Source organism: Pagrus pagrus (genome assembly GCF_965226575.1).
Source record: "Pagrus pagrus genome assembly, chromosome: 23".
NCBI classification, from domain to species: domain Eukaryota; kingdom Metazoa; phylum Chordata; class Actinopteri; order Spariformes; family Sparidae; genus Pagrus; species Pagrus pagrus.
Window position 1 is genome coordinate 9,352,299 of NC_140205.1, and position 121,896 is coordinate 9,474,194.

General features: G+C 41.1%; 5 protein-coding genes across 16 annotated transcripts in view; 2 read left to right on the forward strand and 3 right to left on the reverse strand.

Annotated features, from left to right (window-relative positions):
* The window catches only part of atp2b1a (ATPase plasma membrane Ca2+ transporting 1a), a 130,169-nt gene extending 89,456 nt beyond the window's left edge, over positions 1 to 40,713 (forward strand). For 2 of the 6 annotated variants that reach the window (XM_084346117.1, XM_084346118.1), the window contains 21 exons: positions 11,561 to 12,051; positions 20,486 to 20,683; positions 20,931 to 21,188; positions 21,389 to 21,514; positions 23,335 to 23,496; positions 24,364 to 24,402; positions 26,476 to 26,631; positions 26,731 to 26,945; positions 27,231 to 27,473; positions 27,562 to 27,803; positions 28,331 to 28,568; positions 29,623 to 29,802; positions 29,889 to 29,976; positions 30,081 to 30,187; positions 30,324 to 30,515; positions 31,357 to 31,570; positions 31,656 to 31,867; positions 31,971 to 32,078; positions 33,657 to 33,845; positions 34,459 to 34,548; positions 37,464 to 40,713. In XM_084346117.1, the coding sequence (XP_084202243.1) occupies positions 11,859 to 12,051; positions 20,486 to 20,683; positions 20,931 to 21,188; positions 21,389 to 21,514; positions 23,335 to 23,496; positions 24,364 to 24,402; positions 26,476 to 26,631; positions 26,731 to 26,945; positions 27,231 to 27,473; positions 27,562 to 27,803; positions 28,331 to 28,568; positions 29,623 to 29,802; positions 29,889 to 29,976; positions 30,081 to 30,187; positions 30,324 to 30,515; positions 31,357 to 31,570; positions 31,656 to 31,867; positions 31,971 to 32,078; positions 33,657 to 33,845; positions 34,459 to 34,548; positions 37,464 to 37,853 (3,840 nt within the window). In that variant the 5' untranslated portion in view covers positions 11,561 to 11,858 and the 3' untranslated portion in view covers positions 37,854 to 40,713. Of the gene's footprint in view, positions 1 to 294; positions 502 to 11,560; positions 12,052 to 20,485; positions 20,684 to 20,930; positions 21,189 to 21,388; positions 21,515 to 23,334; positions 23,497 to 24,363; positions 24,403 to 26,475; positions 26,632 to 26,730; positions 26,946 to 27,230; positions 27,474 to 27,561; positions 27,804 to 28,330; positions 28,569 to 29,622; positions 29,803 to 29,888; positions 29,977 to 30,080; positions 30,188 to 30,323; positions 30,516 to 31,356; positions 31,571 to 31,655; positions 31,868 to 31,970; positions 32,079 to 33,656; positions 33,846 to 34,458; positions 34,644 to 37,463 lie in introns of those variants that run through there. The other 4 variants (XM_084346116.1, XM_084346120.1, XM_084346121.1 and 1 more) reach the window with 4 other exon arrangements.
* Positions 40,714 to 41,791: 1,078 nt separating this feature from the next.
* On the forward strand, positions 41,792 to 45,873 carry mest (mesoderm specific transcript). Its single transcript, XM_084345972.1, has 12 exons — positions 41,792 to 41,907; positions 42,308 to 42,498; positions 42,790 to 42,869; positions 42,968 to 43,045; positions 43,133 to 43,269; positions 43,380 to 43,438; positions 43,640 to 43,680; positions 43,771 to 43,841; positions 43,944 to 44,045; positions 44,126 to 44,202; positions 44,585 to 44,648; positions 45,279 to 45,873. The coding sequence occupies exons 2-12, from the start codon at positions 42,345 to 42,347 to the stop codon at positions 45,394 to 45,396; spliced, it is 981 nt and encodes a 326-aa protein (XP_084202098.1). The 5' UTR covers positions 41,792 to 41,907; positions 42,308 to 42,344; the 3' UTR covers positions 45,397 to 45,873.
* On the reverse strand, positions 45,872 to 53,191 carry copg2 (COPI coat complex subunit gamma 2). The gene is made up of 24 exons (XM_084345971.1): positions 53,049 to 53,191; positions 52,412 to 52,464; positions 52,195 to 52,275; positions 52,018 to 52,089; positions 51,805 to 51,884; positions 51,456 to 51,531; positions 51,246 to 51,338; positions 51,032 to 51,118; positions 50,717 to 50,874; positions 50,464 to 50,597; positions 50,282 to 50,349; positions 49,967 to 50,155; positions 49,400 to 49,495; positions 48,757 to 49,000; positions 48,403 to 48,478; positions 48,171 to 48,274; positions 47,950 to 48,075; positions 47,782 to 47,850; positions 47,515 to 47,696; positions 47,221 to 47,350; positions 46,995 to 47,092; positions 46,728 to 46,866; positions 46,472 to 46,570; positions 45,872 to 46,288 (listed from the first exon to the last, which is right to left on the reverse strand). Exons 1-24 carry the CDS (start codon positions 53,083 to 53,085, stop codon positions 46,158 to 46,160), a joined length of 2,622 nt encoding a protein of 873 aa, XP_084202097.1. The 5' UTR covers positions 53,086 to 53,191; the 3' UTR covers positions 45,872 to 46,157.
* A 1,449-nt stretch (positions 53,192 to 54,640) lies between these two features.
* On the reverse strand, positions 54,641 to 56,642 carry ucn3l (urocortin 3, like). The gene is made up of 2 exons (XM_084346277.1): positions 56,418 to 56,642; positions 54,641 to 56,056 (listed from the first exon to the last, which is right to left on the reverse strand). The coding sequence occupies exon 2, from the start codon at positions 56,044 to 56,046 to the stop codon at positions 55,555 to 55,557; it is 492 nt and encodes a 163-aa protein (XP_084202403.1). The 5' UTR covers positions 56,047 to 56,056; positions 56,418 to 56,642; the 3' UTR covers positions 54,641 to 55,554.
* Positions 56,643 to 60,562: 3,920 nt separating this feature from the next.
* col7a1l (collagen type VII alpha 1-like) lies at positions 60,563 to 120,700 on the reverse strand. Of its 7 annotated transcripts, none has more exons than XM_084346271.1 (108): positions 120,586 to 120,700; positions 108,822 to 109,019; positions 105,350 to 105,530; positions 104,983 to 105,142; positions 103,481 to 103,574; positions 102,079 to 102,252; positions 101,402 to 101,565; positions 100,057 to 100,186; positions 99,827 to 99,943; positions 99,541 to 99,696; positions 99,098 to 99,214; positions 98,376 to 98,522; positions 98,148 to 98,267; positions 97,523 to 97,681; positions 97,112 to 97,225; positions 96,764 to 96,913; positions 96,185 to 96,322; positions 95,804 to 95,950; positions 95,252 to 95,371; positions 94,588 to 94,734; positions 93,427 to 93,681; positions 93,187 to 93,326; positions 92,599 to 92,722; positions 92,082 to 92,225; positions 91,789 to 91,976; positions 91,230 to 91,310; positions 90,968 to 90,985; positions 90,844 to 90,870; positions 90,625 to 90,690; positions 89,373 to 89,453; positions 89,234 to 89,260; positions 88,948 to 88,992; positions 88,751 to 88,825; positions 88,574 to 88,669; positions 88,039 to 88,065; positions 87,853 to 87,906; positions 87,592 to 87,663; positions 87,425 to 87,484; positions 87,237 to 87,272; positions 87,084 to 87,128; positions 86,860 to 86,895; positions 86,625 to 86,669; positions 85,779 to 85,850; positions 85,552 to 85,584; positions 84,596 to 84,667; positions 84,433 to 84,492; positions 84,307 to 84,342; positions 83,459 to 83,539; positions 83,117 to 83,152; positions 82,944 to 82,988; positions 82,386 to 82,457; positions 82,227 to 82,262; positions 81,881 to 81,907; positions 81,633 to 81,671; positions 81,473 to 81,535; positions 81,102 to 81,140; positions 80,976 to 81,020; positions 80,817 to 80,849; positions 80,050 to 80,115; positions 79,867 to 79,911; positions 79,702 to 79,737; positions 79,586 to 79,612; positions 79,429 to 79,500; positions 79,174 to 79,236; positions 78,945 to 78,962; positions 78,819 to 78,854; positions 78,690 to 78,728; positions 78,570 to 78,605; positions 78,352 to 78,486; positions 78,045 to 78,134; positions 77,733 to 77,915; positions 77,440 to 77,496; positions 76,490 to 76,534; positions 75,983 to 76,060; positions 75,572 to 75,628; positions 75,210 to 75,290; positions 74,690 to 74,743; positions 74,543 to 74,593; positions 73,272 to 73,325; positions 73,137 to 73,190; positions 72,967 to 73,005; positions 72,325 to 72,873; positions 72,169 to 72,204; positions 71,365 to 71,391; positions 71,208 to 71,267; positions 70,695 to 70,820; positions 70,517 to 70,588; positions 70,364 to 70,399; positions 70,135 to 70,194; positions 69,964 to 70,008; positions 69,810 to 69,845; positions 68,458 to 68,493; positions 68,243 to 68,299; positions 67,910 to 67,981; positions 67,679 to 67,750; positions 67,538 to 67,573; positions 67,377 to 67,457; positions 67,207 to 67,260; positions 67,022 to 67,075; positions 66,856 to 66,918; positions 66,713 to 66,775; positions 66,461 to 66,577; positions 65,228 to 65,305; positions 64,472 to 64,525; positions 64,286 to 64,334; positions 63,168 to 63,371; positions 61,924 to 61,995; positions 60,563 to 61,101 (listed from the first exon to the last, which is right to left on the reverse strand). In XM_084346271.1, exons 2-108 carry the CDS (start codon positions 108,895 to 108,897, stop codon positions 60,887 to 60,889), a joined length of 8,982 nt encoding a protein of 2,993 aa, XP_084202397.1. In that variant the 5' UTR covers positions 108,898 to 109,019; positions 120,586 to 120,700; the 3' UTR covers positions 60,563 to 60,886. The 7 variants fall into 7 exon arrangements, with proteins under 7 accessions (XP_084202397.1, XP_084202393.1, XP_084202394.1 ...); XM_084346267.1 differs by having other exon boundaries at positions 77,440 to 77,547; XM_084346268.1 differs by having other exon boundaries at positions 77,440 to 77,547; positions 120,564 to 120,700.
* Between the last annotated feature and the right edge of the window lie 1,196 nt (positions 120,701 to 121,896).

Consider the following 121,896-nt stretch of genomic DNA (forward strand, 5'->3'; position numbering starts at 1 on the left):
CAATCTAGACCCCCTTTATCCTTTGGCTGGATTGTCTCCTGAATATGTCCGATATCTTTTAATACAGGGTTTTAATGCTTAAAGTGATGATAGCGTCACGAGATAAACACGTTAATTGTATTGAAACAAACTTGCGTCTGGTTTTCATTTGTTCTATTATTTAATAATGTTTTATGAATGACTACAGTATATATTCGCATTCTTTAAACATATCAACAACTGGGTACACTAGTTGTGGTTAAATCGTCCCAGTAAACCGATATAACGGCTCGAACAACTGTGCGCATGTGTCATATAGTTTCCGGTCAAGTGGAAATGAGTTTCCACTCCCTCTGACGGGATGGTGACTATCTTGACAGCTCTGGTCGGAGACTTTGGTTGTGGTTGTGACAGCGCAGTGGGCGGGATTTTACCTCAGATCAGGGGAGAGAGTCTAGTCTTTGGTGAGACTGAGGGGAGTTAAAGAGAGAAAGGGATCTGGGGTGCTCTTCAGAGAACGGAGTAAGTATTTTTTGGGTTATATTTTCAGCGCTTGCGTGACAAAACGCCGCATGATAAGGGCTGCTTTCAGGCGTGTCAGACGCTGCATAGAAAAACCTCACCGGTTGAGTCTTCATTTTTAGCGTGCAATGATCAACGAGGGCCAGCCACCGGTGGGTAGCTGCTGTGGGTAGTTAGCTTTATACCAAGCTAACATCGTTAGCTAACGTTATATGTTGGATACATACTGACATTGGGGCGTCTCGTTCCCCAACGCAGGTAGCTAATCAGCCAGGATGCTGCCAGATTTGCTGTGCCTGGCGCCTGGTTTTGTAAGACTTCTGCTTTGCACTGGGGGAAGTTTTTCGACTTGTCAGCCTACTAGAAGCGGCTTTTTGGGGGGTATTTTCCTTCTTTACAATCAACATAAGCTAACGCCTGGGAGCTAGTTGGCTAACAGCGTACGCTAGCCTGTAACGGTTGTTTTTAACGTCGGAACCCAGCACGCTTTCATGTCTCGTGCACGGGGCTCCTCATGTGGAGACAGCCGGTGAAATAACGCCAGACCTCCATCACGTTACGAGAAAGTTACCTCCATTTCATCCCACGCCGAGGTGCGGTGTGCGAGCTGTCATTCAGTGTATTTAACGGTATGTGGATCCTCCTATAAAGATAATGTCAGCGAGCGAGTGTAGTAACATTATTACCCGGGCTGGGAGGGTTATCTGCAAGCGTTGTACTCCACGCTGCGGACGATTCGTGGAGCTCAAGGGAGAGACACCCGTGTCAGGCACATTGAAGTTATTTTCTCGGCTGACTGTCAGCACAGTGTGGACACGTTAAATGTGTAATTCAATGCGAATATCAGCGACCAACAACGCCTCTCCCTGCTGTCAGAGTTAAAACATCCATTCGGAGGATATCATGTATCGTATTTATGATGTTCCTTACCTCAATCTGAACCGAGCCTTTCTCCCCAAACCTTAACCGTATTCTGCATCGTGCCTGTCTTATCATGTCAAGCTGCCTACCAAGCTTAAATGTCATACTAGGAACATGCTGCTTTCATCAGGGCAAGCTATAACCCTATTAAAAGACAACTACCAAGGCGAATTTAATTCAAAAACAGACGGACTTGAACGCAGCACGCCGCTTTAAATTACATTTGGAAACGCTAATGGCAACGATAAACCTCCTATTTCCCAAGCTTCCCAGTTACTGCAAGTTGATTACGCGCATTAACGTTACACTCTTGACCTTGATGAACAACGTAATATAGTTTCGCACTCGCTAACATTGCATGCAAGTTTCCAGGTTGATGCTGACAGCAGCCACTGAGCACCTTTAGGTGTCTAGTTGAAGGGATCACTCCTTATCCAATTAAATAGCACCGGGTTTGCTGCAGCACCAGCAGTGTCTTCCTGTGTTTGTGTCATGACTTGTGATCCTACAGTGGGTTGCAAATAATGTTGTAGTTTGATCGAAATGCATTTGAAACACTGAATTCCAGCTTGAGCTTGAAGAGAATAGACTGTGATTCAATCACATAAGGTGTGCCGGTCTCTGTAGTATGGTATAGTTATCTGTAGACGTATTACATAATGCTGTATAATGTCAGCTAAGCAATTCCTTCGCCAAGCATTATATTGAGAGTATCTTGTTGCAGATTATGTGCTACACATTCAGATTTAGTTTTGAGTAGTAATATGTTTGAATTTTCTGGATTTTACTACAGATATTCAGGGCAGGTTAAAGAATGAGGGATTTTTCATTATAGCAGTCCAGCTCAGCATATAGAGATTCAGACTTTGTTTAATGATTCACTTAAACCTCCAGTAACACAATCTGTTGCTGTGTCTGAGCCCTTTGAACTGAGACTGTCGCTGTCACTCAAGAATGACAAAAATATCCTTTCTTATTCCTTGCTATACCGTGCTTTTTCATAATGGCTGACTGCTGGCAGACTGGTCGCGCTGACCGAAGTATATGAGTCAGTAGTTCTTACACTTGTTTTTTAAAATGTTTTGAGAAAATGGATGTATCTCAGAAGCAAAATCGTTTGACCTCCTTGACAGTGTGGTCCAGCTGGATAGCGTACTCCCTACTTGAATTTGTACTATAGAGCTATCAACCTTTCAAGACTTCGACTCTAGGTATTCATACTCATAAGGTTGATTAACAATGCTTGAGAGTATGTAATTTCTACTAATCTAACATCATAGCTTGCTGTTAAAACACTGTTTGCCTCTCAAGACATGGGAGTCTTTAGTAGTCACACAGTGATAGTCAGTGCGAAGTAATGCAGTGTGCTGGGTACACTTTCTTCCAGGCAGTTAACGCCTGTCAAATCTGTACCTCACACATCATGAACAAGTCCCCCTTACAGCTGTTTGATATGTCCACTGATTTCATTGTCATGCTCTGCACTTAGGTCATTTACAAGCATACCCTAAATGAATGAATGAATATTATTTATAGCAATAATTGCTACCATTTATCCTCTGTTCAGTCTGTATTCCTCAATATTTTTTATTTTTTTGTAACTGCCAAGTATAAAGCATTATTTAAGGGAGCAAGCCACTGTAGGTCATTAATCTAAGGTGACATTGAGCCTCATGTAAACGGACATGGAAAGCTAAATATAGTCTGGTTTTCTCCCACAAAGTACAATGTATTTATGGTGCTATTTACTTATGTAGTTTTGCTTATCTTTCTTTCTCTGTGTGGATTGTAGGACCAAGGTTATTCCAAGCAGAGGTTGACTCAATCATTGCTAGCCTACTTATTCACTCAAATCTTGCCTAACAAAGCAGTCGAAACAAAACTAGATTTGTGTGACTAAAATTAATTTGCTTTTTTAAAACACAAGACTCAATTTTTTAAGTGCAGGGAGACCAAGGCGGCTTAAACTGGAAAAACTGGTCAAAGTAATTGGATAAAGTCTGCCCACCAAAATAATTATAAGGCACACACGGCAAAATATCATGAATTAGTCATCAAGACAGCAAGAAGGTCTAACTGTGCTGCAAGTCAGTCTACCAGGCATTTGTGTTGGATTTGGCATTTCTGAAAAGCTGGTGGGCTTTATGGCTTGACTTGAAGCCCACCAGTAGATTTAGGTGTCTCATTAGTTTGTGCATATCTATGCAGAATTGAAAATAATTTCTTCTTAACCTTATAGCATTATCATTGAGTATATACAACATAAGCATACCAGTTGACTCTAAGGTTGTTTCAATGTAAATAATTGATGGTTGTGGTGGACAGGATCAGATGTAATTTGCACAAATCCAGGTGATCATTGTAGCAGTTTTCTGATACGTCACCATAGCGAGACAGTAGAGGGAGGTCAATGGCTGTGAGTTAACACTTACTACCTGTGCAGGTCTCTTAAAAGGATCTCCATCAAAATGTAACTTCCCAGGACTCTATCTTTGTGAGGAATAGTCCTAAACACCTTTGAAGACCTTTTGAAATTTAGCTGTCTAGTTTCAAATCAAACAGTAGATTCCTGTGTAGGGTTATCTGGTGAAGCTGCAATTACAGCAGTTACCTCCCTGTTTAGTCTTCATTGTGAACATATATGTTTGGCCAGACCACAGGTCCTGGTGAAATGAGCCTAATGCTTAACACTAGTGTATCCTGAAATCACAATGGTAAGCACAGCAAGGTCAGGCTGTGGCAGCAAATGGCAGGGCGGCAGGACCTCAGGCCACTGGGCCGCTATGTAGAATCACACATAACAAAGAACACCGGGAGCTTCTCATCTTCAAAGTGGCTTGATGAAAGATGCTCCATTTTGGAATATTTTCCACCCTATGGACATGGAGGACTCTGTAACAGCTAAATAAAACCACCCCTCCTGGTTTTATTTCCTCTGAAGGAAAAATATATTTTCACAATCACAGTTTGAAGATGTCTGCCGGATTGGCAATACTGAGGCTAGGATAAATCTGATTAATAATTAAAATCTTTCATAGTTCATTCAGTCCTGCAAGAAAAGCATATTTTTTTTACGGGTGTGAAAAAATGTTTCAGATATTATTTATACCTTTACTGCAGGGTAGTCGTTCAAGACTCTGCACTGCTTGGTGCGCAAAATGAGAAGTAAATGATTGTGCCATATGACTTCTCACCATTAATACAGATATCTTCCCAATGATTCAAATATGTACTGATCTGGAGAAACCCTGGAGTACTTTAAACTCTGCATGACACCTTACATGGTTTATTGATGAGTTTTTTATAATTCTAAGGAATGGATTGATCATAGATCTCCTGCTTTGACTTTGGCTTACATTAAAAGCCTCAGCTGTATTTTGTGACGATTTCGTGACACAGTTAACAGGAACAACTCCGTCCTCTTCACTTGAGCATGCAGGGATTGAAGTAGATCTTGACTTGATTTTTTCTGACAGCCCCTTTTCATGGACAGGTTTTTGCAAACGCAATTATAAGCACTCTGCGGGAGCCTGCTGGTCATTCTTAACGTTTCTAAATGCCTCCATGCTGTAAATTTTAGTTTTTGGCGGATCAAAAGCTAGAATTTATGTCTCCTTGGTATTCTGATGTAAGGAGCCAAAATCCTGCCCCATTTTCAAGCTAGCTTGTGCTTCACCTGGATTCTGTGATGCATCTTTCTGTTTTTATTGATAGATATGAAAAGTCTGGATTCTCTTTGTATTCTTTAATTTGACTTATTGAAAAAAACTGACCACCTTTATATCTTAACACAAATGTTTCACAACAAAAATACCATGAGTTTGTAGCACACATACAGTTTTAGTGAACAAAATCACTTATCTATAAATGAATGACTGGAATAGCATTCCCTAAGCAAATTAAATAAAGCAGATATATTAAAACCATCCCTAAAATAACTGTTTTCAGTGACTACACGTTTACTTATGTACACAACAAGTAAATGTCTCATTTCTAGTTAATTCCCGCATTCTTTTCATTTTAGAAACTGTTTCATGTCTCTCCGTACATGAAGTAAGAATAGCTGAAGAGGAAGTGATGATGATGGTGACACCTCTGACGTGCTGTGCGTTCGTATGAGCTGGCAGCCTGACAGGGTTTCGAGAGCCGTGTAGAGGTTCCAGTCTATGGGGTGAAGTGGCGCTCTCCGCTGCGAGCCATGCTGCACAAGGAGGGCTGGGTGTCTCTGCTTTGTACCCTCCACATTTACATGGCCTGACCCAGTTCAGCAACGGCTAGCTGTGGGGGGAGGGGACTGTCTGGGGGAAGCTAAAAATACCACCCCTCGCATTAGGCAGCTCCATTGCAGAGGGATCCCTAGAATTGCTATCCTTGACTTGCATCGAGTTGTTGGCACGTAGAGGTGTACAAACTGCCAGAGGGTTTCCTTAGCGTGGAAACAAAGACATGAGTATACTTCTGAGATGCCCACCGCTGTTGTCCTATCTACTCGTCTCCACTTGCCACTGCCTTCTGGGTGGAGGATGTAAGTGTGCATCCAATGTGTGAAAGCAGCCTTAAATAGCATGGGTAGAGAGACTTGTGACTTACAGTACAAGACGCCGGTCCTCGGGTAAGACCGCCTTCGTGCTGACTGAGCTGCGGTTTGGTTGCTGCTGTGTGGAAAGGGTTAACCTTAGCCTCTGCCATTCAACCATACCATGCCAGCTGTTGGCTTGGAGATCCAATCACAATGATTTTCCACTGTTGTGACATGTGACCTGCTCCGCAACCCGAAACTGTCGCAGCGCAGCAAATGTTGGCACTTCCTTCATCTTGGCGTTGTTGCTGCTTGTGGGGTTAGGGGGTGTGAATGTGGGAGAGGGCTCATCGAGTAGGACATGAAGACCGGGAAATGGAGAAGGCAGAGAATTGCATTCATTACTGTAGGCTGCACATGTGCTCTGCCCATGTGGTCCCAACCCTGTCTGAGATCATATCATGTAGTCATGTTGTAAAGACCATTTACACATTTACAAAGCCACATGTTATTAAAAGATGAAGTGCGCTTTAACCATCACAAAAATGCAACTACTGTTAGGAGCAAGGAACTCCTAAAGACATGGTAGCAAAAACTCCTAAGTGTCAGGATTTGTTTCTGTTTGTTTTAAAATGTAATTCTATTTTAATCTATTCTGTATAATTATTTTCTTTTTAGAATAAGAATGAAATATAGCAGAGACCAGAGCAGTGTTGGCTTTAATTAAAAAGGGACTTTTACTTTATCATCAAAATACATTGCAGTTTTTAAAATTCCCCCGAATAGATGAAGTGAAAATAACCTGTATGTTCTTATGTGCGTTGTAATTAATGTTATGGATGACTCTAATCGAAGAGATCCGAGGCTTGTCTTGTTAGTCGCTGGGCATCGGAAAGATGAAACAGAACTAACCAGACTTGCTTTAGGATTTAACAGTTTTATCATGATGGAAGGGCAAGTATGTGTCTGACTTGACTAATTATTGTCACACTTGCGTGGCAGTGTAACTCGTGCAATGGAGAGATGACCCTCCAGTAAATCTTTAAAAGGTTGGTTTGGCTTTCTCTGGCATTTCTGTCTAAGCCCAAAGCCAAAAACAGCAAAAAAAATATAATTAATAGCATATGATTATTGTGAATAATCAGAAATGAAGAACTGTCTTATTGGACATGTGGTCAGTACAAGAGGTGCAAGAGTATTTCCTCTTCAAAATAGGGATTGCTGTGATCTCTCCCACCTCGGTAATACACCCGGCCCTGCAATTATGCTGTGTAATAAATAATAAATTCTGTCCCGTTTTCCATGGCAGATGGCTCCAAATAGAATCTCAACATGTGACAGAATAGTTTCCAAGAATCTCAATGGAATAAGCTGCAAGCATTCATTGGTGCAGTGAGCAATGATAAAGCCTACATTTTCTCTCCTTCTGCATCTGCGTCCCAGTATAAAGTTCTGATAGTTTGGAGTTGAATGTTTGAAGTCCTGTTTGGTGTAAAGACAGATGAATGGCGTTCTTTCAAGCATGTTTTGGTGTTTGTTTTAGCAAGATATTCAGAAAGTGAGCAGAACCTCCCCAGCTGAGAGATAACTGCAGCATTTTTTCCAGGCAAGGAAAAACACTCCTGTCTGCTTTCACTGGTACCTTGTCTTTTTGGATCAGACTGCTGATTCCAGGTTCCCTGTGCAGTGCGAATTATAGTCTGACATGGCTTTCCACCTGCAAGTATAGTGCATGTTCAGTGTTTCTCAAAATGGTATTAGACTAGAAATCACGCTCATCTTGTTGAATCTTTCCAACAAATCCAAATATGTCGAGTGTTTTTAAAGAGCTGATATGCTCAATTTCAGGTTTGTGCTTTTTATTTTAGGTGTCTACTTGAAAAAGTTTACATGCTTTTACATTCAAAAACTACAGTATTTTTCTCACATGGTCCATTGTTGCAGCACCATATTCACCCTGCGTCTGAAATGCTCTGTTTTAGCTCCTCTCGTCTCTGATTGATCATCTCACACAAGCCTGAGCAGGCAACTCTCACCTTGTTTCTGGTCAGCTCTGCCAGTGTTTTTAGATTTGAGCGAGCCACACTTCTACCGCGAATATCACCACAATAAGCTCTTCTAGCCAAAAACATCACTACAGCACACGTTGGAATCTGATCCGATCCATATCGGCCTCCGACTCCCTGCAGTTTTGAACCTGTATTTGTGTGTTCAGAGAAAGCTAGCTGCTGGATGCTAATGACAATTCTACACAATGCCTAGCAAGCATATGAATTAATTTATTTAGACTATTTCCTCTTTACACGTAGCTGTATTGTTACCTTCAGGGCCATATTGGCATACAGCAGCAGCAACACACTCACACACACGGCGGTGAGGATCCTGTAGCAAAACGGGAAAAAAAATACAGCTGCTTCCAAGTTTGAAGTTGGGTCTTGGACAGCCCGTGTCCATCCTTGAACTTGTATCGCTACCAGCCCTTCGTTGACAAAGCATTCCAGTGGAATAAAATGCACACACAGTAGTTGTGGTGACATTTCCCTCACATTTCCATAAAAGCAAAAAAAGTTTATCCACTGAAGGTCCTTGTACACAGCCATCTCAAGGCAGGCGTCATTATTTCCCGTTCTGTATAAAATATATGGAAATTGGAATGGGGGATCATTGTCATTCCACCTCTGAGCCAGCAGCGAATGTAGTGACAGTGGCATATTGATGTCTGTGTAAAAGAGAGCAAGCCGACAGAACATGACAGGCGTATGACATTTTGACGACATGTTAAGTGTGCAACCCAACACCTGGAGATTTAAAAAGCAGCTAGCAGTTGGTAGTTAACTCAAAGAATAAGAACAGCAACCGAAAATGTCAAATTTGGGAGACGGCGAGGTCCAGCAGCTCCCTCCTTACCAGAGATCACCCGCCATGTAACAAGGAAACAGAAAATAATTTTTATTGCCGTGTTATGACATACTGATTTAGAAAGCAGTGCCTGATACGTATGTAAAACCACACTAGAAAACCAACGCTGTTGTGATACAAGTCACAACCGTCACGCTTCTTTTGCTTGCAGGATGCTGGAATGCTACCTGAAACACTGGAGCAGCATTATGCTGGTGTTGTTTGGTTCTTTGTAAAAAAAACTAAAAAAACAAAGCAAGGGTGAATAACAGTCTTAGATGCAGCAGTATTGTGCAATTTCTGTTTTTAAAAAGGCTTGGGTCTTGACATCCCTTTGGTAGTGGGAACAGATGAAGACTTTTGTGTTGGTTTGTGCAGCCCACAACAGACAAAATTGGTTTGGTACACATTTTCATATTACAACCACAGACAGCAAGGTGGGCGGGACTGCCACTGATGGGTCCCCTAGCTGAACGTGCTGCTGTGTTACATAGTGATCTTACTTACTCTTACTACTTATCCAAGGCAGAAAAGGCTGTACTTACTGATAAGGGGTTTCAGACAGTGAAGGAGAAGTGTTATCTGTAGGATAGACTAACTTGCTTTGGTGTGGAGTTGGACTGGATTTGAACTTTGCTGATGTTTTACATGCAAAAAAGCTATTTTATACACTAAAGATAAAAGGAAACCCCAAAAGCATAAAGAAAGCTTAAAGAAATTAATCAGGTCAAGTCCTTAAAATATACACAACTCCTGCAGTATTTCAGCCTTTGTAACTGTATGGTATTGTTGTATGCTCAAAGACCTGTTGCGCTTTCTGTTCAAGCTGCACCAAGACAAATTCCTATCAACTTGGTCGACATGAATGAATCAGTGTCATTGTGTTAGGCTGATTAAAGCTGAATGGACAGCAGCCTCGCATTAGAATGGACTCTCCCATGTAGAGCACCATGGAGCTCCCTGATGCCACAGATAGGCTTAATTAGATTAAACAGAAGGCTTTTCCTGAGGTAATCAGTCACTTGGTTCCTGCTCACTATGTTACCCCACCAGTTTCACTGCAGGGAAGCTGGTGGCTTGTTTCTCGCTCTGATTTTTTTCAATGAAAGACCTCCTGTATGTTGTTTGAACATGGCGGGGTACTTTGATACAGTCTTAGGGATATTGCTTTGGTGAAGGGATTTGACTGCGATGCTTTATTTAACATCTGAATGTACTAGAAATGCAATGAATATATATATCATAATAAGTAGAATTTGAATAACATATGAACAGTAACGGTACAGAATCAAGATGGTGAGTAATTTAAGTTGCACCTAATATTCAGTACCTTCCAGTTCCATTTAGAGCATGTGTGTAAATTTGCCCTGCCTGCTTCAGTATTATTTATAGTCCTAAACAGGATATTTAAGCAATTTCTACAGTCAATTATCTGTTAATCTTCAATAATATATGAAGAAAATGTGTTTTTCCGTTAGATCATGCCAGTAGTAGACCATTTTCTATGTTCAAAATCAGAGTAGGCTACATTAGGAATTAAAAGAACAGATAAAGTAAACAGAGTTACTTGAACGATACACTATAACACAAAAAACTGACTTAATTTTAAGTGCAGAGCTCCCGACTGATGATATTAAACAACCTTAGAAAAAACAACTAATATTGGGGACTACTAAATGAAATCGTACTAAATTGAATTTCTCAAAGTCAGCCTACCACTTACATGTTTACATGGACTTTAAAAGTCCGGTTTCGGTCGGACTAACACAATAGTCTGACTTTTTCTAACATCATGTTAAACGTACTGAGTGATTAAGCAGTTTTAACACATAAGCCAAAAGGTAGTATTGGCCCAGACCATAGTAAGAAATATCTTGAATAGTTATCGGGTAGTCTTCTAGTTATTACTCTTAGTATTAAATGGAACCAAACAATGTGGGTGAAGTAAAATCCAACAAAGGCGAGAAAAGCGACATCCTGCTTAAAACCTTTTAATATTAAACAGCTGCAAGAAGTTTATATTAACAGTCGATTAACATTGCAGAGACAGAACTACCTTTTAAATTCTCCATGCAGGAAAAACCCTAGGAGCAGCCCAGAGCAGAGTGATTCCCACTGAATGCTAATGCTCCACTCTGTTCACATACTCTGACCGGGGAGCAGAGTGCACATTACTTGACAAGTGTTTTGCCCAGATGACAAAATTATTATTATTTTATTACAACTCAAGTACAGCTAATCAAAATCTCTTCGCATTGGCTGCAGGCAGTTTGGCTAATTACTTTGCAGCTTGTCTCAGCAGCCAAGTGGTTTTGTGTTTTCAAGAGTTTCCATGTTCCCTCTTACACAGTAAAAATGATTCAACATTAGTGTCTGTTCTAGTGCACTGTAGCTGTATGATAAGAGAAAAATATTATATACAGTATGCTACATCATATTGTTTAGATATTGGTTAATTGGATATCCACTGACTACATCAGAAACCCTGAAACATTGGCCGTTATCCCAGAGACTTACTCATTGTTAGATGATAGCCCATGGGTCCAGAGATTCATATGGACATGATTGGTTATGATATAAAAAATAATGAATCCTTACGCTCGAGGCCACAGAAAATTGGCTCATTGCTTGCTTGTTTGTCAAAAAAGTTGATTCCTCTGCTCAACTTTCCAGCTTTAAGAATCTCACTAATGATTTTTTGTGTTTGCTCTTCTCCCTTAGATCTGCATGCATGGTGATCTCCGCCTCTGTGGGTGATCCTCAGTCACCATGAAAGACTAGGAACTCAGCTCTCCGAGGGAAATGGCTTGTTTTGTAATATCCCTGCCCCACTACCTGCCGTATGACTCCAGCTGCCTCTGAAGGGCCCGTCAGCTGTTTATGGGAACTACCACTGTATTCGCACTATTGAGGATTTAAGCTTTTCCCGGACAACACTTTTTCTTTTTTCTTTTTTTTTACCCCCACGGTTGGGCCGAAGCAGCAACGCTTTGCATTAGAGTGGAGAGACGGCGAGAAAATGGCGAACAACTCGTACAGTGGGGTGAAGAACTCCATGGTGGAGGCCAATCACGATGGAGAATTTGGCTGCACGCTCAAAGAACTGCGCTCCCTTATGGAACTGAGAGGCGCAGAGGCGATAAGCAAAATTGGGGAATCTTATGAGGATGTTCAAGGACTCTGCAACCGGTTAAAAACATCACCTATAGATGGTAGAGTAATATTTCCACTATACTCAACATGTTGACTGTTTAATTGGATCAAATGCAGGATGTTTTCACAGCAGTGCTAGTAGCAATTGCTGTTGGAATGCTAATGTGTTGCACACATAGTTTAGGAAGCGTGTCATTGGCCATGTCATCCACATTGTGGATACCTTGACATCACTTCCTTGGAAAACTCATATGCCAGACAGGTGGCCGGGCAGGCTGGCTCTGACCTGGGCCTGTCCTGCTCTATTTCAAGGCCTGTGGATATGTCCCTCATACCCTCCCTCTCTCCCTTTTCACCTCTGTGTCTGTGTGTGTGCGTGTGTGTGTGCCTGTGTGTAGGCTTCAGACAGACCAGCTGTCTGCCTGGGCACAGCACCAGGCTGCAGGCAGGTCAATGTCCCACATGTGGCGGACAAAACGGGAGGCTGTAAGGCTGGGTAGTAATGACTTGAACATGTTTAGGAAGGAGTGAGTTCATCTTTTGAACATCTCCTCAGTGTTACTCTTACACCACATCTTCGTAATAGAGAAAGGACTGTGCTTTAATACTATGCGAGTTTTTGAAAAAAAAAGTTAGGTTACAGTTGAACCACACTGGGGCAGATGTGGTTGACACCTCTCTTTTCACCCTTTTCTACCACTCTTTTTCTCTCTGTCTCAGATTGTATCTCTATAGACAGTCTGCCTAATCGCCAGTATGACCTTGACTGAACTCTTATGGGAGGGGATTTTCAGTTTGATCCCAGATTAAAACGGCACCGCATATTCACTGTAGCAGCAACAGTCCTCTATTCTCTGTCTCAAAGCAAGGGAAAAATTTCCAGGGCTTCATCAAATCAAAAGGAATGTGATAAAAACCAGGCTAAATGACAGAACAAGCATCTCACTCAAGAATCGTTACCGTGCCATTTAATTCTTGACCTTTCATTTATTGACAATATGGTAAGTGTACAAGGTGAACCATGCAGTCTGCTTTCAGTGTCTGTTATACAGGCCAGTAGGCCATTGTCTGAACTGAGGAGAAATTGCTGAATAGGAATTTTGAGAGAGCGCCTGAGTTGTCCAAACACGCATGTGGCTGTGTCGAGTTGGTGAACGTAGAGTGCTGTCATATTTGTAGCGTGAGTGACATCGGTTGTTTCGTAAGTGTGAGTGTACTCATCCTCCCCCGCTCGTTCTACCTGGTCTGTGCTCCAAAAAACGAAAGCGGAGGCCCAGCTTTTTCAGCTCTGTTCGTTGTATTGCCCTGTAAGTGCGTGAGTAGATAAGGGAAAAGAGTAGGCATGTTTGGAATATAAAACTACTTTCAAACTCTGCTATAGCTGCATGCTCTTTATTAATATTCTGCCTGTCAGCAGTCTGTATTTACCATCCTTCAGTTATCAAATGTGTTTTAAGACTGAGATAATAATTAGATTATTTTGAGATCCCTAATTGAATCCATCTTTTGATTAAGATTACTTGCTTCCTCAAAAAGCAAAGGCCGCTTCACCCAATTTCTCAAAACATTTGTTTTTACTCCTGCAGTTATTTGCAACTTGTACCGTACTGATAAGCTTGAATGGGTCCACATTTTGTTTCCCCCTCGCAGCAGGTGCTGTTCCACTTGGTACACTGCCACCGAGTCTTGATACTTCCAGTTTCAATCAGCTCATTCGTCACTGGCTTGGGAAATTAAGCCGTCATTTAAGATTACAGGAGCTTGACAATTGAAAAGGGATTTCTAATTAGCTGGTTGGCCATTTCTCGAACCTCTTAAGCCAATCCTTTGCTAATCCCCCACATTTCCAAGCTCCTTTTTTCACCCAAAGAAGTTTGACTGAACTTCTCTGTTGCAGCTGTGCACGGCTGTACCACTCCGCTCACTGCAGAACTAGTTTCTGGCATGGTCTGTTTGGATTTGACTCGATGTAATTTATCGTGGCCAATGCCATTTTTCATGCTACCACATAAGGCAAGTATCTGTAATATCTCCCGATACAGTTAGATTTGAATTAACTGGGCTGTGATTCAAATTGATTTTGGCAATTTAATTTAAAGAAAACAAAACAATTGGGGCTGCACAATACATTGTTTCCATTTTCCATGTCTGACCTGAAATAGGTGTGTCTGATATTATATAATTTAGTCCGATATAAGGGTTCTTGGATACATTGGAATTTGTTGCTTGTGAGTGACATGCAGGCTCTGCATACACAGTTAACCACCATTCATAATCATTCTTAATCAACCTCCCCTACAAAATCACCTCAGTTATTCTAGATTGAACTTATCTGGTGAAAATCTGTTTTTTTTTACACCATAATATAGAATTTATTGCAGAAAAGTAGTATCGCATTATCAGTTTTTTCCAATATTGAATATAGTCCAAATACCAACTCCCCTAGCTCTGAGTTTAAAAAGAGTTAATTTTGCATACTTTACAATGTTGAAATTGTGACAGTGATCGCTGCTGAAGGCTTATTCAGATATTACATTTATTTATTTAACAAATGTTAACTTCACCCTGTCACAGTGCTGAAGCCATAAATCATAAAGATGTTTTTATCAAATATTTGATTTTACATGGATTCTTCCAGTTTTGTTGAACTTCTCAAACTAACCCTGTTGCCATAGTGGTAAGGAAAGAAAGCCCACCACTACCTGAAGCTCTGGCAGTTGGTGTTATTTGTATGAGTTCACTTCCTGTGTCTGCAGACATTTCTTATTTCTGAGGCATTCTCTGCTTCAGTGAGCAACTGTCAACAAATTAGTAACAGTTAAGTCTCAATTTTCAGTCTCTCTATTTATCTCAATTTTTCTAGTTCATGTATATAAATGACAACACGTAAAGGGGTTTTTACACATCAGAATTGGTTTACTCAAAACAGGGAGCACTGCTCAGCTTATGAAAACAGTTGTATAATGTTAACTGCGGCTTTTTGTAGGAGCCTGAGAACACTGGTGATGTCACCAGGGTTACCTTGGTTTGGGCTTAGAGATGACACATTTTAACTGGAAGGCTGCATTACGTACTTGGGGCACGGAGCGTGAAAGACATGGATGTTTTCCAGGCAGCGAGGGTGCAATGAATAGACATGGGAAGTAGGATCCACATTTGTTAAGCTTTTATGATGAACAATTACAAACAAAAATAGGTAGTTTAAGCTGGCATGTCCGAAGTCAGTGATGCATCGCGGGTTCTACTTATTGTTCATGGTCTTGCTTGATGAGTCAGGACATCTGAACCTCTGCTGCATCAGTTGTGACCATTCTTGTTTGTTTTAATCTGTCTCTCATGAGTCGTCCAGCTGTTTGTAAGGGCAACACTAAATCACTGGAGTACTGTTATAACAAAATTCCCATCCTTTTACCACATTTTCTCAGCATTGAATATCACAGCTCAGGGTCATAGCATTGTACTCTAAAGTGTACCCAGATGTCTGCATTTAAGCCTCGAGGTGCTTTCTTTTGGGCATAAATCAGTTGATACTTATAAGCTCAAAGTGGCTGTAGTTGCCCAGAAAAGACTTACTGCTTGTTGTCATTTTCGAATACTTAAATCCTGCCATAGTATCAATATTGTCAGCAAGCCCTCCTATCACAGCAGAATATATTTTCTCCCAGTGGTATCCTGTTTCCTCTGCATAATGACACTTCAATCAAATGGGCAAGGCCACTCCGCATCAATATTATTGACAGTGTTCCCCTATTTTTCAGTTATTCCCTGATGATTGCTATTTTAGTGCAGTCAAATGTTTGGGTTCCAGCCTATTGATCCGGCTGTGGCCCGAGAGGCTCCCACAAATGGACTGCAATTCAACAAAAGCTGACAGGCTCTCTGTAGCTGTCATTGCAGACACCACACCCCCTCATTCAATTGAGAAGGTTCAGACTGTTAAATGATGGTTTACTCTCTGCAATTCAGGGGGCCGGCGTAGCCTTGCCTTGATGTCTGAATTGAAAATGATGTACTCGAATGGGCTTCAGCCAGTGAGTGATTGTAACATGTAGCCAGACCCTGTTAGGTGGGTGGAGCTAGCCGTTGGTTTCTTGTGTTTCCTTGTTTTGGTGATTAAAGGTTATGGTTGTGTTGATCAAGTATCATCAGCTGTGATGTAGATAAGTTAAAACCTGATTGAAATTAGCAACTTAGAATAATCAATGATTGAATCGTGGGAACAAACCATTCAGATATTTACTGTTTTTGTAGTCAATTGGTTTTGTAGTCTTGTCTTGTAGAGTTAATTAGTCAATGGAAAGAAACTTTTTTTTTCATTTATCAGGAAAAATAGAAAAACATTGGGTTCTGTTTGTTGGACAAAAGAGTCAATTTTAAGATGTGTTTCGATAATGTTTTGACATTTTATAGAATAAATTATTAATTGATTAATTGTAAAAATCTGTCTAGCCTGCTTCTCCAGTATGGCTTGCCAGGTAGAGCATTATCTCAATCAGTCATCCATCCAGAATTCCTGAGTGGAGTGGAGTGGTAATATTGATCTCAAAACACATTTTCTGTGAAATTGCATAATGATATCCATTTAACATTGTTTTTGGAAGTGAAATGATCATGCTATAGTAATGAGGGCGCAGCTCTATTGTTCCATTTGTTGAACAAAGCCCTGCTCATTAGCGCAGAATCTGCTTATGTGCAGCAACACCCAAAATGCCCTAATCATGTGTAAACCTGACAGAAGCATTGGGAAGTAGTTGCTAAAAAGGTCGCTAATGGAAGTTAAATCTAATTAATGACCTCAAATATTATTTTAGTATTTTCATAGAAACATAGTACTGTTAGAAAATAGCAGGAAAGTAAAAGATGAAGTGACCAGACATGCTTTTAGCATTTGAGTGGACTTGCTACCCAGTTTGTAACTGTGTATAAACCCTAACAATCTGCCTGCTTGCGTACGGACAAAATGGGGCCTGAAAGAGGAGTACACCACTTCCTACACAGAAGTTGTGATCTTTAAAAACAAAATTGACGGGAAGTATGTGCGAAGCTTTAAGCAAACTCTGACCCATGCATACAGACATTTTGGAGGCAAGGGAAATTGGCAACACAAACGATGAGGTGGTGAATTGAAGCAGATTGTAGAAATTAAGCATGAGTCATTATTCCGAGCATAATAATACATCTCACAGTTGATTTCACTTCACATCAAGCGTTATTTATAGATCCACGTTATCATAAATATTCAAACCAGCAGTGTTATTTGTACTTGAGTTTGTCAGAGACAGCTCTCGCACAATCGTTACACTCCACATCCTCATTGCGAGTCCTAATAATAATGCAGTTATCCGCATTCACCTTAACTAAACCAATCCAATGAATGGATAAATAATTTGTGTTCACAAATCAAACTTCCACTTTCTAATGATATCCTAGGGTGGAAGATAACACTGATCGTCGCGATAATTTTGGCAAGTGGAACAGTCTGATCGCTGTATACATATAAATACTTCGGTTCCACTTGTGTATAATGCTGAATGGACTGTCACCGTCCTCACACTGCTAGAGGACAACATCAATGAACATATAAAATATGTGCCTTTTAACCTCCAAAATGAAGTAGAGCATCCCTATCTAGGAAGCTCTAATGACCCAAAAACCCACATTTTTAAAGTTTACCACGAGTAGGGAGATGGAGTGCAAGTTTCCTCTCTTTGCAACATTTTAATTACAAAAAGTCTGGTGTTTTCATGAATATTAACATGTTCTCTTGGACGTGAGATTGTCCCATCAGTCTGTTGTGTGCTGGAACATTGCTGCCTACACACAGTTATGTGAAGGCATTAAAAGAAAAATTGTGACCCTATCTCATTTAATTGTGACAGGCGCAGAGCGAAGGCTTACCTTGACCCCACACTGGTGGCTAAAATGACAGTACTCCGAGGGGGTCAGCCGGGGACAAGCATCCAAATTAAATGGTTAATGATTAGCTGCTTGACTTGAGACAGACTCTGGGTGCTAAAATGATGTGAGGGGCCAAGGCCAACTTATTTTCTGTTTGTGTATCCAGCGGAGGGACGACATGTTGATCGTCCTCTGTCACTTGTATTTATTGCTCTAATGCAAAGGGAAAATGTGGTGTAAAATTGAATGGGGTATTAGCTGTCAGCATGTTTTCATTAGAGGCGTAGAGAATCAAAGCAGACGGTGAGAGACAGCCAGGGAGCAGCAACAGGCAGCTATGCAGGATAAACCCCATAGCCTTTTAATGTGTTGTGCTGATGAGTCATCGTCATACTTCTCACCTCCCTTTTAGAAAAGTATGTGTTAGTGTGAGATTGTAATGTCAATTAATAATGTACCTAGTGATACAGGATTAGTTTCTTCTCTAATGAAGTCGACCAAAACTTGTTTCAAGTGAGCAGAGGGTAGAAATGTGAAAGATGAAAGAGAGGTCATGTTTTAATTAAATTGGATCAGCATCTATCATAGTAAACAACATGCACCAGTCTGCTTAACCATGACTTTCAATTTTAAGAATATATTGAAGCAATTCATTCAGGACTAAAGTATAGTCCCATTGTCACATCGTGATTTAATTATGAACATGTATAATGTTCAATTACCAAATAATTAAGCGTTCAAAGGTTATTTGATTAGGTAGCCAATTGACAGGACATTAATCAACAACTTTGATAAAGCATTGTCTTTGGTAAGTTTTACCAAAGAGGTTCACATGCTGATTGTTTCATCTAAAAACTATGTAACTGTATAATTGATTATGAAAATAATCTGCAGTTAAAGCCATATATTGGTGTAATAGTACCATATCAAGAGGTGAGAACCAGAGAGCAAAAGTGACATTTGACCGCCTTTGCAGGAGAGCCAGAACAAAAAAATGACCATACTGTGATTTTGTTTATTAAATCTTTAATATTAAAACTGGATTAGCATCTGCGTGACAATATTTTGACGTGTATTGATTTGTAATGATTTTGATTTTGGAATTGAAGTGAAAGAGCGGATACCAGAAAAAAAAAACTCCACACTATACAACCCACCAAATGAAAATGATTTCTTACTGGTGGGCAATGCACAGAGTGGCTGTCTCTTTATAGCCGTTGATTGTGGATGGAAATATCTCATGGCTTCATCTGTTGTAGCCTCATCTTTCACACTTTGCCTTGACATTGTGAAATCTGCTGTTTCTGCCTGAAATAAGTTAAATTTAACTGCAGGCTACGTTTTTTTTTTTTTTCGAAGATGAGTTGTTTTTTCCGGAGCATGTCAGAAAATAGTGAAAAATACCACACTGATGGTTCTGTTTGACCAGCAGTTGAAAACCCAGAGATATTTTGTTCACTTTCAAAAATGGCAAAGAAAAGCAGGCCATCTTTACATTTAAGAAGCTGGAGCTGGAATGTTTGACACGTTTGCTTGTAATGACTAAAACAATTAATAGATTATTTAAATAAGTGTTGCAGCTCTGCTACCATCAGTAGACAAAAATGTACCGTTCTCCCTGTGCTGTTGTCACTGCACAGACTCAGTATTCAAATATGGTGTCATGATTTGCATTGTACCGCTAGTCTGTCTGTCAGTCCATACTTTGACCCTACTGATCCTTTTCCCTATTAAGACGCTGCTATTCCGAGTGCAGCTTCCCTTCAGCCATCAGCAGCTCCACTCTTTATTAGTCTCACTCCCTTGCACCCTCACCCGCCTCACCCTCACCCACCCCCCCCCCCATTTGCCTGTCAGTAGCAGTTTCACACAGTCACTCTTCCCTGGCCCCCCAATCCTACTCCACCTCCTCTGCCACACACGCACACACGGCTCTATCCAGCCTGCACAGCCACCCACACAGAGTCGGTCGGCATGAATAGAAGTGAAAAACTGTCATGCATCATCAAATGTGCGAAGGCCCTTTTGAATATATGACTGTGCCTTGAATGTGGAGGCATTTGAATGGGTGGCTGCAGAATGCTCTGTGTGCACATGGATGAATGGGTCTCAGGCCAACCAGACGTGTCACAGAGATGACTCTATAACCGGACAGCAGCGTACATGAGCACCTGTGAGTCTAAAGCTGATTCAACCTCTCCAGTCAGTTGGTCATTGTGTTTAAAAAGGCAGTTTATGGGATTAGATCTGACCTCTCTGTTCTCACATTCTCTTGCGTGCCTGAAAGAGTTGAAAATGTTTGTCATGCCCACAGAATGTGTGTCATTGTTGTCCAGCATTGTCACCTCCACAGTGTCCTGTCAGAAATGCTGATTCCTTTTGGGGGATAGTGTTTTTGGAGGCCCTGTGACAAGAGTGCAGACAAGCTCTCCTCCTGTGAACAAAATGTCAACAGTAACTCATCGATTTGTGCTCTGATTATGTGGCACTTGATTGAGACTTACTTTTTGATGTGAATATTTTGTAGTCTAGACATAGATTTAAAAGAAATACCTTACAAATAAAATGCCTTTTGTCTTGTCTTTCCCTCCCCAGGTCTAAGTGGGCAGCCTGCAGACATCGAGAAGCGGAAAAATGTGTTTGGGCCGAATTTAATACCACCCAAAAAACCCAAAACTTTCTTACAATTAGTGTGGGAGGCGCTTCAGGATGTCACACTGATTATCCTTGAAGTGGCAGCCGTAGTTTCACTAGGCCTTTCTTTTTTTAGACCTCCAGATGCCGAAAGAGAACGTAAGCAACATTTCATTACAATCTTATTTCTTATTCACCTGTTACCATGTTGTCACTAATGGATATCAATATTAATATTATTTAGTTTGTGTTGAAATATAATGAAATGCCCTCCCCTCTCAGTGTTTTACACTGCATTTATTTATCTCAGTCTGTGGTGATGGGATGATGTGATAAGCTGGGGTGATTTATGTGCTAGGTGTCGTGATGATTTTTTGAATTAACATTTGCCCCTGTCCCTCTGCAGACTGTGGAAGGGCTGCAGGCGGTGTGGAGGATGAAACCGAGTCAGAAGCGGGCTGGATTGAGGGCGCCGCCATTCTTCTGTCAGTTATCTGCGTGGTGCTGGTGACAGCATTCAACGACTGGAGTAAAGAGAAGCAGTTTAGGGGCCTCCAGAGCCGCATTGAGCAGGAACAGAAATTTACTGTCGTCCGTGGAGGACAAGTTATCCAAATTCCTGTGGCTGAGATCGTGGTTGGTGACATTGCACAAATAAAATATGGTAAGAATAGATTTTCAGCTGTGTTACTGAAGTCATTTGATTAAAATTAAATGTTACTTTGATGAATGAGATATAATTGTTTTTTTAAATTAAGAATGCTTATGCTGAATATCACTTAATCATAGATTCATTTAAAAATAATTGCACATTCAAAAAGTTGCTCCTCCAAATTAAAGACGTTTTAACCTTGTGTCTTTCAGGTGACCTTTTGCCTGCCGACGGAGTCCTCATCCAAGGCAACGATCTTAAGATCGATGAGAGCTCGCTCACAGGGGAGTCGGACCATGTCAAAAAAACACAAGAAAAAGATCCAATGCTGTTATCAGGTAACGTGAAGCCTCAATTTAGTTTTATTTTACAGCAGTTCCTCTTAAGGCTCAAGAAAAAGACTTAAGTGATTTTGTAAAAAAGGGTTTATTTGAAAACATAACTTTTACTGGAATGACAGGACTGACATTTGCATAACTGACTGAGCTGAGTAAATTTAAATAATACAATACATATCATCTTCAAAGTCTGGCTTTTGTTCAGTCTTTATTAAAATTAAATGACCGATAACCCTTTTTCATCAATTTCATCATACCAAAATGTAATTAATTTTTTACAGACTTTTAGATGGGGTCACATGCACACAGAGGTCAATGGTGAAACCGACCCCAATCTTACTTTGAAAAATTAATTCTAGTAGTTGAAACAGTATCGTCCATGAAGTGGCTAGATTTTTAAATTGATATTTGATCTGCTGTCTTAAAAGAAAAACACCCAAAGCTGACCTTTAGTAGACTGAGGCCCACTGTCATCAGTGAGGCTATTAGCTGACACAAAGATGCGTCATTGTGGCCAGAAAGCCGCTGCAAGGAGCTGACTTGCTCTTGTCAATTTCTAGGCTTCAAAACCTTGTTAAACATCTCATTTACACCAATAAGTTTTATACAATCTGAAAACTAATAGGTTACTTAAATCAGGTAAGAATAGGTGTAACCATTGATTTAATGTTTTAGTTCCGTTTTTGATTATTCAAAAATGAGTCATTGCAGCTGCAGATTAAAACCCCAAGAATTCATCAGCATTCAGTGTAGTACACAACTCCTGTTTTGATGATAATTTGCCGCTGCTTTTAAAGATAAGTCTCTCTGTGTATTCAGTGTTGTGGTGTTAATTTGCATGGCTTTAGTGCCAAACAGGATTAGAAATTGAAAGTGAATTGGTGTCCCTATCCTGCTGCTCAGTGTAATCAATTATAAGCAATCCAACACTCTGCTGATGTAAAGCTTTAATAGCGTCAGTGTTTTGCTGTGCACAGTCCACTCCATGTGCACAAAGCCCCTTCAACACTGTGTTTGTGCTGTCAGATAGCTTTGTCTTCACTGCTCATTTACCCAGAAGGAGTGTGCAGGGATTCTTGTTTAGTTCGCCTGGCTCTCTACTGGCACACCTCCAAGAGAGAGGAGTGTACTCTGCATGTGTGTGTGTTTACACATTGCTCCACCACTGCTTTTTGATTTCCCTCAGCACAGGCTGTATCCCTTCTGTCATAACCGTCACCAATGAAAGGGAAGCATTATCTAATTAACACAGGCATTGGATAACTTTTATAAGCTTTCTCTCTTTTCAGTCTCTCTGTTTTCTCTGCTGTTATTTGCTTTTTCGGCACAAATCGACAAGGTTTTCCGGTGTCCTGAGAGGGATGGAGACCCAGAGATATTAACTCCAGTTGTGGCCTCTCAGATTTCCATTAATTCACTCATACTGAAAATTAGCTTTTGATTAAAGGCTTTTGATTAAAGCTTTGGAGGGCTTTTGCATCATGACTGTGTTTCTTTCTCTTTTTAGATGCACTGCACCATTCCTTTTGTATTCATTGCCTTCATTTGAAAACCTTTTCTCCTGAGCATGCCACTTGAAAGCCTGGCTAAACCACCCTCTCACTAAACAAAGGAATCTAGCTCAACATTTAGTCCCCACCAAAATGAGAAAGTCAAAGCGGCAAATTAGTTAGAACGGTATATCTGGTTAGGTCTAATGCAACTAAACAGAAAGATGGTTTAAGTAATCTTGGAAACGTCTTAATTTATTCAGATACTGTGTGTGTCCACTCCCTTCCTCTCTTATTGACTGACGTTTGATTTTCCTCTTCTGTCTAAAGGCACCCATGTAATGGAAGGCTCAGGGAAAATGTTGGTCACTGCCGTGGGTGTCAACTCTCAAACTGGAATTATCTTTACTTTACTTGGGAGTGCCGAGGACGATGACGACGATGAAGAGGAAAAGAAAAAGGAAAAGGAGGAGAAGAAGAAACAGAGAAAAAGTCAGTATCCTCACTACTTATTTTCCTTTCTTTACTTCTGTTGGTATTATTGATCACTCCACACAGCAGGCAGACATGTGTGTGCTGTGCAGACATTTCCTTTTTCCACCGGCTAGCATCTCACTGAAACATTTCATCATAAAAACATCATTCATTCCTTTACAGGCAGTGTACTGCCAATCCAGTTATTGCCACTTTTCGTTGGTTTGTGTCCGAGGTCCAAAGGATGTTGTGATTTTATGCACGTTCTCGAGTGCGACGTCTCAGTGTCTATCTTTATAGTAGCTCACATTGATTTAGAAATGGAGTCCGCTAACGTAAAAAACAAGCTTTGAGCACAACATAGACGTTCTGCAGAGCCTCTTTAATACTGCAAATATTTTATTGATTAATTCTTTAGTCTAAAAAAAATTCAGAAAATTGTGAAAAATGTCATTTATAATACCCCATAGCACGTCTTGTTTTCTCTGAGTGACAGTTTAAAATCCAAAGAATGTTTGTTTGCTATCACCAAAGGCATTGAGAACGTAATTATCTATGTAGTTGCAGATTATTTTTCTGTTCACCAATGAATAAAGCAACTAATTGTTGCAGCTCTACTTACAGACACAGTGACTAGATTCTGTTTCTTTAGACCTGAAATTTGAAACACTGAAGAATGGTTGGATAAAAAGTGTCATTACATTACAGCAGTGGTTTATGGCTATTCAAGAATTTTCCCTCTGCCTTTTAAAAAAAGAAGAAGAAAAAAGAGAGTATTGAAATAATAATATACACATACATAATATATGATTAATAGTAGCATTGCTGTGTATGTCTTCTTCTATATAGAGTACTTCTGACTCCATGGTGTGTTTTTTTTCACAGACAAGAAGCAGGATGGATCTGTGGAAAATCGTAAGAAAGGTAAGATGCTCATCCACACACACACAACCATGTATGATTGCTTTACAGCTTAGCGCTTACCTTTTATGTATTAGCCTTTAGCGTATCAGCGTCTCCCTCCCCATTAAACAGCACTGGATGAAGGTTAAAGCCTCATATTGTTAATAATTGCCTGCAGTGAGTAATGAGGAGTGGCATATTTTTGCATGACCCCATGTCAGTGTATACTTAGCACTGGCTGTTCTTGCCCATCCATTGTACTGTCTGGCCCTCCCTTCTGTCTCTGTCTCCTCCTTTCTCGTCCTTCCCTGGCACATTGCGCTTTGAGCAGCAGGTGCTACTGAATCCAGTTATAGCGATTAGTGGTGAGGAGATTAAAGCCATGCAACAATTCTGGGGCCAGAACATCTGCTTTCCCACCCATCTCTCTCTTCCACTCTCCCTCAGGCACCCACAATTTGATTTCTATTGATATCTCGATCTTAACTATTCAGAGTCAAACTGTAAGACTCGCACTGGTGCAATTCCAGACGGACAACAATGATAATGAGGCTGTTTAGCGGTAACTCGGCCAGCTAGTCGGGCTCGTAGTCCTGCTGGGACACTGTGATCAGTAGTGCTTGGGTCTGTGACCACAACCCTGGCGCTAGTCCCTGGTGCACAGATTCCCTCTGCCTGCCAGGAATCAACAGTAATCCTTTAGACTGAGATTACACAGGCTATGTAAGTGCAGAACAAGCCACAGTCCACAGCAGCTGCAGTAGTCCAGTGTTAATGCCACTCCTTCCTGCTACATACGTTAGCACACAATACAATGCTTCTGTCCATACGATAGTAAATAGAGCTTTTAGCATTGACAAACTGGACGTAGGGTGCCTGTGCTTATAAAAAGCAAGACTACAGATATCACACGAAGCGCCCAAATAGTGTGTGGTAAAAATATCAGCAAAAATGAGAGATGAAAAAGATGTGTTAGTTGTCCTGCAGCAGCAGCAGCAGCAGCAGCAGCAGCAGCAGGAGTAGAGTCAGTCCCCAGCAGCTAATGATTTTATCGTGGTGAGTGACACGAATGAGACCAGCCCCTGCTGGCCAGCCGGCCGCCTCTCCTCCCTCCTTTGCCATTAGAGGCTTTGCCGTCTCCAAGGTTACCTGGTTAGATGTGGGTTTGGGATTCCCGTCAGTTCTGCACGCGAGGGAGGCTGCTCCTGAGGGATGTTGAGGAAGAGATGAAAGAGATTTATGGGAATTTAACTGGTTGTGGTTGCTGTGAAGGAGGAGGCGATCCCTCAGACAGATCCCAATGCTGCCAGCTAGTTAACCTGTTCTTTAAATCTCTAGGTGGGAGTATGGTAATTACACTTCCAAATCTTTCAGCTAATTACTGTGCAGTCAGATCACTGCAAGCATAATTACACTGACATTTCCCAAGTTCCACAGATAAAAGGGAAGCAAAGAAAAAAGCATTTTTAAAATTTTGAGTGATGTGACGTCCCTTCGCCTCTTAGAAGTCCCTTTCCATGGAATCTGTTCGTTAAAAATTACTGTGTATTTGTTGTCCTGAACTTGCTGCGACTTGTTACCTTACCTGTTAAATCAGATAATAGAATAACTTCAGGGTATAATCTCATCCAGACCTGTTGATCTGCTTGTCTCTCGTAAGATAAGTATAACAAGTAATTTCATATAATATATTTTCACTTTCAACATTTCCTAAGTAAAACACAGTTTGTTTGTTGTTTGACAGGCAGTTTATTCATTCGCTGGTGGGTCAGCAATGTTTTCATTTCAGATCTTGCAAATGTAAACAAATAAGGCCTGGTTGAAGACTGTTACTCTTGTGTGTTCTTTAGGTTATGCTGATTTGTTACAACCGCTAAACTGGTTTGATCAGACACATTCTCTTTTCATTAATCCTTGCATTTGTTTAAATATGAAGACACTAAACACAATAATGCTTTGTATAAAAATCTAATAATTTACATTACATTTAAATGCATCACTTAACACCATTTTAAAAAAATGGGCAAAATGGTAATGGCCATTACTGGAGTAGAGTTTTGTTATTCAGCAATTTGTTCTTGTTCTTTGCTGCAGCTAAAGCACAGGATGGTGCTGCAATGGAAATGCAGCCTCTGAACAGTGATGAGGGAGCTGATGCAGAGGAGAAGAAGAAATCCAACCTGCCAAAGAAAGAGAAGTCTGTTCTCCAGGGCAAACTGACCAAACTAGCTGTACAGATTGGCAAAGCAGGTGAGTCAGACAAAAACACTCGATTCTGGCACAGCTGAATGCTGACTATATTGAAACCTACTAATTTTATGTGCTTGTATTTCCTCTCTTTCCTCTCAGGACTGGTCATGTCAGCCATCACTGTCATTATCCTGGTGGTGCTCTTCGTAGTAGACACCTTCTGGATCCAGAATCTGCCCTGGATCAAGGACTGCACACCCATTTACATTCAGTTCTTTGTGAAATTCTTTATCATTGGCGTCACCGTCCTGGTGGTGGCTGTTCCCGAAGGCCTGCCGCTTGCTGTAACAATCTCCCTGGCCTACTCCGTTAAGGTAAAGTCCTCCTAGTCAAGTGACCTGTGCCCTGTGTTGAACAGCTTACACCTTAGCCTATTAAAACTAGCAGGCCTGGCTGTTAAGACCAGGAGTCTTGGCTAACTGATACCGTAAAGCCCAGCTATGATCCCGAGTGCTGAAGTTGTTAGCCAGCAGAGGGCTTTATCCAATCAAGGAGCTATTAATTTTAATCTTGCAGCCTTTATACACAATTGCGTGCAGCACAGAGTGTTAGATTTCTGCTTATTGTTTAATCAGTTGATATATTTAATCTTCCTATAGAAAATGATGAAAGACAACAACCTGGTGCGTCACCTGGATGCCTGCGAAACTATGGGCAACGCTACTGCCATCTGCTCTGACAAGACTGGTACGCTCACTATGAACCGCATGACGGTGGTGCAGGCCTACCTCGCTGAGAAGCACTACAAGAAGGTCCCTGAACCCGAGAACATCCCCTCCTCCACTATGGACATCCTGATTCTGGGCATCGCAGTCAACTGCGCCTACACTACAAAGATCATGGTAAGCCTGAGAAAAGCAGTGTGGCTCTGAAATACACTCTGTATCATGAATATCGCCTTACTCACTCTCTTCCCACCTTCTCCTTCAGCCTCCAGAGAAAGAAGGGGGCCTGCCGAGGCAGGTGGGCAACAAGACCGAATGTGCCTTGCTTGGCTTTTCTAATGACCTGAAGCGCGACTACCAGGCAATTCGCCATGAGATCCCCGAAGAGAAACTGTACAAAGTCTACACCTTCAACTCTGTCCGCAAGTCTATGAGTACTGTGTTGAAGATGGCCGATGGCAGCTACCGCATGTTCAGCAAAGGGGCCTCAGAAATTCTCCTTAAAAAGTAAGAACATTTTTTTATTATGTTGGATTGTATGGTTTATCTTTATATCTGTGTTGCTATTAGAAAAAATCTACTGACTGATCAATTATTCCATTCAATAAAAGGTGATTTTGTAGATTTTTTTTTTTTTACATGTTCCAACTGGACAGACTCTGCAGTAAATGATATCTGTAATGGCTTAAACAGCTAAGAAGTTCAAGTGCATCCCACCCAAGCCCCTTACTTTGCGACTTAAAAACAGGCGCTGAGAAAATGAGCTGGTAACAACTCTGTAAGCCTCTTAACCAAGCAGGCTTCTTTTTAACCCACAGAGGGCTTAGTGTGACTTCTTACTACCGCAGCTCACCATTCAGATGCTTTGTCTTCTCCTCTGACCTTAACCCTTTATCGCTCCTATATTATTTTCTCTATTTATCGAAATTTCTACATCTCTTTCTACAACTACATCTCCTCAATGCCTTCCCCTTTTTTTCTGTTAACCTTCTTCTCTACACTTCCTTATTAACATGTTGCCTTTTCACCTCCAGGTGCTATAAAATCCTGACAGCAAATGGCGAGTCCAAGGTGTTTCGCCCACGGGACAGAGATGACATGGTTAAGAAAGTGATCGAGCCCATGGCCTCAGAGGGCCTTAGGACCATCTGCCTTGCATACCGAGATTTTCCCACCTCCGAGGGTGAACCTGACTGGGACAATGAAAATGACATCCTCAGTGGACTGACCTGCGTCTGCGTCGTGGGCATTGAAGACCCCGTGAGACCCGAGGTTAGTGGCTGCACATGTGAGGATGCGCATCAACATGGGGTTACATCAAAGTTGTTGTTTCGATTGAAAAAGGAAGGGAGAGTTTAATTTCATAGATAACATTGCTTGTGGGTTCACTGAAAGTCCGTGATTATCCATCCTTACTTAGACATAGTGGAACTGACAGTATTTTCAGCTGCCATTTGCAAAGTCAAGCATCTGCGTGCTACTGGATGTTGGCCCTTTATCAGCCTCATTTATTGAGGAAGCATCTACCGTTCAAACATCAGGTCAAGAGTCAAAAAGCCGGCCATCATTGAGAGACACATTATCATTTAAATATGCGGATAAGAGGCAGATTTTCAGACTCCCTGGGAGACATTCATAGTGTTGCACTCTAAAAAATAGTCATGTCAGGAATGAAAAAGGGCTAGAAAGAGAAGTCTGACCCTTGCGTCTTTCTCACTTTTGCACAGATGGTCAATAATGTGCGAAATTGGTCTAAATGTCAGAGTTTGGGTGTCAGAAGGTTACAGAATTGATTGCACACAACCCAACGGCCAACATCTTAAAGGTATCGGGGAGGACGTTTCTGGAGCTGTTCTAAAGCACTTCTGAAGAAGCATACTGGCAGCTTAATGGTTCAGCTCTTTACACAGGACTGTTGAGCACCAAGGCTTTCTGAGTAAAGCAAGAAAATTGGTCTGGAGATGCTGCGTCAGCCATTTTTAAAAGCAAGGAGTGGCTCTGTTTGTGCGTCAGCATCATATACAGAACCAGCACAGGAGTAATGATATTTCAAGCTTTTGAAGGAGTGGTTCCCCATTAAGACAACTTAATGAATATTTGAAAGAGAACTGGGTCATTAGCTTGCAAGATGGTAAAGATGGTAGGACGCACTCAACTTGTTTGCTGGAAACTATGTTTTAAAAGGGGCTTGATGAGATCATGCAGCATTTGATCTTGTGTTTAAATGCAAAAGTGCAGCTTACACTAGTTCTTAATTTTAATATCCCCTGTGGTATGCAAAAATAACCTGCATTTCCTCATTCATCATGTTTCCGCTTTCTTTCAGGTGCCAGATGCCATCAGGAAATGCCAGCGTGCCGGTATCACAGTGCGAATGGTTACTGGGGACAACATCAACACGGCCCGAGCCATCGCCACAAAGTGTGGCATCCTACAGCCCGGAGACGACTTCATCTGCCTGGAGGGCAAAGAGTTCAATCGAAGGATACGCAATGAGAAAGGAGAGGTGGGCCAAAGTCAAATACTGTACCTCAGAGACTGTTAAAAAATGTGCAGTTGGGATTCTATTAGGGTTTTGTCTCATGTTTCTAGATTGAACAAGAACGCATTGACAAGATCTGGCCCAAACTACGAGTGCTGGCTCGCTCTTCTCCCACTGACAAACACACCTTAGTGAAAGGTACGTCTGTTTTTCTGGTTTGGATAACATGTATGAAGAATATTTTGTTGTCACTGTAGGCCTGCGAGGTGTCATTTTAAATATTCATGTTTTACCTTTTTCAGGAATTATTGACAGCACAGTGATAGAACAGAGACAAGTAGTAGCAGTGACAGGAGATGGTACCAATGATGGTCCTGCCTTGAAGAAAGCAGATGTTGGCTTTGCTATGGTGAGTTTTACTTTTTTATGCTTAAATTAGAATAGACATTTAGTCAAAAAACTGGTTAATTTACACCTACAAAACATTTTTTGCTGTTCTGATCACATGCAGCCAGGTTCTCAGTCATTGTTGATCTTGTGTCCAGGGTATTGCCGGCACAGACGTAGCCAAAGAGGCATCCGACATCATCCTGACCGACGACAATTTTTCCAGCATCGTCAAAGCCGTCATGTGGGGGCGCAACGTCTACGACAGCATCTCCAAGTTCCTCCAGTTTCAGCTCACTGTCAATGTGGTGGCTGTCATCGTAGCATTCACAGGAGCCTGCATCACACAGGTTAGCGCCCAGCAGAGTCTGTTTTGCTTTGGTCTCCAGTGTGAAGGTGGATAAACTGTGAAAAGTTTTGTTCACTAGTTCACACTTTGACTCACACTAATGGAATTGGTGCAGCTGGCGGCAACAGACGGAAATAACTAAAGCTTTATCTCAAATCTGTGAAGTTCTCCAGATCTTTGTCTAGAGGGGAAATGCAGGGTCTGATATAATTTGAACATATAGAATCATGTGCTATGCAAATTCAAACCTCCTGTGTCTCAATAGGCCCTTTTTAATTGAATTCCCTCTTGCATTAACAATTATAATTATCTGTCAAATTCTTAAAACAGTTTTTTTTAATTTAAATCGCAATCTTTTGTACTCTACTTGAGCTGTGTTTTGTAGCCTAAAGCACTTGATTTAAGTATCTTCTGCCAAAATATTGCAGATATTCTAAAGTATTCAATATATTTCTTTGACCCAATTGTCTTGATTTACATAAAAATCCATCCTGCAGGGCACCTTTTGTAGTTCTCCTGGAAGAACTTGTTTGGTTGGATTCCAGCTTTTGGCCCAATGCTGCATTTCTTGCCAAACTCTACTGTGTCATCCAAATCATGGCTTACAAACCAAAAATAAATCTAAAAAAAAATTAAAAATCCCATCCTGTAACCATAATTCTTAATTTTGTGACATTATTTGCACGAGTGCATCGAAACCAAATCATCTTCTCCCACCTGTCAGTCTTAGATCTCATGTCAAACATGGAAGTTGTTTTCCATTTGCAATTTGGTTCATGTCAGTTGAAATATCTCTAATAGATATTACAGTTCGCTCGCTCACTCTCTCTCTCTACCTCCAGGACTCTCCACTGAAAGCCGTACAGATGTTGTGGGTCAACCTCATCATGGACACCTTTGCCTCTCTAGCACTGGCCACAGAGCCCCCCACAGAAGCCCTGCTGCTTAGGAAGCCATATGGCCGCAACAAGCCTCTCATCTCCCGCACCATGATGAAGAACATCCTGGGTCAAGGAGTGTACCAGCTTATCATCATCTTTACTCTGCTCTTTGCTGGTAAGAAGCTACACTGAGTATGTTTTTGTGTATCTCCTAGATAAAACCATTTTTTTAAACAAATTCTCTCTGACTGCTCCTGTAGGAGAGAAAATGTTTGACATTGACAGCGGCAGGAATGCACCCCTCCACGCCCCACCTTCTGAACACTACACCATTGTCTTCAATACCTTCGTGATGATGCAGCTTTTCAACGAGATCAACGCCCGCAAGATCCACGGTGAAAGGAATGTCTTTGAGGGCATCTTCAACAACCTTATCTTCTGTAGTATTGTCTTTGGCACCTTCATCATCCAGGTAAAGTAGACCAGAGACGTTGGAGTGTTTTGTGCATGTTGGCTCATAGAAATGTTAAATCTAAAGGTTTGCGCTCTGATTAATTCTCTTCCTGCTCCCTTAGATCGTTATAGTGCAGTTCGGAGGGAAGCCATTCAGCTGCGTGGCTCTGACCATCGACCAGTGGCTATGGTGCACCTTCTTAGGCTTCGGCTCTCTACTGTGGGGACAGGTACGATTTACCACACAGCTGAGCTTCACCTTCAGTTGCTCTGATACAAAAATATGGTCGGACACTGCCCCCCTGTGTTGGAGTTGACTTAGTGGGTCTAACAATAGTACACGGGTGGAACGATGCAGTCTTCTACTGCTGAGAAGAAAGATGGGTAAACTTCAAGATTAAAAAAAATATTATTAAATCAATTTTGAGCAGTTATACTGCAAAATACGTAGCTTGAGTTGGCCTTAAATGCTAATGTAACCACCTTTCTACATTAATGAAATATATTTTCTTTTTCCTGTAAACACAATTAATATACACATTTATCAAGGCTTTTTTATTTAATTTTAACATACTTTTAAATGTATAATCTTTTTATATTATTTTTTTGTATTATTTTCCCAGAATCATCTACTTTTAGATTGGACTACTGTGGAGTATATGATAGGAGTATGTTTTCCATATTAGAGTTACAAATAATTGACTGCTTGTAATTTTTGACAGTGAGAGATTGAGGGTTCCTCATCACTGTTGTTCACAACGTCAGAGAGTCATAATGAGCGTTTGATGTAATTCTAGTTTGCTCCCGCTGCCCACACTCATCCCACAGAGCAGCACACATAATATGTCATTATCCACTCTCGTCAATTCAAAAAGAATGGCTTCGCCAACGTTCTCTGACAAGTCACAAAGAAGCGGAGCTGTGCTGAGTGCTTGTGAGTTCAAACAGCTGACAGTTGTAGAGCTGAGAAGGTGGCTGTGTAAGATTACTGGGTCCAAACCAGAGATTGTCCAGAGAAAGGTCTTTCCATTAACCAAGGTACTAGACTCTTGAGTGCTGAGTTCTCGCTGCCCTCTCCTTTTAGATAGGATTGGATCGAAAGAAAATGTAAAAAAAAATGTGCTTTTAATTTATTTATACTTAGTTTACGTTGTTATATGTTTAAATATGAAGATTTTTTTTTCCTATTTTCTCAGTTGATAGAATCATTGTCTATATTATCTCTATTAAATATCAGAAAATGTAAAATTCCCAGACCAGGGTGGCGCCTTCATGTTGCTCATTGTATCCAATCATTTCTCCAAAACCCAAACATCTGGTTTACAATCACTTGTAACACAGAAGAGCAACATTTGAGGAGAGAATGTTTGGAATTTTTGCTTGAAAAATGACTCAAATGATCAGTTGATTAGTTAAAGTTAATTTTCTGTAGACTGGCTAATTGATTAATGTACTAATTCCTTCAGGTGTAATTTGATATATTGTGATGTACAACGAGTGAGGAGAAAAATGAAACATTTGAGGGATGACAACTCTTGTTGTCTGATATTCCAATTGACTCCCAAACATATCGGCTCTAATCATCAGACAGCCAACATAATAAAATACTTTGTTAGCATTACTCACAGCATCACCAGTCACAGCTGTTCGCTCAGTTCTGATCTCACCTTCGTCTGGGCGACTAATTTTCAGGATCACTGGCTGCTTGATTCGATGTACCCAGAAACGTGCCTCGTCCTGCCTTAATGAATGTCACTCCGCCGCGATTATGCGTCAGTGCTGCTCATGTACCTCCTGATGTCTTCCAGGTAATCTCCTCAATACCCACTAGCCGCTTAAAATTCTTGAAAACGGCGGGCCACGGCACCCAGAAAGAGGAGATCCCGGATGAGGAGCTGGAAGAGCTGGATGACATGGACGAGATTGACCACGCTGAACGTGAGCTTCGTCGAGGCCAGATCCTCTGGTTCCGAGGTCTCAATCGCATCCAGACTCAGGTAACAATCCACAGACCCTCCCGTGTGACACCGCACTTGACACCAAGGGAATCAAAAGCCATAAACCCTTTAACTCTCTGTTGCTCTTCCAGCTTAAAAATCTTTTTTGTTCTCTCTCTCGGCACTCTTAAAGAATGGCTTGTGCCCTAAAAACAAAAGGCCTTCCCTCTAATTTTTTCTGTTCTGCTTCTGAGCTAAAGCGGGTTCCTCTGCCTTTTTCTGACTCGATCTGAATCTGCTAAAACGAGACCAGTTTGAAGGTACTGATGAGACGCAATTGGATTGGACGGAGAGCATGCTAGAACAGCTGAATGTTCAAAGAGTATTGGCATGGCTATAGCTGGAAGTGTGAAAGGATTCTGCAGAGAAAAGAGTGAAAGTGAGGTCAGATTTTGGAGTTCGAGCTCCCTCCGATCAGTGCCTTTAAACCCCAACCTCCCCCTTTTACCCTCTCTCTTAACTATAATGCCTAAATCCAATTTCCAAGTGACATTTTTTCTATGTTACTGGTGCCTTTTCTTTATTTTTTTCTCTCTTTTCTCTCTCCTCTGGCTGTGTTGTGTTTTATTTCCTCTGGGCTTTTTCTCCTGTCACGCTGTCTGATTCTTTGCAGATGGATGTAGTGAGTGCGTTCCAGAGTGGAACTTCCTTTCAGGGGGCTCTAAGGCGGCAGGCCTCCAACTCCAGCCAACAACAGCACGATGTAACCAATGTTTCTAGCCCTACACATGTAGCCTTTTCTACTACTACCACTACTGCCACTGCCGCCAACACCGCTTCTGCCACTGTGGGGTGTGAGTGCGTGTTCTCCTCTAGTGCATGAGACTTTTTTTTTTTTTTACTTCTTCTGTTCTTCTAACATCTTCCTCCTCCACTCTTCTTCTTCTCACCTAACGTTGACACTTTTACTCTCTCATGCTTCCTCCTAATGTCCCCCCCACCCTTGTTCTTCTAAAAAAAAAAAAAAAAAATGACACCAAAAATACCACATCTTCCATATTGCTTCGATAACACTGCTGTGTATATATATGTACCCTGTAACCAGGTCGCTTCTGGTGTCAAGGTGTTTATCTCTGTGTCATCATGTTTTCTGTTCTGCTTCTGCTTCGGTCTCACAAATGGAAAGGTTTTACTCTTACTTACTCTTGTAAAAAAAAAAAGAATTCACATTCTGGATTGACAGTCACCAGGTTTGTCTGCAGCTGCCTCAGTCTGCTCTGTGCCCCCCTTGTAGCACCCATGGGTCTGTGTCGCAGCTCTCTAGTCCCTGGTCGGGTAAATGTTTTGAGTATATGCCCATGATCACGGCCTAAAAGTGTAGAGACAAACCATGACGCTGACCTCCTGTGAGGGGAAAAATCAGGGATGTGTCAGTGGATGTTTTTGTCAGTCGGTGGTGAAATAATGACTTTTTCTTCTCCAGCTGTGGCTGTTTTTTGGGGGTGTGTTGAGAGAGTGGGTGGTAGGGGAGACGCTCCAATAGCACCCTCTAGTGGATAAGCAGCTGCAGGTCGTGACACAGTTTCTTGATGTGTTTGGAAGGTCTCACAGCCAACAGGGACAATCACAGCCTTCGCGAGTGGATCTTCACAAGACATTGTGTTTGTTCTTGACCGTTTTTCTCTTTCAGATCTTTCCAAGCAAACACCGCCTGACCAGCAGTGGATTTTAAATGTCAGAATATAAGAGCTTAATAGAATAAACTACTTTGTTCTTGAATGTGGGACTTTCCCGGACACATTAGATGCAATGTTTTTCCCTGTCGTATAAAAAATATTATGCAACGCAACAGTGATGGTTTAGGTCTCCGTCTCAGGTGGGACTCCTTTAAATCTCGGACCAGCTTCCTTCTTAACTCACGACTTTTCCTTTCAGGTGCTCCGGCTTTCTTTCTATGTGACTTAATGTTTGTTGGCAGAATGTGTCCACCTGGCAATGACTGTGTTGCCTGAACAGAATGAATACCACTGACTCCCCACATATTCTCCTTTAGATTCTGTGAAATGTGTCATGGGCTATACTCAAAGGTTTACTACCATTGAACACAAGGTAGCGCCGCGCTCTGCATGGGTTCAAAAGTCTCTGGTCTCGTTTGTGAGTTTTTTCTCTTTGTGCTGTTTTTGACATGTTATACCAGCTTGTAGACATGCTTGGCTGCCGCAGCTTATTTTGTTTTTACTCCACAAACATATAACTGACCACCCCTTTCTGTCTTTCTTTCTGTCTCTCTCTCTCTCTGTCTCTCTTCCTCGGTCTGTCTCTCTCTCCCTGTCTCCTCACTCTTTCCTAAGCATGTCCAACAACAGTAAACTCTTGTGTCCAGCCTCTGTGGTTTTTTGGATGTGTTCTTATCTAAAGAACAGCATTCTTCTTGTCTCTTGGTTTCCTTTTTTGCATTTTGATTAATCAGACACAAGCGTCTGCCACGTGTTTTTGTGAAACTCTACTACTGTACTCACAAAAAAAACAAAAGACCTACGTAGCATTGGTGATACTGGAATAGTTTTTGACACTCAACTTAAAAAACGGCTCTTTACAGACTTTTTTGAAGCCTTTTTTATGCCTTAAGTTCAGCTCACACTCTGACTTGCGTGAGTTTTTTTCCCCATCAGATAGGCTTTAAAGTCAGTGACATGTCTACATTTTGATCTGCATTCCTTCTATAGTCTAGAATAAATATAAAGGCAGGACAGAGGGTGACTTACAACCTGGCTACATTGAACACGTAACGTATTGCAGCGTGGCTACATTGAACACGTAACGTATGTGGATCATTGGCTGAGCAGCTGCTGCAACACTACGCTTCCGATGAAAATGGCTACACCAGGCGTGGGAGCAGTGCGTAAGTTGTGCTTATGGGCCACAGAGATCCACCCTACAAGCGTGAAAAGACCAGTCATCTATATATATATATATATATATATATATATATATATATATATTTTTTTTTTTTAGTTGTTTGTGTGGCCAGAAATCAGTCAAAAAGTGTCAATATTTTGTTAAATAAAACGTTCTGTATTCAGGAAATCCACTTCCACTTTGGGGGCTTGATCACCCCGTCTGCATTTAACCATCAGCTGTGGTTGCTTTGTAACTTAATGCAGCGTACTGTCGTTTGCTGGGTTTAAAAACTTGTGACTCACACAACTTTACGCCATACATGCGCTGCAGGTGTAGCCAGTAAAGAAATACATTCTGCTGTGCATGAACTCCGCGACCTGTCCGCATCCTATAAGTGTTCAATGTAAGCCTGAGCGTTAGAGAAACAGGAAGTGATAGAGTAGTGAAACTAAAAAGCTCCTGTTTACATCTGTGAGCTAAAAGGGACTTTTGCGGTGGTTTTTCAGGCTATTGTAGTCTCGACAATGGGTAAGGACAACTTACAGTTACAAGCTGTAAATTTATAACTCGACATAACTGCTCACCTGCACGTGTCTCTGAGAGTTTCCCCCCTCACTGATAGTTTTTTGCCCCCAAAACTCACCTGTTATTGACCCAATAAATCCTCGTTTTTTATCTGTGGTGTTATCCAGGTGTTAAAAGTCAAAACGCAGGTGTGTCATTACTGAATGTGACTAAATGTCTCTCCCGCCCCCTGTCCCTTCTTCCTCCCTCCAGATCCGGGTGGTGAATGCATTCCGCAGCTCCATCTCCCTCTATGAGGGGCTGGAGAAGCCCGAGTCGCGATCATCGATCCACAACTTCATGACCCACCCCGAATTCCGGATAGAGGACTCTGAGCCCCATATTCCCCTCATAGACGACACCGACGCGGAGGACGACGCTCCCACCAAGCGCAACTCCGCCAGCCCCCGCAATGCCACGCCCTCGCCCACGCCGCCCTCACCCACGCCCGCCACCGCCGCCCCCACCGCGCCCGTCTCTCCCTCCCCAAACCAGAACAATAACGCTGTGGAGAGCAGTAACCACCTCCTCCCAGAGGGCCCCAAATCAGGAACCCCCTCGGCCCCAGGGAGCCCCCTACACAGCCTGGAGACCTCCCTTTGATCTGACCTCCCCAGCGCTCCACACGTCACCACCACTTTTCTGCCCGCCACCGAGGAGCTCAACTCAGACGGAAACGAACGGACACTTGGAGAGGAGAGACGGAGGGCTAGAAGGAGAGCGGAGTCTTGTGTGAGCTTGGCTTGGGCTGGACTAAAAGAACAGCAAACATTCAGAGGAATGTACGGCTTGGTGTGGATGCTTTGGTCTTCTTTTATTTTTGGTTCTTATTAAATCCCCCGCTGCAACACGAGGACTCTCCACCCCTCCCTCCTTGGTAACTTGTTTTTCTCGGTAAACAAGGGGTGATTATAAACTCAGATTGAAAGTGACCTGTTTTTATTATTCTACTGTTATTATTATTATTAATATTATTATTATTTTAATTGAGAAGGGGAGGTTCCTCCTCCTGGCTTGAAGACCGTCTGTAAGAATTCTGAAAGAACCTTTAGCTTCTCTTTTATCTGAATGGTGTTGTATATTTATCTCTTTGGCCCTTGCTCATTCAAAACTTATTTCTGCTCCATTGGCTGTTAATATTTTGAGTTATTTATGTTTTTGGAAAAAAGCAGGTCTGTTTACAAAGTTTGTAGATACTTTTTTTCTGTTTGTAGGCAAAAGAGCTTCCTGATGTATGATGCAGAAAACTGGGACAGAATTAAAAAATGAATGAGAGGATTATTTCAGATACTGCTGTATTTTCAGGAAAAAAAGGGTGTTTCTATTGAAACTTAACTATTTTTGCCTGCAAGTTTTATTTGTTATATATTTGTAGATAAATGTAGAACCTTCTAGCCAAACCGATAAACACTAAGGCTTGTATAGAAAAGAGGTCCATGGGGGCGAGGTGTTTTTCACAGGAGACGGGACGGGAAAGACAATTTAGGACCTCTGTCCACTAACATTGCTATAAATATTTACTTCTTCCATTTCTTCGATAGTTTTCATGTGCACAAAACCTTCTGGAGTTCTGGATTCTCTTTTCATTCAATCTGTTGTGTTCATGGATTTCCACATGTTGAAAGGTTCACTCGTTAAAAAGGGAGTTTAGTTTATATCTGGGCCCGTATTTAGCAAGCATCTCAGGACGAGACGTAGAATCGTGCTGGAAGTTGGACTGGGAAACAAAGTCTTACCTCAGAGTCGGACATGAGGTCCTTACAAAGCCTCCTGCAGTCACGCTCGGTGGGGAATCGAAGTTCTCATTTTAGATTTTTGTAGTTTTTTGGACCATGAAATGAAACACCTTGTAGTTACATTCAGACGAGGCTGGAAAAAGAAAATGGCTTCACTTGCGGGTGTATGACAACCTAATTTATGCACGTTCAGGCTAAAACATATTTTGCCAAAACTTGTAAAAGCACGAGCAGCTTTTTTTTATGACCACTTGAGTTCAAATTAGAGCTTGATTAGCTAATCAGCCAGTGCGCCTATTTATTTTTCAGTAATTAGTTAATATAGATGAAACGTGAATGTGCCTTGGCTACAATAACAATTTTTGTCCCATCATTTGCCGCCTGCAGGTGACGGCTACTCCTACAAAATAAGCCTCATTCTGATAATCCTGGGCCAGCTCTGACTGAGTCTCTCTCTCCCTGGATGCTTGATACATATGGACCCTGGTCATCATTTGTAAAAAAAAAAAGAAATTGGTGCATTTATTTTCTTTTTTTTGTTTGTTTTTCTCAGCAAAACATTCGCCCCCTGCCAATGTACAATATTGACCTTTGTTTACTCAGGCATAGAAAAAGTATTTAATTTAAAAGGAATCTATAAAGAAAGAACCTTTTAACTGCAGACTTTGTGTATTTAGATAGCAAAAACATCGTCTTGGTCAAAAAGCAAGTGAATTATTTTCATATTTCATTCAATCTTTAATATCTCGCCTTAGAAAAAAACTTAATTTTGCTCCTCCGAGTTCTGGTTTGTTGACGTTTTAGGAAAAAAAAAAATCAAAGGGGGGAACAAAAGGCTTATTTTTTCTTCAGCCCTGTCCATAAGACTCCTTTCATCATGAATAAATGTTGCTGCATTTGATTTGTTTGTAAGATATTTTTGACACCTGTTGTACTGGAAACGCTAAAGAATTGGACATGTGCATTTTTCAAGAATAAAGACTAGGCATACACTGGTATCTATCTGCACAGGGTACTTTATTTCATAGCGTTCCTTGGGGAAAAATAATTTTGATACAAATCATAATAAAAAAATGTACCTTTGTATTTTTATGACAATAACTGATGAAACCTTTCATCAGACTAAACCAATTTTGGATGATTTGACACCAATCACATTATATGGGGGCGGGGTTTGGCCACTAAAATGTGTGTTGTTCTGGAATATTCATCTCAGGGTGCAAATGGTGTGAGAGAGAACAGGCCTCTTAGTTTAGTTTGTATATTACCACACACTTAATTCAATGTTTGGGACGGTGCTTGGCGACCCGGGCAGCAGGCTGCAGATTCTTCCTGCAGCCTTCTGGCCGTCTCCACCTGAAGGGCCGTGGACAGGGGAAAGGAAGTGGAGATGTTCAATCACAACGTTCTCTGAGGAAGTAGTTTGTTTTCCTTGTTTTACAGATGACATAACTAGCAGCTAGGATTGCATACAAAGTGAGAAATTTGAAAAGACGAGCAGAATCCATAAGAGGAGTTTGTTCTGTAGCTTCTTCCTGTAATGGGAATGAATGTTTTTCCATCTGTTTTATGGATTATTATTTTTTTATCTTTTAACATTTGGAAATAAAAGTACTTCATGTCTGTTTATCTTGAGCATTTTAAATGGATATCGTGATTGGATTTACATTTGAAACTTGTCGAGTAATGTGTATGGTTTTTAAAAATAAAAAATGTATTTAGCCTAACTGCAGGGCCATGTTTTTCATTTACCGCGGAGGACTCGTGGAGTAATGCATTCAAATGTGGACGCTGCAGAATGAAGGCACACCAACATCTTGCATGACAGCTAATAACCATGGTAACCAAATCACTGTTATATATAGCCTACATAAACAACTACATGCAACTGTCTGTAGCAGCACCTTTTAGGTCTAAATTATCAAGGGAGAGCTTTTTGTCAACTTTTGGAAAATGCCTGAAATTGTTCTTTTTCTCTTCAGCCATGTCTTTTAAATTCAGAAAAAGTTCAGTCATGATTTACTTTCGGTCTGTATTAGTTTTTTGAAAATTTAAAAAGAAAAATCTTATCTTAGAGTTTGAAAATAGTGGAAAAATCACCTTTTCCAAGAGCTTAAGGTGATCATGTCCAACCTACAGTTAATTTAATAACTTCTGCAACTAACAGAAGAAAATGTTGCCATTAGAAGTTGGAAACAGTTTTAATTAAAAGCCGAGAGAAATGTTTTTTAATCAGCATTTTATTCAAAGCAATTTGGTCGTACATGAACACAATTTTCAGCTAAAATGTCAGTTATTTCTTTCTGCTTTCTTTGCTTTACTTTTTGGTTTGAAGTGGGTGGGACTCAGCTGGAAAAGGATTGATGCCAGCACTGTAGTTAAATTTTAAATTAAAATACAAAGTTTTGTCTTAAATATTTTATATGATACAGAAAAACATTGAAATTACATTTTTAGACACCACATCATCATATAATTTAATGAAAATGATTTAATTATTTTTTTATTTTAATTTCCTGGTCATGTCCCAACCGATTAATCGACTTATAATCATGAATTATATCTAGATATGATGATTAATAAATAGTAAGCTTATATGTAGTTGCACATCCAGACCAGCAGAGGGCAGTAGACTTCTCCCCTGGTCTCATCCTGTCGCCCTTTAACCACAGATTGTTTATAACTGCGATGACTCACTCGGTTTTTTCTTCTTCACGAGTGACAACCACAGCCAAGTCCGCTGCCAGCACACCGCACTCTTGAACGTTCGAGGGACCCGGAAATAAAAACAGAGTGAGACGTCCTGTTTTTCCCCGCTCTGCGCACACCGTGGGTCCTTTCCGCTCCGCAGGAATGCGCTCTGCGGTAATGGTTCCCAAACACTGGGCGAAGGTCTGTTAGTGACAGGTCGCGACATTTCTGTAAGTACCGCTCACAGTTGTCGTGTGAGCCTCATATAATACACAGAAGTAGTTTAATAGTTAACGTAGCGGAGGATTAGATGTGTGCAGGTGTCGTGAGGTGTTGTCTTTCCCGTTGAACGCGACCATTTTAGCTAACTTAACGTTCCCGTAAGTTAACGTTTTATCCGTGTTTGAATGACTGAAGTCCTCAGCGGGGTTTATTTGAGCTGTTTCTTGACATAAAACATCACCCAGGTGCATGTTAGTGTAGCATGTAGTCTTGTAGTGTTTTATTGCTGTCTACAGTGGAGGTGTGGAGGCAGACTCAGCCTGAATCCCGCCTCCAAACACGCCCTCCATACACCTGTACGGATCGTCCCCCCCGGTCATTGTTCCCTCCGTGCTTTGTTTCTAACAGAGGCAGGAATGAGACTCCCCAACCGCTGAGCTCCAACATGAGAGAGTGGTGGATTCATGTGGGTTTGATCTGCATCCCACTGGTGGCCGTCTACCTGCACATCCCGCCCCCTCAGCTGTCACCTGCCCTGCAGAAGTGGCACGACGCCGGGGAGGTCTTCCACTTCCGGGGCAGGGAGATCTTCTACAGAGGTGAGAGGGACGTCATTGTGGACTTTTTTTAGATGTTCAGAGGTCCATTTGTTTTTTGAGCATTTTAAGGACTTCTCATCAATGCTTACTTTTACTTGAGTTGTGTATATTTATTGCCAGAAAAGTACTTTTGATACTTGAGTACATTTAATATCAGAGACTTGAGAGTTTTACTCAAGTACTCTTCGCATGGCTGCATACTTTAACACGCAATCTGCACTTTTACTCAGGTACATCTTTAGTGCACACTACACATTTGCCCCTGTGTTTATTACACATGTATTCCTCCAGATTCCCACGGTGCTTTGGGAAGCTCTGATGTCGTCATTCTGCTCCACGGCTTCCCCACCTCCAGCTACGACTGGAACAAGGTGCCCGCTGCACACGCTCAGTAGCTATAACTGAAAAATTTAGGGTGTTTTTGGGGACCAGCTCTTATGTGAACCGCACATTTTTGTCCCCCACACAGATCTGGGAGCCGCTCACCCAGCACTTCCATCGAGTCGTAGCACTCGACTTCCTGGGTTTTGGCTTCAGTGACAAGCCAGTGAGTCAAATATGTTTTTGTTTTTTTTATTAAATATCCTGCGTGATGCTTCTTTCACTCATTTCCTTCTGTGTCTGACCGTCCCAGCGCCCCCACAGGTACTCAATCTTCGAGCAGGCCAGTGTGGTGGAGGCCCTGGTGGCTCACTTGGGTCTGAGCAACCAGCGAGTGAATCTGTTGTCCCACGACTATGGAGACACTGTGGCCCTGGAGCTGCTCTACAGGTATGTGTGTGTGTGTGCCAGTGTATTTATGCAAATAATCAAAAACAGAGTCAAACCTGCTCACCTCCCCTCCTCTCTGTTGTTTTTTCTCTGCCCCGCGACCAAACCAGGAGTGACCAGAACCGCACAGGCCACCTGACCTTTAACAGCCTGTGTCTCTCTAATGGAGGTAGAGTGCAGTCTGTTAACTTTGGACATGATGTAGAAAACATTCTGGATTCTGAAGATTTCAGTGGAAACAAGCAATTTAAAGTCTTCCTTCTGTGTTCTGCGAATCATTATCTGCAGCGCTGCACCAAAATTCGTAAATGAGTCTTATGACTTTACCCAAATGTGATTACAGTGGAAGTGATACTTTTATTTCCAACAGGATTGTTCCCAGAAACACATTATCCACGGCTGTTCCAGACTGTGAGTCACCTTTGTCTTTCTTCTTCTACGTTTCAGCTCATGTGGAATCATTCAGATTTTAAAAATTTGGGGTTGTTTTGTCTCCTTAAGCTTCTGAAAGACTCCAGTTTTCTGGCTCCACTTCTGACACGTCTCACCAATTATATGATCTTCCAAAAGGGGTAAAATAGCCAGATTATGGTCCGAAATTACAGATTAAAACCAGTATGTACGTGCATGAATATTTCTTTTCATTGCTGACGTTGTTACCTGTTGTCTGGTAGGGTTGGAGACGTGTTCGGTCCCTACACGCAGCCCACAGACGCTGAGTTCTGGGACATGTGGACTGGTATACGCTACAACGATGGCAACCTAGTCATGGACAGGTGTGTGTGTTTGCTTTGAGTTTAACTCATCTCTTGTTATTTATCTCTGTTCATTAATCTCTGACTTCCCTCTCTCTCAGTATTCTGCAGTTCCTCAACCAGAGATCAAAACACAGAGACCGCTGGGTGGGCGCGCTCACTTCCACCTTCGTCCCACGTGAGTTCACAGTTGCATCAGACATCATGATGTTAATAAATCAGAGGGAGGAAGTTTTTTTATGTAGGCTCAAACATCCCCTGAAGGTATATTAACCCGGCAGCCTCGGCCAGCCGGAGACACGCCAAAACTAAGCTGCTTAGCCTGCGGGGAGAAGCCTTGTAGTCCATCTGTGATCCGGAGCTCTGGAGAGGGACGTGGGGGTAGGGATGTGCGCTGCTCACACAGACCTCATGTCAAATGCAGCAAAAAAGGCTTCAGCCAGGGTTTCTGAGGCAGTTCGTCTGAATTTTAAAATGAGCCAGCCTGCTGTAAGACCTCCCTTTTGAATCTCTCCTCCATTTCTCACTGTCCCTCCCTCCGTCTCCTCCTTGTCTTTCAGTGCACATGATCTACGGACCCCTGGACCCAGTCAACCCTCATCCCCAGTTCATCCGTCTTTACCAGTGAGTGCCCCCCACCTGATTCTTAAAGCCCCGCTCAGATTATCTGTAATACACTCATCTGCTCACTTACAAATTGCAAGGTAAAGGGTCGTTACAGATAACCTGAGCCATGTTCTTACTATAGTCTTCACACAGTTTATTGTTTGCCTATGAAGTTTATATATATAGCATATATATATATTTGTATATGTAAGTTAGGAGGAAGGTCTAGCTTTTTAAATGACTTAATGTTTTCGACTGAGGCTGCATTTACAAATATAAGCTAATGGCTGTGGAAAAAAAAACAATAGTGATGAAACTCCTCTCTGTGTCGTAGTATCATGTAGTCAGAATGATGGTTTAACTCGTGTTTTCTACTTATTGTTTAAATGAAAATAATGCTGCAGTACGCATGTTTGCATCTTCATTTTAAAAGGCTTTCTCCAGTTTATATGTATGTTTGTTTATAATACAAACGCCTACAACATAATCTCTAATATAAAGATGAACATGGAACAATAGTCTCTGGCTGGATTTGAACTCAGAACATGATTACTCACAGAGCATTTTAAACCGACATCCATCATTCCCGTCTTTATCTTTCGCCTGCGATAATCTTGTTTATCTCAGATTTGTATTTTGTTCCTGCAGGCAGCTGGTCCAGAGGTCGACGGTAACCATTTTGGACGAACACATCAGCCACTACCCTCAGCTGGAAGATCCCACCGGCTTCCTCAAGGCATATTTCAATTTCATCCACTCTTTCTGAAGGGGAACCAAACGCCTGCATTCAAGAACCTGTTGGATTCTTTTGCAACACTTCAAAGTGATAAATGACCTTTTTCCTGATGATTGTACGCAGGAGGAAAGCTGCGTCAGTTTGAGATGTAATCACAGATGATCAGCTAATTTACCAGCATCTTAAATGTCAGTCGCTGGCATTGGAAGCTAGAGCTAGAAACATGATTAATTTTACTTAATGCAACTAACTGACACAGCTGATGGGGAGTGTTGATTATGAACACTCAGAGGAAGCATGATACTTCAGTTTGTGTGATTATCGAACTCATCTGTGGGACATGTTTTGATTCCCTCCATTTTCTGTTCAAATCAGCTGCACTCTGAATGAATTTTGATATGATTTTCTACATTTCTCTTGATGTCAATGAAACAACTAAGTGTCGACTTTTCTTCAAATAAAACTAGTTTTGTATAAAAAATAATAAATCGAATGAAAGCTGCTGTACTTTGACAGTCAGATTTATTGAAGATTTGACAGAAGAATATTCTTACTGCAAAGAAAACATGGAGGACCAGCAGACAGTAGAAAGAAAACAATGAAGAAACACTTTTTAGTTCATTTACTAGAATAATAAAACATTTATGTTTCTTTCAGGTTGGCTGTTGACAGCATAATAATCACAATATCAGTATACATAAAATTTTAGAGCCGTGGAAAAGAGCAAAGTGAAGTGTCAGAGAGGTGAAACATCTCGTGGTTGTGTTGGCACGAAGCTGCAGCATCAGTGTTTAGCCCACGGATGCCAGGATGACATCAACAACTGTTTCTTCGCTGCTGCGAACCGTCACCTGCATAGTTACGCCGTCGGCCAGCGCCAGGCGAGCTCGGACCAGCACGTCATGACCTCCCCGAAACACACCTGAGGAGAGGGAGGGAAAGCCAATCAAATCACAAGAAGAAAAAGATAGCATCTTAAAAACATGAGGCAACGTAATCCTGCATAAAAGCTAAATTACATTAAATATTTGCGTTTTATTTGTATAAAACAACTCTTCCTAAAGACTAAACTGTGACCACATTCATCTTGATATCCAACACCTACCAGCGAGGAAGAGGACGTGCGAGTTCTTGTTTTCAGGAACTTTGTCCGAGCGCTCGCATGGCTGCATTCCCAGGAAGCTGATGATGTTACCCACCGCCTCTGTACAAGAAAAACACACATTAGTCACATATTTTCTCTTATTGCATAAATCAAGCATCATTTAACATATTGTGTAAATCCCTGGGAGCAGTTTTCTGCAAAAATATACAAAAAGTAATCATCATGATTTCAGCCTAAATCTCTGACTTCTGCGTACCGTCTAGAGTTCGTACAGACGCCAGGGCAAAAGTCTCCTCCTTCTCATTTTCATCTCCCACTTCTTCCCACGCTGCCCCGAAGTTTGGTTTCAAAACCTTCTGGATGTGGTCGGCAACCGTGACCTCCAGATCCTCCAGCTAAAGAAGAGCAGGGCGGAGGCGGAGAAGGAACAAGAAAGATGGAGGGGAAAAGGATCATTTACACTGATGAAAGTACACAAAACTCATAACTTGGATAGTTTTGTGGATGTGCTGAGATTACGTACCACATATTCATCGTCGTAACCGTCATCGTCAGGCTCTCCTGTGTTTGGGTCGCAGTCTCTGACCAGGTACTTCATAGTACAACTAAATGTACAAGACACTGTGGACAGATGGGACACAACGATTTTCTTTAATATTTTATTATATATCATTTTATTTGAATATTTCTTTTCCATTTAAACCCACTTTTACTGTCCCATGAGCCCAATAATGTCTTAGTGTTCCTACCAGCTGTGGGGTCGTCATCAGGCAGTCGGACCAGAGTGTAGCAGGAACCAGGCTGACTGTAGGGGAGGCTGGGGGCCGGGATGTAGTGAATCACCTCATAGGACTCCGATGGCTCCATCTGTACCAAAACCTGACACAAAGAGGAACAAGATGCAATCAGTCAAACTTGTTTCCTACCGTCTAATCCTGGAACAATTTTGCATACTGTTCAAATAAAAATTTAAAGACAAATATCTTATTAAATCTCCAGGAAAATCCAACTTAATAAAACAAAAATGGCCTCTCAGCTGGTACCTTCTGCAGGAGCTGGTCATTCAGCGTGTTTGTGCAGTCGAACTGGAACACCATGTGTCTGGCGAAGGTGTGTTTGATGCAGCGCACCACATATTCTGTCTCAGCCTCCGTCAGCTGCACCGGGTCGGACGACTTGAAGAGCGGGCCGAGACCCTGGAACTCTGGGATGGCCGCCAGTTGTTCTGTCAGCAAAGACAAAATTTTCAATGTCTTAATGTCACATTCATGTTGAATCTGATGACGGATGCATACTGTTAACAATCTTACCTTGATAAATGTCCTGGCGTGATGGGGCCAACTTTTCTGGCAGTTTGCTCGTGGCAATAGGGGCGATTTCTGGGAAGAGAAACATTAACACTCTTTAACGATCCGATTCTCGAGTATAAAAATCAGGAGAAACCCTGCGTAGATTAATAAACAGCTATGTGGTTGTACCTGTTTTCTGTTCTGTGATCGGAGTGGTGGCCAGAGGGACAGACTTCATGTCGAATGGTTTCTCCGAGGGATCCAGAGTGTACTGGTGCAGGGACTTCTCCAGGCCGGGGATGGAGACAGACAGACCTGAGAGCAACAGACAGAAGATGAGGCGTTAATGCTGTTGACCAGCAGCCACTGTGAATCAATAGTATACCCTCAGTGTGTGTGTGTGTGTTTACCATTAAAGATGTAGGCGGCATTCAGAGCCTTCTGCTTCTGCTGCAGCACGTTCATGTAGAAGGTAGCTCTGTCTCGCACCTCATCATCACTGTCCATCATGCACCTACAAGAACAGACATGAGTCATCTTACAAATAATTTATCCAGTGTTTGCTTCGTATTTTCCAAGGTGCAGGGATCCACAGTCACGCAAAACAAACAAAAAAACAAACAAATGAAAGTAATGGAGTACCTCTGCATGAGAACCAGGACGCTCGGCAGCAGATCATCATTCTGAGCTCCAAATTTAGCCAAAGCGCTGACAGCAGCTAAGGGCAGAAGAGGAAATAAGCATTTAAATAACAGTGCTGTCCTCAGTGAACTTTAACTTAGCCACTGAATAAAAGCAGCACTAACAGAAACAATTTTAACTTATGACGTCTTGGAGTAGCTATTTATTTGATGAGGGAACAACATCTTAGCCCAAACAACACATCACAACACAATTGCTCTGTGTGCTCTGATAAATTCTGTCCGGGTTAAAGAGTTTAACTTGGTGGTATTGCAACTGAACTACTGAACTACAATTCATAAAAGTTTGTCTCACCTGCACGAACAGCCTCGCTCTCCAGAACCACTCGGTTGAAGATGAAGCGGATGTACTTGGAGGGCTGCGGGGTGCGCGGGCCCTCTTTGCCCAGCAGGTGCAGGATCTTTGTGGCGAGCACCGTGTGCTCGCAGTCCTCGATGAACTCGCACAGGTGGGCCAAGCCCGTCTCTTTGCTCTCAGGGTTCTCCTCGATGATGCTGATGATGCAGTCCACGATGGCCCGCTTGTAATCAAAACCGCCCTGCAGGGAGAGGTGCTCACTGTGAGTCTGGTGCTCAAATTAGAGCGTAAACACAACTGCAACACACTGTAAGTTTTAACTTATTATCTTTTGCACTTATTTTGTTTGAAAACAACTGTTTTGATCAACAACTGCTCAACATTGATGTATACTTGAACATCTGTCGTAATAAAAGGATATCTTTTATATTGTGTGTACGTCTTTAAACACGTCAGCACATTAACCAGATTTTAGTCATTTGAATACTTAAACGTGTGGAAGCATGCAAGCTTCGCAATTGCCAACTGTGGTAACAATAGTTTTCTGTTTGCATGAGGATTTCACTGATATGGACTGTGCCCCTGTGAGGCAAAGACCAGATTGCGAAAGATCGTCAGAGTCTGTTAATAATCAACTTACATCATCTCTGAGCATGTTGGACAAGAAGTTCATCATGACGCTGTGCTTCCTGGGATACTTCTGGCACAGAGCGCTGATGGCCTGCACCACCACCACCTGTGGTAAACAAGCAGCAGGGACAGATTTAGGACAACAGAAAATAGAACAAATATAACAAGATTTAAAAAAAGGGAGGCGAAGCTGCGAATCTCATATTAAAAATGAATCTTTTGTGGCGACAGGAGCTGAAATCCTGGGTGATAAAAAACACCTAATCACGACACACTCCCACACATTATGCATTTGCAACTCAAACTACTGTCTAATCCTCATTCCTAAAAATGTATTTAATGATTGTTTTTCTTATTTAAATCAAGATAAATTGTTTATCCATGGAAAGAAATCTTTTTTTCCTCATTCTTCTCTGTGGAAGTCAGTGGGTAGATTAAATTACAGAGCTTTCATGTCCTACTTCAGGGGATTTCAGCAACTTATCGATGTGCAGCTAATGTAATTTCTTCCTACTCACTATAACACCTAAACACCCTATGAGTACGAATTAAATTAAACTAAAGAAAAGTGTCTGACCTTGAACTCGTCTGAGATCTCAGACACAAACGAGGAGATCTGCTTCATGAGTCGGTCCACGCTGCTCTCACTGCCGGTCTTGAGCAGTGTGGTGATGGCCAGTGTTGCGATGCTGCGGTTCGAGTCGGTGATCAGGTTCTCCAGGTCCAAGTTGCAGGCGGTCACAGCTGATGGATGCTTCATGGCCACCTGGTGGACACAAAGGAAACATCAGTGTAGATACTTAAGTATGTATTAAACGGAAAAATTGAGCTGTATATTTATACAATTGACTAGTTGATTGATTAATCGCTGCAGTTCTAAGTGAAGATGTACCTTGTTGAGGGTCCTGACTGCAGCGTATCTCAATGCTGCTTTGGGAGAGCTGCAGAAGAGCTGCAACACTGCAGGAAGACAAATAAAATCACAGTGAGACTCATAAACAGGGGATATAATCAGGAAAGTGAACTGAAACAACACATAATGATAAATTAATGAGCCGTGAGTAAACTACTGACCAGACACAGCTGGGGCCAGCTCCCTGGCTGTACAGTTGGGCATGTGGACAATGGCAGACGCAGCCTCGTACACCACCATCTCGTTCTTGTTCCTCAGGCAGCTCTCAATGAAGTCGAACAGTGGGCTGTCGTGACTGAGAACATAGAGACAGAACACATCCTGTAAACAAGCTGAGACAGTAAAGATGACAGCAGATAATTTATCAGCTGTCTCTACTGGAGCATCAGATTAGATCACTGCAGGTCTGCTCACCCTCCCTCTGTCTCGTCCAGCAGTTTGCTAGCGATCCTGATGAGCATGCAGTAGGCGAAGGGAGACTTGAGACCGGACTTGGTGAACTTGTTGAGCATCTTGGTGACGGCGAGGCGGTCGTTCTTCCTGAGGTGATACAACAGGCCCAGGGCATGGTACTGGAAGACAGGACACACACAAACAACAGCTATGAAATTAGTGTATTCAGTTTAATCTTAACTAAGTGATATTAATTTTATGAGTAAAATACATACAAAATAGATGTGTTAAAATAAAATAAATCCTGAAGTCTTTACACATGTCTATATACCTCACCTGGACCATGATGTTGTCACTGGAAGCAGCTTCCTGGGCTTCATTCACCCAACGCTTCACCACATCGTAGCTCATCTTCACCATGTGCTGAACACACAGATAGAAAGGAATTAATCACCCACCAGCAATGATATGATTTACGATTACACAACTGTGTCTCAGTTATAGATCACAAAATACCAATAAGTTAAATATGAAACTGTAGTTTATTTACCAGTGAGGAGACCAAGGCTGAACTGGACACACTGGGCACCTTGTCAACAATAGCCTGCTTCATGTATCTCTCAATGGCCTGCAGCATGGTGGTCTGTGGAAGAAGACAGGGAAAATTCAACAAACAACGTTTCTGTTTTCTTTCTTGTACGAGATGAAAAGATAAGAGGAAGAGATGGGGAGGAAGAAAACAAAACGAAGGAGCGCTTACATCTGTGATCCTGCAGAGGGCTCTGATGGCAGGTCCTCGGTACACATCTTCCTTCCCTGTCATGTCTTTGGTCAGGCTGTTAAATAACACACAAGGAAGAATTAAAGACACTGAACTCATAAGAAAAAGAAAGACATTACAAAACACTTTTACATAGACTTTTGTCTACTTCCCAAATATCATAACAACACAAGAAAAATCTAATTTTGTACACGCAAAACAATCTGTTATTATGTGTTTGTGCATTAAAACAACAAATGTTTTAACAAAATATCCACAACTAGTTTCAGAGGTACTTCCACTCAGCCGAGAAAGACACTTCCTGATAGAGAAACATTTTGGTACAAACCTGCTAGTAACAATGATGACATCCTCAGAGATGTTGGCCATCTCTTTGATGGTCAGGTAGCACATCCTCCTCAGGGTTTGCTGGGAGAGAAAGAAAGAGTGTAAACTTGCAACACTCTCCAAAAATGCACCATACACTGCTACAATGCAGCTTGAGCTACAAGTACTTAACCCATTAACTAATGAAGGATTGAAAGAATGGAAGACATCTTACATCATTGGACTGAAAGAGCCTGGTCATCGCAAAAAATGCCTCCGTGGCCTCTGTGGTCCCAAAATGCTCTCCCTGAATAAACAACGACACAAGAGTGAGGGGGAGTTTAGATGTCAAGGCACACTCGACAAACACAAATAAAGAGCTATTTTACATTTTTGACAAACATCTTTCTACCTGGTTGAGGAGGTAGATAATCTTGGTGAGGATGTGGAGGCATCTTCTTGGATTGATAGGGGTCTCATTGAAGATACGTGCCTGTGAACAAGAGAGGAAACCTTACTTCATTTCAGTTTATTCAGGGTTTTGTTTCTTTGGCTTATACTTATTTATCTCATAGAAGTGCAGAAAATGTTTGTGTGTATCTGTCAGTAACATCAAGTGCAGGCTTTACCTCTTGCAACACGGCACTCTTCTCCAGATGCTGGAAAGGGTTCGACCCACTTCCTAAATGACAAAACAGTACAGTGAGAACTGTGCAAATAAACCTTGACGTGTTACTTCATTGAACTTCATTCAAAGCTAACACACGTACAGGACGCAGGGTTGACGCCAGTTAAACCTGCTCAATAAAGCCAAGAGCTTCAAAAGCACGTGCAAGTTTGCAGAAAGACCTTGTTTAAATTATAAAATAGTTGCAGTAAGGTTTATCCATCTGGATTTTGAGAAGACACGTAACGAGTGAAACTAAATTAACAACATCCAGCTGGCACTACCCTAGCATTGCTAACGCTAAGCTAACAGCGTACGACCGGTGTTATTATTACTGTAACACCAAATAAAAGCGTATAAAAATGACAACGCAACTGCTAATTAGGTTATAGCTAACCATGCATGCATGCTTTATTAATAAAAAATAGCCTGCAAGCCACAGGTAACAGCCAGGTACAGTTAGCAGACTGATAGCTAGTCGGCTAACTGACCAGGCTAGCACCGCTAGCTACCAAAGCGTCCAACATCTCGTCAGTCCAGACACAATTTCCGTTTTTCAAACGGTGTCACTGTTAAAAGTAATAACTCTCCAATCTTACCAGACTCCTCGTCCTTCTTATCAAACTTTTTAATCATTATGCCGGAATGAAGCTGACGGACGAGGGGCAAAAGATGCTCTCCGCCTCGGTCATAAGAGAAGCTACTTCCACGTAGCCAAAATGAAAACTCGCTTCCGGTCGAAACGTCCACGTCAACGGAACGTACGTCAGAGGCGTTTTACGTAATGGCCGACAGAGGGCGCTGCTGACAAGCTGCAGGACAAAGCATACCAGAGTCAGTATCATAATTATATAAAAGTATATTATGCATATATTTACATGTAAGTACATATATACACATATATATATAGTATATACATAGTAATTAGTACAGTGTGGGTTGACCAATTATCAGGTCCGATATTCAGCATTTTTCAGATTATCAGAATCATTTTTTTAATCTGATTGATGAAAAAATAAATTAATTAAAAAATGTGCTACTTTGGCTCTGAGGCAGCGTGTTATCTGCAAATTAACAAATACTGTAACTAAAGTTATCAGACAAAAATAGCGGAGAAAAAGTACAATATTCGCCTTCAAAATGTAGTTTAATGGAAGTATAAAGTAGATGAAAATGTAAATTCTTAAATAAAGCACCTTAATATAGCACCAAAGCACAGTACCTGAGTAAATGTAATTAGTTGCACTCCATCACTGATTACTGATGCATTTATACACACAGTACTTGAATGTTGCAGCTGGGGCTGATGTTTTACTACACAGTGCTGGTTGGCTGACACAGTCTCATCTTTATCCATAATAATTATGATTTGTTTTGTTTATTTTGTATTTTCAACCTGAATCTACAAAGTGACTAGTAACTAGTTATCATATAGATAAAGTGGAGTACAAAGTACATCAAACTTGAGTAAATATACTTAGTTACTTTTCCACCATTGCTGACTGATGATTTGGTGTGATTTAATGTTTTAATGGCGAATCTTAAAAATCACACCAAATTAAATCTCATTGACATTTGTGCACCAAATCAGCTCCACACCTGCAGAGCTGACTCACAACCTTGGGGTGTGTTTTAACGCCAGATGGCCACTAGATGTCGACATTGTTCTGTGTTCTGAGCCCTATCTTGGGCAGGTGAACAACAACACCCCAGATATAAAACCAAAAAAGCTGATAAAGTGTTTAATTTAGAAGAATAAACCAAATTAAGCTGTTGACTGGTGACAGTTCAAGCATTTTACTAACTAAAATCAAGCTGATGTTCATGATAGCAGATCCATAAGTGACTTTTAACATGTTTTCTGAATATATATTTGGTATTTGTTCATCATAGCGTATGCATGCCTCACGGATGAGGATATTTATAGTTATTATACTATTTCTTTTAATTATCAACACATAATATGAACTTTCTGGAACATTTTTGTGTTGTAATCTCTTGTTACCTGATGGTCAACATACATCCACACCTTTATATCTATAAGCTTTAACTGGCCGATAATGTCAGACATGCTGTTGTGTCAGTAAGACTCTAGTAGTTACTTTAGTAAAGTAGAAAATAAAATAATAAAGTAAATCCATTATTTATTGATTCCATTGTGCAAAAAATCTTTATATAAAAAAGGCAAATGTAGTGCGTTACATCTGCTTTATTTGAGGAAAAATAATCCTTTATTTTGAGTATAAAAATAACAGACATCTGATGAACACATACATTCCCATGCATTTGCATTTTACTGTATTTCACGATCTTGCAGTTGGTTTGTACAGTATGTCAGTGTCAGTGTTGTGTTTCACACCAGAATCTGGAGTCACTGTGGGCTCCCATGTGAACTTAGTAGATAAATAAATGAAGCAGCAAAGAGAAAAAGAGAGAGAGAGAAGAGAACAAAACATGACTATATCAACCCTAATGTTATGATTATGCAACCGAATTACAAAACATTTCATTGGTCTGGATGTGAGAATGACTAATCACAACCGCTTTCTTCTTCTTGTTCAGTCCAGGGTTTAAAATTTGATGAGTGTGGGGCTAACTAACCTCATTAAACATTCATTTTACTGGAAATAAAAAGAGAGACTCTGAAGGCATTCATCCTTTTCCTCCAACAGAGTCCTAAAGCCAGAGGATGAGACCATTTCATCTGTTTCCAGTGGAAATATCTCATGTTTTCTTCTCCAATCATCTTGATACAAGTAAAACAACTCTGTCCTTATTGCTCTTGACTTTATTCTGTCTTGATTTAAGATAGTGAGGAAACAGATGAATCATTCCCACCACAGAGGCTTTAACAAAGAGCGTGGAGCTGTCAGTAACCGATGTGAACTAATCACATTTTAAGTTTGATTATTTTTTTACTAAGAGACTCTGATTCCTTCACATGAGAGCAACTAAGTTAAATAAGAAACGTGTGAGTGGAAAAAAAGAAAAAACACCCTTCACCCTGGAGAAACAACACCATTACTCTAAAGTAATCTGAGTATCACGGAGGCCAACACTGGTCATGGCTGTCTGTTGAGGTCGAAGTTGTGTCCGACTCTCTGCTCACTTCCTCCGGCCGATCTGAGCCAGCAGACGCGCGTTCTCGGCCGCCTTTGCGCGCAGGTTTTTGGCCTTTGCCACGTCGAAGAGGACGTTCATGATGTTGGTGGGGACGTCCAGGGACAGGGTCAGCCTGCTCCTCCGGTCCCCTTTGCTGCTGCTGCTGTTGCGGAGCATCTGCCCTCTGAGCTTCGTCCGGCTCATGAAGCGGTAGTTTGAAGCGGGACTTGAAGTCCTTTTTTCCCGGCTGGACTCGGCAGAAGAGGAGGTGGAGGAGGAGGAGGAAGAGGAGGAGAGGTACTCCGCGGACTGAAGGAGGGACCCCCAGCCGTCCACGGGGGAGTAACCCGGCTCGTCCTCTTCGCTCCGGACCCCGACCGCCATCTGGTCGTCGCACAGGAGGTCCAGGCGGGACTGGTAGAGGCGCAGGCACAGGCTGGAGGTCGGTGTGCACAGGACCGAGAGCAGCAGCAGGGTCTTCAGGGACGACAGCATGCTGTGTCCTCTGGGACAGGTGAGGAAGGGAAGGACAGTATTTACTTTATATAGTCATATTTTATTTCTTTTGCACAGTCTTTGAGTGTGTTAATCTTAAAACAAGTGACAAAAAACGCACTGATAGTCAACTAAAAGTGTCATTTCACATTGAATCTGACGCAAACAGTCTCCTCCACACTGTTATTTAACCCTTCCTTTATTAAAAATATAGTTTCAGGACTCAAAGATTTTCTTTTAAGATCGATACTTCAGAGCTCGTGTCTTCAAAAAGTCTGTCAGCTTCTTGCACAGCGTCTATTTCATCCACAACAACAGTTAAAAGAACAGCTGTGTCACAAACACGCAAGCAATACATTTCAACAACTTACCACTCGTGTCCTACAGCAAAGAATACAGTGAGAGAGGTCAGCCCACACGTATCTCTGCAAAGAAACAAACAAATAATAATAATAAAAAAAGATCCTCCCGAGTCAGAGTGTGAGGAGCAGTCCTGGTGAAGTGGTGCTGTGTGCGGAGGTCAGCAGTGCGCACCGTCTGACCAGCAGTGTGTCTCGCTCGTCCATTCCCACTGCATTCATTTAGTAGGAGCCATCAAACTGCAGCCCATACGCCAGCAACAACGTCATCCCGTTGACATTTTGGTTCGCTGTGAAGTTCCCCATTGGTTGTGATGCGGTGATGTAGTGGTAATTAAAAAAGAAAAAAAAAAAAAGTTGGTAAATGTGACCTCCCGTCTGAGAACATGAGACATCACGACACCACGAAGACAAACTGTTTTTTTTTTTCTCCTGAAGACTATTTTTTGTAATGTTTGACGTGTTTTTACTGTAGTCCACCTTAAATGATCGGTGTTATTGTTGGAATCACGTGTTAAGGACAGTTGCCATTCAGAACCACAGACATTTCCATCGTTAAGAACCAGGGACAGTTTTAGTTTTCAGAACCGGGGACACTTCCACTGATTAGACATTTCCATCTTTCAGAACCACGGACAGTTACATAATTTGGAACCACGGACAGTTCAGTCTTTCAGGACCAAGGCCAGCTCCATCTTTCAGAACCATGGACAGTTCCATCTTTTAGAACCAAGGACAGTACCTTAATTCAGGAAGGTGGACACCGCTCTCTTTCAGAACCATGGACAGTAACAATCCTTCAGGGAAACTGACAAGTACTTTTGGAAACAATGGACAGTTCAGTCTGTCAGGACTATGACGAACTCCATCTTTCAGAACCATGGCCAATTCCATAATTCAGAACCAGGGACAGTTCCATAATTCAGGTATACGAACACGTCCATCTTTCAGCACCATGGACAGTTACAATCCTTCAGGAAAAAAATGGACGGTTACATACAGTTCAGCCTTTCAGGACCGTGGCAAACTTAATCTTTCAGAACCACGGACAGTACCATACTTCAAAATCAGGGACATTTCCATAATTCAGGTATACGAACACTTCCCTCTTTCAGCACCATGGACCGAATTCAGGACCACAGATAGCTCCATCATTCAATTTCTAGAGGAAGCTTCTCTTTATTTAACCTGGTGTCATACGGAAACCTCTGATGACTTGTGAGCTGCACGAGTTAATCAATTAGTCCATTAGTCTTTGATAATCAATACATTGTTTTCAAAGCTGTTGCTATTACAGTTTGTCAAATATGAGCTCTTAAATGTGATGCTTTGCTTCGTCGTGTGTGACAGTAAACTGATAACATTTGTGCCTCGATGGTTGAAAGACATTTTGTTATAGTTTTGCAATAAGCCATTAAGTTGGCAATAATAAATAATAAAATATAAGTCAATAAATGCTCATAGTTCTGCAGTCTGGAGCAAAAAATCGAAGGAGGAAGGATCAAGTGTGCCATGGAGGTGTTTTGATGAATTATACCTTTACAGAAGCACATCCAGAGGGAATTTCATAACCTGGAACAACCCAAAAGTGTTTCTATTAATGACGTATTAACAGTTAATGATATTGTTAGTTCCAGCTTATAACAACATTATAAAGGACAGCTTATGAGAAAGTGGCGTCAATTTTTACGCTTCAATTTTAATGTAATTTTTTGTACATTTTTCAGAAACAAAGCCGAGTTTATGTCACATTTAATCCACTATAATCCCTTTTAATAGCATAATACTCCTGACATTACTCACTCACACACGTTGTTGCCTCTTTCTGTGTATGTGACATTTAAAATTTCCGATGAATGACACCGCGTGAACTGTGTTTGATAACACGACCCAGCGTGTACTATTTTCATGCTCTGCATACGGCTGTTTAATTTCCAAAGGCGACTGATATCTGAGATCCAGAGAACATTGCGTTTTAATTAAAAACTTTGAGTTTTCACACCACGGGAACCACCTGCAGTGACATATATTATCATGTCAACACAAAGAGAGAGCACGGACGGACTGAGAGGATCAAAGGCTGTTGGGTCAAGCTCTAATGAGCAACTTCATTGTGAGACTAATATGACCGTAAGTCATCACAGCTGGAGTAATCACAGTCCGGGACACACTGCAACAAGACGTCCTCCCACTCTTTGCCTCTGCTCGTCATTTGATCTCTGAAGTGGAATTAGTTGCTCCTTTTCAGCTTCAGTAGAGAAATCACACTTTCATTGCTCTGCTGGATTATGTCGTTGTTAGTTCCCTGAAATAGGACGTGTTGAGAACTCATCCGTGGAGTACTGACCACACGTTTACTCTTGTATTGATTCTTATATTTAACGAGTAAAAGAATATCTAGGCTGAGATACTTTCACTTCTGTTTTATTGGAGGCCATCTGAACTTTTTTCTTGAGCTCTAGCTTTTAGTTTTCTGACGAAGATAGGTTTCTGCATTTGTGTCCTTTGCTTTTCTTGCTAGTCTGAAGAGGGTGGAGCTCAGTGCACCGAACAAAGTTTAATCACAATCCTGATAAAAAGCAGATTAGCTGAGTTTTTGAGTGTTAAACTCCCCATAAATAAGAATGTTTGCTTTTTTTCTGAACTTTTAATTTGATTCTTTCTTGTTTAGCCAAAATATGGAAGATTTTTAGTTGAAAAACATTAAAAAATTAACTAAAATCATCAACAAAATGTGAAGAAATGGCAGTTTTGACATTGTGATGTCTATATATTGTGTTAAAGAGATATCTACTGAAGTTAGCATGCTAACTGGCTATGACTGGCCCGTCCTGGTCCAAAGCTCTTGTGCTAATGGTGTAAAGACAAAACACTCCCTTGGTCCCCAAGCTCCCAGTCCAGACCACTGGCTGCAGGGCCAAGTACAGCGCTGTAGAGCAATGTTTTTATGAGCTGGTTCACATTTTGCTTTTATGTGCACCTTTACTTCATAGCAGCCTGTCAATCCCTTATTTTTTTCCTTGAAAAACTCTTTAATTTATGTTTAAACTGCAGATGTGTGTCTGTATGTGAATGTCTTTATCTTTTTGAATAGTTGCTGACGTTAATTCCATGTTTCACGATGTTAGCAATTTACCAAAAAGAGACGGCAAAGAAGACATCGGAGACGAGACATGATTTAAAATCAGCTCTGCAAATGTTTTATGAGGAGATAAATGCATTCGACACGTTTGCTGGAAATTACGGATGCACACAAATGCGTTCTTAGTCATAAGACACTGAATGTTAACACATTTTGTTGTCTGTTCTTTGATCACAAGAAAACTCCACAGGACGCATTTTGAAACCACGTTTTCGGGAGCTTTTAATATCTATTTTCCACGGAAATGAGTGATGTTCTTTCAAGCACAAGTAAGTCTATTTTAAGTAAAAAAACGATCTTCTACTATTTGAGGTTGTCAGGGGGTGTGGTACAGCGAGAACATCCTGTCACTGTAGACTGTGTTACTGCATCTTGCATAGCTATAAAGCATCGTAGCATGTGGGAGTACATTACAGTGCAAGATCGTGACTAATATGATGAAAGCCTCCGGAGGCTTGTAGCTGAAAGACTCATCCGTCAGTTTGAGGTGACTGGGATTTCCTGCTTCAGATGCTCACCATGGTGAGCGAGGAAACATTTTGAGGACGTCAATTTAAAGAAACCTGGCGGTGGAGCTGCTGCGGCACTGTGTGGCAGACGCTACATTATGACACTGAATGTCGACGCGAGCATTCACGCCGCAGACAACCAGAGAATGTAAGTTGTGTCGTGTATTTTCACCGCCAGAAAAAAACCAAAAACACTTTGAATACGTCCTGCCCCCACATCAACACCCACGCAGGAATCCCCTGTTACTGCTGCGTCTGTCTGATGGAGAGTCCTGTGAAACAGTCCCCGCGTGATCTCCCTCACTGGGCCCCTGTTGGCCCCTCATCTGGCTCCCAGCCTGACCCATAACACCCCCTGCCAAAGAAGCATATGTAGTGGTGGAGGTGGCAGCAGGAAATCAGCTACCAGCTTCTTATTTTTCACTCCGCACAGGATGCAGGGCAATTGACAAAACATGAGAAAGGTGACTGGACGTTAGAGAGTCGAGACAAGCACGACAAAGACGTCACAAAAAGAAAAGACATATTTAATCTTTTAGCGGTAAACACAGTGTAATATATATAAAATACATATAACAATGACAAAATGAACATGTCTTTAACATTCACATTTAGATTTTGAACACGTTGGCCATAAAACAAATCAAGAAACAGCTGTTAAACTATATAAATAACTCAGATATTAAACATTTTACACAGTTATGTACAAAAATTATATCCTTGTTTGTGGTTGCTGGTTCCATCTTCAGGGTTTAGTACCAGTGGAAGTCTAAATGCATACATACTGTACAACCAAACCCTTTTCTGATTAGCTGTCACAACGTATATTTTCATCTGTGATCTGATTGGTAGCCCCGACCACTTCTCTCCATCCCGCACCATCTCTGGCACTCCTGTCTCGAGGAGAATCGGTTTCTGTTGCCACCACAGCCCCCGTACACAAACGGTCTGCATTCGCCCGAGCGAGGGTGGAAGTACCACAGCAGGACGTATTCTGAACAGGCGCCCTCCGACATCGGCTCCAGGCAGCGGTCTGTTGTTGGAACTGCACGTGAGGTGAGAAACAAGTTAAAATAGATTCAAATCACTTCATTTTCCCACATTTCAGGTGTTGGATATGCTGCTAAAATCTTTTATGACGTTCAAGGAGTGGGATCAATAATGTCATTCTACATTTTTTCAGCTTGATGAAGTCCTACACACTCAAAATACAATATGTATAGATGCCACTTAATGCCAGTAGTTTGCAGTGTGTTGTAAAGCTATAATTAAGAAGGGTTGTCAGGACTCCAGGAGATGTTCGGGTACGTTCAACGAAGATGGCGGACAACATGAACACTGAAATATTATGACTGACTACTCAAACCACAACTGTTGGAGAAGCTAACCTTGACGTCAGCCTGTTGGACTGGCTAACACTGTTCTTAGCCTGTTGCAGATGCTAACATTAACATTAGCCTGTTAGCTTTGAATTTCCCAGACCATGTATTAATGGGTTAATATCCTCTCTTCCACTGAAACGAGAATTAGTGCAAAGCTAGGCTATACATCCTTTATAAGCCGAGTTGTTGGATACTGTCAATGTATTGTCATCTCATGCACAACGTTTGGATGCTGCATTCTTCATTACACTTCTCCATTGCATATCTTTCTCAATAAATTGCCTCAGGAAATCTAGCACAGGCCGAATTAAGTTTCAGTCTTATCGTTTTCCCCCACCTTGTCCTTTTAACAATTTCAAACAAACTAATTACTCATAGATTACGAAGACATGAAGAGAAAAAGACGGATACATGAAAGTAAACAAGAGATAAAAGAGGGGCGGCAGAAAGATGAGAAGGAAAAATCAGTTGTCTTGGCCGCTCACCAGCAGTGTTTGTTCCAAATACCCTTCTTTTCTTCCTCTGTCTCCACTCCGCAGTCCCTCCATCAAGAAAATCTGAAGGAAAAACAACATCAATGAGGAGTTTTACACATTGGTGGATTCAGTCATTAGGGATCGAGAGGGAACCACTAATTCTGGAGCAACACATAATCAATGCTTCTTGAAATAATTTCTCCCGAGCAGTTGAGCTCTTATTGATAGTCTTTTTTTATCTCTTTGTGCAAACCGTCTGTGAAATCTGGAACACTACAGACTTGGTTTGAGGGGAATCACAGCTACACAATCGCACGATTCACATGCTGCTAACGTTAAAACCAGGGATGAAAGAGGAGATCCAAAAATATCATTAAAAAGAGGATGGAAGGAGCACATTTATAGGTGCAAAGCAGTAAGCCCAGGTTTGATTTTTTTTGTTCTGTGAAGGCTGCTGTGTTGAGCTCGTTTCATCTGATTTGATCAAACAAACATCGCAGCACACTAAGTTCAGTCGGAGACGCTTACGTCAAGGTATTGACCATTTATGAGACAAGCATCTTAGTTAAATCAATACCACCAAAGACTTAGCGATCATAAATAAAACAGCCACAGATACTAAATGCCTGGCAGAGGCTGATGCAAGCTGGTGATTACATTTTATTTGTAAGTCTCCAAATTAAAGTTGAATATCGAGCTGTGGCCCACTGTGCACGTGCACACTCATTATTGTGTGCACGGAACGAGCTGAGCGTCACTGTTTTACATCTAATTGTAATTTATGAATAAACATGCTGACATTGACAATGGGCAATGACAGGCTCACTCTGTGATTAGTTTTCTGGTTTACCTGAAGCAATAATTAAAATAAATTGGGACGCAGAAAGCTATTCTTGCCCGCGGGCTGCGATCGTTAATGAGCTCCATGAAATATTGTGCGATTTCTTGGCACATGTTGACCCCTTGTTTAACTTTCCGGGTTGCTTTTTTTGTCTTCGTGATGACGGAGTCAGCAGCAGCAGGACTCCAGCTCTCCAGGAGCAGAGCAGGCTGCCTACATTACAGCTGCTACACATAAGTATGACATATGTAACCATTCAGCTATGTTACACACTTGGTCACATGCTATAAATTTGTTGAGCAGTTTTGCACATTATGATATCGCAGCCATCTGTGTGTTTGGCTGGTGGGCCTGGACAACAGTCCAACAGAAGACTTGTGTCGATCTGTAATGTTGAACTAATGATCATTACCAGTGCTGTTTGGTCGGATCCCCTTGTCCTCGGGGATCGGAGGTGCAGGAGTGGTCACCTCTCCCACTTTGTCTCCATATTCTTCTTCACCTCCTTCCTGGAGGTCACGGTTGACCTCATCATCCGGCTTATTTCTTTTCTTCTCGGTCACTGGCGTCGTTCCATCTGGATCCACAGACTTCACCATGAACTTGTACTCCAACCCTGCGATGATACAAACACGACACACAGTTACATGCATGAACACCAAAACCAAACTTTATTTATTATTTTATACTTTACTTAACTGCAGATGTCGCTCTCCTGTGACCCGAAAATGATTAAAACACATCTTTTCACCACGTACATTGTGGTTTTAGACGTGTGGTTTTAATAAGAAACTATTATCCGGCAAGTAGACAGAAGTGTGAATCCATTTTTACCTTTTTTCTAGGTGATTACAAGTGTTTGAAAAGAGAAAAGTGTGCCCTGTTAAAGGTCCACCAGGCAATCTTACAAACTCATACATCTATAATATGATTTACTGAATAATACACTGTAAAATGTGGACATATATGAGATTTATATGATTTAAAGTGGTGCTATGAATCATAATACAAAGAAAATGAGAGTGAACAAACAGCACTAGTTTTTGAGAAGATTTAAAACACTCAGCAGAGTTTGCTGACAGTCTCCATCTGTGATTCTCCTACTGTGACATGTCAAACTGTCACCTGTGAAAAAGGTTTACTGCGGGAAAGGTTGACAAACGATCCTTTAAGTGTCTCGTAAGTGTGCGGTGGATTCTTGGTGAGGCAACTCGTGTTTGTGAATGGCTCCGCTGTCGCTGGCACCATGGTGTGTGTTCCTCTGAGAGAACATAACAGATGGCACAACACACACGGGTGCCGTGCCGCTGCCACGGGAGCTCCACAACAAACAACCACACACATACGCACACATGCGCACACACACTCACACAATATGTAGGCCTTTCCACAGGCACATGTTTGTTCACTCTTGGATAAATGTGCAGAAAAGTACAAGCGCATGTAGATGGTTCGAGATGTACAAGTGAATAACATGACACCTGCAACCTACACACACACACACACACACACACACACAAACAATCTTACCGCACTTTTCTACCACCTCCTGGGTGACGAGCTCCTTCACTTCTTCAGCCTTGACGCAGAGAACAACAAGATTCAAAGTCATTTCTTTCATTCATCTGTTTTTCTAACTCTGTCTTCAGCACAAATATACTGTAAATATATTTGTCTTTTTTAAATGTGTGTGTACATGTACAGCGATGTACATACAGAGAGTCCAGGCTCCCCCTTCTCCCCTTTCCCTCCTTCAGTGCCCACTGTACCCTGTAATAAAAACACATTTACATATGCATGAGATTAATTACTTTCTATTACTATTCTTAAAGTTTTCTAATTTGAACAGCGTAAAGAGTTGAAGTCCTAGCCTGTTCCCTAGCCAGCCACCAGCACCTGCAACCAAGATTAATGCCACAATTATGCTGTATCGTACCTTAAATACAAGCAGCGACCGAGACTTTTGATGTATTACAGACATTTCTGGGGGCAATTTTAATTCAAAACCAGCTGCGTGTACAGGGAGATCCTGTCCCGCTGTAGTGCGTGCGATTGGTTTTGGCTTGCATCATGTTGGGGAGGCGAGATGTAACGAGGGGGTGGAAGACACCGGGGAGTCCGTCCTGTCTGGGCTGGTTCACTGAAGCCTCTTATGAATAAATGATGTTATAGAAGTACTGATGGGTAGGACAAATACATTTAAAATTGGGGAAATTATTTAGTATATCTAAGTTTAGATGAGAGGGATCGAGCCCTCGGTAGCACAACAGGCCTATTTGTTACGTGGAATCTCCATTAGCAACAACGGTATCCCACGAGTCTTACTTGTTGTTGTTTTAATCACCGTTTGACCTTTGTTAAAATGATTAGGCAGAGGATGAAAAGTCTCTTTGAGTTACAGAAGCTAGCTACGAGACGGTCAAGTCTATTTCACACACTGCAAGTTTGTTCAGAAGTTTGTCCGTGTCTCACACTCTGTCCTCTGAGTCCAGGGTTCCCAGGTGTTCCCCCCTTGCATGGCTTCGATCTGCCCCTCCGTCCCCTCTCGCCCTGTTGGACAAAACATCACAGAGAAAAGACACGCCAAGTTTTCAAATTCTTTCAAACGAAAACTCTGTGCTAACCACAAAGGAAATCTGCGGCAGCACATTTAACAACTCACTTCTAAACATTATGAAAGACAGACCAATTAGGTACATCCTTGGAATATCCTCATTAGTGGTTTCCAGCCATCCTCTGTCAACACTGAAAGTCTGGTAATTGTAGCTGAAAGGAGCTAATTGAGTAAGATATTACTTGAAAGCTGCAGACGGAAATAGACCTATGTGTGTGTGTGTGTGTGTGTGTGTGTATGTCTTTGTGTGTGTGTGTGTTTAATTAAGGACATGTCTCTGCTGCAGTGTACAGGCTGCCTGGCTCTGTTCGAGACACAGACACGGTGATGACTGTAATCAAGCTCAGCTCATCCGTCTGTTCCCCGTGTTCTGTCACATTTTCACTCTTCCTTTCTTTTCTTCTTAAAAGTTTAATGTGAGATTTTAAACATTAATAAAGGTGCAAACAACTATTTGCCGTGTAAAGATACGGTGGAGTAATGACGTCCTGAACAGAGGATGACGTCAGGATGGTGTTGTAATTGGGAATGCTTGAAAAACTTCCACTGATGCTTTTGTGCGATACAATCCGCATCACAAGGAATCTGATAATGGGCAAATACATATGATAATAACAAATAATAAAGCAAGTCTTAGCCTGTACCACATTAAAAATGGGCTGCCCACTGCTCCTCCTTCACTACGTTGTACATTGTGTGATTGTCAGTGATAAATAAAGGTTATTTTTCTTCTTCTTAGAAAGACGATCGTGGTTTTGTCATGTTGTTGCTTACGAGTCTATCCATGTCCGCTCAGCCTGACAGATCAGAGATCAACAATTTTGCTGTAATGACTCAGGCAGTGATGAGGCACCTATTAGAGAGATGACACCCAAATAAGTCCCGGCCAAAGGAGAAGAGCTGGACTACTATTACTTTGTTATCTTGAGAGAATGAAGCAGTGAATCAAAATGAGATAATTATTCTGTTATGTCGATAACAGGGCCAGGTTTTTTTCTGCCAGTGTACAATTACACATTAACAATGCAGCATAGAAATAATAAACCAGTATTATATATCCCCAGTACACTGAGGGAGTAGGCATATAGTACCTTGGGCCCTGTGTTCCCACGGAGTCCTGGGAGTCCAGGTGGTCCATCATCTCCATCCCTTCCTGGATTCCCTGCTGACCCCTTAAACCCCGGGAAGCCTGCGAAACCTGCTGCACCCTGCGTTGTGCAAGAATAAAGTAAGGAAGTAAATTAAACACCAACACATGTATTAAAAAAAGACACATTTTACAGTTTTTAACAAAAAGTACAACTGTGACGAGCTCCCAGTGATACTGATGTTAATTTTCAAACCTTTTCTCCTTTCACTCCTTGGTGACCATCAACACCGTTGATGCCTCCTTGTCCTTTATCACCCTAAAATGATGAAAATAGTGAGATTGCATATATTTTTATGGGAGAGAGAAAGAGAGATACGTGCACACTTGAATGTTTACTTTGCGTCCGGTGAGTCCGTTCAGTCCAGGTATGCCAGCGGTGCCGGGGATCCCCATATCTCCCTGTTTTAAAAGGACATCAGGTTGCATATACATATATTTGCGTCATATAACATTGTTAGATAGTTCTCTTTTAGGTCTATTCAGATGATAATTGAGGCCTAACCTTTTCTCCATCCAGGCCTGGACTCCCCATGTGTCCAGGTAAACCTCTGAAACCCTGTAACAGCAGGTGACACTTTGAAACAAGACTGCACGAACAGAAATTATTATAAAAAAGGGATGTTGTGATTAGTCACAAGCACAAGGGAACGAGGTGGGACAACTGCGAGAAACAATAACGTCCTGCACCTTCTCTCCCTTCTCCCCTTTGTCTCCTGGTAAAGCTGATTCTCCGCGATCACCCTGTGGAAAAAAAACACAACAAACAAAACAAATGAAAGACAAAAAACAAAAACCATAATTTTATTCTGAATGTTAAAAGATCCTGATTGGTTATATGTTGATTTTTTTCAGTGTACCTGATCGCCCTTCTGGCCTTCAAGTCCAACATCTCCTTTGTCCCCCTTGGCCCCATCCACTCCATGATCCCCGTTACGACCCTTAAATCACATCATGATATTTCTGCATGTGATTTCCTGAAATTATACTGAAATCTGGCTCTATCGGTACTTTAGTTTACCATCACTCCATTGAGTCCGGGCTCTCCTGGGTCTCCCTGCAGGAAAGAAGACAATTTCATACACAGTACCTCCATAAAAGTAATGAATGGTTAAACAAATGTTGTTGCAGCGTCAACATATTAAATTGAAGCCGTACTTACCTTCTGGCCGACTGGTCCTCTGGCTCCAAACCGGCCCAATGCACCCTTAGTGCCTGCATCGCCCTTTAGGCCCTTCAAAAACAATTAAAAATACTTTCCATGACACAGATGTTTGCAATCCCATTCATTTAAAACTAAAGTATGAATGAATTGTCTATCATGAGCTCAATCATGACATCTCCAAGCTCTAAATGTCTCTTTTTTTCAAGTGTTAACACCAGGATTTATTACCTTGAATCCAGGAGGACCGTCCTCGCCCTTTTCTCCTTTATCTCCATCAAAACCTGGTGGGCCTCGCTCTCCCTGAAACAAAACATCTACTAAGTTCTTCAGGAGTCTTATCATGTGTTTACTGGTATGTTTGGATCTTTATAGTATATGTGATAGCTCTTAAATTTGTTTTAAGATTGATTTTTCTGAGTGTATTTGTTGAACCCGGGTGGCGAGATGCTGAGTTGTACTCAATTACAACCAGGTGGCAAATGCTGCCAAAGGCATCCTTGTCTGAGGCTACTTTACTTGAACGTACATTACGCATTAAGTACAACTTGGAGAGGATCTCACCGCGTCTCCTTTGGAACCCTTAAATCCACGGGGGCCTTGGATTTGAAGCGTGCTCCCCTGTCGGAAGAGATGATGGATATATTCAGCCATGAATCATGTATACTTCTTACTTAATACACAATAAGCCCTGTTGTGAACGAGTCACCTGTAATGACTGAGTACAGAGGTTCGAGACTTTCTGATTTACCTACAAAGAAACATGAAAATCAACATACCCGCTCTCCTCTGACTCCAGGTAACCCTTGCGACCCCTGAAAACAAAGATGCTTTTCAAAAGGACAACTCCAGGTGTCAACAAATCAGACAGTAAAGCAGCACTTTATACTGCTGTATAATAGCTGAGACCTCACAGCATGTTAATAAATCCCTTCACAATACAATAAAATCCACCTTTTATAAAATGTCACAAACAGGTTGCTGAACACAACATGGAAAAGGTTTAGTGGCGTTTGACAGGTATGAGTCGCTCAGTGTGACACTTCAGTGGAGAAGAAACAAACAAATATGACACCAGTCTGACTGAAGACTGAATTCGCTCCCGTCAACACAGCGTGGACACTTCAGAATAAATGGGACGTCGCTATCTAAGAAATGAAAAGGAGTCAAATGTCAATGTCGGCCTCTTCTTTCACATCTCATGCCCCACTGTTGACGCAAACAACCTTGAGAGTGAGTCAAGTGTGAATAAAGATTTAGTGCATTCAGGCAGACGAGGTCAAGAAGTTCACAGGTGCTCCAGCGTCTCAGAAACTGAAGCGCCTTCGTACTTTTTGTGCACCACGGTGAAAAGATTTGACAGAAACTGCATCAAGTTTTTATTTGCGGTCCTTTTGGTGAACAAACTTTGGCGATGAAAGATGTCAGAAAACAGCATGAATGCATAAAAGTATGCAAGTCTCCAGCTTCATCTGATAGGTTACAACTAGCTGATACTCAGGTCCAAAAATCTATCATCTGTCCTCCCTGCTGGCACAGAACAGGTTCACACCTGTGATGTTAACATTTTTTGATTTGACATCGAGTCCCTTGTCAGCTTCATAGATGACATTTAAGCTGAAACCAGCAAATGTTTGATATTTTTGCTTAAAAACAACTGAAACTGACTGAAACTTTATCAAATTGTTGGCAATTAAATTTCTCTACTACAGTGTCCCCATTCTTAATTGAGAATTTCAGCAGGACAACGTGTCGGAGATTTCAGCCTTCATCCTAATTTAACCTTTGGGGCACCTCTGGATGAGGTGGAACAGGTGGCTCACAGCAGGGGTCCCCAACCTTTTTGACAACAAGGACCAGACATGAGCTGTAAGTTTTCTGGCAGCCCGGGGAGGGAGAAGTGGAAGCGACCACCCGCCGAGCATTCGCACCTTTGACCCATAAGTGAGATAAACAATAAAATGTTTTCCTTGCAATATTTACACTTTTACGTATATAAAATCACTTTTTTTGAACATTTTAATGTTAATGAAAATGATTTACCTCTTGATATGTAATAAAAAAGTTGCCATTTCTGGGAAATATATAACAAAACACAATTGCAATAAATTACGAAAAAACAACAGCTCACCTTTTCACCTTTGCTGCCACGCAAGCCCTTTGGACCCTAGTAAAAAAACAAAAAGGTCAAAGAAAACGATTTTGTCTTTGAGTGAACAAAAGTGAAACTCTCTTGGTTTTTAATAAAATCATACTCAGTTTTATAGTTTTGAGAAGTTGCTTACTAGATGCCCAAGAAGTCCTTTAATACCTGGAGGGCCTGTTTCACCCTGGAAAGAAAATAAATGTGTTACATCTTTGGATTGATGTACTAAACACCGTCACACACATATTTCAAAAGCCTTAGACGACACCTTTTCAAAATGTTGTTGACGTACAAGCTGAAGACAACTCACCCTTCTGCCTGGGAAGCCAGCCAACCCCCGAGCACCAGGCTCTCCAGGAATACTGACGCCCTGATGAAGATGAGAGGAAAATAAATATAGACATCTTTTACAATAGATCAAAATGAATATACTGCTCCTACAAACATAAAACAAATTTCTTATAATATCATGTTGCATTCATGGACCAAACAAACAACAACAAAGTGCTACTTGAACAACATATATGCAGTACTTGTACCTTTTCTCCTTTCACTCCAGATACACCAGGAGGACCCTTTATGAAAGAGATACAGTGGCAGCGAATGAAGATATCATTGATTTGATTTCTTTTAGAGTAGATAGCTTCATGAAAAATCAAATTAAATGCAATGATCATTCAGATCATTCTTACATGAGGTCCTGCTTGCCCTCGAGGTCCAGGAGCTCCAGGTGATCCATTCTTCCCCCTTTTACCCCGGTCACCCTGCACAGATACATGAAACATCAAAGCACCTATTCACGTATTTCTTCGTTTTACCTGATCAAAACGAGTTCCAGTAAAAAGTGACTTCTAATACATGATGACGTACCTCTCTGCCCGGCTGTCCTGGGTCCCCTGGCGGGCCCCTCAGGCCTGGAGAGCCCTGGATGCCTGCGTTACCAAGGATACCCTGGATGCCCTGAGCACCTGGAGGCCCAGACTCACCTGGTTCACCCTGAGGCAACGCAAGAAAAAAAGAGTAAAAGCAGGAGAAAGATGAAAACAAATAAAATGTTTGGAAGGAAAACAGTTAAAGGTCACTTCTTTCATATAATGTAATTATTCAGCTCTTCTATTACTTCTGACTAATTGCTTTTGAATAAAGTTCTTCTTTCCTTTATCAATTTATACGCTCAAACACAATTTTAAATGAGCGAGTGAATCACTGAGCCAATTAAATTCTCTAAATTAAAACCACGATGGAGAACAAAGTCAATCACAGTGTACGTGATGGAAAAGACGGTAGGGATTAATTGATCTAGAGGGGCCATTATAAACAAAAGTTTGCTTGTATATTTCTTTTCTTTTACTTTTTAAGAGCGAGGAAGGAGGGAAATGTCACCTTCTGTCCTGGAGGACCTGCTTGGCCTTCTGGACCTCTGTGGCCGATGCCTGGCTCTCCCTAAAAAACACAAAAAACAAAACAACTTCCTCACTGCGCTGCCAAAAGCTAAAACAGCTACGTTAATATTAGCTTTTGAACAAACATTGTATTTTACCTTCTGTCCTCTTTCACCAATTTCACCCTGGAAATGTGTGGACACAAAGAGCCCGTATCAGAAAGCTGAAGAGCACCTCAGCACATTGTTTTTCATGAGCCAAAATAACCAACACAGAGGAATTCAAAATAAAAAAAAAACTTGTCAGCATGTTTAACAAGGGGAATTATTAATGTCTGCTTTAATCTACTGTCTCACTGTCAAACAGAAATAGAGCAGAGGGGACATCAAAGGCCTGGAGCCAAGCGGCTCTACTGACAGGCGAGACGGGAGAGAAGTTCTCCCTGAGCTCTGATGTCATTCGCTGATGCATTGTGGGTAGCTGGGGAGAGCAGCGATGATATTTTTATGAACTGGTGGCACATTTCATGTGGCGACTGTCATTCCTGCTCTGTGATCTTAGGATGATGATGCTTTAATTCAGTGTGATCAGTGGGACGATACCAGTGACTGGATATGTTTCAGTTTAAAGGATCAGTTCACCCAAATTGTTAAACAAAGCATAATTTCCACACTCTTAGTAGCGTTGCAATGTCATTTTGTTTGTGGGTACATTTTTCTCATGTACTGTATTTCAGGTACAAGTACTTCAATTGAGTATTTCTATTGCATGCAACTTCATACTTCACTATATCTCAGAGGAACCTTTGAATCAGGGCTGCCAATACATATTTAAGTGTTTTTAATGGCATTAGGATGGGCTCAGTAAAAGTTATTATAAATATGTGATGGTGTCTTACGCTTTACAAGGGGTAGCTACGATAAATAGAGTATATTCTTAATGTTTAAAATATCTTTAGTCACCTTTTGTCCGGGTTTTCCAGTCTCACCTTGTTGCCCCTATTGCAGAATAAGTATAGTACATTATCAGCATTGTTTACTCAAACTGCATATCGATAAACTGACGATGATGTCATGATGTTACTGTGAGATCATAATGTGAATACTTGGTGCCCTTACCTTTAGGTAAAAATACTCTGGAGGGTATGGGTATGGCTGTCCAGTCTCCTCATCGTAACCTCTATGTCCCATTCTCTCCATCTCCGCCCTCTCCCTCTCCAAGTCTCTCTCCCCCTCCTGCTCTGTCCTCTCCCTCTCCAGCTCTCTCTCCCTCTCCAGTTCTTCCTCCCTCTCCATTTTTTCCCTCTCCAGCTCCAGTTCTTTCTCCCTCCCCATTCGTTCTCTCTCCAGTTCCAGCTCAGCCTCCCTCTCTTTCTCCAGTTCCCCCCTCTCCCTCTCCATCTCCAACCTCTCCTTCTCTCTCTGACTCTCCAGCTCCTCCTCCTCTCCTTCCCTCTCTCGATCGACATCCTCCTCCGTCTCCCAGTCGTAGTCTCCGCTCCTCTCCTCCTCCTCATAGACTGGATCAGTGCCAGTTTCCTCTTCTTCAACTTTAGTCTGCTCCTCTTCTCCACCTCCTGTATAAACCTCTCTCTCTGTATCACTGTATCGCTCTCTCTCCCTCCGTTCTTGCCTCAGCCTCGAGGTATGTGTTTCTTGCTTCTTCCTCTGGAGACACAAGTTTCATAACACAACAAAATATTCAGAAGCCTTAATAATTTTTTGATTAAAACTTATCTTTATTGTTGATATCAGACTTACACTCCAGCTGTTATAACCCTGAGCTCCAGAGGACAGATGCTGAAATCAAAATTAAGGGGCAATCTCATATATGCTCCACAAACAGTGACTGTGAAATTGCATTTTCATAATTCATTTGCCACATGTATGAAGTCTTAATTTTTAAAGCAAACCTAGTGAAAAATCATTACTTTTTGTGTCTCCTTGAAACGATTTCTTCCACCCTGGGCACCTGGCATGAATGCCTAAAATACATAAACCATCACTAGCGACATATTTCAAAAATGATAATCGATCTTTCTTCTACAAAACCAAGTGACACTTACCATGGAGTCAGGCCAGGGGGCGCTTTTCTTCACCCTGATTTGGGATCGAGGAACCTGTCAAGCCGCCCCAAAACTTCTCATGAGCAAATTTAGCCTCATAAATTTTGATGCTTCCTTTAAAACATCTGCAGTAATGTGTGGACGTGATGTATGTGATTGTACAAATGTAAGAAAGAAAGACGCAGACTTGTTTAGAGAGGTATTTAAACATTGTTTTTACTGAAGGATACATGCACAGAGAGGTTAAACACAGACAAAACACTGTAAAAACAGAGAAACATTTCACCAGTGAAAAAGGTGTCTGACCTGGCTATAAAATTGCTTATATTACCACTACATTTTGAGTAATATCAGTGGTTGATGAGGCTAAAACACAAAATATTTTCCATGTTTCAATAAATAAAATTTCAGTACAACGTGACAAAAAGAAATATGTATTGAAATCGTTTGAGAGAACTAGTGTGATATTTATTCGTTACAATATTTGTCTTAATAAATAAATTAGGAGTTGCAGACAAGGTAAGAAAATGTAAGACTACACTGGCGTTTACAAGGAACAAAGTGAAGAATGAAAACAACCTGGACATCTTCTTTAGAGCGCTGCATACTCTTTAAAGATATGTACTTTGGTATGGCCATAGGTTTGGGTGAGTGACATCGTCTCTTTGTGGAAAGAAGTCCTCGCTCATGAAACGTTGCTCAGGTTCAGCGCTCCTCACCAGCAAAACAGTTTTCACAGTTTATTCACACGCTCCATGTGCTTTCTTATGAATGCTTAACACTCTATAGTCAGAGTCTCTTGGGAATTAAGAGATGTCCTGTTTAAAAAAAAAAACGAGAGAGAGAGAAAGTATTAAAAGTCACTCTCTGGAAGTTTTTCTTTGCCAGTAAATCATTCCTGAAGAGTCGAGCGAGGCTGCGATTTTTGCTCATTCCCATTCAGACAAGCTTTAAAGAGATCGCGCTAAAAGCATGCTGCTCAAAAATGCTCTCCTGTCTCATGCTCTGGTCATGTTTTTGGTATTCACGTTAGAGTTGCACCTTTTTGCACTGGTGAAATTTTCATAGGAGGTGGAAAGAAGAAAAGGTCTTGAAAGGTGATGCAAAGTGCATATTATATTTAGATTATATATCATGACAGGGAACAGGAAGCACTTGTCCATCACGTTCTTGTGTTAAGTGAGAGATTTAAGTTAAGTGAGATTTACATTCCGAGGCATGCAAAGAGAAAGGAAAGCCTGCATGATTTAAATTAAAATCATTTACTCTACCGTGTCTCGTTCTTCTGTCGTGATGGGAGGTGTAGGCAGTGACTTTTCATCCTGGTCGTAACAATAAAAGATAGATACGAGTGTGACAGTGAAAACACCACTTCGACAGTCAATGTTGAATAAAGATCCACATGTGACACGTCATACCTTATCTATAGCATCAATGGGTTGAGGTAGTGGCTCTGTGGTTGTCAAGACAACCTAGGGATGAAATATCAAAAGGGAGGATTACTGAGACATTCAAAATACATAATAATAATACAATATCTGCAAAACTTAAGGTTCACTTTTACAAAATAGTATCCGTTTGTGGTCATTAAATTCTCAAATATGGGTTTGATCATCATATCAGCAAAACAGATACTGTATGTGTCATGGTTTGGGTGTTTGGTTGGTCACTTCCTGTTTTATTTTGTAGATTATATCCTCATTTGTCATGTGTTACTTTCCACTTCTTGTCTGTGTGTTTTTTTTCCCCGCCTGGTTTGATCCTAGAGCAAAACGGTCTCTAGTTTGTTAACTTTTTCTCCCTTTTCCTTTCTTTGTCTGACTGTACTGTTCTGCACTGTCAGTAGTTATACTGACGGGGATTTTGACCCGTTTTCTTGTTTCTTAGGCTTCGCTTCAAAGCCAAAACAATTGTTGACAAACCAAATATGAATCATACATTGAGTGCAGCATCTGTTTCTCTGCCTGAGGAGGATGTTGGAGGATGACTGGAGGTTTCCAACTGGGCAGGATGTCCCTCCTATAAAGACAAAACCCAAATGTGTTATTATTCTCCAGGTACAGCAGTGCAGCACATGACTGAGCTCAGCTGTCTCTGCTGCCTTTCTATCAGTTCAGTCCTGCAACAGTGAATGAGTTTTTTTATTATCGGGGCTGCAGAATTGTTAATGCTCCGCTTTTTATCCACCGGATGGAGGAATTCATCTGTTTGGCTGCATATGATTAAAAAACATGGAGCATATTTTATATTTCCAGATCCAGCTGAAACAGATGACAGCGTGCTGTTTGACGCAAATTTACCTGTCTGTCGTGTCTCCTCTCCTGAGACACCGAGGGGTTGTCTGGGTTAAGTTCTTCCTGTTTAGAAAAAAAATGAAAATCTCAGCGTAACTTTTAAACACCTACAGAGCAGTGGATGATGTGCAGAGCACATGCAGTGGGCTGGAATGACAAACTAATTTATTTTTAATAATTACTTCAGTTAGTGGGTGTGTCATTAATCAACTCTCTCCAGCATTTAGTGTGGGCAGAGATGAGACGTTGCCTTTAAAAAACAGGGGATTTGATTATGGGTTTGACAGGTCTGTTAATAAGAAGACACCCACTAGGACTACGCTCCAAATCTGTAACAACCCCACGTCATCAATCATCACTCCAAACTGAAGTTTCCCACAGTGCACGAATTAGTCATTCACTGCAGCAGCAGCCCACCTCGTATTCGTAACTGTATTCTTCGCCGTTATAAAACTCCTCTTCGTCCTCCTCGTCTCGCTTGTCCTCTCCACTTGTCTTTGGGTAAAGGAGACGTGACAATAATTACAAGAAGATACTGTTACACATCATAATTTGTCGTTCGTGTCAGTGGCTGGGAGCACAACAATGCCAAGCGGTTACAAAGCAACCCGTTAATCAAAAACCTGTTATCAATATGATGAGAAGCACATTAAGACAAAGGCATGCTTTAGTTTTACTAGCCACACCATGTATACAGTAACTGGTTAATTCTGTTTGTTACATTTAAAAAAATGTTAGTTTATTATGATTATTTTTATGACGTTTTAGTATTAAAGCTGTTATTTCTACACAAATAATGTTATGTTAATGTCATGTTAGCGATAGTTTACACAAAAATTTAAAGTTTGCAGCATGAGACGGCTTTGTTAGTTTTATCTTTGTTTAGTTTTCAGGTTTAGTTCGACCCCCTTCAAGGACATTTACCAGGCGTTGTCTCTGCCTCTTATGTCTTCCTTTATTTCCTTTGCCCTGGTGGTTAAGAAGTTCACAGTCGGAGAGAAAAAAAGATAAAGGTTTCTCATGCTTCAGACGTTGATGATCAAGTGTGAAACTATGAGTGGATACTGCAAGATGAGGGAGATGTTTAAGACGGGAATAAGTAGTTAATAAAAATCAAAATTAATTCAATTAATGCAACACTTTTACATTAAGGTGTTTAGGAGCCCTCAGTGTTAAGGTTACCAAATAGTTTAGACCTATTTGTACAGGAGCACACTGGCAGTTTGACATGTTTCAGCCCATTTATGACGTTATTGATGACCATTTTTGGAGTCATTTTATATATTGATTAGAAACTCTAGTTAGATTAAATCTGATCAATTAAATCCCTTCCTATTGATGTCCTTCTTTCCAGACAGCCACTGATTTTAGGTCAATGCAGTTTTTATCTGTTTTTTTTATATTTATATAAATTGTGGGACTTAAAATAACTATAAATCAGTTCAGATTTTCATGTTTGATCAAAGCGTTTCTTTCTTTCTTAAAGATTCACAGAAACAACTCCCCCACACTGTCCTCTTCACTTTCAATCAGGAAAATCTAACAACGATGTTTCTGCAAGACCTAAGACTATTATCACTGTACAATCCCTTGATTAAAGTCCTATAATTTGATTTTCATACTGTAATGGTATGAACTGCATTCAGTGAATGCTTGGAAGGTAGGATGTTTGAGCTAAAACATGCAGTACCAGTATGCTCCTTCAAAAATATATATATATCAAGTTATCAAAGACAGTTAAGAAACTTAATTACAGTTATTAATTATTCAAGAAATATTTGTTGGTTGTTAATATAATATGAATGAAACAATACTGTTTTTGATTAGTCAGGGGTAAAACCAGTCATCGATTTAGATGTCCATGGTAACTTTACCTTCCCACGTTCCCTGTTCTTCTTCTTCTGTCCTGAGTTCTTCTTCAGAGAGTCCTCCTGTGTGAGGAGAACAGTCTCCACCACAGTTTCTGGAAACCCTGAAACCGTCTGACATACCCGTGTAAATTTGTATTGTTTTGCAATCACCAGAATATAATTACACTTTTCAATACTTTATCTTAAAACCACTTTGTATAAGCGATAAAATTACTCATCTGTTAAATGTACTTAGCAGGCTTCCAACCGTTTGGTAAAATTAAACATTTAAAGTCGGCACTGTAAAATGTCCTTACCTCCTGCGTCGTAGTATAATTGAATGTAGAGTTGACTACAGTCATATTAATTCTGAGGGAAGGTGCTCCATCTTCGTCCCCATCCACCACCACCTTCCCTCTGGACCCCTTTAACTTCCTCTCTCTGCTCATTGTGGTTACGTTCCATAACTTAGGACCCTCTGCGGTTTCATTCAAACGGTCCTTCAAATAAAAAATATAGAATTAGTGCAAGTGAGACAATATGCAGCTTTGGACCAGAAGCAGATTTTTCCCATCGTTGTAGGAAAATGAAATTTGATGACGCTAAATAGGGGTTTTTAGGGGACTTACAACTAAAAAAGACTCTGGAAGCTGTCCCTCAAAATCAGGGTCCTCAATGGTGTCTAACTGCTGTCCGGAGAGGTCAAAGTTCACTGAACTCTGTTAAAACAAACAGAAAAAGAGCATTGTTTTGTGTCTTTGTTTAGGAAATGGTGTTTGAAAAACGGACCATGAAATTAATTACTGAAAGTTATGAGCATTGAAAGAATTGAAAGTTATTCAGTCATCTTACATGAACTTACATAGAGTATATGGCCTCCGTAATCATCATTTTTTTAAAAAACACTCACACACTGCTGCCCTGAGGTTTACGTACTGTGTACTCAGTGATGACGTTGGAGGTATGAGTGTCTTTCTTTTCATTTGTTTTCTTGGAGATGTCAAGCACATGAAGCAGCTCCTCTAGTCCCTCCTGCAGCAGCCTGTCAATCAGAGCCTTCAGCAACGGCAGCTGAGAAAAAGTTCGGAGTGAGAAGGTCAAACTGGGATACTATTACAAATCCTGAAAATTCATACGACACGCTGAGAGCTCACCCTTATGCCGTAGGCTTCAAACATCACTTCAATGTCCTAAAGCAGAGGAAAAACATAATGATCAATGTGGAAAATAAGAAAATGTATCCCAAAGGAGGAATTACTTAATCCTTTAGTCACCTTCATCTCAGTAGACCTTCCAGGAGCTCCAGCATCACCCTGCGGGAACATTATAATAAATGCAGTCAAGATAATATAATTTACATTTCCATATACATCTGTTTTTGAGGGTCAACACCGAAGCACTACCTTGTCTCCTCTCAGGCCTGTTTCTCCTCTATCACCCTGCAAAAAAGGACAAATGAGCTACAGAACTAATATTTGTGTTTTTCTTTTATAAATGAGTTTTCGGTATCAACTCCATCACCATCTTACCTTCATTCCTGGTGAACCCTAAACACACAGAAACAGAGGAGCCAGACATTGGAACATGCATCTACAATGCATGACATGAAGCTTGCCAACCCACAATAAAGGCACTACAGTCATTGCTGCATTGTGACTCAGATGTCATGCTGGCCAAACATGAATTAAGCCATGCAACAGCTGAAATAATGTGCAGTTATCATGAGACATGACATGTGTGTGTAAGCATCAAACTCACAGTAGCTCCTGGGGGACCCATTGGGATCGGAAATGCTTGCCGGATTTCGTCAATGGTGGCGCCCTGAGAAGAAAAAACAATCAATTGAAGCTGCCAGGCAGATTTAGGTGGACCAGCAAAAAGAAATGTGCCAAGGTGATAATGATTTTGGGTATGAGCCTGAATTTACTCTTTAATCTACTGTTATGCTTTGGAAAGAGATTGCAAATAAGAAATTTGCTTTCCTGCACCAACAACGCAGGTGATTATTCTTACCTCTGGAGTGACAAGCACCTGCATACCAGGCGAACCTGGAGGTCCTTGTTCCCCCTTACTGCCGTCTTTACCCTGTGAAGGAAGAAAGACGCTCTAAAGATGCAACCTTAGTTTTCTCACAAAGATAACTTTATTTTTTAGTCATTACACCTCTTACATTGGCACCTGGATCGCCCTTGTCCCCCTGAAATGAGAGCCGCATTAAAACTTTATATTATATCTATAAAAGGGATTCATAAATGGTTTTGTTGGTTTGCAATAAATTTTAAGAACCTTTTCGCCGATGTCTCCCTTTGGTCCGATTTCTCCCTGTGTAAAAAAAAATGCATTTTCAACTTTATTACGTTTTTTGTTCGCAAAAATTTCAAAATAAGCAGACACATTAATCATGAAAGTAACCCAGTTGGTGTCACACAAAATAGGTGAGATGTTCCTCACATCTTTTGCTGGCAGGCCTCTCTTCCCATCAATGCCAGGTCTCCCCTGTAGAGCAGAGGACATAAAACGCACTTGACACAACAACAACAACATATTTTGTAATACAGGCTTGAATGTAGACTCCAGTACTGACTGTGGCCATTAGAAATGTTTGAAGGATGGATAGGCAACGTGATTACTCACTGGAGTTCCCGGTAAACCAGGCATCCCAGCAATCCCAACCCGGCCTTGGTCTCCTTTATCTCCCTTCTGCTCACATGCACACATGCAAAAACAATAGTATGAAGCACAAACATTGTTGGTGCAAAACAATAACAAAAGAATAGCGGCAAATAAAACAACTTACTGGCAATGGACAATATATGTAATATTTCAGGCAGATGTGTACTCTTAATCTCACAACAGTTCTGCTTTCAAATTTATTGTGAACAAGACACTGTACTTATTCCCAACCAGTGTTGCCAGATTGGGCAGTTTCCCACGCAACTGGGCTACTTTTTATGTAACTGGAAGGTAAAAAATTGTTTTGGATGGCCTACTTTTTGTACCATTTTTTCTACCAATAAAAAGTTAGGCTGTATTCCCTGGTGGCGGTGAAACGAGAAGAACCAGGTTACTTTAAAGAACCGGTCTTCTCATCATTAGTAAACTCAATATTCTTGCATCTGATCGTTTCTGTGTCGTGCTTTTGGGGTTCAAGTCTGTCTGACATCATCACATAATGAGTCTTTTGATTCAGACGCATCAACAGTCACAAACTCAGACAACTGCTTAATGAGATCAGAGGTGTACATTATGTGTTTCAGTGAATTGTACTGAAGTGAGTCTTGGAGTATTTCCGCTCATGTGGCGGTTTATTAACAGCTACCGAGTTTTGTTGTCTAATGGCTGCTCAAACCACCTGTTTCTGATATTTGAGCAAACTCAAGAAAAAATATTGGTGCACTCACCAGACCGGGCTCTCCTTTTGGTCCCTGGTCACCCTGCAGTTATTATAAAACATCTTGTAAGTTCATACTGCAAACGTGTAATGCTCAATGCACTTCACATGGACATATGGACATATCACTTATAATAATAGTACAACTGTGTGCATGAGTTTGAATAACCTTCGACCCTGGTTTCCCTGGTAAACCATCAAGACCCGAACCGCCCTGCAAAGCAAAAGGTCTCATATTTTAAAACATACAAACAGTATCACAATAAATGAAATGTAAAATGATGTAGACATGTACCGGAGATGATCCTGGTAATCCAGGTTTCCCCTCTGGACCCTGTGGAGAGACACATATTCAAAATGTTGGGACGATTTAAGAGATTCAAGTAAACTTAATCATTATTGTCTCCTACAAAAAGTTTGAACTCTGCAATCAGATGTGAACTCAGTAAAGAGAATAGAAACACACCAAGTACATATAAAAAACAACTATAACTTGGAAAGTAATGCAATTAGGGCTAACTATTGTCAGCTAATCACCGTTTTGATTATCAATTAATCTGCATATTATTTTCTCTATTTAAAGATGGATCATTTAAGTGTTTAACTTGAGGTAATGTCTTCAAATGTCTATTTTATTTGACCAACTTTTGTGACATGTAAACTCACTCTTGGTCCAGGCAGACCTGTTTCTCCTGTCAAACCAGGCTGACCAGGCTCTCCTGGTTCACCCTGAAGGAAAGGAAAGCGAGGTAGAGAAATTTAAATCCACAAAATAAAATTTCAATGAAATAAAACATGTTGCATGTTATTATTTTTTTGAAATTACCTTTATCACTCTCGTCAGAACATTATTGTCTGCAACAATCTGATGGAACAAAATGAGAAATCATAAGTTAACTCGTTACTGACACGATTTCAACTGACTGAGAACAGACATTATTTTTCCAAAGGTCTTATGGGAGAGTGGTGTTTTTTCCCCTTTGTTCTTAATGAAATTTGTTACAACGAATGCCCTTGTCAAACATGGCTGAACTGATGAGAAGCTGTCAGAAATGATAATAGAGGTTTGTTTACTTGTGCTCCCGGAGGTCCAGGTTTTCCCTTTGTGACAACAGCAGCGTGATCAAAGGAAGAGCACCAGAAAACACAGTTAAAATCTTAAACGACACACTGCTAAACACAATCCATATCTGCAGCCCAAAGGAAACACAGTAGGTGCAATGAAGTGTGGCACACACAAAAAGCCAAACTTAATTAATGAACCTATCAAAATAGAAATCATGACGTCACAGGACGATAGCAGTTTATGATAATACGACACGGTGAGTGGCACAGAAGAATGACCTGAAAGTGTCAACCAGGAGAAACAACAAACTTGCTCATCAATGAGAGAGAGAGATGGTGGCGAATACAAACATACCGCATCGCCTTTGTCTCCTTTCTTTCCATCAGTGCCCTTCAAAAAAAGAAAATCACATGTTGCAGTTTAAGCTCAATTATTACCTTCACTATCCAAAATAAAAGTCTACTTCTTTCAGTGTGTTAAGTGTAGTCTTTTAATGATATTCAAAAAACGTACTAGTGGGCCAGGCTTCCCAGGATCTCCTTTGTCTCCCGGATCCCCTGGTCGCCCTGGTAATCCAAGTGGACCCTGATCAATATTTGGATTGAAATTAAAAAGGAATTAAAAAGCGATATCGTCTTGCACTGCTGGCTAGATCCACAATCTCACAGATTAAACGTGCAAAATAAATTGCTGCTGAGAGAACATGCTTTGCTCAGTGTGAGTGCTGGCGGACAGTGGAGCTTGTAGATTTTTTTGTAATTAAAGACAAAGTGATACCCTTCAGCACAAGAGTCCTTAAATTGGAGATTGGAAATGAAGATAACTACATAAACTAAGCAAACCGAACTGCTGATTGTTTCTACAAATTGGATGATGAGCAGAAAAGTCAATAGTCCTTTAGTCAAAATTGAAATCATCGTACACAGTCACAAACTAACTTACAAACGTTTTTTGATTTGTCTTTGCTGTTGTGTTTGGGGGTATTTTCTGCAAGTTTTTATGCATACTATATACATATTTTATTATTGATTATATATCTATCTTTATTCTTGGAAAACACTAAATAAATACCCTAATTCCTCTGTCACCAGGCTCTCCATGGGGTCCTTGTTCACCCTGTGAAAGACAAAACAACGTTATAACTCAAAGTTAGTGCATGACTGTATTGATTATAAATCATCGTTGGACTAGCTAACCTCCTAAACAACATCACTGACCAACAAAAACAAACATGCTGACTGTACCTTATTTCCTTGGTCTCCTTTAGTTCCAGGTGCTCCCTACACAGAAAGTCTACAGTCACTCTCAATATTACAATGACAATACTGTGCAAATACACAGTAAATATCTGAGATAAAGGGATAAAGTCAACTTATTTTCCAGAGCTCCAGTTAAAATGTCTTTATATCTGTACACACATGCACATTTATGATATTCTACTTCTGTTTTATGTTTGAATTTAGCTTGAGCTTTGTCCTGATGAACATTTTCTAAATAAACTCAAAAGAAAAATGCATCTGAATTGTGCTGAATTGTAAGACCAACTTGTATCATTGCTGTCAGTCAGTCACTCAGGATTTACTTACATCTTTACCTCTTAATCCTGGATCTCCAGGATTGCCGGGTAACCCAAGACCCCCTTTGTCACCTTTAGAGCCATCCTGCCCCTGGACAAACACATACAGTAACTTCTGTTTTAGTAAGTTTGAGTGGAAACTTCCAGTAGACTTTTACCAAAGTACACATAATCCTTTATATAATAAAAGTGACATTAAATGTTGCATATTATGCTCACTTTCAGGTACATATATTTATTTTAGGTGTATATTTTAGCTTTAGCTCCTGTCTCTTTAAGGCCTCCCTCCTGAAAAGCCCAGTCTGCTCTGATTGGGCAGCTCTCACAGGACTGAGCAGGCACCTCCCACAGTGTGTCCTTATGAGCTCTGCTGGTGTTTTCGCAACCATGGTCGTGCTGGGGTGGTTTGAGCAATTTGTTACTTTCACAGTATTTATATAGCACTAAATCCTGCTGTATAATGACACAAGGCATGTAAATCTTACTTTCTACAATACTGGACATTTAAAACATTTTTTAGGCACTTGTTGGAGGCAGCATTAGCTGTGCAAATGTGTTAGCCATGAGTGGGCTCCAGTATTTACATATTAGGAAGACACTGAGCAACAATATGCCATCTTACAAATGTAAATCTAATGTTTAAGCTTTGGTTTGGCCTCCACCAACCACTGAGAAACATATCTAGCTTCTAAATACGAGTTAATTGCTAACTTGCCTGCTGTTCAGTGCTGAGCAGGTAGCTTGCAGTAGGTTTAGAGAGCTTTTTTGTTTAAAACAGCTGCCTGCTTTGACTCGAAAAAAGTTAATATAAAATATTGATTACAGCATCTTTAAGCAAAACAGTCATTTTTCACTTACTTTTGGTCCTGGTTTTCCAGACAAACCCACATTTCCCTGTGAATGATAAAAAGGATAAAACATCATTGATAAATAAATTAAATGTTATATCAGACAACAAGTTTTCAGTGTTAAATGGTGCCTCACCCGCTCGCCATTTTCACCCTTTGGTCCCCGCTGACCTGGAATCCCAAAACCAGGACTGCCCTGCACACATCAAAACAAACCATATTCAGTTATTCTACACCGACAGATATTCACTCTGAAATTACAAATGCAAGCATGATGTAGAGTATTTCTCATTATTAACCTTATCTCCTTTGTCTCCTTGTTCCCCCTTTATTCCCTGGGGTCCTGTAGGGCCGACTGGACCAACGTCCCCCTGACAGACACGAAACATTTAGTTACATGTGCACATAAATCAATCGACGTGATTTCGATCACTGGGCCCAATTATCCCAAAAGTTCAAAAACAAAACTCTTCACTTTAAATGGTACCCTGTGGACTGAGATTAAAGAGGTCCCGTTCAATGGTGCGCTTGGTCCCGCTGCTAAAAGCTAATGAGAGAAAATCTTAATTGTGTTTGAAAAGCGGACCCAAGGGACTGAGTCTGAGTTTGCAAGAATACCCCAAACAATTAATTAACTATGTCTCGACAGAATAAAACATTAAGAAAATCACTTCCCTCTGGCTGGCTGACTTACTTTAAACCAGTTAAGGTAAATAAAGGCAAACAGCGTAGAGTTTAAGTCTTTAGACTAATTGGGAAAACCTAACCAGGGCAGGGAGTAGCACTTTCCTCCTTTTAAACAACTTCTAAAACTCAAAATCTGTAGTCAAGCAGCTCAGTGGTGAAGACCATGGCAGACTTAAGTTTTAATTATATAAATATTTCTTGTAGGCGCAGCTTTTCTGGAGGCATGAGCAATCTTTTTGGCTGGAACAGACGTCACTTGAGGGGTTTAATTATATATTTTGAATTCTCATTCTTAATGGCCAGGTTGCACAGAGCCCTGCAGGAATCAGCCAAGCAATTTTAGGAACACAAAGAGCTAAACGCAATTGAGAATAGTCAAGTGAAACGACTTGTAATGAGTTTTAAATGTAGTTAGCGCCTACATTACATCTGACAAATTGTTACAGACCTGGGATTTGTTTTTATGACAGTGGTGTTGCACTCAGAAACTGTGGGGGGCGCCAAATCACACAAAAATGCCAATTTCTACATAATGTATCTTTAAAAAAAGCAGAATTTGGTCACTTACCCTTGCACCCTTTTTTCCAGTTGGGCCAATTATCTGTTGTGATGAGAAAAAGAAGACTTACATCTCATGTCTTTATTGACTTTGAACATAGTAGATCACTTTTTCAAAATGGGTTGGTTGCATTTAATTGTGTATGTGAGCTTTTCAATCGCTATGCAAGAAAAAAGCTCATTAAGAAAAAAAGAGAGGTTTTATCTCAACATTTTAAATAATAAATAAATTCTTACACCCTTGGCAGGATCTCCGGGAGCTCCTCTCTGACCTTCATCTCCTTTTAACCCTAAAGGCCCCGTCAGTCCCTGGAGAAATCAAGACAAATGAAATGTTCTGTTATGATTGATCATTGCCTCCAAGTCTCTCTGCCAAAAGCGGTTTATATTTCTATTGTGTTATTTCCCAACTTACTTTCCGCTGTCATGAATTCTTAAACACTATAAACAATATCTAACAGTTGTTTTATTAGCTGTTATGTTCAGAACTAAACTTTCTGAATTGAAGAATGCAAACTGCATTACAAAAGACAGGAAGATGGTCCTCATGACAGCATTTTTTGTGATAGTCTCCTCCAAAGCACTGTGCTGCCTCAAATTAAAAACCAGTGATGCAGGACAAAATGGTCCGTTTGCAAAAGATATCCACTGAGGTTTGACAATTTGGCTCATGATTGTATGTAATCAGAACAATCTGTGATAGAGCCTAATCTTGAGAACCCAGAACAAAAATGGCTTCCTCGTTTACTCGTTTATCAATCTAAATGTCTGTTTGGAGACATTAGAAAACACTTTCCAGCAAGTTTTCAGAGTTGGCCCCAATAGATATATTGCCTCAGGTTTCCATTGTAATCAAAAATGAATTAGAAAGTGGATTTTAATATGCTCAGGTGAGTAAGTAGAAGCAATTACGATTATGTTGGTTTAGTGGGAAGATATGTTCAAGTATGCTGGAAGTATGCAAATATATGTGAAGGAATACTTTGTGTCAGCACTGTGAAATGTCAACCTGAAGTAGCTAAAATGTGCATGATGTGTATGGTCAACTTAGGGAACATCCTATAAAATGTAATCCTCACTCACTGACGGTCCTTGTGGTCCTATCGGCCCTGTCTCTCCTTGTTCTCCCTAAAAAAGGCAAAAAATGTGTTTGTTTATTCAACACTTAAAACATCCATATGCATGCACACAGTCACATACACACACCTTTACTCTGGTGTGACTCCTGGCTGAATTGAATTAGTGAAAGAATCAATTTAAGAGCAAATATTTATAGCCAAACGAAGAGAGAGTGGACATGTATGTGGGATGAACTCACCTTGTCTCCTTGCTCCCCTTTGAGTCCTTTCTTTCCCTGCAGATAAAAATAAACCACTGGCTCTGAATCCTTTCATCACTGATTCTAACACAATATTCATCCTTAGTTAAAAAGGTTTGGTTTTATCTTATCCAACTAAGACAGGAGTAATTCATACACGTTCAAGGGTAAAACATGCAGGAAATCAATATGAGCGATTGAACGGGAGATGATGAAGTGCGCACCCGAGGTCCGATGATTCCTTGGATGCCCTGCTCTCCAACACCACCCTCAAAAAAGATAAATTACACGGCAAACGTTATTCTACAAGCAGGATTTTAACTATAAAATTTTAAAGAGACTATTGCAAGATCAAAGGTGTTTTTCATGTTTCTTACCTTTGGGCCAATTGGTCCTGTGAAGCCAATATTTCCCTGCAAAACGAGAGTTCAAACACTGAAACAAAACTTGGATTTTGACTTTGTTGTATCAGAACTATGATTAAACTTTACGTTCCACTCCAAATTGAATGATAATATTCTATATTTATAGATTATTTTTCCTTAACTTCATTTTGATACCATACCTTCTCTCCTGGCTCTCCACGAGGACCTTGAATACCTTGTATGCCAATTCCTTCTTCACCCTGCAGAGAATGAATATCAATCAGGCCTTATAAGTCTTATATTCATATATTTTTCATAGACTGGCAAAGTGCAGAAGTTATAATATCTTGATTTATAGCGCTTTTACCTTGTCTCCTTTCTGACCTGGTAAACCTGGAATGCCATCAATGCCAATGGGACCGGGCAAACCTGCAATACCCTACAGTTGTTTGCATACGCGTGCATGTATATCAGAGTTTGTGTGTGAGAGACAGCAGAAAAAAAGAAGAGAAAAAAAAAACACTTATTATGCAAATTATTTTTTCAGAAGGCACCTCAGAATAATCTCTTCATTTGTGTTGTGCAATGTCTTTTGCCACTTTTATAATTTTATCAACTGCGTGCTTACATCTCTTCCTGACTCTCCTTTGTCTCCTTTCACACCCGGCTTCCCACGTAAACCCTTTCAAACATAATGAAAGCATTATCAGATAAAAATAGGCTTAATATGCGAGTAGACAAGATTTATGATGCGTGACATTTATGCATTTCCAAAAAGACTAATAAAGGAATGCAAAACAGCCTTCATTCTTACTTTTTCTCCAGGTTCCCCAGGATCTCCCTACAAAGTGCAATCAAAACACATTTAATAATTGTGACACTTCACATGTGTCTGTAGGTTGATCTGACATGACATGATATAATATGATGCCATGATACCTGTACCATTAAAAAACAATACAGGGGTTCAGGCCCAAAAATGTCTGCATTACGTTAAACACAACCAGGGTTCCCTCACCTTGTTAAACATTGAATTCAAGGACTTTTCAAGGCTTTTCCAGGCCCAATTTCCAATTGAGATGTGGATCGAGGCTAAACATTTTTACAATGAGAATTTTTATAATGAGAACTAGCAGGTTAAGTAAAAAAATAATATCAAAAGAACTGTAATTTCCATTGTTGCACAAAATACATATATTCAAGCACTTTCAATGAGCCTTGTCTTCTAACGTCTATTCAAAAAAAAAAATCAAGGCATTGATTTTTCCCGGCATATCCACAAACTTTCAAACATATCATAAACAGTGAGACATCATTATGCTGTGACAGTGTTCACTGATCCATGTTACCTTGAGAGATATTCCTGGTGACCCTGTTGGTCCTGGTTGGCCAGGTATGCCCGGAGATCCATTGACACCCGGTACACCAGGAGGTCCTTGGGGACCCTGTAACATGCAGTAAGTTATATTTAAGTTGTCCTGAAGTTCACTTTTGAAAAACTACAAAACATTTTTTTGAAGACTCACTGAAGATCCTGGCTCTCCTTTTCGTCCCGGAACGTAATTTGCATCCGCGCCAGCTATTACATATCCAGGCTCTCCCTATGCGGGAAGATCGAGAAAATAATCTTTACCAAAAGCAAATAAATCCAGTAGAAACTGTGTCATGAGCTCAAGAAACCAGAGAAAGCAATCAGTCTATATTAAATGCATGTTTGACTTACTCTCTCTCCTCTCTGTCCCTTTGGACCAGTGAGTCCAGGTAGACCCTGGTATAGAAAGAAACATGAAGAGAGATTATTTCATATTTCATTCAGTCAATTGTTTGCATTAATGTATGACTTCGGTGTCCAAACTAATGTGTTTAAAAGCTCCAAAAGATCCAGAACTTTTTGTATCTATAAGTTATTTAGACCCAGAGAGGCCCAGGTTTAAAAGTGGTAGCAGCAGCAAAGGTGTGAGACAGGACATCACATTTATATGATCTGAGTTTTAGCCAGCTTGCCTTACCATATCACCTGAAGTGCCTGGAGGGCCCTAAAAACAAACAAACAAACAAGCAAACAAATATGATTTTCAGAGTCAGACGTGAATGAAATAAACTTAAACCAAGTCAGTGTAAGGTCTTGTGTTTTCTCAATTTAGTTACCCGTTGGCCGGCAGAACCTGGGGGTCCAGTTCTCCCTGGTCGTCCCGGCAACCCTGGCACACCATCTGTTCCAGGAGGCCCCTGCCGTATTAAAAACATTAGGGTCTGTGCTGGAAAATGAAATAATAGACATACACAGCAAAGCCGCACTCACCTAGACAGTCGTGGCAGGGTTATGAGATTGGAAAGAGTACAAATGAAAAAGTAATTACAAAAATAATTTGATACACTGGATCTATGAGGACAGAGCAGTTGTGTTAGCATTTACTGTAACTGAGTCAAGGAAAGATGAAAAGTAAACAAACTGTGGATCAATTTAACCAGTCTGTACGGATTTCAAACTGATGAGTCATGTTCACAAACACAGCACAGTTTTTGTAGAAACATCTGCTCACCTGTGAATTTGTCAATATTCAACACAGGCTGGAGACGTGTTTAAAGATGATGAAGATGCTGTAGTCTTCACTTTATATATAATTTCCGCTTTACATAAAGTTTGTGTCTTTATGGTTCCAATCTGTCATCTTTTTGTTTTATTGCAACATCTGTTACTACGACAGCTGGCAACTTTTAGCTGTCATGTCATGAGCTGTGGCATTTAATACATAAATAGACGGCTCGCACACTGCAGGGCTCCAATATCCGATTATTTAATGCGCCAAGGTAGTGATGTTTCGAGCAACACCCATATCAGACTCACTTGATTAGCAGGGCCAATTTCTGCGTATTTAACAGGGTTATTTTAAATAGTGATTCTGATCTTTATTGTTTGAAATATTTATGTTTTATATGTTCTGGACAACACAAACCTCCTGCAAACTGTCCTCTGCACTTGCAAACAGGGAACCTTTATCAGGTTTTCTTTGGTTCTTATTTTGTCGATCCTTGATGTTCTCCTTCGCACACGTCGATCCACATATAAAGGTTTTGCCCTGTGCTGTTTGACATGTTGAAAGCTGTTTTGAACTCCACCTGTAGTTGTTCTAGTTGAAAATCAATGGACTTATTTGAAGAAATTTCATTTAATTTCGTTTCATTTTGTTTGATATACTGTGGCCTTCTATCAGCGACCGGAGTAATGCGGATGTACTGGCCAAGTCCCTCCTTGATTTGTTATTACAGCGAATGTTCATCAGTAACCCCAATAGTACAGTGCAAACTTGGGGAAGTTGTAGTAGTTACAATCCACAAAGACCCTTTCATTGATGATAGCAATATTGGTGGTGTGTATTGTGTGTATGTTGATTCTTACCTTTTCTCCTGTTTCTCCTTTAGAAGAAGTAAATGGATCATACTGTCCAGGGCTTTGCCTAAATTTCTACAAAAACAAAAAATACTGCTGGTTATTCTTAAAGTTAAATGAATAATAACGAATTTTAATTAATTATAATTAATAGTAATGAGGATTAATTGATACATGACAGAGAGAGGACAATGCATAATGCAGTGAAGAAAACTTGATTAAACATACCAGACCTCCGAGACCAAAACCATCTCCCTAAAAGGATGAGAGTGAGAACACTGACAATGAACAACACTGCATTTGCATGCATTTCTAACTCAATTTAATCTTTAACACAATTCAGTTAACTCACCTTTTCCCCTTTCTGGCCCTGGATAAACAAACAAATAACAGGATTAATTAAGTCGACTATTAATAAAGAGAAGAACCATTATTTGAGCTGCTGATTAATCCCTGTTCAAGAACAAGACTGAACAATATTATTTCTAGTGAATTGTCTTATACCCTCTCACGCATTTGGCTGCACTCTGTCTGATATGATAATGACAGTGATTATGAAAACAATGATGACAAAGGTGGCGGTGGGAGGAGGAGGAGGAAGAATTTGTACTCACCTTCGCACAATCGGAGGGGCAGGGGCCCTCAGGCTTAAGCAGCTCATCTGGGTCTCCAGTTGGGGTGTCCAACTGAGCAAACTGAACATGGACATGGAGGAAAAGGTTACTCACTGGTCACAGATATCATGGACAACTAACATTATATACAGTGGAATAAAATGGCAGAGATGGCTGTGCAATGCAGCAGCTTTAATTTCACCCCCTCCACCACTCTGATGTCAAACTAAAGTCAAGACTGCTGGATTGTCTACACAGTCTTTGTAAGACGATTAAAAAAGTGATTACATTAATATTAATGTATATTCTATGCATGCATACGCATCTCCATAGGTAGTTTGGGAGACCTCTCTTATATGGCTAACAGGTGCATTTACTTTACATGTGCACCTTGAAAAAAGACATTTGTGCCCGTTGTAAAGGATTATTTAAATTGCATTTTTTTGAATAGGACCTTTGAGTCTCTTTTCAACAAGTCTGCTTGAAATATATCTCTAATGTTCTAACAAAGAAAGAAAAAAAGAGACAGGAAATAGTTTTGCTTTGTTTTTTGTCTTGCCTCATCATTCAGTTTGAACTCAGAGAGGATTTCCTCACTGCAGATGCTTCTGATAAATTCTCTCTCTATGGAAGGGAAGTCATCAAAGGTTGGTGAGTAGAAGATATTCTTGTAGCTGGTGGGTGCTGCTATTTTATTCAGCTCCTCCATGTCTGCATTGGAAACTCCGACTGCCAGGACGCTGACACCTAGAGGGAAACAGATTGAAAATAATCCAGGTGAATCTACCAGTCATTTCAAGTCCAGTTTATCAGATATTCATAATAATAATTCATATATGAACTTTTACTGACCCAGAGCACGTGCAATTCTGGAGGGTGGCAGGACATTATCCTGGGCCCTGCCATCTGTGATGAGAACCAGAACATGGGCCACATCCTGCCTCATGCCCAGAGACTCCTGGAACAGTTCCTGCAGGACGTAGCTGATGCCTTTTCCTGAAGGTACAAAAAAGTATTAAGGGAAAAATAATTAAACTTTTGGTTTGACTCTGATAAAATGCTGGTAGACTAAAGGTACTGCAGTGATGTCGCTAATGACGTGCACCGTATAGAGGAGTGTAAGCACTGCACACCTTCAATCAAGAAGGTTTATTTTATAGCAATGTTTATAACAGATTACAGATGACTGACAAGTTGATGATGAGAAACCATTTGAGACTAATGCATACAGAAATGAAAGAGTGAAATAATACAAACAATAATATAGAATAAACTATTAAATAGATAACTAACAACCTAAACAGTGTTGTAGGAATCATCTGCCATCTGATGACAGGTGGCAAACAGAGGCGAGGAAGTGTGCACTAACCTGTTCTGGTGTTGCCCCCGACATAACGCAGTGCTCTGAGCGCCCTCAGCACAGAGTTTCTGTCTTTGAAGTCATTTAGTCGGAATTCAATTCGAGGCTCGTCGCTGTAATGAACCACGGCTATCTGAGAGAAGATTAATGGAGAGCGTACACATCATCAAAACATCATCATCTTGGCTAAATTGAATGTGATGCGGCTTTAACTTCAATTCTAAATTCATTTCATTCATTCACTCCCCACACATACTATACATATTTTTGCATGTTTATGGGCAGATGTGTCTTTCTTGGCCGCCACTGTGTATGTGGCATTGTGCCTTGTTAGTCCTGTCTGCCAATGTATGAGTCAGATTCTTCCACATTGTGTTTCTGCTAATGGCACTGGCCCGCAGAGGAGACTCACAGGAGCAGTTTGCCACCTTGCAGCAGCTATTATCATTTAAAATCACCGCAGTCTAGTCCAGTTTGTAATTTTCTGACAACGGCAAACAAATTTATGGTCAAAGAGACCAAAGTACAGCCATATCATCACAACAATAAAAGGCTAAAAAAAGATAAAAGAAAATAAAGTTTTACTGTGAGACCCACCTGTGTGGCCTGAGGACCAACGACAGGGAAGTAAGTGGCCACCCGGAATATGAAGTCTTTCATCTTCATAAAGTTGTTAGCGCCGATGCTGGAGGACTCGTCCACCAAGAACACTATGTCTGCTTTGCTCTTACCACACGCTGACAAAACACAAAAACACACAAGGCTTGAATACACATTCACAATCTAGGAACTACTCTGTCTGATCATGTAGAAACTGTACAAACATCTCTAAAGTACCTGGTCTCGGTGGAGCTGTTGTCTCTGCACTGGATGGGAGGGAGGTGACTCTTGTCTCTTTGGCTGTAGTGACACTTGGCTTACCCTGAGGCTTATTGGTGGTTATGGAGTTAGTTGGTGGCACAGCAATGGGGTGCTGGGTGGTCCTGCTGGCTTTGAGAGCGTTTGTAGCGTTGGTGATGGAGGCGGTCGTGATACGAGGGGCAACTGTAGCTGGCACAGATTTGACTGTTACCACCGGAGGATCTGGTCCCACTGAGATGCACAGAGCCAGAACATAACTGATTAAAAAAAACTAAATCTGACTCTTAAGGTCTCAAGGGGAGACAGAGTGGTTGATATCTGCTACAGTTGGGATACAGCGTATGAAAAAAGGATTGTAAGGATGTTGAACTGGAGCTGCACTTCACTCTGTGGTTTTAAAAGTTGAAGCTCAATGGATTTCAGTGCGTTGCCTCAGCATTTCTTAAATTACTTTCTTTAACTTTGTGTGTAAAGTATTTTCTTAAAGGTGTAATTTGTAGAATAGGGGGCAGCATATCACCAGAGTAACGGACAACTGCTGCTCTTTGCTAGCTAGCCTTGGCCGTAGTTGTCTACAGTTAGCTAATTAGCTCATACCTCAGTTAGCTGTGGACCCAGTGGCCGAGTGTTTGTCTGGACCAGGACTTCTGATCACCATGTGCGAAAGAAGTGTGTTTTACGATGAATTAAAAAGACACTTAAGCTCATCTTAAAAGGGAGAAACTTGAATTCAGTAGATGTATGGTTGTATTTTTCCTGTTTAGTAAGGAAAATAGAAGTAAGAGTATTTTATTTCTTGACATTTTGTGAGTTTATTTTGTATTTGAAATGAGGTTTTCCAGTTGAAATTGGGGCTATCAGACTGTCTTCTGGGTATAAAGTGGTATTACGAGACAGGATTGGCTACTGGGTTAGCATGGTGACATCAGTAGACATCTCTGCAACACAATGCATAGACATCTTTCACATAACAACAACACGGTTGCTTCTTTAAAGCCACAAAAAGCAGTGCAGTGACATTAACTCTGTAGTAAGAACAGAACAAAGAAGGGCAGTGCACATACATATATCCTGTGCAATCAATTATCATAGTGTCACATGCAGAACATTGATTTAACCATTAACGTGATGTCTTACATATTCTCTGATACACCGTGCTGATTGGGCCCTCGACTTCTCCATACAATGGTCTGATGGTAAAAATATATGTTCTTCCATACAGCAAATCCCTGATCTTATAGGAGGTGACACCAGGACGCAGGGTCTCTGTTTTAGTCTCCAACACTGAAAAAGAGAAGAGAGGTAATTGATTTAGTTTACAGGACCATTGAAATACATTTTAGTCCACAGTGATGATACAAACAGTGATTTTCAAATCAATCAAGCAATCAATGTGTCATTATACAACGATGTGTGTCACAAGTGACTACTGTGTTAACTTGCTCATATCAGGTTGTCGGTCCTGCTGAAGGAAAAGTGAGCTTGTAAAACTCATGCATGTATAATAAAACATCAATATGAGTCTTGTGAATGTTTTTTCTTAATTATCCCTCTTCCACAAAAGAGTGCTTATTCTAGACTCAAAGCACAATGCAATTACATGTGTCGTGCTACATTACATATCCTTTTCAACCCCTGAAGGACCCTGAAAAAAAAACATTAATATTAAAGTGGTTCTTGGAATTTATGCAAACAAAACAATGCCACTGTTAAATAACAGCGCCTATGACAGCACTCTATACGTACTCACTGAGTTAACTTTTGATTGGATGTTAACGTGATGCTAAATTAAGGGTGAGACCTGAGATGTGCCTCCAAGTGAGAAGATATCCAGAGGCGCCAGCAACACGTGTCCAGTTCAGAACAGCGCTGCTGTCTGTCGTGTTTAGAGCAGAAAAGCCATTCACTTTTGGAAGATCCACTGAAACAGAAGAAGACACATGAGGGATTCAAAAAAACAAAAAAAAAACAAGGGCCATGAAGTTAAAGAACAGAAAATATTCAAGATCATTATTTAAATTAAAGGCTTAATGTGTACGGACAAACATGGACACAAGGGATTCTAATATCTTAACTCTGGATGTGTGCTGATACCATTGTCCGATCTGATTCGAGGCTCTCTCTTATCCTAATTAAATCTGTATACTAGACTACGTGGAAGTCACTGAGTTGATTTTTGTGAAAGGTAACCAGGCATCGCTGGGATGCTAAGAACGTAGCCTTTGGACACATTTATACTATTAATTTGTGCTACAGTATGTGTAATTGTAATAATCTGTAAATATCTCCCTGAAACCTCTGATGAGAGCACATCTCATTCTGTTCCTCACTGTTTTGGGCAGGCAGGACTCACAGGTGCGTGCAGTGACCAGGACTGGGCTTCCCTCCCTGTTGCCCACCATGGAGGCCACCTGGATCTTATAAGCCGAGCTCTCCCGCAGGTTGCGGATGGTGAAGGTGGTGAAAGCAGCAGATACCACGTGGAACTTCTCATCACCCCCTTGAGCAGGAAATAATGAAATTCCATCATTTACAGATAATTAGAGTGTGAAACAATACTGTTGTGTATTCATTTGCAATTAAACATCTTTTGCGATGATCCACAGGAATCACCATTTATTACCAATTATGCAAAACGTGTCCACGTGTGTGCGTAAATGCATTGGTGTATGTTGGGATGTAAGCATACATGGCTGACTGTGTGTTTGTGTGTATATACAGTATAGTCCCTTACCCAGGAAGGGGATCCAGGAGATTTTGTACCCAGACGCCCCTGGTGTTTTCCTCCAGGACAGGGTGAAGGAGTTTACGCCGATGTCCAAAACCTTCACCTCCCTAACTGCCTGTATTGGCCCTGAGTCTGAGACAGCAGCTGAAAAATAACACCACACAGCCACATCATGTGGTATGATTTATGTACAACTGTGTTCTCATAAGAATCACATGAAATGCACAATCTCTTGGTGTAGCTTTATTGACACACCCCTTCCTTTGTCAGTGTAATAAACATGGCTCTTGCAGCCTGGTGTGACACACTAACGTTGACAGTGACAGTGATAAAGTGATAGCAGCTCTACTGACTTGTACTCGGTGACACATACTACAAGTGACAACGACAGGAACTGCGGTTAAAATGGGAAGACCAAAGTATAAGACATGTCAGTCAAACAGAGACACCATGAGGGTGCCGTGTCACGGGATGAGGAACTTCACTGTCCCTACCCATTTAATTACAAAGGGGTGCGCAGCTGCACAGAGCTATTTAGATCTGATAAATGGAAATAAACAGCGAGACTTAACTTCCGCTCTGTACCTGTGAGTTGAGACAAGGAGATTTCTGGTCCCTCTGAGTTGCCGTACACTGCGCAGATGGTGATTGTGTACGTGGACCGTGGGTTCAGGTCCTCGATTCGATGGAAAAGAACACTGCGGTCCAGGTAATGGGATTTAGGGCTGCTGTCACCTGCAAGCACACAGATACATTTAACAGAATATTATATACACAGCGTAGGTATTTTGAGTCATTCCCATAATTTCTATTCACTTTTCCACACATTAAGTGATTATAAAACAGGTTGACAGGTTGTTTGACAACTACACACACACAAAAGTTAGCTTGATTGACCTATTGAGCTGGAGCAAACATAGGTAAATACATCACCTGTGTTCCAGGAGAGTTTGTACTCAGTAGCTCCAACAATAGGACTCCATTCCACGTCGATGGAGGTACTAGTGTAGGATGTTACCTTGAAGTTGGACACATAGCCCAACGGAGCTGCACAAGAGGAAGATGGAACAAGAATAACCTGCATTCGCTTTTTTTTTGTCAATGAGACAAAAAAGGTGTGAAATAAGTCTGTCGCAAATCAGATTTCCACTACACGATTAACATAGCCTAAAGAAATCACAATAAGGATATTATTATGAATGAATTGGGGTGGAGTCTGTAACCATAACCTCACCAGTGTCCCATCATATTTTGACTTTGCATGATACTTTTAGAAAGAAAGAACAAGAACACAAATCGTGGTACTTCATGTGAGTGGGAGACATATTGAACACTGGTACTCACAGGTTCTGAAGGTTGCAGAGATACCAGGCCCCACCACAGATCCAAACAGCACATAGAGAGAGAGCACATACTCAGTGTCATGGGCCACATTCTTCAGCTGGTACTCTGTAGTGCTGCCGTTCAGAGCCAACTGCCTGGGACGGTCCCGACCAACAAACTCTGAGAATAACATTAAGAGCACGGTCACACATAACTCTTTCTTTCAAATGATTTATCCTCGCTGTCCTGGTATTCGTCTCTACTCTGGCGAGGCATCAGAGCCTCACTTCTCTGGAAAACAACACCCTCCTTTTCCCCCAACATTTGTATTTCATCAAAGTGAGGCCCCGTGCCACCTGTCACATCCTGCTGGCAGACTGGCAGGTTGGATGCGACCATTGTAAAAGAAGTGGCATTTCAAAAGCTCTTGTAGGAGTGAGACTGTCACCGAGAGAAAGCCTGGGAACGTACAAAAGCAAATGTCCTTTACCCAACACTTGCTGCGAAAGTACATCACTGGGCTTTGTAGCGTTTCTTAAAGATGTATAGAAATTAAAGAATGCACGAGAGTTATGAGATGTGTCTCTAGAAGAACCACATTTCATAACTTAATGAAATAGGAAGCCTGAAAGCAAGAGTAAATCACCTGGGGTGGGTCCCCAGGCCAGTCTGTAACCGGTGGCTCCTGGGACACTGTTCCATGAGATGACGGCAGCACTGGTGCTCACAGCAGACACCTTCAAAGTCTGTACTGCACTGCTTTCCACTTATACACAGAGAGAAACATAGCAAGGGCTGTTATGCATCATCAAATCTCTAATACTGTAACACTCATGGCTGTATTTTTGCTCCTCCTAACAAGTATCCTAGTTACATGTTTTGGCTTTGGTGGTGGTGATGGGTCCCTCAGTGTCTCCAAAGATGGGGTTGATGTTGATGGTATACTCAGTGCCTGCGTTGAGGCCCTGGATCATGTAGAAGTTAAAGTTGTCCCCGAGGTTTATGTTCTCTATGTGGCCATCTGAAAGACACAGGAAGGCACAGAGACACTGAACTGTTAAAGCCCATAAAATAAGCTCTGGTCTAGTTTGGAGCAGATATCATGGCATACTTTGACTCCAATATTACACCCTTTGGCTTCATTTGACAAACTAAGATTCTGTCGTGGTTTCGGTTGTCAGTTAAGATATTTCCCATTTTTCTGTGTAGAATACATCTTCTTGTTGTGTAGTGACTTTCCAATGCCTTTATCCTTTTCCCGCCTGTTTTCTGTATACACCTGTGTATAATTAGTTCAGTAGCCCAAGTGTATTTACAGTAAGTCTGTCTTTTCCCCCCTCTCTCTTTGTCGGCTCATCTGTTTTGTTCTCGGTTTCACTGTGTTTGCTCCTCATGTTTTCTGCCCTGGTTTGTACTTCATTTAGTTTTGCATTTCTCTTTAGTGTTTTTGGATTTGCCCCGGCCTGTCAGTTTTATTGCTGTCCTCTAATTTTTTTGTGGATTCAGCTTTACGTACATAAAAATAGCTTTTTGTTACGTCTTCCTGTCTGCCTTTTTTCCATCCTTTTTTCATAACCATCACCAATTTCCTCTTACCTGAGGATTCCCACGTCAGACGGTATCCTGTGGCACCCTTAACTGAGGCCCACCTCGCCTGGACGGTGTCTGTGGTGGCATTTTGGACCAGGAACTTCTCAACTTGTACAAGCTTTACTGTGGAACACAGACGTATCAGCACAAACACACACATACACACATTCACACAGAGAAATTCAATATGTAAGTGATCCATAACCCCCTCTACAAAAAAATAGTAATTACAGAAAGTAATTTAATGAAATAGAGATAAATGAGAGTCTTACTGTATGCAACAGACCTAATACTCTTTTTTCTAGAACAACATCACCCTACTGTGGATATATTATGGTACTGCATCATGGCATGTGCCTCCTTGTTTATTATCTTGTTTCGATCTTTGGCTTTTCTGTTTAGGTAAATTAATATAATTATGCTGTTTTGATCAAAGCCACTGAACTTACATGTCTTGCCCACTATTGAAACCGGCTCACTTGGTCCTTGCGGGTAAACAGCATAAATACTGATAATGTACTTCTTATCTTCTTCCAAGCTGTCGATCACATGAGAAGAAGTGTCTCCAGGAAGCAGATGCTCATAAGTGAATCCTGGTCTGTTGGCTGAAGGACAAATATTTGGGAGAATTAATGCTCATGAAAAATACATCCCAAACAACTTGTTCCTTTGATGCTTGATGCCTCAAGCTAAATCGAATAATAATAATAATTGCTTGATGTAATGTTTGCATACATCTCGGGATGAAGATCTTGAATCCGTTGATCTTCCCCAGAGGAGGCGTCCAGCCCAGGCGCAGAGAGAACAGACCCTCCTCAATAACACGGAAGTTTGACACCTGAGCCAAAGGGGCTAAAAGATAGAAACTTGTTGCTCAGTGACGTAAGATACAGCGCAATACACAATAGTTGCATTGCAAGTATTTGCGTACATATAAAGTTTATGCATTGACGTGTGACACCCACTTGTCTGGACGGTGATTGTTGCAGAATCTCCTATGCGGCTGGGGTAGATGGCATAGAGAACGAGGGAATAGTCTGTTTTAGGATTCAGCTCCGTCACCACTGTCGTGCTCACATCTGCCTTCAAATCAATCTGTCGCATACACAGAAGACAGCAGAGCAAGCTTAGTGTGTGAGCAAGAAAGAGCCAGAGAAACTGAAGTGAAGCGAAAAATAATTGATCAAAAAAAGGGTTGAAGTAGGAGCAGAGGAGAGAAATACACAGAGAAACTGCAATGGCACAGAGATACTTCTGAAATGTGTAAATATCTTGTCTTGCTACATATTCATAGCTTCACTTCCCGTACAAGTGTCTACCTCAATAACCCACAAGCACCTTTATGCTTTGTTTACACTTCTGTGCATATCCTCCTCCCCATTATATTCAAATGAAGTGGGTTGTTGAGCCTGATAGCATAATGTAGAAACTAAACAATCTTCCTTTGGTACTGTAAGATAAACCTAGAAGCATGGATATTGCTGGAGAAATGGGAGTGGATGCCAACACTATTGTTTTTGTTCATCCCATTAATGCAGTATTGTCGCAAGCTTAGAGAGTTCCAGAGAGGGAATTGCACAAATTACACAGGCTGCCATGAGAGATGACTCACAGCACTTCAGTGAAGCACTAGGCTAGGGTTGGGAATCACAAAATGAAACTATCACAATACTTAAGTAATGTTAAAGACAGTATCAGTATTGTCCAACCCCTATTCAGGACATGCTGTGGTCACAAAGGTAGTAACATGTTCTTGTCATAGTGTGTGTTATTTAATCAGCTCCTTAATTTCCATATCAGTCATTATTGTTTCCCCTCAGACCGCTGAACCCGACTTCACTATCAAGCTTGAAAATTTGATTATATTATGAAAGAAATAATTTGAACAGCGGCACTTATTGTTAAAACTGCAGGCACGACAGCAACAAATGATTGCCTTTTACAAGTGTCTAGCTAACAAATTGTACAACTTACAAACATTACACAGGAACAGCTGGTTGTTGAGTTTTCGGATGAGTAGACACAAGACAGTAATTTATTCAGAGCTTCATCTGAACAACGAAGGTTTATCTTACAGGGTCTGAGACATTCTTTGTAGTTTATACCCAAGTCTTTGAGCTTTGAGGTGATTGAGGATTTGACTTCATCAGCAGGAAACAGATTGTGATGTGCAAATTGGTTAACTATCCATGTCAAAGTCATACCTAAGGTAGCTCCTGTTACCTTCGATAAGCTAATACCTTATGTGCTCTATAACAGTCCAGCTCAAAAGCAACATAGCTATCATCATGCTAGCATATAACCACTCACCTGTCTCTGCTGTACGGAGAGGAGGTGTCCCTTGGAGTTGAGAGGGGTGACCAGGAGACGATATCCAGTGACATCGCTTGTGGCCTGGGTCCATGTCAGTCTGAGCGAACTGTGGGCCAACTCGTTAACCTGCAGGTCTCTGGGACCCACCACACGCTCCTCAACTAGGATTGGTACACAAAGAGGGATGAGACAAAAAATCTATGAGCGAACAGGAACATAAAACATGCAAGTTGTGTTATTTGTTAGCTAGATGAATCCATCTTACTGAGAAAGCTGCAGGGCAGAGTGAAATACAAGAAAACTGCTTTATTATCCTTTTATAAAGAACGCCTCATCAATAAGGCCCATGTACACTGCAAATATTCTTTAAACTAAATACTGTGATTCCCTGGACAATATTTTTGCATATTCCCACACAAAACTGAACAGCTCTGCCATTCAAATAATGGTCATATTGTATATATTATTATTGTTATTATTTATCTTGCTCTATTTTCATTGTTACTGTATGCACCAGTATACACAGGCAAGTTCCTTTTATGTTTATCTTTTAAATAAACATAAACAAAAGATACACCAGAGTCTGATTCCGATTCTCATAATGAAGGCAGCTATCAGTATGAGGGCATCACTTCAAGGAAATTTGCTTTCATACCACATGCGTATTGACTCACCAGGCTGGGAAGTTTTCACAGGACGTGGTGGCTCAGAGGCAGTAAAGCAGACTCTGCGGGACAGTTTGGGAAGGATAGTTTCAAGCAGAGAGTAGTCGGTGCCCAGCAACAGGTGCTCCTCACGGGGCTCCGAGACAATCCTCCTCAGCTCTGACTCATCAGCTCCCCAAACACCTGGTCACAGTATACATAAAACGACAATGGGAGTGATTGAAAGGCAGATGAGAACAACATTTTAAAAGCTTTAACTATGGGACTTTACTTGATTAATGGACAGCAACAACAAGTGAATAACAATTAGAGAGCACAATTTATGTGGCGTCATTCCTCTCCTTTGCATTTCCTTCACATACTTTCCTACACCACTAGGGGGAGCTGTGGCATTATGAGTTATTCTAAAGCACAAAAAAGATGTATAAACATGCAAACTGTAGGCATACACACTATCTTAATCAAACATGTTCTGGCACATGTCTCACTTGGTGGTTTTATGTGTGTGTTTGTCAGGCTCGCAAGACCCAATCTGAGCCTGAAACGAATATGTAATAATAAAGAAATGTTAACAAAAGCAGATGGCATTGTTGCAAGACTTTTGGGAGAGTTAATGCAAGGTTACAGTTAACAGAAATCAGCATCTGGACAAAAAATAAACACGCATCTATTTTCTTACTAGTTGTTAATATGCACAGAACATGCAATTTGATGCATCTATCTGAACAGAATATGTGTTATCCATGCTACACAGGCCCTACAGGCATATTGGTTTTGCACTAGTACACAAGATGCGGGCAGAGCTTCTCCGCGAGAGTGATGAACGAGGGGAGCAGGCCTCAGTGTCAGAGGTGCAGATGGGGGGACAGTGAATCGCCTAATGAAAAATGGCTGCGATTAGCACACCATCGGCTAATGAGCAGTAATTATTGCACCGCTCCCAGCTGAGAGAAGCAAGTTGTGGGCTTGTGTGCTCACGCATGTGTGTAGGAGAAAGAGGGTATGTGTGAGTAAAGTTGTGGGTAAACAGCAGTAGTGCGTATTCATGAGCAGGGGAAAGATTTGAGGATAAAGTAGCTTTGCTGATGCAACACACGTTATCAGAGAATGTGCTTTTAGACATGTAGGAGCTGACATAATCACCTATTTATATTTACATTCATATTTGCTAGATGTTGTTATGTTTGTGCATACATATACACTTGCATGAGTGCGCCCAGACACCCCAGAAACAAGAATCTCACGCACACGCTCGCAAATACCCACCCTGAATCCAATGAATTCAAATGTACAGGACATGAATTTCTAACTGCAAACACTGCAGATAAGCCAGCAAGAGCTTGGATAAAATCTGAGGGGCCGCTGCAGTGGGGATGTTGAAGGAATTCACAATACCGAGCTCCACACTCACCTACTGCAAAGAGAGAAATCCCATTGTCGGCTACCGCTCTGGCTGCGGCATCGACCTGGTCGTCTGAAGGTCCGTTTGTGATCAGTACAGCAATCTGAACAGCAGTGAGACAGCAAAAACTGATAAATGCAAAGCCATTAAACATTAAGAATGATATCTTACCATTTAAATATACAGTCACATGCATTAAGGGCCAGTAGTTGGTATAAAAATGCAATCTTTTGTGAAAATGTGTTGGTTTTCGTTAAATCAATTGCTCGCACCAATGGAGGTTTTTCCACCCACTAAACAACATTTTCTTTGGATAAACGAACATCCTTGCAAACTGTATTATGCACAAAAAGCCCCTGTGGACTTCTGACACGGTTTAACTCATAATTAAATAAGTCAAACAAAGATGAATTCAATGATGCTAGATTGCAACTGAGACTGCTAATTCGCCCATTAAGGAATATTTACTCAGTTCATTCAAAGTTCATCCCTCAGTCAATGAGGAAGGAGGCTGGAGAGTATCGATATGAGAATGTAGCCGCTCTTCTGCATGCGCTCCGGCTGTACGATTCAATATATCAGCCCAATCCTCAATTCTCCGCCTTCCCACGTCAAGTGTGCTGCCGCAAGATGATTCGCAAGCACACTCAGCGATAGAGAGATGATCAGAATGCTAACCAGCTGTGTTATACTGAGACTACACTACAGTGTTAGACGTTAGAGATGGAGAGCTGCTGGAAGGGCATTTAGATATATGCTTATGGGACAGGTTTCATAAGCAAGTTGATGACTACTGCATTTAGGTTAGGGTCAAAAGTTAAGACCAGTACCAATCTGATACACTGTTTTTCAAGATCCTGTGACAAAACAGGTCGATCTCTCTCAGTAGGCATCTTTGGATGACCATCAACTTATGGCAGTCCCTTACAGCATGTTGAATCGACAGCAGAAGCAAAATTGTCACCACCTTTCATTTTTCTTCTTCCACAAGCAAAAGACAAACTAAAGTAAAGCAAAGCATCTGTTGCCTGCTGTAACTTTCTGTCCGACATACTCTTGGTTTGTATTCCAAGCATAAAGCAAAATCATTTAATCAGATTCACAGTGGAGAGAAAATGATAGACAATTTTGTTTTGTTTTGTACAAATACAGGCTTCTGAATACTTATTTCCTTCTACACAGGGCCAGAACATACAATATATGCATGTTGGTGGCCAGCTGGAAGCAATAGTCTTAGCAGCGTGGGCTGTAATCTTTAATTCAATCGTCTTCTGTTGCTTCTGTGTCCACATTTTGTCATACATTCAAAAGGATTTCAGACCTTCAGTGTTCGGTGTGTGGAAGAAGTTTAAGGAACTTTATTCTAAAGTGATTTGACCTCTTACCTCTCTTGTTTGATATCATCTACAATAAGTGTTGGCAGTCTGTGGGACTGTTTCAAGAGTACTTTTTTGTGCTTTCTCCCAGGTCTGTGGCTGTGCCACCTGTAGGGCACCCTGTGTACGCTGTACCTTCGGGGTGTGGTCTGGACTGATGACAGGGCTGAACACATGGTCAACCAGAAATCGGAGGGCATCACCAATCCTTCTGGATCCACCCTCATATGGGAGGTCTCTGATGGCTCTAAGCACCTCCTCCATCGAGCTGTAGTCCGTCAAAGCAATCCTCATCCTGCAAGGAAAGAAATACAAGAAGAGCAAACTAAATCATGTAGAAACAATCTGTATGGCTCATTTGTTTCCCCTAGTTCCTGGGAGGCAACATATTTAAGTTTTTTCTGATCATAACAATCACCTATGGCAAAATTAAATGAGTCAGGCTTCAAGGCAATTAGTTAAAGAGGTCTGTGCTGTGTGTGTGTTTGTATTCGTGTTTTACCGGGGGATATCTCCAAAGATGGTGACTCCAAAGCGGACCCCCTCCGTTCCCACCACACTGCCCTTGAAGGAGGAGATGATGGCTGAGATGAAGGTCTTGACACTGCTGAAGCTGGTCTGGCCGACACTCCATGACTCATCCACCAGAAACACGACGTCGGCCTGCACCACTGTCCTGCATGCTGAGGTAAGAAGAATGGATGAATTAGTGTGCGAACAAAGCAGTGACGAGCAGGGGATGCCCTAATCTTTTATAATCAGATGTATTTGGAAAGAATCCAAAGTAAATTTCTTAAGGTTAAGAGGGAATGCTGGGAATGAAGCCCAAAGCCTCATGTTTTATTCCTACGCTGGCCAGCAGATAGCAGTCTTGTTCCATCACGCTGAGCATTTTTCCTCTAACTTACTGCTGTCATGCAGCCAGAGCACCACACAAATCCCCATGAATTTTTAATGAGACACAAGTGAGCCAAAGAGACTATCAATATTCTGAGCACTCCAGCAATAAAACTTTAGTACAGCGATGAGGAACGCTTAGAATAATAAGGTAAACACACCCAAAATCAGGGTCAGTCCCCTCGCTCAGGCAAACAATCGCATTTAACATACGGATCTGCTGCGTTTGGCAGGATTGTGAATGTTGAGTTAAAAAGCCGGGCACACAAACAAGGTAGACTGATGGATTGACTACATGCGCCCACACACACACACACACACACACACACACACACACACACACACACACACACATAGATTAGCAACACTGTCTCAGATGCATACGACTGCACACAGTCCCACAGAGATATACAATACTGTACGGGCAAATGCACACACTCCACGCAGAGATCTGCTGTGTGTGCAAACTTCTTCTGAGTCAATATGCGGGCATTACATATGCAATAAACCACAGTGAAGACAGCATTGATTAGGCTAGTGAATAAGAGATAGGCACCACTGATTGTCCTGTAAGTGATAACTCAGCTTCTCTGCTATTTCATTACAGAGCCTTCTCGCCTCTATTATCTGGCCCTTTCCTTCTTTGGCTGCAATCCCAGGATTCACTGGGGGTGACATATGTCTCCAGCCCATGGCGACCTAACATTATGTTCCTTTCTCACACATCTATACATGTCTGGCCACACACCAAGAAAACAAAATAGCATTGGGAATACCATTTTGGAGCTCTAGAGCTGAGCTACTATGGGAGCTTCAGTGCTATGTATTCAGCAACCCTAATGCAAAAAACACAGTTAAAACCAGAGATGCAAATGAATGGGATACAACAATGTTCATCCCCTGCATCCTGAGTCGGGCTTCACATACGCAGCAAACAAACCCAGAAAACATAAGTGTCTCTTTCATTTATCAAGATGCATTTTCTGCTTCACACATTTTGTAACATGGAGGAGACTTTGAGCAAAGAAGCAATTGGAGGCTGGTCTCTGTCAAACAGACACAGACCGAGGTGGAAAACAAGATCAATTATCCAGAAGTTTGTCTGTCTGGGCTGGCAGGTGAGAACCACATACCAAGGATAAATAGAAAACACATGCTGAGGGATTAGGAATGGTTTTCTTGAAGGTTATCTATTCTGATATTTTAAAGGTTGTGCTCACCTCTGTGTTGGACCACCATTGATTTACGCATTAGATGTAGCTCAGTGGCTACAGCAGACTCTGCAGAAAATTCTGCCACAAAATAAATAGTCTAAGAAATAATGATGCACGACTGCAATCAGCTCCAACAAGATCAAGAGAAAGCATGAACAGTAAACCATCAGAGAGCACAAGTCGGAGAAACTCCATCAGGTTCAGATTTTAGCCAACATAAATGGATTTAAAAGTTACTTGAAGAAGAAGAATAAGTAATTTGCAGATCAGCTAACAAAGTGCAGCACAGACACACTAAGTGACAGAAAGACCAAATATTGGCAAAATCTCTTTCAGTGGATGTGACAACCAGGATCTGCTCTAAGTGCCCCGTGTGAGGAATTCTGTCATATTTTAATAGACTGTTTTTGAATAACAAAGAAGCCGACATGATTTGTGTGTCCTGCATTATTGCTCCTTGTAATACATAGGCAACCTGTGACAGTTAAACCGTCTCACTTTCCTAATATACAGTTGTATATAATGTTTGATTATAGGCTGTGGACACCACAGCAGGTGTCACATGAACACACATATCAATCATATCTGGAGGTGCAGAGCAATAGATGTAGGAAACATAAACTTGACAGATGAAGCAACCAACAAAACACCTGCATGCACTAATGTTCCTGCTAAAGTCTGATCCCAGCTTATCTCACTAATCTCTTGATGACAATGAAGAAGCAAAAGTGTTCCAATTTTCTCAAGTTTGTAAACTAATTGCTCCAAATTTCATCTGTTTCCAGTTTTGAGTGCTGAGTACTTGTGATTTAAGTGATTGTAAGAGCAACCTTACCATGGCTGGATATGTAAACAGCTAGCTAGCAGTTGCAAGAACATCCCACATGGCTGAAGTAGCTGTTGGACTACGAAACTTCACCTGGCTGGCCTGACTTTCCACTTGTATGAAGTTGAGCAGATCTGAATTTTCATTTTTAGGATAACTGTTCCTTTAAAGAGGATTAAAAGCTTCATGTGGCCTGTAGAGTTGGGTGATAATTTCTAAGGGTTCCTTACTGTGAGCACCAACAGTCATTTGATTCATTGTTAATATAAAATATTGATTAATGGAGCTTTAAGATGTCAGTTGGTTTGAAATCGACCACATGCCCATTCTTGTGTGTAATATGAAAGACTGAGCCCTCAGGGTTGTTACAGACAGTCAGACGACCTTATATGACGACATGTGAATTAACCCTGTCGATAATAAACAATGGTACAAAGGAGCGGTAGCTTCAAATATGGCCTGAAGCTATTTATATCCATCCATAATTCTGCCCAACAACTTTACCAATCACTTTCTACCCAACCACAGTCCAGGTGGAGGAAATCTAACTTTTGATTGGCTGATTGACCTTTTGGTGACATCCAATAGCACCTGCGGCTTAGGTTCTGTATCTAGGGGATGGGTTTGACAGGCCGGCAGACAGAGCGCTGTAGTGTACATGAGGCTAGCAGATGTTTAAATTCCCTGACTAGACACAGTCTGGAGAGAAACTGGAGCTGGGTTAGTGTCTGCCCCACGTACCAACCCATGTGTGGAGATTTAATGATGGAGCAGCTCGCACAGACTGTGTTCATTGAGCACCTGCCCTTTCTTTGGCCTACGCATCCAAGTTGTCTAATTCGTAGATCTGTGCACATTGCTTGAAATCAGACATATGGCTTTGACTCAGAACTAAGCAACCGGTAACATAAGGCACTGACTGAAATGCTGAATAAATGAATGATTAAATAAGTGAGAAAGTAAAGGAAGTAAATAAAAACATTAGGCAAATCAGTGTGTCTGAGCGTGTCCTTTGGGTGTAAGGAGGTAACCGTTACCTTCAGCTTGTGCCGTGACGCGTTGCTGGGAGAGAGAAAGTGACAGCAGAAGGATCCACACAGAGGCGTGACCCATACTCTTCCTCTCCTCCTCTTCCTCCTTCAATCACCTGCTCTTCCTCCCGGTTCTTCTCTTCGCAAGTCCACTTCCTGAATTCCACTCCACGATCATCAATTCCAACTCTTCTCTCAGCTTATCTGAAAGTATTAAGAAGAATAGAGAGTTGGAAAAAGTCATTAGAGGCACTCAAAGATAAAACATAATCAGCCATTTTTTAATTTGTATAGGACTCGTGCCTTTTATGCACAGCCGAAGACTTTTTTTTCCTCCAGTGACAGTGTAAAAGAAATGTATGGACGGAAGGAAGGAAGGAAGGAAGTCTTCACAAGAACTGGCACTGACTTTTGCAATCTGTGATTATATTGAATTATCAATACAATTAAAAATTAATTAAATTGCCTTCTTGGTGATTTATTGTTATTGTATTAATTTAGGCCAATATACATTAGGTCAGCATAATGTTGTTCTCACTCCCGTCATTGAGTGCATTTGCAGACGGGAGGTCTCCCTGTAAACATTTTTACGACACATTTCAATGACACCATGGAAATAAAAGCATCAAAAGGGCTTTTAAACTGTCCAGTATGAACCCAGCTCTTATTGGGAAGTCCAGACATTATGGACATACATACCCATTAAAAGTTATCACCCCAATAATCTATTCAAACTGTGGTGCATTGGCAGGGTTTCTTCTCTTCAAACTCAACCTGCAAGTTGACCTAGAGGACTGCTGTTTTGTTGACATAGGTCATACTGTTCATCAATGAAAAAAACATTTTGCATCGGTAATGGTAAAACTTAAGGGTAACTTAAGTGGTTTGCCTTCTTTGTTGATTCAAACTTTAAAGTATGTCTGCATTTAAAGGAAAGGTTCGCCCACAAATGGAAATTCAGTCATTATCTACTCACCCTCATGCAGATGGAAAGTCAGGTGAAGTTTTGTAGTTCACAAAACATATCTGGAGTTTCACAGCAAAACAGTGATGCAGCATTCTCCTAAACAACTGAAGTAGATGGGGACAACTGAAAAAAAAACAACCCAAAAACACGAAGTGGTTTGGCTTGTTCGGTGTAATACAAAACTCTGGAAGCCCAAAGATCTCACATTTATTTGAAAAAATGTTATTTCAGCCCTTTATTAAGCCAAAATCTTCACTGTAGCTACTACACTGAAAGCATTAGCATGCACCCAGTCTAAATAACCCTGTGTAATCCGGCCCAAATAAGGTCTTTTCAAATAAAATTAGGATAGAGCACCCTCTAGACTTGGACTACACTGGAAGAGCTGTATCGAGCCATGCGTGCATGTATTTTTGGTTGTTTTTTAATCCCCATCTACTCTACAGAAATGTATTGTGGACTATGAAACTTGACCAAACTTTCACATTGGGGTGAGTAGAAATTGAAATTGAAATTTCATTTTTGGGTGAACTTTTTAAAGCGATTTTGGCAGTGTTCAATGGCTAATCATTATTTATCTATACTGACACTGACATCGAGTCAATTACAAAGCAAAGAAAGGGACACACCAGAAATATACGAACAAAGAAAAGGTAATCCCAAAATTAGCTAATAGTTAGTTCATATTGACTGCAATGCCTTGATTTAGGCTATGCAGAAGTCAAAAGTGAATATGCTTTTTGGACTGAAACAAAGACATCAGGATATAACTGATTTGTTGAAACGTTATTCCTGATACATCATGAAATTCAAAACAGTGGTTACGTCAAAGCTTTCAGTTAACGTAGCTTGAAGAGGAGAGATGCTCAGTCCTGAGCGACAGGTTCGAGAAAGCTCTCATGATTGCACAGGAGCAAAAGAAGTTTGGACAGGTCAAACCTCTGGACCGAGTGCACCTGTCCTAGACTGAGGATTACCCAAACACCCCGAGGGCCCCGCCATGCCCTCCTCACACCACAGAGGTGATTATCTTTTGAGCTAAGGCCAGAGACAGCATGGCTAATCGCTTCCGATGTGTGTGCGTGCATACTACCTTGCACTCGGTCAAAAAGATTTAGCTCCCCGGCAAATCTTCAAGTGTGTCTAATTATAGCTTCCACCTGCCCTCTGTTCATTTTGTGCATGTGTGTTTTGTTTTGAACACAACGCAGTTACACCGTAGCAAATTTGTGGAGAAAAGGCACCACGTGAGTTACAATCTTATCTCAACTTGCAAGTATGCAAATAATACACAGCAACAACGACAGATATGGATGAAAATGCATACAAATACTTGACTTTAATATAAAATGTGGTGGCCTTTGATTTCTGCTTCACTGTTCTTTTCTTTTAGCTAGTTCGAGTTGTGTGAAAGAGTGACCTGGCAGGACGGGACAGAGGTTTGACATGTTGAACACGAGGAAGAAGTAGGGCAAACGAAAATGCTGGTGAATTGCGTGGGTATAACAAGGACGGTAAGGTATTGCCCACGTTATACCATCATTATTGTTTAAGAAAGTGCTGCCAGGCGCTTATATATCACGAGAGACGCGAATGCTGTTGCATTACCCGCCATGGCCTCACGCCTCTTTTGCTTCCAGAATGCCGGCAAACTATCCAAAATCACACACCGGGGTGGCATTATGCTGTTGTTGTTTGGGTCAGTGTAGAAAAACAATGCCAGCATAATGAAGGATCTCAGTGAAAAGAGAGCTACTGTGAAAGCCCAGTTGTTTTTCACAGCAGTCGAGATGGATAGGAGAGTATGAGCCGTTTATGATAGTAAATGGAGGTGCAGTGACGCTCTGGGATACAGAACATCCCCCTTGACAGACAGAGGAAACTTCAGGTTAGCATGAAAGAGATTAGCCCCAAGGCTACAGCTTTTGACTTGGCATAATACACTGAGTCGAGGCAATTCAATCAGTTTGAACGTCGCAGCTGCTTTACTGGCACATTATCTCCCACCGAGACTGTACCTTGGAAGGTGATATTTAAATGGAAGTATACTGCAATTATAGTAACTTATTGTAGAACCTTGCTGCTCGAGGGTCCACTTCGAATTCAGCTGAAGGAAATGTGTTGAGTGTTAAAACCTTCCCTTAAATGCATACCGAGGACCACGGAAATGTATCAACAGAAAGAGCTACAACAACATTCAGTTAAGTGAGCATAATCAATGCCTAAGTAGAGTAAATCCAACACTTAAATCAGCACACGAGGCACTGGCAAAGGAATCATGCGGCAGTAACGGATTATCCCATTTGAAATGAATGAACCCCCATCAGAGAGCAACACGTTCAAAGCATTAACTGTGAGCTAGGAAATGCTTCATGCTGTTATGTTTTACATTAGCTTGCTAACCCCCACACGTCCCCACAGAAACGTGTATGTGCGCCTATGGGCATGTGTGTACTGTATGGGCATGTGCTTTTGCAAATTCATAAGCTTAACATCAAAGAGAGATCTGCCTTCACTCAAATACTGTACATGAGATGAAAACACAGCAGATTTCTTTGGGCTTTAAAGATTCCACGTTCCAACCATCAAGCTCCCAATGTTTCCTCATGGGAGCATATTTGAGCAATAAATTAAAATGATAATGATGAAAAAAAATGGATCAATGTGAAACAATCTGAATTCCAGAATATTCCTCAGTGTATTTTGCCCACCTGGTCTGACATAGTGAGAATGGCTCAAGGCTGACTAGTTTACAACCTCTGCAGATGGAAGTGAGATTTGGCAGGGCTTGAACTCAAATATAACACAGCCAAAAAAACACTCTCTCCCCCTCACATACCAATGCAGATCTAAGATCTGTCTGTGCATGTATCTCCTTATTACCGAAGTGTAGATAGGAAAGACGTGTGTGTTTCGATGAATGACAGCAAGTGCAGAAATACACAGTAACCAAATCTATCCTACGGCGGGATTTTCAGAAAGGTCTGCATGGGTGCTCAGCAAAGCAGCAGGCAGGCAGGCAGGCAGAGCCTCAGCGTTTTGTGATGTGTTCAATTTAACAAAATTATTTTGAAAGCTCTTTTTTCATGTCATCATTGGCCAAAGGTGTCAGAGGTTTTACTGAAGAAAGCAGAGAATCTTAATATTCAGTGAAGTGCAAACATACAGCGGAAAAGAGTTTAGACAGTTTAGTTTAGTTTAGTTTAGTTTAGACAGTACAAAAACGTGATTGGTCAGTTGCAATAGTCCTGGAGCAACATTAAAGGTTTACTTTGTTGGCCTGAATTTAAAGGTAGTTCCAAAACTGTATGGGGTGTATATCACCTGAGTCACTTCTATCTGTTGCTTCCTTTACACTTGGCTAGATATCTTCAGCTGTAGCAACTGGCTGCCACCAACTAATTAGCTCAGCTAAATGTGGAGCTAGAGGCCCTATGAGATGACTCCAGTTTGCTCGAGACTGTAACCTTAGATCAGTGCTGGAGTCACCGTGGGAAATGGGGGCCGGCTCCACTGAGCTCAGCTGCATCCCAGGGAAAATGGTTTGACACCACGCTGGGACTGAACACAGCCTCTGAGATGACAGAGGCCAATTGGATGACAGGGGATACAGTGCAGAGGTGGTTTACCAGGACTAATTGAAACGTGAACACGCAACACGCCAAAACATGAGAGAGGTGAAGTAGCATAGGAGAGAGAGAGAGTCGGGCTTCAGCAGCAGGTGAAAACGGCTTGTAGACCAGAATCTTACTCTGTGAAGTAAGGATTTATTTCAACCAAACCAGGGCTGATCGTTGAAATACAAGCCAAGACTATTCTGGTGCTAAATGCTAACATCAGCATGCTAACATGCTCACAGTGACAGAGCTAACATGCTGATGCTTAACAGATGTAATGTTAACCATGTTTACTGTCTTAGTTTAGCCTGTTAGCATGCTAACAATTGCTAATAAGCACTAAATATAAAGATAATGAGAGGATGTTGGGAATCAGTTTTGCAGAAATTAGTTTGGGGATCACCAAAGTTAACGCCATTCATCCACTGGGGATGCTGAATGTCTGTTCAATAATTAAATGGTAATCAATACAATAGTTGTTGAGATATTTCAGTCTGGATCAAAGTTGTATAACCAAGAGTCAGACAGACATTCCTGACAATAAAATCACCATGCTATAAATTCACGCTCAGTCCAACATTACCTCAAGACATTCCTGCGTTGTCTGTGATAATAAGCCCAAGTCAGATACTCAGACATCTTGTTTGCAATGATCCCACATCAGAAAAAAACACTTGCACAAGACTGATCCATCACTCACACCATGCTGGGATCACATACACTTCGTCCAGCCTCCCTGAGGAGACAGTGTGTGTATTGTGTCCGAGGCCTTTAGTTTATCACTGCCCCGGGAGGATTAAATAATGTTACAAAATGAACTTTACTGTCTCTGGCCCTTATACTCCCCCTCTGCTCCCTATCTCCTTCCCTCAAACACACTCACTCGCACATCATATGCCCTGCAAGTCTAACTGCATGTCAGCTATTTCTACATAATGGCATTTTCCACCTCACCACTTCACAGGATGGATTATCCCCGTAGGTGGGGAACTGGTAACAGTGAAAAAGACACACACGGAGACACACACAGAGCTCAGAACTACTACATATGGTGGCAGATGTCTTCTCAGATCTACAGCTAAAACACACCAACAAACAAAAGCTCACATGCTGCAGCATATTGTCCTAAAATCACTTTGCATTTGCAGTTGGCCAAAACAGGCAAGTCTATGCATGGAAGGAAGAAATCCACAATTAAATCTACATAGTTTCATCTCCTGACAACGCTCCTACAGACAACCTGGTATGCTCTTATTATTAATGAATAAACTAGAGCTAACATGAATGTAAAAATGCATGACACCTTTGTTTGTACTGCTCCTACTGAGCTTTGAGGTGGAAAATCTTTGCTTTAACTTTTGCATAGAAGCCAAAGACAACTCATGCATGCAGCACATCTGCACTGCATTGGCAACGTGTGTATGGTCTTAAACTGAGTGGTGTGGCAAATTTACAGCAATTGCTGTACCTTATCACATAAGGATGAGTAAGACAACAAGAAAAGAGGCAAACAGCAAGTATTAATATCAGATAGGCAATGCTGTTTAAGCAGAAAATGTACAGCATAGAGCAGCAGTAATGGTTCAGTATGAAAAGTGTTGGCCTTAATCCAGACACTTAGTCCGTGACAAAGGGTATCTGGGCAGTTAAGAATTCAAAACTACTCTGTAAAGCGCCACATTAAAGTGCAGTTAAACTAATGGGTTTTGACTACGGCCCTAAACTGGGCCCACACAATCTCACTTACCACTGCAAGCAAGTGAATCATCATTATCTTCCCAATCCAGGTGACCTCTTGACGGCCGACAGGGGAAAATATCCCCTAAAATGCACAAAAAAGTTTCATCCGAGTCCAGGAAAAAAAAAAGAAGTCTGGAACTGATATTGTATTCCTGCAGAGGCTGTTATCAGAGATAATCGACTGAATGGCACATGAGAATCAATGCGCGGTATCTGCGTGTCTGTATCTGAGTGAAAGAGGAGGTAGGTGTGTTTGAATGTGTGTAAGAGTGGATGAATGACTTGCTGAAGCGCAGAAAAGTTTGGGAAGAAAGGTGGGAGGTGAAGTTGCTGTAACCTGTTAGCTCAGAGAGAGAGAGAGAGAGAGAGAGAGAGAGAGAGAGGCAGAGAAATAGCAGATAGAGAGAAGTGGGGGTTACTGATGAGCTTTGACCCTGCTAGGAATGCATTGCTACTGTTCTACAGTGCTTGTGTGTGCATGTGTGTAGTGTGTAGACACAGACAGACGAGCTGTCACCTCAGGGTACCAGAATAAGCAGTTATGTAAAATGAGGGTAAGCCTATCATCATCCACAATCAAGCTGATTCTTCCTTGAGTAATGAATGTGAAAATACACCAAAAATACACATATTTGTTGAAGTCAACCCTTGGGCGACCTCTGCATGTAATGGCACAAATAATTTTCAAGGTACGACACCTTAGCAACCCAGTCTTTTACAGCTTGTTTCACTTGATTCTAAAAAACGATCCCTGGAGTGATTTGAACTACATTTTCACCCGTCCTTTGCAGAGTACTCTATTCATCCCCACAATAGATTGTGTAACATCAAATAGTCGAAATAGCGAACATAGCCAAGGTAAAAAAGTATTTCTGTATTCCCCACATACCTCTGTGTTCAAGGTTTGTATACTCACACATAAAGACAACCAAAATAGCTTGTAGAGCAAACAGCCTCTCAAAAGGGAAAAGAGAGGAAAGAGGATAAATCTGTCGTGTTTTACAAGCCTCTCTCAGTTGGTTTGTGAGTGTGTGTGTGTGTGTGTATTTGTGTGTGTGTGTGTGTGTGTGTGCATGTATGTTTTGTGTACGTTGAGGGGCATTGGGTCACCTTTAATGGTGGACCCCAGGAATGTGGTGACTTTAATAGGGTTTAGCCAGCTGTCAGACTTGACATGCTATAACTCACCACGCACACACACACACACACACACACACACACACACACACACACACACACACACACACTGAGATACAGCTCTAGATGGTGTAGACATATGAATTTAAACCTATACATGCAATGTTGCTATTGTATTATGTATATACTAAAGAGAAAAGTCCGACCAGTACTCGATTTTGGTGGCCGATGCTGATACAGATAATAGGGAACAAAAAATTCCAATATCGATATATCGGCTGAAACACACACATTTTTTTTGCAATGATCTCTTAAAAGTGTTTATCAAACATGTGATGAAGAATGTAACGGAGGGAAAACAATGACCAACTTTAACCAATCAAAATTACCCCAAGCATCTTTTATGGCATTATAATCTCTGAAGAAGTTTCGACATCAGCACATATATTAGTTTCGATATATCTGGGATAGGCCAATAACAGCAGATAATATCGTCTGACTGACATATTGGTCGGGCTCTACTCACTAGCACCTATTCCCACCTCACAGGGAGACAGAATGACAGCGGCTGCCCAAGTTTCTCCATTCATCTACATAAAGTGAACGCATCTGCAGCGCCAGAAACGCAGAAAAGTATGCAGATAATGACTCATCTGCTGTAGCTGCCAGTAACAAGCAGCATCACAATTAAATAAATAATTGTGACCATTCAGTCTGGCTCGAACACATCTGCAACAAATTGAAATGTCTTTGACCAGACAACCAGAATATCACCCTCCTCTTGCGATGAGAGATCGCAGGCTGATCAAAGCTATAAGAAACTCATGTCTGAATAATTCCCAGATGCCGTGAAGTGCATCACGCATACTGAAACCATTTTGCTTCCTTCACAGGAGGTGCATGCCTTAAATGCAACACCTCTGTAGTATTTTGCTTCTAAACATTCAGTCTGCAGTGTTAATGGATCAACCTGTAAAACCGAGCGCTACTTCAACTTCTGTGGTATTTTCTTTTTATCAGGCACACATGAATCGCATCTATTTGATATTTTACTGACTCGCTGTGATGTGTCTGCAGTTTTTACTACAGCAGTGCAGTGCAGAGCAGGTCAAAAGCACAAGGTTGTTAAATCAAACTACATGTCACCATTTGTGTGAGAGATACTGACGAAGAGTAAAAGGTGGTATATTCTGGTTTGGCCTCAGGGCCGTCTGAGCTACGTGCTGCCCTGCCGCTGACCCTCAGCGCATGTTAAGGAAGTTCAGTAGGGTGCATCAATCAGTAGCACTCTCCCTCACGAGTCAAAGAGAGTGTGTCTATGTGCATATACTCCATCTTTTTGTACGTCAGTGCCTTCCCTGAAACTGTAAAGGGATTAAGAATGGATAAATAGCACGATATGTAAGAGAAAAAAGTTTTGATTTTAGAGTGAACTGTCCCTTTAATGAGTCCTAACCACCGTACACTTTAACATCTACCACATTACAGTCTTGATAGCTTCCCTGGCTGGATTACATCATGTGTGAACAGGACCGACTGTCTTTCAGCAGCAGGTGTGATTAGAAATAAAAGGTGATGCGGACCTGTTGGGGGTATTCAGATGGGGAAGATTAACTAGCCTTGTCTCAGCTAATTGCACTCCTTCTCCAAGTGGGCTTAAATCCTCCCCAGTCGCGAGAGGTGCCGGCGCAAAAAGCGAGCTTTGATTAAATTCATGCTGTAGGGTAACCAGAAAACAATCATGTGCATTTGGGAGTCAAGAGCAAGAAGAAAGGAAAGAAGAGAAAGATGCAGGGGAAAAAAGCAAAAGCACAGTGAATTAGCAAAGCCATTGAGAGTTCAGGTGGAAGGTTGTTTGAGTCGGGTTATTATGGCTTTACTGGGAGTAAATATGGAAGGCAAAAATCAGTGCATAAAGGTATGTTAATATTTGTCTATGGGATTTTGGATTATTGTAGAAAGTATATGATACTTCACAGATGAACACCACTTTTGTGATTTTTGAAGCGTAAATGCCATGGGGATGATGTATTTTTGTACGCTAATCCGGAAGTTAGCATGGCCATGGTTCCCTTGGCAAATTATGGGATTTTTTAATTGGATGTTGGACTATTGCTATAAATAAGCTCTGAAGCATATATGTTTTGTTCAGTTATATTTACTGACATATTTTATGCCGCAGGACAAAATGTGAAAATATCTTAAGCTTGTGTTAACCACAGAACTTATTTCAAGCATTTAACCTAAAAACTTATTTGCTGGTTTTAGGACTCATTCCTTCGGCACCCTTTATGCCCCAGGCAAAGGCTGTGGGTCAGGGCAGATTTGGAGACAGTGATAGAGCCTGCTCAGGCTGACCAATCAGAGCAGATTGGGCCTTTCTGCAGGGCGTCTCAAAGAGGCAGGCACTACTACGAGCGTTCAGACAGAGGGTGCGAGCAGCAATGGACGGTATAAGAAAAATAATGTGTTCTTGAACATTAAAGCATGTAAACAAAATGTAAGTATGAACCTGAAAATGAGCATCATATGGGGCCTTTAAACTCTCTTTGCCATCCTTTCTTCTGCCAACATCCAGACGGTAAAGAGATTAAAAAAAAAATTAAAAAAAATAACTATGCAGACATCTTTTATGTCCCTTCTTAGAAGCCATATCAATTCCATAAATACCGTGTTGAGCACTGAGGCCACTGATGATGTACGCGGTGGAGGTAAAACTGAGTGTAATTACCTATTAATATTCTGTTTGGAAGAGCCTTGGCCATTCACCATTCATGCCTCATGGCAGCTTTTCAAGGAGCTTCTACTTCTAATTTGATGAAATACAGATTTAATGCATTTCTGAAATCTTAATTTCTCCACCTCAGTTTTTTTGTGCTCCACTGGTTCCATCACAGAGGTTATGAGAATCAAACATTACTTTAGCCGCTGGTTGTAAGGCACTCTGTTAATTGTGCGATTTCTCACATGGCACTTTAATTATGTAAAGTTGAGGCTTTCAGTTGAAATTCAGAATTGATTATTTCTCCATACAGAGTTCTGTATAATTGGGCGGGTATATTACAGTATTTTAATCATCTTGAGCTCAAACAGAAATGGGAGGGTGTTTTTGTCTGAGAGGTATTAGTAACTCTGAGCTGAACTTTGACCACGTACACTTTGGAACATTTTACAATTAAACTTTCAGAACTAGGACATGTCACCTGCTGCTGTAGCGTGAAATCGGCCTCGGAGGCTTGTTTTCCCATGCTGGTATTTCATTTGCGCTCCTGCCTCTCTTTTGTGCGGCATCAATGTAACTATTGATAGACTGACAGCATGAGATGCATGTCAGACAGATTTGATGCTTGTATCAGTTTCTGTTTAATGCTGTCAGTGTTGGCACATTCGTCAGGGATTCACACCAGGAAGATGGGCAGCCTATCTCTGGCCGGAGGCTAATGCAGTTGTGACTCACATCCATAAACCATACAAGCTGGGCAGGGTGCCCACTGCTGCCAACTACAAAAGGTCTGCTCTGTGCCAAGCCTTTTAGCAGTACAAACAAACATGCACATACACACAGCAGACACAGACAGGATAAGCCACAGTGTGCACCAAACAGAAACAGACAAAAGCACACCCCTACATCCATACCATCGGTGTATACACACCTGCTGCTTGCCTCTTGCAGACAATTTTTGTCATGATAAATTCATTTCATAAACCATGCGACTTCCCGTCTCCGGCTGAGATACGAGCTGTCATGGCAACAGAAGAAAACAGCGGTTTGCTGCGTGAGGGCTGGTTTGTTGGGACAAGCTGCACCAGAGCAGAGAATTGAGATGCAGCAGAAGTCTGGGCTGAAAGAATTAGTCATGAGTGTGTGTCCAATTACCACTCTGAAGTCGACAAAGGATATCAAAATAATGAACAAAACCAGCTCTCCTCACCGTGCTTAAGAAGACACGGTGTCACAGTAAAGCCGACGTTCAACACAGAGACAAAACTGGAGATACACATGTAGAAATGTGAGTCAATAAGCTCACAAAAACAAGAGAATCAAGCTTCTTCTCATGTTTGCAAACTGAAGACTAAAACCTGCGATTAAGAACATAATCTTGCACAGATTGTATGCATTTAGCTGTTGTACATAATGTCATGATTATACAGATTATAGTGAAATGTAAGGCAGCAATTTTGTTAATTACAGTCATGTAGATTATGAGTGGATGACTTAAAAGGCCATCCAGTCAGTTAAAATGTGACTGTAGATCATGTAGCTACAGTAAATACACTGTAACTCACTCAGATGTAAGAGATGACAAACCTTTCCATCTCCGGAGTGATCACTGGTGAGTATGTGTCCAACCTAGAGAGGTGGTTTACATCCATGTGGGATTTTTAGGAACAAGGCAACCCCTGAAGGTCAAAGGGCAGCAGCTGTCCACACTTGTGTTTTCAACCTTTCAGAGACCACAGAGACAAAGATAGAGGGAGACGGGGAATGAGGTCAGAAGGGAAGATTTTTCTTTTTAATTCATAAGGAGCAGACTTGTGTTCCTGCCTGCGTGACTGTGTGTCTGACAGAAAACGTATTCTACTGATGGAAATGTTGCATTCAAATTCACAGCTCAATGCAGAGGAAGCATCTCTAAGAATCAGGTTGCATGAAGTCATGCTGAGCTTTAAAACATCTCTCTCTGTCTGTATATTGGAACACTCACACGGGATTTGACCGAACTTGCTGAAACAACGTCTGGAGAGAATTTTAACTGTGCATATATGATAACGCTTTGCTCAAGGGGGAAACAAAAACCTTCAATCATTTGTAGTGTGTGTGCACCTTCATTAATTTATCTAAATGTTTAGTTATTTCGCATGAACTATCAGCCGGAGTGCCTGCTTGCCTGCATGCTGAACTCCATCCTACAGACTTGTGCAGACTCCTCTCACTTGGCAGTCCAAACATTTGGCTGCAAAGCACAAACAACAGGGAGGTTAAGCTACTGACTTGTAAATCCAGGTGTTTCTGTGAAATGATACTGCGTGGTGAAAAGTATGGGAATTCAGACCAAACTCTGCCAATTAAAGTCGACCTCGTCTCAGAAAGTAGATGGTAGACAGGACTGACAGTGTGTTGAGGTGAATGCTTAAAACAGGCAACTTCTTTACAAGCCATCTGGCAGAAAGTCACAGAAAACTTTCTTACCGGCAATTATTAAAAACCCATTAACTGTATTTAGCATTTATGTACATCCTAATAAACATAAATAAGCATACAATTAAGAAATCTGTTGCAGTTCTGTATCTGAAACAACTCAAATTTTGTTTGTTCACGGCTAATCCAGAGGCCAACTGTTTGTACTGATCCCTTGTAAAAACACAGAATATTTATTGAAACCAAAGACAGTTCAATCATAAAGGTTATCATGTTCAAGGAGTTTTCTGCAAGACTTATGATTCTGGGCTTTTTCTGCACCGCTGAACCTAATCAAGCTTTAGTGAGCAGAGCAGAACTGGAGTTAACTGAGTTTACAGAGCAGGACTGTGAAGGACAGTACAGAGTTTACTCAGGTGTGCAGTATAGTCACATTAGTACAGGAAAAGAAGGCAGCATGTGAAACTCACCATCATGCTT

Bases quoted from the DNA above. Each gene is read 5' to 3' on its own strand.
- copg2 (XM_084345971.1), bottom strand. From the start codon at position 53,085: ATGATTAAAAAGTTTGATAAGAAGGACGAGGAGTCTG. The intron at 50,598-50,716 runs GTGAGCAGACCT...CTATGTTCTCAG, and splicing joins CTGGACGAGACAGAGGGAGG to TCACGACAGCCCACTGTTCG. The intron at 47,697-47,781 runs GTAAGATTGTTA...CTTTGCTGACAG, and splicing joins ACGCCAGGACATTTATCAAG to AACAACTGGCGGCCATCCCA.
- col7a1l (XM_084346267.1), bottom strand. From the start codon at position 108,897: ATGGGTCACGCCTCTGTGTGGATCCTTCTGCTGTCACTTTCTCTCTCC. The intron at 92,226-92,598 runs GTTAGTGCACAC...TTGTACCTTCAG, and splicing joins CGGGGGCAACACCAGAACAG to GAAAAGGCATCAGCTACGTC. The intron at 66,776-66,855 runs GTAAACATTCAA...TCATCATTTTAG, and splicing joins ACGGACTCACCGGACGCAAA to GGTGATAAAGGACAAGGAGG.
- mest (XM_084345972.1), top strand. From the start codon at position 42,345: ATGAGAGAGTGGTGGATTCATGTGGGTTTGATCTGCATCCCACTGGTG. The intron at 43,270-43,379 runs GTATGTGTGTGT...CGACCAAACCAG, and splicing joins GCCCTGGAGCTGCTCTACAG to GAGTGACCAGAACCGCACAG. The intron at 44,203-44,584 runs GTGAGTTCACAG...CTTGTCTTTCAG, and splicing joins CACTTCCACCTTCGTCCCAC to TGCACATGATCTACGGACCC.
- ucn3l (XM_084346277.1), bottom strand. From the start codon at position 56,046: ATGCTGTCGTCCCTGAAGACCCTGCTGCTGCTCTCGGTCCTGTGCACA.